The following is a 144,179-nucleotide window of genomic DNA, read 5'->3' on the forward strand; positions in this document are numbered from 1 at the left end:
TGTGCCTTTATTCTTTCAAATAGCCGAGAATTTGCACTTGACCAGGTCTCTGAAAAGCAAGTGGCCAGTGATGGTGAAGGATGTCTGGCATTTGATCTGACACTCTCAGCCCCAGCTCATTTACTGATACTTGTCTACAGTAGAAGACAGCCTAGATGTGGGATGTGCACATAGTCAGTCACAGCAGTGACTTGTTGAGGGGAGGATAAAGTCAGCCTCTCTGGGAGCACAGTCCCAAATATGTTCCCCTCTAAAGGTCACAAGTGAGGAATTCAATTGGTCAGCATATGGTATGCACAATAAAATGATTAATACATTGCAGACCAGAAAGCAGGTGTCAAATGTCAAAGAACATGAGGAAAGCTGTCTAAAATCTAGCATAGGGCTTTTTCCGGTCTGGAGCCCATCTCTAAAAATGGCCATCTCCATTTCAATATAGACTTATCTAACCAACATATAACACAACGTTTCAGGATCTAGTGCAAAATATTCAGCAGTAGGAAGCTGAGTTTCCTGCTTTGTACACTCAGACTGCTATCTTCATTGCTTTGGAAACCATTGCTCCCAAGAATTTGAAGGTGTCAAGGCAATTCAGCAATCTGTCTTTCAGATGCACCAATTACTGTCGGTGGCTTTGTGGAATGAGAATCATCTGTGCTCTCTAAGGGTGATACTGGTACCCCTGCTAATACCTGCCTGGCCAGATTATTGCCCCTCCTGCATGTGTGTTATGTGTGTTTTCAAATGATGTTGCTATGGGACAACATGTAGATGACAAAAAGGGAGGGCGGGGGGAGACAAGGAAAAGTCCTTGGGGGAATATAGACATAATGGTACAAAAACAAGAAGACAATCCATTGCACGTGATTCCCTTGTTATAATGGGATAAGAATTGAGGCCTCCTCAGATTGTAGAGAAACAGTGGAGGAGAGTTGTATAGCATCAAAGGTTGTGCACCAGTCAAGAAGATCCTGGTGGGATCATTACCCAACATAGGTGAACATAGAACAGTACAGCACAGGAACAGGCCCTTCAGCCCACCATGTCTGCACTGACCATGATGCTAATCCAAACTAATCCCATCTGCCTGAACGTGGTCTATATGCCTCTATTTCCTGCCTGTTCAGGTGCTTGTCTAAATTCCTTCTGTCCTTCCGGAGGCACTGTGGATGTGAACTTCACTGCATGCCAATGCCAAGAAAAATGCCGGGAGCAACGCCAGCCAACATTCATGGCCAGCTTTCACCTCACTTAAACCATCATTCAGGAGGGACTGTGAAACAGCCTCTTCAAATCTGGCTGGCCACAAAACTTTGTTTCCATCTTACATTTGGTCCACAACAGCAGGCAGGTCATGATACTAACTATTGTGTATCTAACAGAACCAGTGAAGACTAGTGTCAAACAAGGCTGCATCGTTGCCTCAACATTTTTACCAATCTTCCTTGTCACAATTTTGCACTTCACCTCCAATGAGCAGAGTGGAATTGGAACTAATTTTCAGAAATAATGGGAACTGTTCAACTTCTGGTGTGGCAACCAACTCCAGAACCAAGGTCATTCCAAAGGTCAGTAATTAACTGAGCATGCAAATGATCCTTGCATTTGTGCACTCAAAGGCTGAGGTCCAAGGCATCGTTGACTCTTCACGAGGCATGTGAGATGATGTGCCAGCACAGCCTTTGGTCAATGGAGTTAAAGGGTACTTGAAGATCAGGGCCCCAGACCTGGCACAAAAATCAAGGTCGACTGCACAGCAGTGAGCCTTGGCCTCCTATATACATCTGATACCTGGATTACCTACAGCAGGCATCTTTAGACATTGGCAAAATACAACTAATGCTGTCTCTGAAAAATCTTCCAAAGCCACTGGAAGGATAAGGGAGTCTTCTCTCACAAGCTAACACTGACGACGAGTTGCTCTAATCAGTTATGTTGGGCTGGTCATGTTGTTCGCATGCCTGACACTATTCTGAGCACTGTTGTGGGAGGAGATTACAAAGCAGGCACTGAAAGAGATTTGAGGATGTGCTCAAAGCTCCTCTGAAGAGGTACAACATCACCACTGATTCCTGAGAACCTCTGGCTCAGGACTGCTGAACGTTAAGGAGTGGCATTTGGGATGGTATTGAGAATGCCAGGGCCATGAATCAGAAGCCCTCATCTCACAACCTGTCTAACCGTCCACCCCTCTGCTCGCTTCCTTCTTGTCTATGAAAAGGTTGGCAGCTCGTTCATCTTGTTAGCCACAAGTTTAGAGTGGAAGCAAGTTGTCCTCAATCCTGAGGTTCTGCCAAAGAAGAGAAGATTATGTTTATTATTTATCAAACTGAAATTTATTTGATCTGACAAAGCACAGAATATAGAATGTAATTTTTTATATAAAGAGTAATGAGAAGAAAGGGCAAATCAGAAAGTCATGATCAAATAATAGCAGACTTGGATATTAATAGTTTGGAGGGATAAAAATGCAGTGAAGTAGGAAATGTCCCAGCTCGGAGATCCATATCAGAGTATCAGAATTGAAGAATTACATTGAAGTTGCAACATAAAATCAGTTGATTAGTATTTATTCTCCTGATACCAAGTGTCCAGCTTGCCCATAGGTGCCTTTATCTCCCTGATTTTCATTTATTCTCTCCTTGATGTTGTTATGGCCTCAGCTTCATTCCAAAGTATGAAACTAATGATCCTGCTTTTTGCTGTTTTAAATTTGATTAAAAACCTTTGCTCTCTCATTTTAACTATTGAAAACAACAGCTTCTTTCTATTCTATCTTTCATTATTATAAATATCTCTACCAAGTCAGTCCATAATCTTTGTGAGCCTTGACTTCAATCTGAACTAGTTAACGAATCTTCACACAGAAAGTAGATCAATGATGCCTCTGCAGAATATAGCCACGATCGCTCATCTTGGATAATTTACCAATGACATAATGCTTATTCCGATATAGAGGCTGGTTTGAATGCAATAACTACTGAAAGAAATTTCATAGTTCAAAGATCCTTGGGGGGTGGGGGGGGGGTGGTGGGTTGTATTCAATTCTTTGGAGTGCAAACATTTGATATCAGCATAAAGTATACATATGGATAACAAAGGTTGGATCCTCACAAATAAAATTATCATTCAGGTGAACTCACTATAGCTCAAGTAATGTATCAGTTTCATAACTAATGTATCTCATGGGAAATCATTGTTCTTTAAATTACAGTATGTCTGTAATACTAATGGGAAGTTGGGGAGGATGCAGGAGGGAAAGAACCTGATGGCTGCAGTTTGGTCTGTGTGAGCAAATCTTCACCATTTCTAGCTTGTCGCCATCTAACTAATACGGAGGAATATCCTTCTTTGGACCAAAATGGATTATCTCAGACTTGGCTGTATTGAAATTCACCTGCCATTATTTTGTTTGTAAACTTAATCTATTTTATTTCATCTATGTATGTTCCTGTTACATGATTGACTACACTCCATCCAATCATCAACGATGAGGAGAGAGCGTTAGGCTGTCAACATGCAGCCAAGCCACCAGTCTGATGTATGCGGTCTTACTTGCTGATCACAGATCATCCCTACGTAACACAGAAGATTTCACCAGTGAATGAGATCCATCTTATTGACAATTATTTCTGTTAATAACTTACCATTACCATTGTTTATTCACAAAATTGGATATATAGCACTCTGTTACATGATTGACCAGGGACATGGATTTAGATGCATTGGGGTTAGGGTGAGAACTAGCAGCTCAGAAAATTAATTTCCGTTACATAAATTCAGGAATTTGAAAAAGGCGATATCTGTAATGGTGACTAAGAAACTACCAAATTGTTGTAAAAACCTAGCTAGTTCAAGATTTGGTCTTCAGAGAAATAAATTGCCCATCCTTACCTGGTCTAGCCTATGTGACTCCAGACCCCCAATATGGTTAACTCTTATCTGTCCTCTAAAATAGCCATGAAAATTACTTGGTTCAGGTACCTTATTCATTAATAAACTGAACAGTTGAAACCAGTCCAGATACTTGTGGGGGCACTCCTAGTCACTTCCTTCCAAGCTGAGTATATATCTGTTACTACCAGCTTCTGTATTCCACATCCAAACTGAGTTCTGATCCAGGTCCAAGTCAATAATTTGTCCTCAATTTTATCAATCCTTCCGAAGCTTAATAAATGACATCCACTGACATTCCCTGTTTACATCTTCAATCATCTCCTCAAAAATTTAAGTTACAGTAATCAGACGTGGTGTCATTGCTGCTCTTTAAAATTTAAAGTGGGGGGAATGAGTTGTTGGCTAGGTTTTCTGGTTACCCTAAACTTCCAAACCCCTCTATTCTGTCAGTGGTTGGTGAGGTGAAGGAACAATTTAAATTTGTACCATGGTGTAGAAGTGCCATATGCATTTGTCTGATAGTCTGCTCTCTGTTAATGTAAGAGTTATTATCTATTTTAAATATCATTATTAATCTTATTTGTCCAGGTCCTGGAATTTTGTGCGAGTCTTTCTGTCACGCTAGTTCAGTCTTTCAAATGAACACTGGAAATCCAGCAGAATCCAATTAGACTTGGTCTACACTGTTTTGAGGTGAGTGGTCAGTCCTAACAAGACCAGGAGAAACCATGTGATAGCTTTACCAATTATTTTTAACAAATGCTGATTTGATTTCTGATTATTACACTGACTAGCAATTCCAAATATAAGACAACAGGCTATTTTTTAAAAATGTCAGCAGTCTTACATTGACTTAAGTTAACATATATTGTGAGATTCAACCATTTCTAAATTAAATGCCAAGAACTGTAATCATGTCTGATGCTGTAATATCCACTAAGCTTCAATCATTATAAATTCTTTCTGTCTCTCTGACACTCACTTAAAAGAAGAGCTGTATATTTAAATCCTTATTATTGGCAAGTGGTAATGATGAGACAAAAATCAATGAGCTTAAAATGTTCTGTCAATCTCAGAGCTTCCTGTTTACTTGATTTTGGCACCTGAAATAGTCTTCAATAGAAGATCATTGAGAAGCTTATGTTATTTTATTCCCACTAAAACCAAACCATGACAACTGACTTGCAATTCCTCTCAAAATACATCTGCTACCATCTTGATAACGTTGAAAAGCCAGGAATACTTTTGTGTTGCTCAAAATTTGAAAATAAACGGTATTTTGTGTTAAAAGTATAAAGGGAAGTATATTCTCTGAAATAGGTTTTGGCACCAAGAGCTTCTCAGCTGCAAGTGGTCAGAATATTTCTCTATTCCATAATAATTTTAGTGAAAAGATAGATATAAACATAATATGGAAGAAGCACTGACTGCTTGTCACTCAATTCTGTTTGTTCTCAGGATTCAAGCAACATTGACCAGGTTAGCATTGCCCATGAATGGAATAGTTCTAATTAAGTGTCTGTCACATTATTGGAGTCACATATAAAACAGTCTGCATAGGGATGGCTTATTAGTTTTTCTAATTATCTTTAGTGGACCAGTCATGTAATTTCATTGTTTGCATAACTAATACTAGGCTTTGATGGATTTTTTAAATGTAATGCCGTCACACTTCCAAGACATTAATCTGGCCTCTTGATGAACTTTCCCCTAATTTAACCACCATTCTACCATATTTATGAAATACTACTCTTGACATTCCCACCCTTCAGAAAACTAAGGGTACTTAAAGGAAAGCAGAAAAGTTTGCTTGCTAAATGTAGTTAATACATTAATAATGAACTTGTGAACTCTTGTGCATTGTAACAAATACTCAATTTTCTAACACTAACACAAATACTTATTAATAGAGTTGGTCTTAATTTACAAATTATGAACTAATGACTCTGTTTCCTGAACTTTTTAAAATAACCGAGCAGGGCATGGAAGGTTTCAATCCCTGGGCCATGGGAATTTGTCAGGTCTTTTGTCCCAGTATCTTGACAAGTTTTACTTTGTAAAAAGTCATAAAATCTTGAAAGTTTCTGAACTGACTTTTTGAACTGCAATCCACGACATAATTAGAATTTATCTTCAATCATCAAAATGTCAGTTTGACCTGATAGATTCTGCCTGATAAGCTACAGATTACATGCAGCCATGCAATATTATTACAGCCATAATCAATCCACATTTATTTTCATTACCAATGCAATTACATGTTTATGGTAACTTCAAAAACCAGACTGAATTCTTTCCACTAAGTTCTAATGGCAATTCTGTCTCCACTGTTCTTGTTTTATAAAATGGAACATTATACAATATTACAACATTATGCATTGAACCCTCATCTTCCATCCAGCATCAAACCTATCAATCAGTATATCAAGTGAAATTGCAGACACTGGAAATGTGAAACAAAAACAGAAAATGCTGGAAACACACATCCGGTCAGGCAGCATCTGTGGAAGGCAAACCAGAGTCAATGTTTCAGCTCAAAGACCTATCCTCAGAACTGGGAAAGAGAGAAAATAAGTTGGTTTGAATTGCAGAGAGGGTGGGGGAGGGATGTACTGGACAAAGAATATCTTTGAGAGGAGAAGGCCAGTGTTGTTATGGTGATAAGTTGATGAGGGAAATCAGAGAGGGAGAGGGAAGACACAAACAAAGGAATGTACAGTTCTGAAGTGCAGAGGTGTGGAAAGTAGCCCACAGTTCAGACCAACACTTGACTGGAATGCCCCAGTGTGAGGTAAACTCACTGGAATTACAGCAGAAACTTTGTTTACTTCCACCGACGGGGCACATACTGGATTTCTGACTAAGTTTCAATGGTAGAGCAGGACCAGTTCTGATTAAGGAGTTTAATATGAATACAACATTTGATTTTGCAGTTGTAATATAATAAAGCTTATATAATTTCAAGCACGAAATATTGGTTGTTTGAGCTTCAAACATTGTGACACATTAGGGAGGGGGAAGAGTTACCTGGACGCTGTGTTTCAGGAGGCAGTCACACCCACCAGATTAACTGCTTCAAATTCAGTCTATTCTCAGGGACAAGAAGGTGTGACTGTGAGTGAGGCAGGTAGGGGGATCCGAGAGGTAGTGCTGGAGGAGCCTTGAGCTTGTCCAACAGGGCTGAGATTTTTGCTCCCTGTGCAGATGAGAGTGGGGGCTGTAGGAAGGATGAACAACTGAACCACGGCACCATGGTTCAAGGAGCCATTCAAGAGTGGGTGGAGAAATGAAATGTAGTTGTAATTTGGGATAGTATAGTCAGGGGAATAGACACAATTCTCTGTCGCAAGGATCAATAGTCCCGAGGGCTGTGTTGCCTGCCTGGTGCCCAGGTTCAGGACATCTCATCTGATCTGCAGAGTAATTTGGAGTGGGAGGGGAAAGATCCAGTTGTGGTCAATGCGGTACCAACAACATAGGTAGAACAAGGAAAGAGATTCTGCTGAGGGAATCTGGGACTAAGTTAAAAAAAAATAGCAAAAATAATCTCTGGATGGCTACCTGAGCCGTGTGCAAATTGGCACAGGGCCAGTAAGATTAGAGAGTTCCACATGTCGTCAAAGATTGGTGTGGGAGAAATGGGTTGTTTTGAATATGTGGAACATTGGCACCAGTATTGGGGAAGGAGGGAGCAGTTCCGATGGGATGGGCTCCACTTGAACCATGCTGGGACCAGGGACCCAGTGAATCACACAACTAAGGCTGTAGATAGGGCTTTAAACTAAATAGTGGGGGGGGGGGGGGAAAGATGGGTTGGGGGGGGAGGGGAGGATGGGTTCATCAGATTAAAAAAAGTAAGGATAAAGTAAGAGGGAAGGAGAGTGCAGGAGAGGTGACTGAAGTCTCCAGAATAAAAAATAAGATAATGTTTAAAACGGGATAAGAATTTAACTTCAGGCAACATGGAGACAAATTTGAGAAGGGTGGGGAATACAGGACTGAAGGAGATATATTTGAATGCATGCAGTATACGAAACAAGGTAGATGGATTTATAGTGCAGTTAGAAATTAGCAGGTATGACGTTATATGACGTTATGGGCATCACAGAGTCATGGCTGAAAGAAGATCGCAGCTGGGAGCTAAACATCCAAGGATATACATCCTATCGAAAAGACAGGCAGGTGGGAAGAGGGTGTGGAGTCGCTCTTTTGGTTAAAAATGAAATCAAATCCTTAGCAAGAAATGACATAGGATCAGAAGATGTAGAATCTTTGTGGGTAGAGTTAAGAAATTGGAAGGGTAAAAAGAGAGTGGTGGGTGTATGGAACGCACTGCCGGCTGAAGTTGTGGGGGCAGATACATTATGGACATTTAAGACTCTCTTAGATAGATACATGAAAGACAGAGAAATGGGAGGCTATGTGGGAGGGAAGGGTTAGATAGATCTTAGAGCAGGATAAAATGTCGGCACGACATTGTGGGCCAAAGGGCCTGTACTGTGCTGTAATGTTCTATGTTCTACTTTCTAAAAGACCCTATTGGGAGTTATAAACAGGCATCCGAATAGTAGCCAGGATGTGGGGTTCAAATTACAACAGGAGTTAGAAAAGGCACGTAAAAAGGGAAATGTCATGGTGGTCATGCAGGTAGATTGGGAAAACCAGGTTGGTACTGGATCCCAAGATAAGGTATTCGTAGAATGCCTACGAAATGGCTTTTCAGAGCAGCTTGTGGTCAAGCCCATTAGGGAAAAGGCAATTCTGGATTTGGTGTTGTGCAATGAACCAGATTTAATTAGGGAGTTTAAGGTAAAGGAACCCTTAGGAGGCAGTGATCATAATATGATAGAATTCACCCTGCAGTTTGAGAGGGAGAAGCTAAAATTTGATGTATCAGTGTTACAGTTCAGTAAAGGTAACTACGGAGGCATGAGAGAGGAGCTGGCCAAAGTTGATTGGAAGGGGACCCTAACAGGGATGACGGTAGAGCAGCAATGGCAAGAGTTTCTGGGAGTAATTCAGAAGACGCAGGATCATTTCATCCCAAAGAAGAAGCATTCTAAAGGGAGGATGAAGCAACTGTAGCTGGCAAGGGAAGTCAAAGACAGCATAAAAACAAAAGAGAGGGCATACAATATTGCAAAAATTAGCAGGAAGCTGGAGGATTGGGAGGCTTTTAAAAACTAACAGAGGGCAACTAAAAATGCGATAAGGGGAGAAAAGATGAAATATGAAGGTAAGCTAGCTAATAATATTAAAGAGGATACCAAAGTATTTTTCAGATATATAAAGAGTAAAAGAGAGGTAGGAGTGGACATCGGACAACTGGAAAATGATGCTGAAGTAGTAGTAATGGGGAACAAAGAAATGGCAGACAAACATAAGTATTTTGCGTCAGTCTTCACTGTGGAAGGCACCAGCAACATGCCAGAAACTCGAGAGACTCAGGGGGCAGAAGTGAGTGTAGTCACTATTACTAAGGAGAAGATGCTTGGGACACTGAAAGGTCTGAAGGTAGATAAGTTATCTGGACCAGATGGATTACGTCCCAGGGTTCTGATAGAGGTAGCTGAAGAGATTGTGGAGACATTAGTAGTGATCTTTCAAGAATCACTAGAGTCAGGAATGGTTCCGGAGGACTGGAAAACCGCAAATGTCACTCCACTCATTAAGAAAGGAAGGAGGCAAAAGACAGGAAATGATAGGCCAGTTAGCCTAACTTCAGTGGTTGATAAGATGTTAGAATCCATTATTAAGGATGAGGTTTTGGGGTATTTGGAAGCACATGATAAAATAGGCCGAAGTCAGCATGGTTTCCCTAAGGGGAGATCTTGACTGACAAATCTGTTGGAATTCTTTGAGGAAGTAACAGACAGAATCGACAAAGGAGAGTCAGTGGATGTTGTTTACTTGGATCTTCAGAAGGCCTTTGACCAGGTACCGCATATGATGCTGCTAAACAAGATAGGAGCCCATGGTATTACAGGAAGGGTACCAGCATGGATAGAAGATTGGCTGACTGGCAAAAGGCAAAGAGTGGGAATAAAGGGGGGCTTTTCTGGTTGTCTGCCAGTGACTACTGGTGTTCTGCAGGGGTTGTTGTAGGGTCCGCTACTTTTCACATTATATGTTAATGACCTGGATGATGGAATTGATGGCTTTGTGAACAAGTTTGCAGATGATATAAAGATAGGTGGAGGGGCAGGTGGTGTTCAGGAAGCAGGGAGTCTGCAGAAGGACTTGGACAGGTTGGGAGAATGGGCAAAGAAGTGGTAGATGGGATACAGTGTCGGAAAGTGTACAGTCATGCACTTTGGTAGAAGGAATAAAGGTGTAGACTATTTTCTAAATGGAGAACAAATTCAGAAATTGGAGGCAAAGAGACATGCGAGTCCTAGTGCAGGATTCACTGAAGGTTAACTTGTAGGTTGAGTCGGTAGTAAGGAAGGAAAATGCAATGCTAGCATTCATTTCAAGAGGACTGGAATATAAAAGCAAGGATGTAATGCTGAGGCTTTATAACATGTTGGTCAGACCACATTTGGAGTATTGTGAGCAGTTTTGGGCCCCATATCTAAGGAAGGATGTGCTGGCATTGGAGAGGGTCCAGAGGAGGGTTACGAGAATGATCCTGGAGATGAAAGGGTTAATGTATGAGGAGCATTTGATGGCTCTGGGCTTGTACTGGCTGGAGTTCAGAAGGATGAGGGAGGAATCTCATTGAAACCTACTGAATATTGAAAGGCCTGGATAGAGTGGACGTGGAGAGGATGTTTCCAGTATTGGGAGAGTCTAGGACCAGAGGGCACAGCCTCCGAATAGAAGGATGTCCTTTTAGAACAGAGATGAGGAGGAATTTCTTTAGCCAGAGGGTGGTGAATCTGTGGAATTCATTGCCACAGACGGCTGTGGAAGCCAAGTCATTGGGTATATTTAAAATGGAGGTTGATAGGCTCTTGATTAGTAAGGGCATCAAAGGTTACAGGGAGAAAGCAGGAGAATGGGGTTGAGAGGGAAAAATAAATCAGCCATGATCGAATGATGGGGCAGACTCGATGGGCTGAATGGTCTAATTTTGTTCCCATGTCTTATGGTCTTATAAGACTTCTTTGTTTGTCTCCACTTGACTTTGCTGGACATTCAGTTCTTTCCTTGCAAAAACAACAGCACGTGTGTTAACTTTTCAGAGATATGGAATCTGCAAAGCAATGACGGGAGATTGACTGAGACATGAATCTCAACAGAAATACAGTTAAGTTGTTAGATAGGAATGGAACAGTATGAGTTGGACGACAGAGGAGAGGCACTGGAAAAGGCTAGTGCAGCCCATCACATCAAAGGCTGTCCTGGTTGAGACAGAGAAGGGAGAATAGTTCTTCACCACTACAGACATAAAATGTTATTTCTTTCTTTACTTTGAATACAACCTGGTACTGCAGCTGGGGCTGAAACCTGATTAGGAACATTCCAACTTGGGAGTTAAGGGATAGATTTGCACAAATTTGTAGGGCAGGCATGGTAGTGTAGCGGTTAGGGTAACGCTTTACAGCGCCAGCGACCCAGGTTCAAATCTGGCCGCTGTCTGTAAGGAGTTTGTACATTCTCCCTGTGTCTGCGTGGGTTTCCTCTGGGTGTTCAGGTTTCTTCCCACATTCCAAAGACCTACAGGTTAGGAAGTTGTGGGCATGCAATGTTGGCGCCAGAAGTGTGGTGACACTTGTGGGCTGCCCCAGAACACTCTACGCAAAAAGGTGTATTTCACTATGTGTTTTGAAGTACATGTGACTAATAAAGATATCTTAAACATTTGAGGAGGTAGGACCTGGAGCGCCAGTTTACAAGATTACTGTTTCTTTTGAGGAAGGGATGGGGTTAGTAGCTTATAAGGGGCAATACCCCAAGGGGCATAAATTTCACTTAACATGGAGAGTAGGAAGGGTGATTACCCATTCAGTATGAGACGAGTAGAGAGAATGGGAGGTTGGATTAATGGCAAAAGGATGTTGGAGAGGCTGTGTGGGGAAATAAGAGAGAAAATAGATAAAGATGCAGATTCAGAGCTAGGGCAGCCTGTGGGCATTTTGCTTGGGCTACAAGAAAAAGGAAAACAGCTGAATAGACATTCACAATCAGTTACAAAACTGCCCACGAGCTCCTGACACATGTAATTCAACCTAATGACTCCCCAGATTAGGATAATGTAGAAAAAACCTGAGGCAAACAGATCTTCAAATGATTAGCAGAAATAATAGCAATAATTTTCATGGTTGACAGAAGGCTGTCAGAAGTGAGTGGAAATTCTGTGCCGGAACATGAATTCAAGGCTTGGTAGAACTTGCCTGCCAAGCTTCATTTAAATCTCTGTTACCTGTTCATGTATTTCTAGTGTGAAGCAGCAGACAGGTAATGGGGAAGGTTCAAAATCAGTCTGCTAAGGTCACTGGCAGTAGAGGCAAAAATAAAAGTTAGTGCTTACAGAGGAGCTGAAACATCAGAGAAATTGACTCTATTTTTAAAAAATTTGAGTTTTCATCTTTTTCTAGATCCTCCCCTTAAGTCATGTTTCTCCCCCCCCCCACCCCCACACTGCCCCATCCCCTCTTCCAATTAGAGCTCATCTTAGCAATGACACCCATCCCCTTTTCTCTTGAACCTTTGAACGCCCAGCTTCCCGTGTTAACTTCCCAGTTTTTCTCAGTGAGGTCCACCCTCCTCAAGCCCTGGTTAAAATTTTATCAAGGTCTTGAGTCCATCAGGGCATTCCAGTCTTCATATTATTAATGATGCCATCAACCAGACTCTGAATTCTCCAACAAATTGAGAGAAATTAAAATTGCACATTAGTGAGGATGGGAATGGAACAGCCCAGGTTTTACTGAGCCCTCTTCTTCCAATTAGGAAAGAGTTAAAAAATCATCCTTAATAAATTGGATGACTCTTTAATCCATCCTCCTTGTAACACTCTGATTCCTATTTTGCATATAAATTAATACGGTTAATAGTTTGTCATTTCAACATAGGAAAATAAAAGCAAAAATGTAAGTAAAATAGACCACTTGACATTCTTACTGTATATCACTGTGATTAGATATGTACCACTGAAATGTGTCACTGGAATCTGTTAGCTGTTGTACACAGTAATTATCAGTTATTATATTAATTAGTCTGGTAACACCCCTCGAGTTTAACAACAGGTTCATGGTGCCTCTATGATTGTTTACTTTATGAATTATTTACCCATGTCTGAAGAAATGTGCATGGGACTGAAAACCAATTAGTAAAAGTGAACAAAAGATTCCATTTACTTAGCACCTTTCACAAAGTTCTTTTTAAAAAAAACACTTCCCAACCAATAAAGTCATTTTTGACTGTGATCATTATTGAAATGTAAAATAGTGGGGTATATTTCAATACAGTATGATCCTACAAAGAGCAAGATGATAGTGGCCAATAAACTAACTCTATTGAAAATTGATATTCTTTGAAATAATGTCATGGCATCTTCTCAAAAGGCAGACAAGGTTTTGGTTTAACATCTCTGCATTGGAGTACCTGGGATGGAATCTGAACTGACAATGTTCTACTTGCCATGAGGGCTACTGCCACAGAATCACAGACAATAGGACAGTCTACAATGTCACATCAAAGACTTTCAAAAGTTTTACATTACAAAAGGCACAGTTGATTGTTTGTGGAGCTCTTTAAGATACTTCAGATTGTTGCAGTTTGACAGAAATTGCATTGACATAAAACAACACTGGGGTTTCTGTCATACCTCTAATGAAGTCACAGTGGGAGTGCAGGAGCATTGTCAAAAAAATACCCTTCTGTATCTCTTTTTTTCATATAAGAAAACAATAATATTTAGAAATGAAGGTCTGAAAAATATTTCAACAAAACAAACTCTGCAAAGTCGTTACTATGTCCAATATGAATCATTAAAGTTACTTCATTAATGCATGCAACGACAGAATGGTATCCAAATAGTTTGATGTGTTCACTAACTGAGAGTCTTGCCTCCATCTTTCACAGAACATTGGAAACTCAGTTTTACACAGTGTGTAAAACAATGATCACAAGCAACTATTAATAAAAATGCAAACATTGTGGGAGGATACAATGCATTGACACTTATTATCATTATTGCTGTTTACAGCCACACTAACCAGAGGTCCAGTGTCATTAATTGTCAGGCTTAGACAAAGTGAATCTGCACTGCTTAAAGCTAAATAGAAAGTGTATGAAGACCGCTGAAGGTGTTAGGAGCTGTGGGCATGCTATGTTGGTACCAGAAGAGTGGCGACAATTGCGGGCTGCCCCCAGCACAATCTCAGACTGCCTTGGTTGTTAACGCAAAAAAGACGCATTTCACTGTGTTTCGATGTACATGTGACTAATATTATTAGTATTTTTTTAAAAAATACTGCCCTGTAACAAAGGGCAATGGCTGACCCTGGGGGAGAGCATAAAACATAGAGCAGTACAGCACAGTACGGGCCCTTCGGCCCATGATGTTGTGCTGAACTATATGAACACCTACTCCATGATCAATCTAACCCTTCCCTACTACACAGCCCATAACCCTCCATTTTTCTTACAATAATGTGCCTGCCTAAGAGTCTCTTAAATGTCCCCAGTGTATCAGCCTCTACCATCACGCCCGGCAGTGCGTTCCACGCACCTACCACTGTCTGTGTAAAAATTACTTCTGACATCTCCTCTAAACTATTCTCCTCTGACCTTAAACGGATGTCCTCTGGAATTGGCCATTGCCACCCTGGGGGAAAGGTGCTGGCTGTCCACTCTATCTGTGTCTCTCATAATCTTATGCACCTCTATCAATTCACTTTTCATCCTCCTATGCTCCACAGAGAAAAGCCCTAGCTCGTCCAGCCCTTCTCCATAAGACATGTTCTCTAATTCAGGCAGCATCCTTGTAAATCTCCTCTGCACCCTCTCTAAGGGCATCAGTGGTTATGGGGAGAAGGTGGGAGAATGGGGTTGAGAGGGAAAAATAAATCAGCCATGATCGAATGGTGGAGCAGACTCGATGGGTCGAATAACCAAATTCTGCTCCTATGTCTTATGATCTAAAGCTTCCACATCCTTCCTCTAGTGAAGCGACCAGAACTGAATACAATACTCTAAGTGTGGTCTGACCAGAATTTTATAAGGGCTGCAACATTACTTTGCGGCTCTTGATCTCAATCCCCTAACTAATGAAGGCCAGCACACTGTACGCTTTCTTAACCACCCTATCAACTTGCACAGCAACTTTGAGGGATCTATGGATTTGACCCCATGATCCCTCTGTTTCTCCACACTGCTAAGAATCCTGCCATTAACCTTGTACTCTGCCTTCAATCTTCCAAAGTTTATCACTTCACACTTCTCTGGATTGAATTCCATCTGTCACTTCTCAGCCCATCTCTGCATCCTATCTATATCTTGTTGTAACCTACAACAACCTTCTATACTATCCATAACACCACCAACCTTTGTGTCATCTGCAAACTTACCAACCCACCCTTCCACTTCCTCATCCGTCATTTATAAAAATCCCAAAGGGCAGGGGTCCTAGAACAGATCCCTGCAGAATACCATGAGTCACTGACCTCCAGGCAGAATATGCTCTATTTACTACCTGACTCTGCCTTCTGTGGGCAAGCCAATTCCAAATCCACATAGCTGAGTTTCCGTCGATACCATGCCTCATGACTTTCTAGATGAGCCTACCATGGGGAACCTTGTCAAATGCCTTGCCGAAGTCCATATACACCATGTCCACCGCTCTACCTTCATCAATTTGTTTTGTCACCTACCAAGCATGTACCAAGGTTTTCAAATGCTGCGCAGGAAGGCAAGGCAGAGGAGGTGGAGTAAATCTAATGGTGAATTCAGGAGAAAATTGTTTATCTAAGGGGAGGCAAGATTGTTGAACTTTTTACCACAAGAGGTAATTGACAAAAATAGGTTGAATGGGAGGCTAAATAACCAGGAGGAAGACATGAATCAAAGGAGGTGCTGATAACCCTTAGATGAAGGAACACTCATATCGAAACCAGTATGGATTGCTTGGGGTCAAAGAGCCTGTTCTATTTCTACAAACTCTACATGATTCTATGTAAAACATATACCTTATACATTTGGCCATCTATCCCTGCACTCATAATTCAAACTTTCAGGCGTATTTTCAACAAGATATGCACCAAGCTCATTTTAAAAGGAAATGGCTAATATAGTGTTTAATGCTTCAAATGAAGTATATTTGCATATCTATTGTCTGGAAAGCAGTTGCAAAGTCATAATCTCCTTTAGGACTGAATTTTGTTCTTTTAATTTGTTCTGCAACTGCATATTCTGAATATGAAATCATTAAAGTCCTCCTGAAGATTACTTTATCCACCCAGTTAATCTGACAGGTTTGTACTTTCTAAATTTATTATTCTCTGCTTTTTGAATAATAGATTTGTATTATCTACTTCCATTCCTCAGGCAAGACCCAACTATTTTGAAATGTATATTTATCAACGAGAACGCTTTCTTTTTCCACTAAATTGCTTGAGGACACTGGGGTGGATTCCATCTGGAATTTTTCGTCACCGCTCATTCATGAAGACTAATGTGAACTAATTTAATCTACCTCTTATTTCCTGACTGACCATAATAATTGGTCTAGTTTTATAGTCAAATGATCAAGCTAATTTTGTTGGTGCCTTACTAAGCTAAAAATATTTGAATCTTATTAAGAATTAATTACATTGAATTAATAGTGCTGAAACAGGCCTTTGAGATGCCAGAGCCTCCTCCCACTTTAATTATATCTTCTCATCCTGTCAACAGATTCTTCTATTTTCTAGTGACTTAAGTGGCCTTCTCTTAAATATATTTGTCCTCTTCAACTCAAGCAATGTGGCAACAAGTTCTTTACTTGAGGCACTTTTACATCAATGGTTCTATCTTACATTGTTGGTCTGTATAATCCACTTCTCATGACCCTTCACCCTGTCTCATGCTCCAGTAGATTACCATCCACTGCCTTGTGAGGAATGTGTAGACTATACTGCATTCTGCAAACCAGTTCCCTTTCACTTTTCTTATATCAAATTTCTCTGAATTTTTTTCCCTCTCAGAGTTACGCTGACACTGTGTTTTGCTTGAAGTTGATATATGAAAACTTCAGTGCTTTTGCTTCTGCTTTTCTCATCCAGTTAATTATTACTAGAGCACTTTCTAATTGGCATTATCGTTTTTCAATATGATCCCAAACTATGTTTAGAAAGGACTGGTATAAAGGAAGAAGAGATGGAACAGTATTGAAGGTTAAGTGCAATAGTGAGCAAGGGTAGTAGATGGGATGATGTGGAATCTGCATGCGTAGAACTAGGACATACTAAGGGGTAGAAATTGTGAGTGGGGGTTGTATACAGAGTCCTGAACCGTGGTGGTGGTATTGTGGATGGCATTAAACAGGAAATTAGAGATGCAGGCAATAATGGTACAATTATGATCATGGGTGGTTTTAATCTACAGGTAGATTGGATTAGCCAAATTTGTAACAATATTGTGGAGGAGGAATTCATGGAGTATATATGGGATGCTTCTCAAGGTGAGAAATTAGAGAGCAGGCCACCTAGTTTTAGAATTCCAGCAAATGCAGTTATTTTTATTTTCACCCCTGGCGAGGTATTATGTATAGAGAAAGGATAATTAACAATCCTGTGTGAAGCCCTTTGGGGGGGTTAAAGCCATAATATGAGAGAATTCTTCATTAAGATGGAGCATGACATAGTTGATTCTGAAACTAGGGTCCTGAACCTAAAGAAGAGAAATGGCAGTGGGATGAGACACGAGCTGACGAGGATAGACTGGGGAATATTACTTATGGGTTGACAATGGATTGACAATGACAAACATTAAGGAGTACATGGATGAACTGCGATAATTCCTAATTGGCACAAGAACAAGACAGGATGGGTGCCGAACCACGGATAATAAGGAAAATTAGGAATGGTGTTAGATCAAACAAAAAGACATCAACTGGTTCAAAAAAGATAGCAAACCAGAGGACTTGAAGCAGCTTAGAACTCAGAAACAGAGGACCAAGGGATTAATTGGGGTGGGAGGTTGGAGTATGAGTGCAAAAGGTAAGCTAGCAGGGAACGTAGGAACTGACTGTAAAAGCTTCTATAAATGTGTGAAAAGTGAAAGATTGGTGAAGACAAATGTAAACCTCTTACAGTCAAATAAAGTGTGTGTGTGTGGGGGGGGGGGTTATAGTGGGGAACAAGAAATGAAAGACTAAGTGAACAAATATTTTAGTTCTGTCTTCACAAAGGAAGATACAAATAACCTCCCAGAAATGTTAGGGAACCTAGAGTCTAGTGATAATATGGAACTGAAGGAAATCAGTATTAGCAGGGAAAAGGTGTTAGGGAAATTGATCAGATTTAGAACACAGAACATAGAACATTACAGCACAGTACAGTACAGGCCCTTTGGTCCTTGATGTGGTGCTGACATTTTATCCTGCTGTAAGATGTATCTAACCCTTCCCTCCCACATAGCCCTCCAATTTTCCATCATTCATGTGCCTATCTAAGAGTCTCTTAAATGTCCCTAAGGTATCTGCCTCCATCACCTCTGCCAGTAGTGCATTCCACGCACCCACCACTCTCTGTGCAAAAAAAACTGACATTGCCCCTATACCTTCCTCCAATCACCTTAAAATTATGCCCCCTTCTGTTAGCCATTTTTGTCCTTGGAAAAGGTCTCTGACTGTCCACTCGATCTATGCCTCTTATCATCTTGTACACCTCTATCAAGTCATCTCTCATCCTCCTTCACTTCAAAGAGAAAAGCCCTAGCTCACTCAACCTATCCTCATAAGACATGCTCTCCAATCCAGACAGCATCCTGGTAAATCTCCACTGCACCCTCTCCAAAGCTTCCACATCCTTCCTATAATGAAGCGACCAGAACTGAACACAATACCCCAAGCGTGGTCCAACCAGAATTTTATAGAGCTGTAACGTTACCTCACGCTTTTGAATTCAATCCCCGGACTAATGAAGGCCAGCACACCATACGCCTTCTTATCAACCCCATCAACCTGCGCGGCAACCAAGGCCAATAAATCCATTAGTAAAGATGTAATAGCAGAGCACTTGCAAAACTTTGACAGGGTCAAGATCAGCATGGATTTCTGAAAGAGAAATCACGCTTGACGAAGTTACTGGAACTTTTTGAGGATGTAGCTAGCAGTGTGGATGGGAGAAATAAGGTGGATGCAGTGAACTTGAACATTCAGAAGGTTTTCAGCAAGTTCCACAGAAAAGATTAGTGTGCAAAATTAAAGCACATTGGATTGGGGGTAATGCACTGACATTGATAGAGAACTGGTTGGTGGATAGGAAATGAAGAGTAGGAGTAAACAGGTCCTTTTCAGAGTAGATGGCAGTATCTAGTGGGCTACTGCAGGGTTTAGTGCTTGGACCCAGCTATTTACAATATATATTAATGATGTAGATGAGGGAATTAAATGTAATATCTCTAATTTTGCAGATGACACAAAGATGGATAGGAGTGTGAGCTGTGTGGAGGATCAAAGAAGCTCTAGTGTAATTTGGACAGATGAGTAAGTGGGCAAATGCATGGGAGATGCAGAATAATGTGGATAAATATGAGGTTACCCACTTTGGAGACAAAATCAGGAAGGCAGCTTATTAATGGAATGGTGATATATTAGAAAAGCAGAAGGTACAATGAGACCTGGGTGTCCCTATGTAACAGCTAATGAAAATGAGTGTGCAGGTACAGCAGATGCTTTTAGAAGGCAAACGGTATTTTGGCCTTCATAGCCAGAGAGTTTAAACACAGGAGCAGGGATGTTTTACTGCAATTGTACAGGGCCTTGGTGAGACTATACCTTGAGTATTGTGTGCAGTTTTGATCTCCTTATCTGAGGAAGGATGTTCTTGCTCTAAAGAGAGTGCAGGGAAGCTTCACCAGACTGATTCCTGCTGTAGCAATGTTGATTTATGAAGAGAGATTGGGACAATGGAGCTTATATTTACTAGAATTTAGAAGTGTGAGAGGAGACATCATTGCGACTTATAAAATCCTGACAGGACTGGGCAGACTTATTGCAGGAAAGATGTCCCCAGAAGTGGAAAATCCAAGGATACAAGGTAGGTCATTTACAACTGAGATGAGAAATTTCTTCTCCCAAAGAGTGGTGAACCCATGGAACTCTCTACCATAGAAGGCAGTTAAGGTCACATCATTAAATAGTTTCAAGAATGAATTAGATATAGTTCTTATGGTAAAACTGGTCAGTGATACTGCATTTAATTGAATGGAATAGCTGAGGAGGCTTGAAGGGTTGAATAGCCTTCTATTATTGTCGATATTCCCAGGCAGTATATCATTTGGATTAAAATGTTTTCCAGATCCAGGCCACGCTTTTTTCTGGTTCGACTGCTAACAACTTTCTGCACTATCATTGACTTGATTATCATATATTATGAACTTGTCACTGGGAAATTGTGAGCACTTTCACCTCTCTCCTAATCGGCCCACTTCCTCTCTGGAATATTGAAATCACCCATGATTCTCACATTATGATACACTTCCTTAAGCTTCGACAATTCATTATTTACCTGTTCACCTTGAACTGGCATTTCCAAGTTATTATTTCGCTGTCCTTATCTCTCATTTTTGCCTTGTTGCTTCTGTCATTTCCTCTTCTGCTCTTAAATGTATCATTTTCTTGAGGTCGACCCTCATCGATGACGTTACTCATCCATCCAGTACATTATATTTTTTCTTTACAGAACGTTTTACATCCTCTTAAAGCCACCTGTCCACCTGCTTCTAGCATCGTTTCTATGGTGCTGAAATTATGCTGCGAGATACTACCAGGCTCACAATTAAACTCTGCTGCTTTGGCAGAGGTGTTAACCTCAGGGTTATCATTATGTCGGCGCTATTAGATAAAAAAAATGAAAGTTCACACATGTTCGCATTAAGTGGCAAAATTTCAATGCCTTAGCTATCAGATATATTTGCATAGATATTTTTTCACCAATGTATTTTCTTTAATTGACAAAATTAACTATTAATAATTTTTGAAGTAGCGTTTCGCCTCGAAGAAGCAGTGGCGGGGTTGTGTCTCGCTGTAGGCAATTCTCTGTTAAATTAATTGACTTTGAAATAATAAACACGGGAATTTGACGCATGCATTAAGCATCTTATGAACATATAACGGAGAGGCAAAAAAAAACAAACTGCTGGTGGAACTCAGCAGATCAGGCAGCGGCTGTGGGGCAAAGGGTTGGTCGATGTTTCGGGTCGAGATTCTGTCCCTTTACCTCTGCAGATGCTGCCCGACCAGCTGAGTTTCTCCAGCAGTTTGCTTTAATTTTGCTCCAGATTACGGCATCTGCAATCTCTTGTGTCAACATTGTGTTGTTGTTCCTCAATGCCATTTAACATTTTAATTATCCTTGCTTCCACTTTATGGGCAATATTTTTTTCCGCCTCCCAATAAAATAGGGATGAACGAGTAGCACCTCAAGTGCCATTCCACACTTGTCTCGTTTTAAATCAGTTACTGACAGTTTCGACACTAGTTATGCGCAGTCTATTTTTTTTATTAAAGTATGTATTTTATGTGTAGCGTAAATTGGACGCAACTGGTCATAGCTTCAAACGAATGTCTCTCTGTAAGTAAATAGCTTATAACGAACCATTTAACATTAAAGTTGACGCACATTGCAGAGGGAAATGATAACGCCACGCGTCCAGCAGCGAACCTCCCTCAGATACATGACCACAGCCCAGGGCATTCGAACTCACCAGCGGTCTCTTGCTTGCCAGATGTAGATTTTAAATGTCTATTTCGAAGTGTGTTTTCATTCATTCATTCATCCTCCAGCCAGCCACTTACACGAGGGGATTGCCCCGCTAAGGTCAAAGTAATATTGCAGTTGCATTATGACCGATCACTTGAGCAGAGAATCTCAGAAAGAAATGTTTAATCGTGCTTTCATTTTAACCGGCTACATATCATAAAATGTTCAAAGCCGCTTATTGTCGCTACCATGGAAACACTGCGTAGAATAGTACTGCTTACAAATAAGAGGGTTAACATGGGAGAAAGTGTAACTCGGGAAGATAACACTGGGTCGCGACTGCAGGAATCGGACTTTCGCAAGCTCCTGATATTCATAGACTGAAAATAGACATTGTCATTCTGGCTGATTGAATTAAGTGATTATGCGAGGTTTGCGACAAAGCGGGTGGTAGATACTGAAATTAGTTGGAATACCAAATGAAAATAATGTTAGAAACTTATGCATCTCTTAAGGGCAATGCCTAAAGTGATGCATTTCGGTTCACGTTAGGATAATCTCGCCCCCTGCACTGGGATTCCTCTGTGTTTGACCATCAATCCGTGAACGGTGAGGTTTTTGTACATATTTTTAAGCAGCCCTTCGTACTTCGAGCTGACTCTGTGATGCACCGTCTGTAGGGATGGTTCGGGATGCCGCGGTTTCGGTGGTGACTTGTCAGTCAAGCAGGGATGTGTGCTGATGGCTTTGCGCCTGCTCCCGCTGTCAGTGTAGTACAACAGCGCAGACACTACACTATGACTGACAAGATTTGGTTGCTCACCGCTTGATGCCTCGGCGCCGTCAAGGCCAGCTACATCTTTACAGTCTCCACGAAAAAGTATGACAATTTCTATCCCCGCTTCTGTGTATTTAATATATTTCTCAATGTTTAGTGGAGTGACGGGCTGATAATACACGTAGGAATTTCTGGGTATTGGAGATAATTACATAGAAACGTCTCCCTCCGCCCGGTAGTTAAAAAATCAGTTGAGTGTAAGGGATTTCTTTCTGTGTGAAGTGGAGACGTTTCCCGTTGACCGGTCGTTCTAGGATTGTTGCAGAAGTTCTCGGAATATGCCGGCATATTTTGTTGGATTCTTTCAAACTGCTGCGTTTTTTTTGAAACACTGGGCTACCTTGGGCAAAAGCGTAAACTTTCCGAGGCGGGCAGAACCAAAAGTTAATTGCACGAGAGATGGGCGGATTTGGGGTGCTGGAAGTGGCAATTTTGGAATAAGGGCTGGGTTTTTTTTAGTTCGTTCTGTTTTACGTATGCAAGTCAGGCATTAACAATAGCAAAGACCACACACTTGAAGTCAAAAGCCCTTTCCCTTCTGCGGCGAGTCCTGTATCACTGTGCTAAAGCATGTTTGCGAAGTTATTTTTTAAGAAAATACACAAACAGTGTGAGCGCGTTTTACTTAAACGAATGTGTGGATCAAACTCTCTGCCGGTAGAAGATGCTTCCTGTGTAAGTGGTGAACTAATAGGAAGTGATAGAATTTGCTCTAAGGAGCTCAAACGCCAGCGGGAACTGCGAAGTCTGTCATTGTTGATCTTATTAATGGTAGGTGCATGATATCCGGTGGGAACACGGTTCCTTTGCATGGTCTTTAGGTATCAAATATTTAAATGGATTTCGCCTTTGATAAAAGTTCGGCGCTCTTGCGATCTGATTTTGTTTAATCGCTGGCAATGGTGTCCCGCTAGAAGGATAAACCTTAGGAAATAACGCATCGAATCACTGCCAGGGCTTAATCTAGAACGAGTCCTTTTCACATTCGCTGTCGATTTTTCACCTTTTGTTATTTTTTAACTGCTAAGCGTGTCTCGCATTCGTCAGCTTTTATTCCACCTCTACCACCCTTTTTCCGGATGGAATATATCTCGTTTATCATGTTAAGCGCAATGGCGATTGGCATTGTGATGTTGCTACTGTACCCGGCGTCTTGGAGTCAAATGCAGGAGTCCCCAACCAATGGAACTGTTCGCCATAGATGTGGGAAATGCTCAGTAAACACAAGGAATCCGAGGAAGAGTAGGCCATGCGGCCCGTCGATCACGTTCCTTCATTCAGTTCGATTTTACCTTTTGGGTTCCTTGCTCCAGACCTATAAACTTGATTTCCCTCTTTTCCAAAAATCTACCTTAGCCCTAAATATCTGGGCCTTCATAGCCCTCTTAGGATAGAGTATTCCGAAGGCTGATAATCCTGGTGAGAAGAAATTCCTTCCCATCTTAGTGTTAGGTGGGCAACCTCTGTCACAGTCCCTTAGTTCTCAATTACTTCACTAGGGGAAAGCACCTGTCCTGACAAGTGCCTCCGAGCCTTGTATACCTCAATGAAATTGCCTCTTGTTCTTCTAATTTCCAGAGTATAGGCCTTATCTGTTTAATCTTTTCTCATAAGACAGCTGTCTTATCCTAGCAATCAGTCTAATGAACCCTCAGTGCGCTGAATCCTGGAATAGACAGCGTGGATATATGCTATAGATAGGGGTGATGTTTTACCATTTTATTTCAGTTACCACCATGGGCTCAGTCATTCATTTTAAAGGTGTCTCTCAGAAACATGGATAATTTGTGGAATAAAGCAATGAAGTTCACATGTAACAATGTGGCTTAGTTGGGTTAGTCAACCCCCGAAGTACAGAAAATGGAAACGTTCCCGGTCTGATGAGAGTAGACACTGATAGAGAAGGAGGAGGTGGTGGGTGATACTCAAGATATCACCTGTTCCTTCTTTAATATAATGTAAAAAGCAGTGGAAACGAAGTTTGGGTTTTTAAAGAAAGTAGCAGCACGTCACACAATTTCCAGGTATGCAAATAAAACATCAAAACTAAATATTGATTTATATCAACTTTATTGTGTATCAATCTGTGTGCCTTTCTTTCAGGAGAATCATAGGCAGTGTATTACTGGTAAAAATCCTTTTAACTAATTCTGATGGCTATTTTCAAAAAAATGAATAGTTTCATTGGTGAAGTATTACTTGTATCTTGTGGAGTTGACAGGCGTGAGTAGTCTATTACGATTACAGCAAATGATTTTGAATGATGTAACAACCTGCGACAAACCCTGTCATTTTCTATACACGCCACATGAATTTCAAACTGAATGCCTGCAGAGACAACTTCTAAGTGAATCTCAAAGGTAAGAAGTAATTTGCATTGAACTGCATAGATTTGACAACACAGAAAAGGCCATTTGGCCCAATTACTTTGTGCTGGTGTTTATATTCACTTGTGTGTACCCCTATCTATTTCTACTTACTTTATGGTTTTATCGATGCCGCAATATATCTTGGGATTATTTTATTAACATATTTTCCCTCGTATAATAGCAAGGTGCTGGATGTAGCAAGTATAATTTATAAAATTAATTCACTATCAAGAAATTAAAAGGCTGTGCTGAGATATCAAAGAAATTCCCTGTATCTTTTCTATGTATTTCTCAATAGATGTGAAAATTGATGGTGAACAACATAACTTTGAGTTACCATGAGTAATTATTACTGTTGCTTTGAAACATTATTTGAACAATAGAAATAAACTATGAGGAGCATTGGTTCTGTGTGAACCTGCCTATTCTCAACTCCTAAGGCTGATTGGTAATGATTTGTTGTTAAGTTCTGTATAACAATTATTATAATAGACTCTGTGTGAATGGACTTGTTCTGTTGGGAATATCATAATGTCGCTATAAATATAACCAGTGAAATAATTTCGCTAAACTGTTTTGTGTCAGATAAGTTTCCTGATAGTTGTAGTGATGGCGGAGGGTTGGGAATGTGATTTTTTTTTCTCTCTTTCTTTGTATGCTCAGTGTCCTTCAAAACACAATTTCTTTAATCAAACGTGTTTTATAAATCCTATCATTGGGGAGAGGGCTGGGCCTTGTGCTATTGTTGGATGAACTGACTTCCTTGTTATTATAGTCAGACCCTCCATTTTATTTCATAAACTCTAACATGTCTTCCATGATATTGCTCATAATGAATTCAAATTATACACACTACTTGTAATCTAGAGAATTGAGGTGAAGTTGTGTTTAAAATTGCCTGTTTAATTGTTGTAAATTTTAAGAATAAATGGAGATTATTTGCTCTTGCTAAGGAAAGCATTTCCAGGTCAGAGAATACCAGAATGAAATTACTACCTTTTTTTTGGAACAGTCTTGCACTTTGAAATACGTTTACCTTTTCACATGTACTGGGACTAAGATCATAAGCAATCCTGCATGTTAATTACACAATAAAAATAGCTGTAGTGCTTGTAACATATTTGCTGATCTACGTAAGTGTCTCTGAATGGTCTGCCACTTCAGGGGCTCTCTTTTGATACAAGACAGCTTGGTGAAATTGGAAGAAAAGACTTCACTAGTAATATTTATAGGGACAATATGATATTTCCAAAAGAACAGGTCCATTCACACTGAGTCTATTATAATAATTGTTATACAGAAATTAACAACAAATCATTACCAATCATTAGCAAGTTGTAACAATGGACATTGTTGTCTCTCCCAAGAGATTGCTTGGTTAGAGGTAGCTTAATGTTATATTTGGATGCACTGTATATAGATAGAGAAGAAATGATGACCAGGCAGACCTTTCCTAGCCTGTGTCCATTCATGTATGCTCAGTCAATCTAGGACTGCAAGACAGGGGAAAGGAGCAGCCTGAGTGTGATCCCATCAGTTGAAGCACAACATCTACTATTTTGTGACATTTGAGCAGAAATAATTACAATTCCAATGATGGCTTTTGCAGCATTCTTGCACATCGATGCCACAGTGTTCAGTATGAGAGTCAGAGACCCTTTGTTCAGGATCAACATATGTCTGGTGTAATCCTTTAACAATTACTGTTAATCATGTTATATCCTGATGCTCTGCTGTGCCTTGGCTTCTGTTTGATTTTAGATTTCACAAATTATCATTTGTTGTTATAAAACACAAACCACTTTTTAAGGTGTGTGCAACCCCCAGATAGGTGATGGAACTCAAGAAGCATGTAAAAAGCTGCAGTGCTTCAAAACCTCTTTTCAAGGGCAGCATGGTATAGAATAACATGACAATAATGAAACAGAGCAGGCTGGAAATATTTGTTTAATTCTGTTTATTTTAGGTGACAGGGCTAATGCAACAATAGTATAATCACCATTTCTGCCATCACTTAAGGATTTATTTCAGATTACTTCTGTTTAAATTAAAAGCTCAACAAAAAACACGCGCCAGGCAGAAAAATGGTTGGGGTTGCTGGCTTTTAAGAAACCTATGAGCAAATAATGGGCTAGAAATTGTACAGCACCAAAAAAAAACAATTTTATTTGAGGTCCCCAGCAAGGAATGTCCACCATGCAGGAAGCCCCAGAGGACATGGTTAATAAAACGGGCTTTGTACACTTTGTATGCACAAAGACCCCTCCTTTGCCAGATTTGCTGTTTTGTGGACAGCAAACATTTGGGACAGGTTGGAATAGATCTAGCTGCGATTGAGATAGTATTGGGGCAACAGAAAGAGGATTAGGTTGGGGGGCTGGTTCAGCAAGAGATTGGGCAGTTGTGTGGAGGGGTGATCGGGGGAGATAATAAATGTTTTGGAATCTCCGGTAGTCGTTCGGGTAAGGTTACACCATTTTATATTCCTCTAAACCAGGATTCAACTTCACTTGTGATGGTTTTAGTTGAGTAGCCTGGACCATCTGTGTACTTTGTATACACAGAAGAACTTTGAGAAAGTGATGTCAACATGTAGAGTGTAGATCAGAGACATGAAAGATTGCAGATGCTGGAATCTGGAGGAACAAACAATCTGGTGGAGGAACTCAGCGGGTTGAGCACCATCTGTGGGGGTGAAAGGAATTGCCGACCTGAAATGTTGACAATTCCTTTACCCTAACAGATGCTGTTTAACCCTTTGAGTTCCTCCAGCAGATCGTTTGTTGCTGTAGAGTGTACATCATTTGATATCCATGTGCATGCTCAGTGTCCTCTATTTGCATGCATGCCATTTGCACATCAGTCATAGACCAGATTTCCAGAAGACTTGCTACCTATGTTCCAAATCCCCAGTGACATAAGAAGGAGAAGCAGCTATTGATTGGCATGCTCCACCATTCAAAGAGATCATCGCTGATCATTTACCTCAATGCCACCCTCCCGCACTAACCCCATATCCATTGTTTCACTTATTATCAAAAAATCTACTCAAGTTTACTCAGCAACAGATTTTAGTAATTGGGGGTTTTGATAAAATTCCAACATTTAGCTTACAAAATCATTGTGCTACCCAATAGAATTTCGAGGCCAAATTAATATTTAAATCAATTTAAATAGATTTAAACTGAAGTTTTGTGTTTAATATCTCAACCCCAGTTTCACAGATGACCTTTATTGTGGTTTCCATTGTTGGAAGTGCAGAGTGGGGGGGATTGCATCTCAAAAAGCAAGCACCTAAGTATCTATTAATGGTTAATTACGTTGTAATCCCTGCAAAATGTGATCTGCTCTTAATCTTGTTATGTTTTGTGACATAAGGGAAATTAAGGAGGGAAGCAAATGTAAGCAAACTTAGGAAAAGTAAATAAATCTTGAATGATAGACATTTTACGAAGTAATGATCTTGGGAATGCTTTTGACTGGTTTTATACCCCAGTGCTGACAGAATTATTTGGTGCTTTTCTTAAATCACAATTAAAGAAATATTAATTTCCTTAAAATTATCTATCTGGAAAAGCAAATCCAACAAAACAGTTTCATATGGTGAGGCCACTCACCAAGTCACTGATTCAGGCTGCTTTGGCTTATTGGAGGTTCTCTCTGAGTGATGGGATTGTTGGCTTAAATCCTTCCCTCAGCAACTTGAACATTGTATTCCAATGTGTTGATGGGTACTGCTGCTCTGTCAGAGATACTATTTTTTTTGGTCTGTCATTAAATCAAGGATCATGAAAGGAAGGATGTAAAGACATTAGGGAGGGTCCAGAATAGATTTACGAGACTGGTTCCTGAGATGAAGGAGTATAGTTAGACGATAGATTAAAGAGGCTGGGACTGTTTGCTTTGGAGAAGGGAAGGCTGAGGGAAGATTAGATAGAAGTATACAAAATGATGAGGGATCTGGACAGAGTGGACAGTGGCAGTCTGCTTCCTTTGGTGAAGGAACTGGGGATTTGGACAAGTGTAAAATAAAGGGAAGAAAATTAGCAGTGATTTGATGAAAATAGTTTCCTTTGGCAGTATGTGGTTGGAATCTGGAATGCTCTACCTGCAGGTGTGGTGAAGGCAGGTTCCAATTTGCTCTCCAAGAGGGAATTGGATAGATACATGTTGGAGAAAAAATTGCAAGGCTACGGAGAAAGACCCGGTGGGAATCAATGAGTTGCACTGGCAGAGAGCTTGTGCAGACGTGATGGACTGACTGGCCTCCTTCTGTGCTGTAACCACTTTATGATCATATGATTCTTGTATCCTGGTCAGGATTACGGATCTGAATGTACCATCAACACCTCTTATTTAGTTCCTTGCTTCTTGTGGGATTTTTCTTAATTAATATTGTGATGCTCTCAGGGCTGTTTGCCTTGCTGAGGCTTTGCACATCGGTTCAGTGTAAGATCTGATGTACCCCGAGTCTCCTGAGTATGTAAGTGTAAGGGACGCATTGTCCTGACACTGTCCCTGTCTTCAGTGATGGTGGGGAAGATCAGGCTACACATCCCACCCTGCTTGGGCTTAGCAATTTGAAGTGCCTGTTGCCTGTTTCGGAACTTCAGTGTCAAAGTTGGCATTTACTGCCATGAATACTTTGCTCAGTATTTGAGAGGCAGCAGCCCTATAAAGAGGTGTCTCATGTTTTTCTATAGATCCATGGCTACAGAAATTCCAGGAGACCATCCTGAATTCATTTTACGTAGACTCATGCAGCAGAGAGACTGTTGTTCATCAGTCTGGGATAGTTTCAAACCCCGTTTCTTTCATTTGTCTCCAATCTTTTGGTAATCCATTCATATCTTCTCAGCTGATCCTGCTTAAGTATTCCTCTGCTGTCCCCTGCACCTCAGTTAAAGCCCCTGGCAGTTAAATATTTTTGACTGTTATCTTTCCAAACCACTCATTTAATCTGTTCTTTAAAAACACTGCCTCTATTCTCACACATACTTTAAACTCTGCAGCATTCTGACATTGCTGTCAATGTTCTTGTGTTGCAAGCCCCCTTGCTCTCATGAAGGAAACATCAACAGCTAATTATTTTGGACAGTGACTAGAGCAGACACAGTGGGTTTATTTAATGAGGATGCTTCCTGAGACCCTGCATTTCTCAACAAAAGCTGCAATCATAAACAATAGTTGCCTAACCCTAATGTTTAATGCCTTCTCCAAGAGTTTAAGAAGAGAATGGTAGAAATATGACGGTGATATGTTGCACTTCAAAAAAAAAATTAAAAGGAGAGCAGTACTGTGAGAAATCTTAATGCCCGTTGTAAATGTATTTAATTTTGGTGTTCTTGTAGTATGTTTAAATTTGATTGTGTAGTGTGAAGCTTGCACACTGCCAGCTATCGAGTCCATTTTGCTAGAACATCGTATTGATTTTTCTCTCTTTATACCGTTCATAAATATGACCTAGCACAGCTTTCTTGTCTTTGAGTCAGATTTGTGAGTTCAAGTCCCACTCAAGAAACTTGAATACAAATTCCAGATGAGTGCTCCAGTGCAGTACCAAGGGAGGGCTACACAGGCAGAGCTGCTTTCTTTAGGATAAGAACCCCATCTGTCATCTTGGATCGATGCAAAAGATTTTTTTATAGGCAGGGAATTACACTATTGTCATGGCTAGTATTTTTTCATTCGACTGGTGGATGAAACTACATACAAATTTGTAGCTATGTTTTTGATATTTGAGCAGTGATTACATTTTAAATAACTACTTCGGGATATCCTAATGTTGTGAAAAGTATCAAATAAATGCAAGTATTCCTTATTTTTATCTAGTTCTTCTCTTTGAATATGATTCCAATGCTAGTTTCTAAAACATTTAAAACAGTTTCTAAAGCTTAGCAGGCTGGCAAATATTTCTGGAGATTTTGTTGGGCCCTACATCACTCCCACCCCCCCAAAAAACCCCTTCACCCTGTTGTGATGGCATAAAACTCTGCTCCTGATCAGTGCTCTATCATTTGAGGATGGGGGTTGCTGGAAAAGCTCAAGTTAACTATGGTGTATGTGCTAAAGATAAATTTGTATTTGACAAATATATCAGCAATCAGTGTGTGTGTGTGTGTGTGTGTGTGTGGCTTGCCACTGGCAAGGAATTATGTACCTTTATTTTTCCAAAGTTCTACAATTATGTCAGTGGTGAAGAATGCAATTCCAAAATTAGTTGAGGAGCTAAGTCAGTGCTGATGGTAAAGTGAACACAATGGACTTCACACTATTGATTTGCCTGCACAGCTCTTCCTGTTTCCATGGCACCTGCTAGTAGAGCAATCAGACTAAATTTTAATACTTCACAGCTTTATCATTAACATTTCTATCTTAAAAATGTCAATTTTATTTATACCATTCTTATTGGCTTGCAATTAAAATTTCTGCATGGGAAAGGAAATCATATGTAAGAGATTGGATCCTGTGGGTTATGGCACTGATTATTCATCTTTGGGAGATGCCTTATTTCAATCCCAAACAGGAAAATGAAAGACTTTCCTCTTTGTCAGCTTTATGTATTTTGTGCATAATATATTCAAGCATTCCTTTCTTTGCTAGGTTGGAATCCACTCCATAAAACAGCTTTCAATTTGGTTCCACTTCGCTATTTGACATTGCTTTGTCAATAATGCCTAATATGAGAGGTGAAAAGTTTGGAGTTTGCATTGTAATGTTCTCAGATTGCATTTGAAGCATCTGATCAAAGGTATGGGCAGGAGTTAACTGCTTTGTTCCAGACATTGTAAAAAGGGAACAAGTAACAAATGCAGGAAATCTGAAACAGTCATAACACACTAGAAATAATGTAATAGACCCATCGGCATCTGTAAAGATAAGATTATTTTTTCTACCACAGATCCATCATCAAAACAGTGCACTGGAAGATAAGCAAATCTCTTGATAGTAGAGAAGGAAACTAACAGTGATGGAAGGAACAGTCAGGCAAAATGATAGTAGCTTTAATAGCTTACAAACAAATTTCTAGCATTTTTGCAACTACTGCCACATTTTAAAAAAGTATACCGGCAAGCTAAAATGAATGGTATCTGTGTGATAAACAATATAGTTGATTCCTGGCTTTCACCTGTTTTTATCTCTGCTTCATTATTTTCTTTAAACCTAGAACACAGTTTACTTATCCTCTAATTTTGACCAATCCTGGACTTCTGAAAAGTATTTCTATTTTGGATGCTGACAGATTAGAGGCTTTCTTGACATTTTATGTTAATTAGGTGCTTGATCTGATATCTGAGAAGAAAATGTGTTGAATTGAAAAGTTAGAATATTGTAAAGACAATGGTTAAAAATATATTCATGCTGTCTTGTCAGTTTTCAAGGGCTGAATTATCACAGGTGAAAACCACCATGAGGTGAAACTGCCACAATGAGAGGAAACGCTCTGTGTACGTCTGATAACAATGAGCCTCCGTCATCCATTTGTACCTCAAGTTCAAATTCATTGTCATAGGCATACTTACCCAGGGCATAAATGCCATGAAAATTAGCTTTTTTTGTACAGTACATTACAAACATATGATTTCTTTATTAGTCACCTGTATATTGAAACACACAGTGAAATGCATCTTTTTTTTGCATAGTGTTCTGGGGGCAGCCCGCAAGTGTTGCCACTCTTCTGGCGCTGACATAGCACGTCCACAACTTCCTAACCTGTACATCTTTGGAATGTGGGAGGAGACCCATGCAGACACGATGAGAACATATAAACTCCTTACAGACAGTGGCCTGAATTGAACCTGGGTTGCTGGTGCTGCAAGAGAATGATGCTAACCACTATGCTACCATGCTGCCCAGTGCATAAACTTAAATTAACATAAATTATACATAACTTGCAAAACAAAATAAAAATATAATGGTGCAAGTTGAGGGAAGTATAGTCCAAGGTAGTATTAGAGGTTTTCAGGTTTGTTCAAGTACCTGATGGCAGTGGGGAAAAGCTGTTGTTGAACCTTGAGGTGTGGGCTTTCAGTCTCCTGTACTACCTCCTCCCTGATGGCAGCATTGAGAACACGGCATGGCTCGAATAGTTGGGGTCCTTAATGACGGATATCACCTTCCTGACACATCATCTCTTGTTGATGTCCTTGATGTTGGGGAGAGTTGTATCCATCTGGTGGATTCAGCATTTGTAATTCCTGGAACATCATGTTTAGGCAATTTCATTTGTAGGCATATAAACTCACTTATCCACCATCAGTCATGCAGTATCATGGAAGAAGTAAAAAGTGAAAACAAAAATTAACTGGGAAGAAAAATCATGGAAAATATCTCTTCAAAAACTTCAGGTAAACAAAACACATCCGGGAGATCACCAAGGCTATGTGGATATAATGCTTTTTCCTATCACGAACTGGTCCAGTATCTCTTGACAGTACACAAAGTCTACATTCACAGCATGAGCTAGTAACTTGTTCCATAGGTCTTCTGCTCTCTAGGGTATGAAGAACCATCTAACATCTAGTGGCCTTACCTTTGAGAAGGTTATATATTCGTGAACATTGAGCTTTCCAAATAATCCAGTGAAGTAGTCTCTCAAGGGGCATGCATTCAGCTCTCCAATCATTTTGAATACTTGAAGGTAGCTTCTTAACACAGCCTCAAGAAGCTCAATTCCAGGGAGATCTAGCAACCACAAATGAATAGCACTGAGAATAAATTTAGTTTTATTTATTCCAATTTCTTCTTCCGATTGAATATTTACTTAGGGTTGAAGAATTCTTGCTTCAAAATAAAACTTTATAGTAAATATTTTCTAAACTTTCCTTGGTAGCCAGGAGGATGGTATTTACTGCTGCCCTATAATCTGTTGCCACTAATCACTGGGCTGTAAACCAGTAATGCTTCAAAACATTGTGAATTAAGTTGGCTTTGTGCATTGTGTAGATTGTGTAGGCAAGTATGAAAATGCTCTTTGCTGCTAATATGGAGGGCAGCAGGTGTATAGTAAATCAGGGGTAGCAGAATCTTGGAGAAAAAGACACCAATGTGGAAAGGTTTGGAATGAAGGCTCTCTGCACTAAATAAGATGAATCTGGATTAAGGCTATACTTTCCATTTGACAGAACTTGCTAGAATTGGATATATTGCAGCCTTTTTCATTATTCAGACTTTTCCTGCATCCTTTAATAAAGCAGGGAAGCTATCAGACAATAGTATGGCTTATCTCACTTACTGAATGATTTAAGAACTGATAACTGGGAACAACTGAGAAGGAGAGTGAATTAAAATGGATGAAGTAGTCAGGATGAAAACTAAAGAGAGGGAAAGGGAGGAAAGGAAAAATATCCCTCTCTAATCCCCACAGCATCCTTACTTGAAATAATTCCAGCATTTGTTCCCTTTTTACAATATCTGGAACAAAGGGCCTGAGTTATAGGGAGAGGTTGGGCAGGATAAGACTTTATTTCTTGGAATGTAGGAGACTGAGTGGTGACCGTATAGAGGTGTATAAAATTATAAGGGATATAAATAGGGTGAATGCATATAGTGTTTTTCTTAGGGAAAGGGGATCATAAACTAGAGGGCATAGGTTTAAGGTGAGGGGAAAAATTTAAAAGGGATCTGAGGGGCAAATTCTCCATGCAGATATATGGCTGGTGTGTATATGGAACAAGCTGCCAGGAAATGTAGTTGAGGCAGGTACAATAACATTTCAAAGACATTTTGATAAGTACATGAATAGGACGTATTTAGAGGGATATGGGCCAAATGCAGGCAAGTGAGACCAGCTTAAGTGGGCACTTTGGTTGGCATGGACCAGTTGTGCTGAAGGACCTGTTTCTTTCCTGTATAACTCTATGAAATTATATCGCTATTCCATTAGTATTTTCAGGAACGCCCTCCCCAATCCCGCTATGGATGCACCTTCATTACTTCAGCAGGTCAAAAAGGTGGCTCACCACCACCACCTTCTCAAGGGCAATTAGGGATGGGAAATAAATGTTGGCCTCGACCAGGTCCATGAATAAATAAAACAAAATCTCTTCAACATCTGAACTATGTTTTTCTACCTGTCTCCTGTGAGGAAAAACAGTGGTCAAGAGAATTTAAATGTGGCAGTAGCCTAAGAGATTCTCACCGTGAACTTCTGATGTGAAGTGTTTGCCATTTGCATGGCTTTGAGGGACTCCAGGTTCCAGATTCCATGCCCCAGGTTGTCTACCTACAAGCTTAAGGCCAATGGAATCACTGGAAGAAACAGTGAGAGGGTTGGGGACCAGAAGTAATAGGTTTCGGTCTGCACAGCACCTAGGAAATGTTAGTAGATAGTACCTGATGCCTTCAAGTTAGCTTTTTGCCAGTTCAGTGCCTAAAGTGTGATGAATGTTCTTCATACAGTCGGAATGCACAGGAAGATCTGATTATGTTTGCCTTTTGATTTTGCAGGCATCTGATGGTACGTCACATTAATTGTAACAAGTTGCTTTAAATGTCGCCTTCAGCATAGAGAGACTCTGGCGTATACGTTATTTATATTTCTTACTGAAGAACACAAACCCTGGGAGATTCCCATGTGACTGTGTGACCTGAGGGATTATTGCAATAGAGGTAGTAGCTGGGGTTGAAAAATTGAACGATCCACAAGCTCCAGTTAAGTGATGGCTCCGGAAAGTTTACTTGTTTCCTTCTGTAGTTTGAGATTTTGCTTCCCGTGGATCTGTTATTCACTCACATTGCTTAAAAGTGACAGTTGAAAAGTATGCAGCCAGGGCAATAAGGCTGAAGGAATATGTTGGTGGCCCTCATCTCTTCACTGCTTAGCGACTAGCAATATTGGTTTCATGGGTAATATATATGTTAATTTGAGCATTTCAGCCAAAGCATGTCCGCTAGCATTTTGAATAACACTATTGCATAGACTGGTAGTGTGTTCAGGCAATCTCCTGTGCCCTGAGCCAATTAGTTTTGTTTGATTTCAGTTGAAGCACTCTGACACTGAAATTATTATAAATATTACATGAATGAAGCTAATCAAACGTTGGGAATACCTTTATTGCAGCAGAACTAAGTTAATTATGTGAAGGTCATTTTTACAGATAATCTTAATTTGTGCTAATTTTTTCTTTCTTTAATTTTGAATATTGTCTCCACCATACTGTCTATTTTTAGTATATCTTTAAATTGATCATAGTATGTTTCATGTAGAAAGTATATTTCTTAGCAGAAAACTGATGTTAAAATTCATTTCCAGAGGTTGACCTTGGACATCAGGTTACTGCTCAGGAAATGGTCACATCAGTGGTATCTCTGAAGACCACTGCCATGTCCTCCCAGATGTAGGGACATGATGTTGTGAATTTGTCACTGAGGTTCTACCAAGCCTTAAAAGTTCAGCAGGGATACAGTCTGCTCCTAAGACCTTATTTTTCAGTTGTCATGTGGCTTTGTTGACTTGTTGGTCTAGGGCGGTGGTGAGTCCAGACCAGATAGCATCTTATGGAATGGAATCAAGGGTGCTTGAGTTAAGGATAGAGCCATGACCGGAGAGTTCTTCAATGTATTTGTTCCTGTGGGTGCTGATTGCTTCTCTGTCCTCAGTAAGCTCACCTCTGTTCTTGGCTCTCAGCAGCGTGGTCTTGACTGTGCCAAAGAAACTCCATACGTCGTGGTTGTCAGTGAGTTGCCCAAACTCTTGACCTCTTTCCACACACTACGTAGTCTTTAGGTCACAGATTTTCTGGCCTTTCAGGTCCCTATAGGGCAGGTTCTTTTCCATTTGAGGTGCAGTGGAGTTTCCAATCCAAAAATGCCTTGCATTTACGGTTAACTTGCTTCAGTATCTCCTAGTCATTCTCATCAAATTAGTCCTGGTGTTTTCAGGTAGAAAAGCTAAATCTCTTCACAGCTGCTAAGTGTGGTACATTTTAGATGCCGTGGACACTTGCAGCTTCTGGAAGGAGAAACAGTCAATGTTTCAGAACATTTCAATTCTGATGAAGGGTCTTGGGTCTGAAATGTTAACAGATATTGCCTGATCTGCTGAGTGTTTCCAAGAATTTCTGTTTTTATTTCAGATTTCCTGTATCTGCAGTTTTATTACTTTCTAGCAATGATCTTTTGTACTTTTTAAATTCGTGGATTACTTATAGCAGGCACCTCGCAACACCTGGAAAAATACCACAGTGCTCTTTCTACAAAATTCTCCAAATCCCCTGACAGAATAGGTGAATCAATATCTTCTCCCCGATCAATATCTCCAACTCAATCAGCTCTGGTAAGCAGACCACAGCATTGACATGCCTGGCACTGGACTCCCAAAACAGGCACTCCATTCCGAGCTCCACTATAGAACAAGATTACCTCGTGAACAAAAGAAATGAGTCAAGAATGTTCTCAAGGTCTCCTTGGAATCATTCCCACCACACTGCCTCTTCCCTCAAAAACTCATGAGAATCTATGGCCTATGGGAGATGCAGCATTCTGGATGGCATTGAGAACCTCCTGTCCATTTGTTGGGAGAACAGGGAAACCCAGTGTAACTGGCAGGAGTAGTGCAGTGCCTCTCAACCTACCCACCTACCCTTCTCATCAGATGCTATTTGTAGCAAAGTCTGAGGGTCCCACATCAGCCACCTCAAAATCCTTAGAGCTGGAGTGGAAGCAAGTAAAACTCAATTTCGAGGGACTATGTAAGAGAGAGATTTTCTTCAGTAGGAAGTTCGCATGAAATGTTACTTGTGAACTGATAACAATGAAGTGTATGCACATTGTGGGTTCCTAGGGTATGGGAGGGCCAAATAGATAAACTTGTCGAAAGTATTTGAAGAGTTAGAAGTAACCATAAAATTCAACAAGGGAAAGGTTTAGTTTAATCATGGTACCGGAAATAAGAACTGTGTATGCCTTTGCTTTTAAAGCAAGATTTTTTTTCCAGATAAGCCTTAACTAAAATATTTAAATGATAAAATTAAATAGAAGGAAATTAGATGTGACAGAGTTCAAGAATGCAATAAGGAGCACAGAAAGAGTGAATAAGAGTAATGCAGTAGATATGGATTTCCAGAAAGATCTTCAACAAGTAGACGAAGAACATGGGAAGACTGGGAGAAGTCAGAGAATGAGTAGCAAATGGAAAGTAGAGTAAGAATTATTAATATTGTTAAAAGGAATAACCATGGTTGAGTGAGCTAGGGCTTTTCTCTTTGGTGGTGACTTGATAGAGGAGTACATGATGATAAGAGGCATAGATCAAGTGGACAGTCACCAGGGCAAAAATAGCGAACATGAGGGGGCATAATTTTAAGGTGATTGGAGGAAGGTACGGGGGGGGGATATCAGCAGTTTTTTTTTACACAGAGTGGTGGGTGCGTGGAACGCACTGCCGGCAGAGGTGGTGGAGGCAGATACATTAGGGACATTTAAGAAACTCTTAGGTAGGCACATGAATGACAGAAAAATGGAGGGCTATGTGGGAGGGAAGGGTTACATAGTTCTTAGAGCGGGATAAAGTGTGGGCACAACATCGTGGGTTGAAGGGCCTGTACTGTGCTGTAATGTTCTATGTTCTAATGTTCAATAAAGTGCTGGGACTGCTGTTCACATTGCATAAACTTTTTGGACTTGGGAACTGGAAAAAAAACTTAAATTTTTGAATGATACCAGATTGGGGAATGTGATGAATGCAGAGGACTGTGACACCCTATAGCAAGATGTAAAAATGTTTCTACAATGGGCATGAACTTCAACGCGGATAAGCATGAGTGAGTACATTAAGAGAGGAATAAAGAGGTCACAAGGTTCCAGTACAGTGCTGATGAGAAATTGGCATCCTGTATTTTTTTTTGCTGTTGCATGTGGCCTCGGTGGCAGACCTGTGGCTCGAGTGCACTATTGTGTAGCGAATAGTGCTGGACGCCCTATCGGTGATGACGTTAGCAACTTAGTGCAGAGCAGGTAGTTTGTGATGTTATGTACACAACACTAGTTCGATGCAAGCACCACCATCTTGGAGATCATCATTTCCATCTAACATACTTTTTTAAACTTAGTTGAACATGTGCTTAAAAACAGGAAGGGTCCCCTCCCCTCCACAACCCCCCCCCCTCCCCCCCCCCCCCCCCCCCCCCCTGTCCCTGGCTCTAGTTAATGGCATCATTCACCGCTTGCAGGTTGGTTGCTAATTGATTCCTTCTGGCAACTTGTATACAATTGTAGGGTGTTTTCTCTGGATGCTTTAAGTTGCAGAATCCCCTAGAGAGAAGTATCTTGCATGCTGAAGAATATTTTGATATTTTGCTAGTGCAAGGCTTCTGCAGCAAAAGTCATTTCCATGCATTAATGTATGATTTGTTTGGAACACAGTTGGACTGAGAGAATGAGCAGGGAGCATGTTGAGCAGGTAAGCTGCAGAAAAAGGAAAGGGACCTTTTCTGGGCCAAGGTATTATGGGAGCATTGGTGAGAAGTGATGTGAGGTGTGACTACTGTTCAGTACAGAAGGAAAATTTGTCACCTGTTTCAGCCAGCAACTGCAACCTCTGAGCAGGGTAAGGACTGCATTGCTAGTGTCTGTGCAGGTGAGCATGGCCATGGCTCCATCTGGGCTGGAGCTGGAGAAATTTCCAAGTTTGCAAACTTGTTCACTTCCATTCAGCTGACAAACATAGCTAGATTTCATCTCCTTTGCCAGCTGCCAGCAGAGCAGCTATGTAATTTTGGTAGGGTTGTAGCCTGCTCCACAGTGCACCAGCCTTTGATTCCACTCACGTTGATGTGCAGGTGATGCATGTGTTTTCTGCATTGCTTCAGTAAATAATTGTATTCCATTCCCTTATTGAGTAGCTGGTGTGTGATCATAGGCATTGCAGCAAGGAGATCCAGGTCTGGTACCCGGGTCTTTGTTTTCTGGAAACCCACTGTTCAAGCTGCAAATGAGTTTCCTGGGAAAATGAAGGATGGTTCCAGAATGACAGGATGCCAAAGTAATCAGGACTGACAGCTTGGTGGTGAAGTTACTGAACTATTAGTCTTAAAACCCAGCTAAATATCTGGGATGCACATTGAAATCCCACCCTGACAGCTGGGGATATTAAAATCCTGATTACTTAATTAAGTAAATAATAAAGAAAATCGAGAATGAAACCTGTGGATAACTGCTTAAAAATCCTTCTTTTTCACTAATATCTATGAGGAAAGAAAATAAACCATCTTGCCCATTCTGACATTTTTGTGGATGACAGTTAATTGTCTATCAGATGCTGTTAGCAATCCTGTCACAGGCAGCAAACTGCTGTGTGTCAAAAAACGATTGTCCAGAATCTCTGCTGAGTTCAAATCCAGTCCATGCCTGTTGAAGTTTGTTTTCCTTTAATGAGTTGTTGTCTGACGCTTGCTTCCTCTTGTTAACCTCAGTGTTTCTGCATGTTGCCATAATAGCTCCGCTGGGAGATTGTGAGATTGAAGGGCTAAAGACAAGACAACTGGTTCAGTTGTGGGTTTTCACCCTCACCTCCTCCAACACCAATTCCATCAAACCTGCTCTTATCTTAAATGGATTTCCTCCCCCCCCCCCCCCCCCCCCTACCAACAAGAACTTCCTTTATCTCTGATGCCCTGTACATTGCACTGCAGGCCTTCTAATCATATAATCCCTTAGAAATGGTCTGACTGTGAAGTCATGCCCTCAGGCTGAATCAGTATTCAAAGCAATCAAATAAATCTTTGAAAATATGCAAAAGCTATTAAAAAGGTAAAGATGCTATTGGAGAATTCTGAAAAGTATTCAAAAACTACAACAAAAAAATCGAAAATAATTAAATCCAATCAAATTAATTAAAATCTTTCGTCTCTTGTATCAGTTCCTCTGCATTGAAATGAATGGAGTCTGGTGGGGTTTCAAATGGCAGAATTCCCAGTGTAACTGCTGGGGCTGTATAGTGCAGCTGACTTGACAATGATGATCAGCTCTGCTGAAGTTTGAAACCCTTCTATTCATGCCCACTTAATGGGAACTTTTCTTTCTTGCTGAATTCAATGCTGTCTGCTCCATGTGGAACTATTGACTTTTTCTAAGGAAAATTGAGCCAATAAGAATAAAACAGGACGTATTACATGGCATCAACCTCAGCAATGTTTCAGCAACAACACCAGTCCACTTCCATACACATTTAAAGTGATAAAATGTCCCAAATCATTTCACAGTGTGTTATTGAATAAAACTAGACACCTCGGTACACTAATAGGTAAAAGAGCAGATGAACAAAGATATGAACAAAGAAGTAGCTGTTATGTCTTATAAGAGTAAAAACAGGTGGAGGCAGAGTCCAGTGAAAACATATCTAATAGCTTCAGCCTGAACTGCAGAGCGAATGATCAACCTCATTCTAAGGTCCTCACCCTTGCTGAAGCTGTCCTCTAGCCAAATCAATTCACTCCATGTGAAATTAAAAATACAGCTGAGCACACAGCTTTTATCAAAGGCTGGGGGACCTGACTACATCTGGATTATAGTGCTGAAGATCTGTGATCCTCTAACTATCCTCTAGTAAATCTGCCACAGTAAAGCTATATAACTGGCACCCATCCAATTACGTGGAAAAATATCCACAAATGGCCTCTTTACAAGAAGCCAGAGAGATCCCAATCAGTCAACTACAGCTCCATGAATTTACTCTCAATAATCAGCAGAGTGTAAATAGTGCTATCACTTGGCACTTGCCAATAAGTTGCTCATAGATGCTCTATTTGGGTATTACCATATTCAGATCTAGAACATGGATAAAAGAACTGAATTCAATTGGTGGGATGAAAGTGTGGCACCAAAACAATATTGAACCAATTTGGCATCCTAGTACTCTAGTGAAGTTAGAGTCATAGAGTCACACAGGATGGAAACAGGCCCAACTGGTCCATGCCAACCAAGATGCCCATCTAAGCTAGTCCCATTTTCCTGTGTTAGGCCCTTATCCCTCTAAAGCTTTCCTTTTCGTGTACTGGTCCAAGTGTCTCTTAAATATTAATGTACCTGCCTCAACCACTTCCTCTGGCACCACATTCCATACACAGACCACTCTCTAGGTGAAAAAGTTGCTCCTCAGGTTCCTATTATATCTCTCCCGTTGCACCTTAAACATATGAAGTTGTAGTGAAGAAGAAATTCTCTGCTGGCTGAAGTCATATGACAATCAAAAGAACATGTCTATGGTTTATGAAGTCGATAATCTCAGCCCCAGCTATCTCTGTAGGAGTTTTTCAGGTCCAACCATCATCAGCTGCTTTGTCAATGATCTTTCTTCTGTCAGGAATGATGACGTTCACTGATGATTACAAAGTGTTCAGTTCTACTCACAACTCCTCAGAGAAAATGTAGGCAATGGCCACACAGAGAAGATTCAGGATTAGGCTGAAAGTAACAAGGACAAGCTCTATAAAACTGCCAGTGAATGACTATCCGGAATTTATCTGTTATTTGGTACAAGTGGCATTCAACAGCATTGCCAAAGCCCCGGCAACAATAACCAGGGAATAACCATTCACAAGAAACTTAGCTTGATCAGTACTTGATTACTGTGACTGTAAGAGTAATTCTGGATTTGGATATTCTGTGATGAGGGGTTCAACTCCTGATGCCCCAATTGTTTTCCGTCATTTACAAGTCACAGCAAGAGCTGAGAGAATTTTCTCCATTTATCTAGGTGAGAAGAATTACATCAATACTGAAGATGCTCAGAGCCATCTAGGAGAAAACAACCAGCCTGATTAGGATCCCATCCACGCCTTGAATTTGATTCTCTCCACTCCTTGTGCATTGAGCCTGTAGTGTATGTAGAAACTTGCCAAAATTTCCAAAAGAACATCTCCTAAACCCATGAATTCCACACGTGAAAAGAATGGTCAGGCTGCTCCTACCACCACCTCATTTCCTTCCAAATCCCACATCAGTATTGCATTCTAATCAATAAAAATCAAAAACTGCAGATGTTGGAAATCTGAAAACGCTGGAAGCACTCCGCATCAGGGAGCATCTATGGAAAGAGGAACAATCAATGTGCTTGTCTGTATAATTCTTGAATGTAATGAGAGTCTCTCCCTCCACTACTCACTTGGGCAATGTGTTCCTGATTCCAACCACCCTCTGGTGGGCTTTGTTTTATTTGGTGTAATTGTATTCTTTCTTGTATAATTTATGTTTAATTTGTGTTTTTCTCGTGAATGTTGTGTATCTGATGCTATGTGCCTGTGATGCTGCTTCAAGTAAGAATTTCATTGCACCTGTGCATACATGTACTTGTGCACGTGACAATAAACTTGACTTTGGCTATTGACTTTGACCACTTACCTTAAATCTATGTCCTTTGCTATGACCTACTACTTATACCCCTCACGATTTTGTATACCTCAGTCAGGTCCCCATACAGCCTCCTCTGCTCCAAGGAAAACATACCAAGCCTAACCAGTCTCTCCTCATAATTGAAACGTTCCATCCCAGGCAGCATCCTGGTGAACAAGCCACTGCATCCTCTAGAGTGCAAGTGAAAACCCAAAGTGCAGACCAATAACATGCTCCTGCTGGTGAACTGGTCTGTAGGAGCCCCGCAGGATTGCGTACGCTAGATGCTGCCCCACTTTTTGAGTGCTTTCGGCATTTTCTGTTTTTATTTCATGTTTCCAGCTTTTTACATGCCTGCAGAGAGTGCAGAGGAGATTCACCAGGATGTTCCCTGGGAATTAAATATTTCAGTTACAAGAGAGTGGATAAGCTCTGTTTGTTTTCCTTGCAGTGGAAGAAACTGGGGAGAGACCTAATAAATTATGAAGGGCATATGTACCGTAGATGGTAGGAAACTTTCCCAGGGTAAAGATATCTATAACCATGGACCATATGTTTAGGGTAAGGGGTAAGAAATTTAGAGGGAATCTAGGAAGAACAACTTTACCCAGGGTGTGGTTGGAATCTGGAGCACACTGCCCGAGTGGCTGGTGGAGGCAGCTAAATCTTGCATCATTTAAGAAGTGTCCAGACAAGTACTTAAATCACCAAGGCATGGAAGGCTATGGAGAAAGTGTTGGTAAATGGGTACAAGGTAGTCAGGTACTTGATGGTTGGCATGAATATGATGGGCTGAAGGGCCTGTTTCTTTGCTGTATTCCTCTATGACTGTGCAGTTTTTTTGTTCATTTTCATTCATGAGCAGTCAAGGCAAATAGCATTGAAGGGAAAGCCAGGTAACCAAATAAAGGAGATAAAGTGGAAGAGAAAGTTGCTAGGTTAAATGAAAACGTGTGGGTGTAGGATCTTGCAAAGCACAAACACTGGCAGGGGCCTGTGAACTCAAACAGCTTGTCTCTGCACTGTGAATGCTGTGTGTTGTACCATGTTCCACTAACTAGGAGAGGAATCTTTCTTTGGGTGCCCAGATTCAAATTTAATTGATGGAATCTTCTTTCTGCTGGAAGCAAAGGTTAAAAGTGCATTGAGCTTTAAGTAATATTGTTCCCAGTAGGTATATGATGCAATACTGTCCATAGCTCTGTCCTAACTTGTTTAGGTTGTCAGTCTTGCTTAAAGGTGACAAGAATGTTCATGCTGGAAGTAATCTTTTACACCATTGTGGTAGTGTGTTAAGGCCTAATCTCCAAGCAGAACAAAGGGAGCTCTGCTCTACTGGAATTTTGTTTTGACTTACCATGAACGCTGATAACATGCTCAATTAAATGGGAAAGATTCTACATTTTTCACAGAAATGGATTAAGAATATTAACATAAACACAAAAGAAGCAAGGGATTATTAAATAACTAAAACTTCTCAATTTACTTTTACATCATACCACTTCACCCAAACATGTCTGAATAAGCTCCTCAGTACAGTGAGAGCAAGTCTCCAGGTCCATGCTCCTTTAATGGTAAAAATATAAGTGGACATAATTGTTCAATGAATATTTTGCACTACTGCCAGCATGAGTACTTCATTAACCATTTGAGAAATACAAGTTGCAGGGGAATGACGTTGAATGAAGACATTTCTTTTTGCAAGGAATTGTGAGGGCAAAATCAGTAGATTATCACAAAATTTTGTTAGCATTGCCATGTAGTGGGTAGAAATTGTATATGTGCCATCTGTATTATTGCCGCTAAAGTTTAACAGAGTCCTGAGTTGTTCTCACCTAAAGAGCATGAATGTGGGAGTTAGTGGATAAGTGAATTACATAAAAAAGGACCTGTGCCTTCTCCTTATGATAAGAATGGAATGCTGGATGTAAAATATAAATGACAGGCATAACAAAAAAAAGACTGTGCATTTTATTCATTCTTCTTGATCCATTATACCACAGAATATCAAATATAGAAAGAAAGCCTTTTGCTTCATATCGGTCTCCACTAACTTGGAATTGGAAACTTACAAGCTTTTACGAAACAGAAAATACCACACAGCAATATTAAACTTTAATTTACCTCAGTATCCGGAGTAATTGGAATAAAGCTTTGAAAGGATAGGTCTCAGAACTGCACCTAATACCAGAAAAGTGCACTTTGCATTGTGTGATACATCAATCCCTCCAAACATTCTGTCGAATGTCTGATTTGTTGTGGGCAAAATCACAAAGCAAAATAGACTTGTATGAAAAATAACATTAAACATATTTAATGATTTGTTTGCAAGTTTGTGTATTCATGAATGTGTCATATGGCTTGTGGGAATATTTAACATCATTGCTCCATTCAAGGCAAAAGACTGAGTATGTAAGATATTACTCATTGTTGTTTTATGGGAAGACATTAAAAAAATGAAAAAAGACTGCAAATATGGAAATCTGAAATTAAAACCAAAAATGCAAAAATATGTTGCAGGTCAGTCTAGAGTTTTATTACCTGAGGTTGATTTTGACTCCACAACCTAAACCCGCAAAGACTGTCATTAAAATTCTCTTACCGATGTGACCAAACATCAGGCCAGCTAACATTTAATGAACTGTACATTTTTTAGTGCTATTTCAATTTGTGTTCAATACAAGGAATATATACTTAAACAGCAGGTTAATTGCCTAACATAATTACCACATAATAATTAGCAAACACGGGAAAAATACTGTCATCAGTGTAATGTTAATATTTTTAAATTATCTTGATAATTAAATTTACCTAACAAACTTAAGATTTCATAATTCAAGCCATTGAAAGTAGCCAATTTAAGAACCTTTTTTTCCTATTTATTAAAACAATCTTTATTTGCTTGCCCTGTTCTTTGCTTAGCAAAATGTCTACAGACTCACTGAACAAACTGTTTGAATCCTTCCTCCAAGATAAGCAATGTGGAAAATTGCATTGATGGCCATGAGCTACATATTGGCACGACACAATCTGTATAATGCCAGTGAAGTATTGCACGCATTGCTTCCCATACTGTTTAAATGCACAAACTGCATGTGTTATAGAATTTTAAAATTCAAAATATGTGTCCATTTGCAGGAGCTCTTTTTTTAGTTCTTTACACATCACCTTAAGTGCTTCTGTAATGAATTCAATATGTTTAGACAGAAATGTGTTGGGGGTAGAGAAAGAAATGTCAGTGTTAAAAGCCTAGCATTTCAGAGCACTGTATCAATAATTTGAATCTAAATATCCTGAGACTTGAGAATTTATAATCCAGTGACAATAAATGTATATATATAAAGTCACATCTTCAGAGGATTAATCAAACAATTTAGAACCTTAGCCCCTTCTGCGGAGTGAAAACTAATCAAGAATCAATTCTTGATTTCTGTTCTTGTGTTACTTCTTGATTTCTGTTTATCTTGAGGGGTTTATATACTTGTGAACACATCCTTATTAACTGCCTGTTGTTTGGCAAGTTATTTTGCTCAGTCCTCGACATGTGTTGGACCATAATCATTGAAGAATGCTTCAGGCATTCTTTCCTTCAGATTACTAATAGTTCATATTAATCCAAAAAAACCCAGAAAATGCAGCAGTTGGGCAGCATCTGTGGTGAGAGAAGGAGATGGAAACTTCGACTGGAAGGTCAAATGGCCCTTTATCAAAACTGGGAAAAGTTAGAGATGTAACTAGTTTTAAGTATGTACAGAGTTAGGAAACAGGGGTAGGGAGGAAAGAACAAAGGCAGAGACCTGTGATAACAAGGAAGGCAGGGAGATGAAGTGACAGATTGATGATGTTGTACAGCACAGCAATGAGCCCAGCAGTCCACCATGTGAATGCTGACCTTTTTGCCCATCTTCACTAATCCCACTTGCCTGCATTAGGTCTGTATCATTCCTGCCTTGCCTGTTTAAGTGCCTGTCTAAATGTTTTCCATTCTTCTGTCCCATCCTATTTCTACCTCACAGGCATGTGGCATAGGGAGTAATCCTGAGATTACGACTGTAGAGGTCCTTTTTAGTCTTTTGCCTGACACCCTAAACTCTGCAGGAAACATGCCTCTTTCTACCCATGTGTACTATGACAGACAGATTGATGAGGGTAGTGCAGTAGATGTGGTCTAAAGGGATTTTAGTAGGGCATTTGACAATGTTCCACATGGTAGGCTTCTTCAGAAGGTTAGAGGGCATGGGATCCAGGGAAGCTTGGCCATGTGGATTCAGAATTGGCTTGCCTGTAGAAAGCAGAGGGTTGTGGTGGAGGGAGTGCATTCAGATTGGAGGGCTGTGACTAGCAGTGTCCCACAAGGATCGGTTCTGGGACCTCTGCTTTTCTTGCTTGTTAATAATGACTTCGATGAGGGGGTAGAAAGGTGGGTTGGCAAGTTTGCAGATGACACAAAGGTTGGTGGTGTTGTGGATAGTGTAGAGGATAGTTGAAGATTGCAGAGGGACATTGATAGGATGCAGAGCTGGGCTGAGAAGTGGCAGATGGAGTTCAATCCGGAGAAGTGTGAGGTGGTACACTTTGGAAAGACAAACTCCAAGGCAGAGTACAAAGTTAATGGCAGAATTCTTGGTAGTGTGGAGGAGCAGAGGGATCTGGGGGTCCATGTCCACAGATCCCTGAAATTTGCCTCACAGGTGGATAGGGTAGTTAAGAAAGCTTATGGGGTGTTAGCTTTCATAAGTCGAGGGATCGAGTTTAAAAGCTGTGAGGTAATGATGCAGCTCTATAAAACTCTGATTAGACCACACTTAGATTACTGTGTCCAATTCTGGTCGTCTCATTATAGGAAGGATGTGGAAGTGTTGGAAAGGGTGCAGAGGAGATTTACTAGGATGCTGCTTGGATTGGAGAGTATGGATTATGAGGAGAGGCTAAGGGAGCTAGGGCTTTACTCATTGGAGAGAAGGAGGATGAGAGGAGAAATGATAGAGGTGTACAAAATATTAAGAGGAATAGATAGAGTAGTCAGCCAGCGCCTCTTTCCCAGGGCGCCAACACTCAGTACAAGAGGGCATGGCTTTAAAGTAATGGGTGGGAAGTTCGAGGGAGATATCAGAGGAAGTATTTTACCCAGAGAGTGGTTGGGGCATGGAATGCGTTCCCTGGGGTGGTGGTGGAGGCAGGTGCATTGGTCAAATCCAAGGTATTACTAGATAAACATATGGAGGAATTTGAAATAGAAGGATATGTGGGAGGAAGGGGTTAGATAGTCTTAGGTGAGGTTTAAAGGTCAGCACAACATTGTGGAACGAAGGGCCTGTATTGCACTGTACTGTTCTATGTTCTATGACCTCTGGCTGCTCTCCACCCTCACAGGTTCCCCCCCCCCCCACACCCCCCACTCCCCCAACCTTCAGAGTGTTCTGTACCCAATCCAAGACATCGCTGACCCTGGCACCAGTGAGGCAACACACCATTCTGAAGTCTTGGTCTCGGCCACTGAAGTGCATGTCTGTTCCCCTCAGCAATGAATTCCACCATTCCTACTGTTCATCTAGATTGTTCCCTCCTCTGCTGTGCATCAGAGTGCTGCCACAAACTTGGCTGCTGCCACTGCTTTCCTCTGAGAGGCCACCCCCTCCCAACAGCATCCAAACGGTTACCTGTATGAGAGGGGAATGACCACGAGGAACTTGTGCACTATCTGCCTGCACTGACTGCCCTTCCTGGCATTCACCTGTCTCCTTTCCATTTGTACCTGCAATGTAACTTGCTCTATGTACCACCCATGACATTTTCTGCATCTGGTTTGGGGCCTTCAGTTATACTTGTTCCATGTCTCACATGTTTCCCTCTTTCCCCTATCTCACAGAATAATAAGGAGTTTTGGCTTCAGCGACAGTAAATCGTCCTCCACTATTTCCACCACCTCTAGCATAGAACCAGCAGCAACACACATCTTCCCCACTTTTCCCTTTTAGTATTCCAAAGGGACATTTCCCACCATAAAACTCTGGTTCCTCCCTCTCCCACAACACACTCTGTTTCCCATAGCATGTCCCTCTGCAAGCACAGGTGATGCAACATCTCTCTGTTTACCACCTCCCTCCTCATCACTCCAGGCCCTGCAACATCTTTTCCAAGTGAAGCAACAGTTCACTCAATCTTCTTTCATTTTAATATACTATATTTCCTGTCCACAATATGATCTTCCCTACACTGAGGAGAACAAACCCAGATTGGGTGTCTCCATTGTGAAACGTTTAGTCCACAAGTGTGGCGCTGAGCTTCTTATCAATCCCCATTTTAAATCACAGTTTCCTCTGGGTGCTCTGGTTTCCTCCCACATTCCAAAGATGTATGGGTTAGGAAGTTGTGGGCATGTTATGTTGGCACCAGAAGCATGGCGACTCTTACGGGCTGCACCCTGAACACTCTACGCAAAAAGATGCATTTCACTGTGTGTTTCGATGTACATGTGACTAATAAAGAAATCTTATCTTCAGTCTTCTACACTGTTCAGCTGGGGTTTGGCTTACAGGTTAGAGCTGCTGTACATAAGCGATGACAGCTAAGCCTCCCAGGTTGGTGGGGCAACTAAATGTTTTTAAAATGTTCTCATATTCCTACATCATGGTGGTGACTACACTTCCGAATTTGCTGATTACAGCCCAGGAGTGTCTCACACTTGTTAAAGGCACTATATCAATGCAGGTTACAGTATTTATAACCACGAGTTAATAATGCTTTGTCCCCCACCTGCCCATAGAAATTGTGAGTTCCCTGAATGATTTCATTCTTTCCTTTTTGGCAGACCCAGGAACCAATTGAGATTTTGTGTGTACGTGAATTGATTTTCAGCTCAGATAGTGCATGTTGGTTCTTTCTTTCAATAAATTGCACCTTATCATCCATCTGCTGAAGGGCTGCAGTCCTGTCACAGCATGATTTACAACATTAAATGTAAAAGCATGAGACTGGAAAGGAAGCTTATATTGTGGTCTATAGAAGCCAATGGACTGGGGATCCCATGTGAAATTAACTTATTTGTTTCTTCTGACTGGGTGTGAATCAAGCTACAACCCAGTGGCAAGAACAGTGGCACAGAGTGTTACGGTGGCACCACTAATAGAGCTTCTGCCTCACAGCTCTAGTGACCCAGGTTCAATCCTGACCTCTGGTGCAGTTTGCACTTTCTTTCTGTGATCATGTGGTTTTCTTCCAGGTGCTCTGGTTTCCTCCTACATCCAAAGACATGCAGATGTGGGTTGGTAGATCTGGTGAGAGCTGAGGGGAATGAAGAGAAAATTTCATGTGATTAGTGTAAGTTGGTGCTTGACGGTTGGAAAAGACTTGGTTAATTGAAGGGCCTGTTTCCATTCTGTATGACTCTCTGACTCTAAAGGAAAATCCACAGCATTTTTATAATCCCTTTCTTGACCTTATAACATCTCAAAGCACTTTACAGTGAATGAAAAGCTTTAAAAATACAGTCATATCTATATTTAGGAACAGCTTTTTCAGTTTTGGTCATCCTGTTATCAGAAAGATATGGTTAAACTGGAAAGCATGCAGAGAAGATTAACGAGGATGTTGCCAGGACTGGAGGGCCTGCGTTATAGGGAGAGGTTGGCCAGGCTAGGTCTTTATTCCTTGGAATGTAGGAGAATGAGGGGCGACCTTATAGAAGTCTTCCCTAAGACAGAGACTAAAAGAAAAAAAATAATGAAAGCATGTCTGAAAGGTACAGTCAAAAATCAGAAGGGATTTCAATCTGCAAAGTTCAATTGGGCCAAGGTAGCCTGGATGAAAAATTCATGATGTTTTTGTGGTAGTTTCTTAGAACTGCACATTCTAGATCTGACCAAAAGCAGGCTATACTAACTTGGTATTGCACATTAAAAAAGGTCTCTATGATAACAGTCTTTCCCCCAGGATAAGGGAGTCCAAAACTAGGGGGCATAGGTTTAGGGTGAGAGGGGGAAGATTTAAAGGGGTCCTGAGGGGCAACTTTTTCATGCAGAGGGTGGTGAGTATATGGAATGCACTGCCAGAGGAAGTGGTTGAGGTAGGTACAACAGTATCATTTAAGAAACACTTGGATAGGTACATGGAGGGGTAGGGCTTGGAGGGATATGGGCTGTTCGCAGGAAATTGGGACTAGTTAGGTGGATATTGTGGTCAGCATGGACTGGTTGAGCCAAAGGGCCTGTATCCGTGCTGTGTTGCTCTATGATTCTATGACTTTCTACACAAGGAGCTCTCATGAACACTAGATCATACCAGATAGTCTGCTTTTGGATGATGAGTGAGAGATAACATGTTGACTCTAAGTGAGACAGCAGCATGGTTTCTTGTCCATTCTGATAGACAGCAAACACAATGCAGCACTCCCTCAGTACTGCACAGGAGCTTATGTGCTTCTGGTTTCTGGAAAGGAACTTATACCCACAACCTTCCAACTCCCACTGAGTCACAACGGACACAGCACAAGTTTCAGCTTATGGCCTTCTGGACTCATAACTGAGTTCAACACCTTTTGAGGTAACAAAAATAATAAAAGATAAAAACTAACGGTTCTGTATCTAAATGCCTGCAGCATTCAAAACTAAAACAGGTGAACTGAGGGCACGAATAAAGATAACCGGTGTGATCCGATAGCCATTACAGAAACTTAGCTGCAGGATGATATCGACTATGAAGAGTAGGTGACATTTAGGAAGGACAATGAACTGGGAAAGAGTGGATGAGTGGCTTTGTCAAATAATGATGGGTTGAACACAATAAAAAGGGAAACTTGGCTGTAGAAACAGTTTGGGTGGAGATGAGAAATAACAAATGTAAGAAATCACTTGTGGGAGTGATGTGTAAGCCCCCTGAGAAAGAGATTAAAAGAAAAAAAATAATAAGAGCATGTCTGAAAAGTACAGTCGAAGATCAGAGGGGATTTTAGTCTGCAAAATCAAATTGGGCTGAGGGAGCCTGGATGAAAAATTTATGATGTTTTTGTGATAGTTTTATAGAACTGCACATTCTACATCTGACCAAAAGCAGGCTATACTAAACTTGGTACTGCACATTCAGATGGGGTTAAATTAATGACCTCAAAGTGAAGACGTCCGCAGGAGGCAGTGATTGTAAGATGATTGCATTTTACATTCATTATGAGGAAGAGAAGAAAAAAAATTAAGTGAGGGCAATTATGATGGCAATAAAACAAAGCTAGTTAAAGTAAACTGGCAAATTAGTTTAAGAGAACAGTCAATTGAGGTGCAGACATTTAAAAAGATTTTTCAGAATGCACTGAACAGATATATTCCAATGAGAAAGACACATTCCATGGGGTGGACCCGCTACCACTCGTTAACTAAAAAAAATTAAAGATAATACCATACTTAAAGAGAAAAGGATATACTTGCCTGAAGACAGTTCAGAAGATTGCACAGAATATATATAAAAAAATCAGCAACAGACAACTAAAAGATTAATAAGGCAGGAAAAAATTGAGTCTGAGACAAAGTTAGCTGGAAATATAAAACAAACAATAGTGTGAATCATGTGAGAAAGAATAAGTTGCAGGACTGCAGGGGTGAAAGAAAGAGGAAGCAGACTGATTGATTTCTCTCCTGGGAGCCAGCATGAACCAATGGGCTGAATGCCCTTCTGTGCCATTATAAGTAAGTAAGAGTTTCTATAAATATGCAAATAAGAAAAGAGTTAACAAGTAAGTCTAGGGAACTAACAATTGCAGACAAGGAGATAGCAAATGAATTCAACAGGTATTTTTCATTAGTCTTCACTATTGAGGATGCAAATAAACTTCCAGAAATTGCTGTAAATTAGGAACTGGAAAAGAGGGAGGGACTCAGGAAAATTGCAATTATCATGGCAGTGATACTGAGCAAATCGCTGAGCTACAGCTTAGGAGCATCTGGTTTTAATTTTCCAAAATTTTTTAGACTGAAAAATAGCAAATGTAAGGAGGGAGGCAGAAAGCAGAAAACTGCAGGCCAGTTGAGTTAACAGGCAAAACACAAGAAACTTTTACTAAAGCCATTACAACAGGACACTTAGAAAATTTAAAGCCAAAATCAGGCAAAGTCAGCTTGGTTTTGTGAAAGGGAAATTAAGTTTGACTAATTTATTAGAGTTCTTAGAATAAATTATTTGTGCTGTAAATAAAGAAGAACCAGTGGCTGTATCCAGATTTCTAGAAGATTGTTGACACAAGTGCCGCATCAAAGGTTATTATGGAAAATAAAGGCTGATGGTGTAGGAGGTAACATATTTGTGTGAATAGAAGATTGGCTGGAGAACAGGGAACAGTGAGTAGGCATAAATGGGACATTTTCTGATTGGCAAGATGTAATGAGTGGAATATCACATAGAACTGTGCAGGACCCTAACACTTTACAGTTTTTTACAAATTACTTGGCTGAAGGCACCAAAGATATGGCTGTTAAATCTGTTGCTAATATAAAGATAGTAGGGATATAAATTGTGAAACGGACAAAAGGATATAGATAGGTTAAGTGAGGGGGTAAAGATCTGTTAAGTGAAGTATAATGTGGGAAAATGTAACACTGTTTTAAAAGAAAAGACATATTATCTAAACGGTGAGAGGTTCCAGAGGACTGAGGTGCAGGGAAATCGAAGTGTTGAAGTGGATGATTCACAAAAGGCCGGTATGCAGGTCAAGAAAATAATGAAAGTAGTTAACAGGACATTATTTCAAGAGGCCCCTGCTAAAGAAGAGGCTGAAACATCTGTAGCTATGTTTAGTGAAATGAGCCGAATAGAAGATCCATTTCAGCTTTCCCATGAAATCCCTGCCATGAAAGCATTCAGACTCCAGCCAATGTGATTCACTTCACACGATACCATTCCACAGCAGTGGCACAGAGACCTGGACTAACAATCCAGAGACCCGAGATGAAATCCCACCACGACAGATGTGGAATTTAAATTCAGTTAATAATCTGGAATTTTGGAGAAAAAGAAACACTAACTATTCTTAATAATGATGACCATAAAAAAATGCCAGATTGTCATAAAAACCCATCCAGTTCACTAAGGTTCTACAGGGAAGGAAATCTGCCTCCTTTACCTGGTCGGGCCCACATGTGACTCTTAAATGCCCTCTGAAGTGGCCTAGTAAGCAAGTCAGTTGCATTATTACTGTTACGATTAAACAGAGCAGGAATAAAATTGGACAGACCATCTGGCATAGAATTAGGGTACAACAAGGTCACTCCTGGCCCTGTTGACCTCACAAACTCCTCCTCACAAATATCTGAGGAGTGGTGTCCAAAATGGGGGAGTTGACCCACTGATATAGTCATATTGACAGAATCAGAACTTATAGACAACTAGCAGACTTCCCCATCACAATTCCCAGATACATCTTGTCCACAGGTAGGACAGATCCCCATCAGAGGTGTCAGCACACTGGTATACAGATGAGAGTTCTTAATATTGTATCCAAACCGCATAAAGTCTCAGGGTATCAGGTCAAACGTGGGCCAGGAAACCTCCTCCTACCTGCTATTCTCCCTCAGCCGATGAACAGTGTTCCTCCTTAGAAGAAACACTGAAAGTAGCAAGAGCACAGAACATACCCTGGCTGAGGGACTTCACCAAGAGCGAATCTCCAAGGGTGGCTTGGTTGCACCACTACTGACAGAATTCCTGAAGGGCATAGCTACCAGATTGGGTCAGCATCAGGTAGTGAGTGAACCAACGCTTGGGGTAAATCTACTTGACCTCATCCTCAACAATCTCCCAGTGGCAGATATATGAGTCCAATATAGCATTGGTAGAAGTGACCACTGTAGAGTCCTTGTGGAGATAAAATTCCATCGTCATAACAAAAATACCCCCATCATGTTGATGGCAACACAAATGTGCTAATTGGGATACTCAAAACAGATGTGGCAGCTCAAATCTGGATATCCACGAGGTGGTGTGGACCACCATCAGCAGCAGAAATGTACATCATCATAATCTGTACCTCATCGCAGAAGCTAAAAATGATGAGATGTCAGCCAGTGAAACCATAATGCAGGACTACTTGCATGGTAAACAATAAGATGACAAAATGATCCCACAACCAACCAATCATATCAAAGCTCTGCTAACCTATCACATCTAGTTTTGAATGGTGGTGGACAATTAAACAGCTAACAGGAGGGGAAGGTTCCAAAGAATGTCCCATTCCTCAAGGATGGTGGGGCTCATTATGTCAATACTAAAGAAATGACATATTCAACCAGAATTGCCAGAGCTTGATCTACCTTAGATTCCCTCTGAGAGCGCCACCAAAACTAGTCACTGGCCAATTTGATTTGCAAGATTTCAGGAAACAGCTGAGAGTATTGGATTCAGCCAGACCAGGTAAAGGTGACAGATTTCCTTCCCTGTCGGACCTTGGTGAACTGCAAATCAAGAAACAGCTGAGAGTACTGGCTACTACCATGATTTTATTGAATAGCACAGCGGGACCAAGGAGCTGAGTGGCCTACTCTGAATCCTAATTCATATGTCCATAGGATAACAACCACAATATCCACTTTTATGCAAGTCACCATTTTTTTTCATTACTAACCATCCTTTGCACCATCATCTATTGTATCATATAATCTTCCCTGCCTGCCACCCTCTCATTTCTCTTTTGCTATTTCCTTCCCTTCATGACTTCTTCATATTAATATCCTCCTTTCTGGAGGAGATGATGAAATGGTGAAGCTTGATTTTCTCAATATTTATGAAGCAAAGTTTAGCCTAAACATGTGACATTAATGATAGAAGGTCATCATACCATTATCTGTGACATTTAGAAGCCACAAATGTACGGGACTGCACAAGGTTAAAGGGAAAAGGTTGTATGTTAGATGGTTTTCTCAGCCAGCTTCTGTGTGGTAATATGACTGCAAGATACATTCATGATAAAAAATATTTATTTTTTCTTTATTGTGGGCCTAATTTGTGATTTTGCATTTCACCCACAAACAGCCTTTGCATTGTAGCCTTCCATACTATTTGAATGTTTCTTAAAACTTGTTGTTAAATCAAAGTCTTTAATTATTATTTATGCTAATTACAAGGACTCATGGGGGAAATTTCAATTTTAAATTGCCTATGGAGTTCAATAATCATTATAAAAAGGCATAACAGACTCCAGCAGATCTATCTTCTTTATTGTTTATTCTGATTTTATCAGCTTTTTGATGGATGTTATTTTCACCTTAGTCATCAAGGCTAATAAAGAGTAGTTCAGATCCTCTGTGTTGGCCTCAAGCACTCCAAGAACAGACATACAGTGCTAAATCTTGGATAAAGCAGCTGAAGCCCCCTCTGCTCTGTCCTGACAATTTCCTGTGGTTTGTATCACCAAAATCTATTTTGATGAAAGGGTAATTTTGTGGTCTGATCCTATGTTTATTAATACTCACACCAAGACTATGCAAGCTAGTATCAATACTGAGTGCTACAGGATGCAGAAAAGTTCCATGCCTTCATTTGAGCCTTGATTTCCTCCCTCAAGGTCAGGGAGGAAAAGGTAGTGTGCTAACTTTACCTTTTTCACCCATCTTCCATTATATCTGGTAGTTCCCAGTGAAAAGCTCCAGATATTTATTCAGATCAGAGATCAAAACAAAAATAACAAGATATTGACTAATAAACATAATCACTGTCAATTTATATAATTAAGTGAATACAAATCACAGTTTAATTTCCTAAAATATTGTACATAAAATTTTAGTAAATATTATCAGTTGGAAAGAAAATATAGTTGTATACATAACTCGGGTGGTTATAATTAAATTTTAATAATACTGAATAATCAAGTCCCAGAACCATATTAACTGGAGATTATAGAATAATAAAATATGTTGCTGAGGGTAATGGATAAAAGTATTACAAATTCAATCCTAGCCTTGATAACATAAACTTAGATTGAAATCAAATTAATAACCTACATCAAGCAGAAAAAGAAACAGAAGATGCTACAAATATAGAGAAGGCACAATGGTATCTGAAATAGAAAGGGTGGATTAATGTTTCAGCTACCTGTTTCTGGAACATAGGGTGAACAAAGCAGAGTTTGGGGCAAAATCTTTTACCCCTTTTTTCTACTTTATCTGATCCCAATTCAAAAGCTTCACCCAGTCTTCCCTTCTCCTTTCATTACCTCACGGAAGTAATTTTAAATTCTTTCTATTTCTGCTGTAAGGAACACTGCCAGCTTTCTCACTGGATTCAAATATTTCCTTAACGTCCAAATCATTTTGCCATGAGTGGTCATTTTTGTTTTCTACTTTGATTTGGGAGGACTGAAAAGAAGGAGGATTTCATTGTGTCCTGTGCATAGCTGGATTGCTTCTGTTTAATGTTGTTATTCCCCATATGTAGTACAAAGGCTTATTTTCCTTGCACTGTGTTTTTTCAGGTTGTCCATTCACAATTTTAACAACACTTTAATCCTGTAATGTTCAACATTAAATGGAAATAAATTGAGTCTCAAGTCCGAGATGACTTTTAGTTTCTTAATGGTAAACTTCTACTGCACAAAATAGGTGCAAGCTTATCTAAAACAGGAGCACAGAAGTTTATGTTTACAAATTCTAACTCCTGATACATTGCTTCCACAAAGTGAGAATTTATACATAAAACAAAAAATATTCGGAATTAATTCCATGTTCTTTGTTACTATGCTATTTATACCTAACTGCAGCAAAATTATTTTATTATTGGCACAAGCCTTTTTTCATTGAAATATTTAAATTCTGAGTATTAGTTAGGTTAGTTCGAGTGGTAGTGGATGATTGTTTCTCAGACTGGAGGCCTGTGACTAGTGGTATGCCTCAGGGATCTGTGCTGAGTCCATTGTTGTTTATTGTCTATATCAGTGATCTAGATGATAATGTGGTGAATTGGATCAGCAAATTTGCTGATGACACTAAGATTGGAGGCTTTATGGATAGTGAGGAAGGCTTTCAAAGCTTACAGAGGGATCTGGACCAACTGGAAAAATGGGCCAGAAAATGGCAGATGGAATTTAATGCAGACTAGTGTGAGGTGTTGCATTTTGGAAGGACAAATCAAGGTAGGACATACAGAGTAAATGGTCGGGCACTGAGGAGTGTGGAGGAACAAAGGGATCTGGGAGTTCAGATACATAATTCCCTGAAAGTGGCGTCACAGCTAGACAGGGTTGTAAAGAAAGCTTATGGCATCCTGGCATTCATAAATCAAAGTATTGAGTATAGGAGTTGGGATGTTATGGTGAGGTTGTACGAGTCATTGGTGAGGCCAAATTTGGAGTATTGTGTGCAGTTCTGGTCACCTAACTATAGGAAGGATATCAGTAAGATTGAAAGAGTGCAGAGAAGATTTACTAGAATGTTGCCGGGTCTTCAGGAGTTGAGTTACAGGGAAAGATTGAACAGGTTAGGACTTTACTCCTTGGAGTGTAGAAGAATGAGGGGGGATTTGATAGAGGTTTACAAAATTATGAGGGGTATAGACAGAGTAAATGCGAGCAGGCTCTTTCTACCTAGATTAGGAGAAATAAGTATGAGAGGACATGGCTTTAGGGTGAAAGGGGAAAGGTTTGGGGGAACATTAGGGGGAACTTCTTCACTCATAGAGTGGTGGGAGTGTGGAATGAGCTGCCGTCTGACGTGGTAAATACGGGCTAACTCTTAAGTTTTAAGAATAAATCGGATGGATACATGGATGGGAGAGGTCTGGAGGGTTCCGGACTGGGTGAAGGTCAATGGGACTGGCGGAATAAAATTTCAGCACAGACTAGAAGGGCTGAATGGTCTGTTTTCAGTGCTGTAGTGTTCTATGGTTCTATGGTTCTCAGTTGTTTAAACTTTAACTAGAAATATATAAAACTGTTACCCATAACAGAAAAATGTGTATGAAAGAAACTGATTTTGGGAATTAGAACATTTCTAATTTTTACAACAACTTGAGCATAAATCACAACCAAATCAGATGTAGCACACCCCAAAAAGCTATAAGAAAAAAATCCCCCAACCTAGAAATGTGCTTTGACATGAGCTATTTTACTCCTTCCCATTGTGGGTCACTTTCACTCAATGACATTTTCAACTTAGTACCAGTTACATTCTCTATCTGACTTTCATCAATCTCCAGTGTTGTTTCAATAAAGTTAGAATCAAACTTGAAGAACAGGATTGCATCTTTCTGCTGGACAGCAGACTCTGATCTTAGAATGATGGGATGTTTCAGGATTTGGCCTATTGTACGTTCATTGTCCCTTTGAAAGCGTGATCTCACTGGCCAGTTCACACCTACAGCAATATGGTTGCCTCTAAAATAATTGAAGTGCTGCCACCAAGCATAACAGGAATAATATTATACAGAACACACACCTTGACTTATGGACTGGTTTCAGACATGACAAAGGCACTTACAGTCAAGGCAACTTCGCAAAATCTTCTTCATTAACGTTTGAGAATTCTTATCTAAACTTGGGAGAACAATCCCACAGATTAATCAACCTACAGCGTGACATCGTCGTCCACGCAAGATCGCATGTTTCAGTCAATGTCCCAAATTCCTCTGTCATGGACCCTGAATATGTCTTTTCGCATGAGCATTAAGAGACCCATTAAAGGCAGTAGTGCTTTGATATACAGTCAGGAAGGTACATGAATGAGAGGAAAATGGAGGGATATGGGCATTCTGTAGGTAGGAGGGATTAGCTATGTTGGCACAACATTGTGGGCCGTAGGGCCTGTTCTGTGCTGTACTGTTCTATGTTCTATGTATGGCAATGGGGAACTTCAACGTTGTCTCTGCAACCCATGAAACCTTATGGCATCGAGTCAAGCATGGCCAAAAAAATCAGTACTACTTCATGATGAACAGAACTGGAAAGAACCAGTAAGGACAGAGTGTATCCTATGTGGTATCCATAATCTTCACTGCCAAGACAAGCTCAGTAACATCACCATTGACTGAACTGGCTGTGTCCTGAAGGATGTAACTATCAGACTAGGCCAGAAACAAATGATGAGTTGGACCAAACTGAACTCTTGGACTACACATGCTCCTTGTGACCATGTGGGTTTCCTCTGTCTGCTCTGGTTTCCTCTCACATTCCAAAGACATGCAGATACATAGGTTAATGGGCCACTGTAAATTGCCCCTAGTGTGTAGGTAAGTGGTAGAGTCTGGGGGGAGTTGATGAGAACGTGGGGAGAATAAAAAGTGGGATTAATGTAGGATTAGTGTAAATGAGTGGTTGATGGTGCAGACTCAGTGGGCCAAAGGGTCTGTCTCTGTGCTCTGTCTCCGTGACTCTATGACTCTGTGAACAAGAACTGTTGAGTTCTAGAGCTGTGAGAGGGTGACTATATTTGTTATTAAGCTTAGATTTGACTGAGTGTGACATCAAGGAGTTCTGGTAAAACTGGTCATTGAGAATCAAGGGAAGAACTTCTGCAGAGCACTAAAAGATGATGGTTATCATTATAGGAGGCCAATCATCCCATCCCCGTGACATCACTATAGGCATTCCTCATGGCATTGCCCTGGACCTAACCACCTTCATCAACTTCATCATAAAGTCAGAGGTGGAGATGTTTGTTGATGATTGCATGGTCTTTAGTTCAGCTTACAAGTCTTCAGATACTGAAGCAGCCTCTACCTACTTGGACAATTGGTGGACAAATTTTATGTTTGGGCTGTGAAATGGCAAGTAACATTCACACCACAAAACTGGCAGCTGATGAACACATTTTTCATTTGTTCTCAGAATCTGGGCATCAGCATACACTGCCCATTCTTAACTATCCTTGAATTAGTGACTTGCTGGGGCATTTCAGAGCTGGCAATTGACATGTGGCTGGAGTCAGGCCAGACCAGTTCAGGATGGCAGTTTACCTTTCCCAAAGGACGTTAGGGAGCTCACTGTATGCTGTCACAGTCCAGGAGTTATCGGTCACCATCACTATCTTTTCATTCTGGAATTATTTAATGAACTCATTTTAAATTCACCAGTAGCCATGATGGATTTGAACTCACGTTTCTCAGTTATTAGTCCAGTCCTCCAGATTTCCTGTCCACTAACATGGAATGCATTTGCAGAAGCTGTTTCTATATGTGAGTGAATCCAAACAAGGTGGCAGATAAAAGAGACAAAATGAAGTACTGAGGAAGAACTTTCTGCCACAGGAGGTGGTGAGTCTGTGTAACTTTCTGCCATGTGGAACAGTTACAGCAGATAGCACTGATTCATTTAAGAAGATTTGATTAATACAAGTGGAAGAATATAATTGTGATCAGTAAATGGAAAAAGCCTATTACAACAGGATGAAACTAATTGTGAAATAACACTGGCCTGGCTAAATGCCTTCTACAGATTCTTTGTTAATTTTCTGTAACTTTGTGACTTATGAAGCAGACTATGGCCCTCATCTCAATACTTTAAATACCTTCCTTTAAAAACATCATTGAACATCTTTATAGCTTGCACATTTATGTTAAGTTGCTAGCATAGTTTAAAGTTAGCACAATTTAAACACACAAAAATTTCACAGTGCAACTTTGATGCCAATGTGCCAATAAGAATATTTTCAAACAGATCAATAGGAGATGAGGAAATTATCCTCAGAGAGTACTGCGCGTTGCCAGTAAGGAGAGAAAAAATACACACATACAGAGCACAGTTCACAACTGTGGGACATCCCAAAGCATTGGCAGAGCCAACAAAACACCTTTGAAGTCTAGTTGCTGTTGAAATGTAAGAAAAGCAGAAAAGTAATTTGCGCACAGTAGGCTTAACAAAAACACCAGATAATTTATTTCAGTGAATTTGTTAGATTGAAAAATGTTAACCAGGACACAAGGGAAAACTGCCTACCTCTTTTTAGAAATAATGCCATAAAATCCTTTAGGTGCACCTGACACAAAAAGTAATGATAATAATTTATACGTGTGTCACAAGTGATAGTCAAATGAGTTATTCATGTATGCAAGCCACTGTGAGTCATTGCAAATGTTGATAACATACATCAGTTCATTAGCATCCGAAAGGCTATGGTTATGTAGGTGGTGAATCGAGGGAGGGAGTATCCTTCCAAAACATTTACCATTTTTCTCTTTTTGGATCCTTTTTTGAGAATCTTGAAGCAATTTCTGATTTTTTACTTCAGATTTCCAACATTTTCAGTTTATTTTTATCTTTTATCTTTCTGAGTCATTGTAGGTTATGGCAAATGGTATATTTTCAGTGAGGTTCTTCCATAATTCTCCATTTAATTGTTAGTCTTTACAGAAAATAGTGAGAGGCGAGGGAGCGGAGAGAGCCGAACACTAACGAAGCATAATTGTTTTTTTCTCCCTTAGCGTTATAGAGGATAGCGGGGAGTGACTGTGCAGGCACGTGACGTCACTCGGTAGCGCGTGCGCGGGCAGTTTAAAAAGAAGACTGCCATATCCAGCGGGCAGCATCGGAGCAGGCAGCGGAGTGAGAGGGAGCAGAGTGGTTGGGCTTTGGCTCTCAACGGGCTTAGGCGAGAACGGGGTAAGAGGCGTGATTTATAGAGCCAGGGGTACATTACTAGTTTATTTATTGTAGTTGCATTAGACAGTGTCATAGCAGTATGCATCTGGGATTAGTGTTATGTTTGGAGTGCCAGATGTGGGGACCCTGGGAGGCTACCAGCCTCCCTGAGGACTACATCTGCACAAAGTGCATTGAGATGCGGCTACTCAAGGAACGTGTTGAGATTCTGGAGCAGCAGCTCGATGACCTTCGGCTGTTTAGGGAGAATGAGGAGGAGATAGACAGAAGCTACAAAGATTATGTAGAGAGTACCTCTGTGGCGGTCCCCCTCAAAAATCGGTATCTCATTTTAGATTCCGTTGGAGAGGATGACCTGACAGAGGAAGACCATGGCAAACAGGAATTTGGCACTGTACCTGGTGCCATGGTCCAGCGGGAAAGGAGAAATGTAGTGGTCATTGGAGATTCTATAGTGAGGGGAACAGATAAGAGATTCTGCGAACCTGACAACAATACCTGGATGGTGTGTTGCCTCCCTGGTGCCAGGGTACAGGATGTCTCGGACCGGGTGCAGAATATTCTGAGGGGAGAGGGTGATCAGCCAGAAGTCTTGGTACATGTAGGTACCAATGACATAGGTAGAAAAAAAGAGGAGGTCCTGAAGGAAGATTACAAGGAGCTAGGAAGAAGGTTGAGAAGCAGGACCTCCAGGGTAGTAATCTCAGGATTACTACCTGTGCCACATGCTAATGACAGTAAGAATAGAAATATATGGCAGATGAATGTGTGGCTGAGAGACTGGTACAGGGGGCAGGGCTTCAGATTCATGGATCACTGGGACCTTTTTTGGGAGAGGTATGACCTATTCACAAAGGATGGGTTACACCTGAACTCCAAGGGGTCCAATATCCAGGCAGGAATGTTTAATGTAGTGGTTGGGGAGGGTTTAAACTAATTTGGCAGGGGGAAGGAAACCAGAATGTTAGGATAGAGGAAGAGGTATATAGGAGCAAGTCTGAGACGGTGTGCAGTGAAGATGGAAAGAAGGACAGGCAGGTGAAAAGACAGGATAATTTGCTGAACAATAGAAATACAGCAAAATCAGCAGCAGATACTGGTCTAAATGTACTATATTTAAACGCACGTAGCATTAGAAGTAAGGTGGATGACCTACTTGCACAGCTACAGATCAAAAAATATGACATTGTGGCAATCACCGAGTCATGACTTAAGGAAGGCTGTGAGTGGGAACTAAATGTCCAGGGGTACACAGTGTATAGGAAAGATAAGCAGGTAGGCAGAGGGGGTGGTGTGGCCCTGATGGTTAGCAATGATATAAAATCAATAGAGGGAAAGGACATAGGGTCAGAAGAAGTGGAATCATTATGGGTGGAGCTAAGAAATGGCAAGGGTAAAAGGACAATAATAGTGATTATATAGGCCCCCTAACAGCAGCCGGGATGTGGACTATAAGTTACAGCTAGAAATAGAAAAAGCGTGTCAGAGAGACAACGTCAAGATAATTATGGGGGATTTTAACATGAAGGTGGATTGGGAAAGCCAGGAAGGCAGTGGATCTCAGGAGAGCGAGTTTGTGGAAAGTCTACGGGATGGCTTTTTGGAGCGACTTGTTGATGAGCCCACCAGGGGATCGGCTGTTTTGGATTGGGTGCTGTGTAATGAACTGGAGGTGATTAGGGAACTAAAGGTAAAGAACCATTAGGAACTAGCGATCACAATATGATTGAGTTCAATTTCAAATTTGAAAAGGAGAAGCTGATATCAGATGTGTCAATATTTCAGTGGAACAAAGGAAATTACAGTGGCACGAGAGAGGAACTGGCCCAAATTGATTGGAAAAGTAAGCTAGTTGGAGGGACAGCAGAGCAGAAATGAATGAAATTTCTACAAGAAATAAGGAAAATGCAGGATAGATATATTCCAAGAAAAAAGAAGGTTATGAATGGAAAAATGGCACAAATGTGGATAACGAGAGAGGTGAAGGCTAAAATAAAAGCAAAAGGGAGGGCATACAAGGAAGCAAAAATTAAAGGGAAAACAGAAGAACTGGGAAACTTTTAAAAACTTACAGAAAGAAACTAAGAAGGTCATTCGGAAAGAAAAGATGAATTATGAAAGGAAGTTGGCAGATAACATTCAAAAAGGTACCAAGAGTTTTTCTAAATATATGATGAGTAAATGAGAGAAACGGGTTGATATAGGGCCAAATGAAAATGGTGTAGGAGAGATTATAATGGATAACAGAGAGATGGCAGAGGAACTAAATGAGCATTTTGCATTGGTCTTCACTGTGGAGGACACCAGCAATATACCGGATAGTCAGGGATCTCAGGGGATAGAACTGAATTCAGTTAAGATTACTAGCGAGAAGGTGCTCGGGAAGCTAAATGGACTAAAGGCAGATAAGTCTCCCGGACCAGATGAAGTGCACCCCCAGGTTCTGAAAGAGGTGGCTTCAGAGATTGCGGAGGCATTGGTGATAATTTTCCAGGAATCAACAGACTCCAGCATGGTTCTGGAGGACTGGAAGGTCGCAAATGTAGTTCCACTGTATAAGAAGGGTGGGAGGCAGCATAAAGGAAATTACAGACCTATTAGTCTGACATCGGTGGTGGGACTTAGTTATTGGAATCGATCCTCAAGGATGAGGTTATGGAATACCTGGAGGTGCAAGGCAAGATAGGTTCAAGCCAGCATGGTTTCATGAAGGGAAGATCCTGCCTGACCAACTTATTGGAGTTTTTTGAGGAAATCTCAGGTAGGGTGGATAAGGGAGAGGCTGTGGATGTTGTGTATTTAGACTTTCAAAAGGCCTTCGACAAGGTGCCGCACAAGAGGCTGATTAATAAGATGAGGGCTCATGGAATTACAGGTAGGATATTGGAATGGGTGGAGCATTGGCTGGTAGGCAGAAAGCAAAGGGTGGGAATAAAGGGATCCTGTTCAGGTTGGCTACTGGTTACTAGTGGTGTTCCACAGGGGTCGGTATTGGGGCCGCTTCTTTTTACTTTGTACATTAATGATTTGGATGATGGACTAAATGGTTTTGTGGCTAAGTTTGCAGACGACACCAAGATATGTGGAGGAGTAGGGAGTATTGAAGGAATAATAAGGTTGCAGAGAGACTTACATAGTTTAGGAGAATGGGCAAAGAAATGGCAGATGAGATTCAATATTGAGAAATGTGCTGTTGTACACTTTGGAAAAAGAAATAAACGGGCAGATTATTATCTAGATGGGGAGAAGATTCAAAGTACAGAAGTACAAAGGGACTTGGGGGTACTCGTGCAGGATAGCCTAAAGGTTAACCACCAGGTCTGATTTGCGGTAAAGAAAGCGAATGTTAGCATTCATTTCGAGAGGTATAAAGTATAAAAGTAAGGAAGTGTTGATGAGGCTCTGTGGGGCACTGTTGAGGCCTCATTTGGAATACTGTGCACAGTTTCGGGCCCCTTACCTTAGGAAGGATGTACTGATGTTGGAGAGGGTTCAGAAAAGATTTACGAGGATGATTCCCGGAATGAAAGGGCTTACTTATGATGAGTGTTTGTCGGCTCTTGGACTGTATTCATTGGAGTACAGAAGAATAAGAGGGGACCTCATAGAAACATTTAGAATGTTGAAAGGACTGGACAGAGTAGATGTGGTTAAGCTGTTTCCCCCGGTGGATGAGTCCAGGACTAAAGGACACAATCTTAGAATTAGAGGGTACCAGTTTAAAACAGAAACAAGGAGAAATTGGTAGTGAAATTATGGAATTCTTTGCCACATACAGCTGTGGAGGCCTGATCATTGGGGGCGTTTAAGGAGGAGATCGATGGGTATCTAATTAGTCAAGGTATCAAGGGATATGGGGATAAGGCTGGAAATTGGGGCTGGAGAGAAATAGTATTATCTTAGCTCATGGAGCAGACTCGATGGGCCGTATGGCCTACTTCTGCTCTTTTGTCTTGTGATCTTGTTTATTTTCTCCATTGTTAGCTGCTGACTAATTTTATTATAGAAATATAAAAGAATGCCATTATCTCAATACTGGGAATAGCTTCTAATTCAAAGGTTGTGCTGAAAGAAACTGAAAGCATTCAAACATAAAAAACTTGAGATTCCAGTCTATTGCTACTGCAATTTTCTGGTATTGAGATACCAGATATTCCCAGCCACAAGAAGTAAAATGAAAAATTTTCCTGAGAAACTGCTCATTTTTATTCCACAAAGTTTTGTACAGCTCAGCATTATAATGATTATTGGGTTGGGTTTTAAATTTTTCCATCTGAGCAAGACTGGATGTCTTTGCTTTTATTTAAGTCCTCTCAGTTATTGTTACTCTCATTGTCTTAATTACATAGTGCCGTTGTATATTCCTGCTAATGCTCTCTATCATGCCACTTCCCAATCCTAATTGCCTCATTGTCTGCCCTGGGAAAAAAAGACTCCATCCCAATCTACTTATGTCTCCACCGACTTCTTTTCACGACATTTCCTCAGCCACTATTCTGCTCAGCCAAATCTTTACCACCACTTTTCGTGCTGCCCTTTCATTTTAAACCATTCCTCTTTCTCACTCTGACTGATCCCCTGTTATGCTCCTGATCTCAGCTCCTTTAAATCCAAGGATGCAAAAATGATCAGCAATATGGCAAACATGTCAGATTTGGCTGGACCATGTAAAGCATCATCAAGCCCTGCTCTCATATCCCAAAGCCATTCAGCTTTAATCCAGCTTGTTTCATGCAATGCACACTTGGTTCCCTAAACCACTACAACACAAGTAGGAGGAGTTCATTGCGAGCCAGCTTGAGACTAGGCAGTCTGTAGCCTCCGCCACTTTCCTTCCTGTAGTCTGCCATGATCTGTGATTGGTGGATTCCTTTGTTTACTCAAACCTCCATTACTCCTGGCTTTTCACCATTTATTCTTTATAAGTATAAAGTGGTTGACTTGACATTTGCTTTCTTTGAAATTCATTTGCCACAGTTTTGCCCATTTGCACAATTAAATAATATTTCTTTGCAATAAAATTCTTTGACCTTCACTTCTAATATTCAATATATCGTGGGAAGAATGGGAACATTGTATATTTTTTTATTATTGAAATATCTAAGTCATTTATAAGTAGAGTGAATAGTCAGGATCCCAGTTTAGATCATTCAGAAGTGGGTTTTTTGGAGCTCCATAAAGGAAAAGAGAGAAAGTTCAGTAATGGAATTTAAAGCATGACAATGGACTGAGATGGCAGTAGGCACAGCAATAATGGTGGGGGAAAGAGGGTATAATGCACAGAGCATCAGTGCTAATGGCCAGCAAATGTGTTGAAGGAAGTTATGGTTGTAGGCAGTGTAAGACAGAAAGCTAATGAACAGAAAGCAAAGTGGATTACTAAGATATTACATTGATAATCCTTTCCCATATCTGTAACCAACGTTAAGGCTATTTAAAAATATAAAAAATGTTTGATGCTGAAACATGGATTTTACCACATTTATTTAATCTACAACAGTAGAAAATGAATTTGATGACCTTTTGTTTAAAGTGCAAAGCCTTATAGTTGTCAAAATTTTGAAATAGCGTGGGATCCTCTATTGAAGGTCATACATTGACCAACCTGGACTAAGTGGCAGCAAGGGCTTCTCAGCAGGAACTGGATGAGCAGGTTTTTAAAAATGAGCACTTGAGTTAACTCACTGGGAACATGGTCCTTCCCCGATGCCAGTGGTTTCAATCTGCAAAAGTCCAGCTTCTGAGAACACAAATAAAGATTTTTTCCCCTTTTTTTATTAAGAACTTCAGGCTCTGATTTTTGGCAATAGCACAGAACACAATTCACTCACAGGAAGCCAGTCAATGACCTCTTTATGAAAGCTGATTTTGATATATGGGGAATTTTAACCCAGTGTGTTTCCATTCTTCAGGATCTGCCAAATGACTACAGAACATAATGTGAACTGATAAAGTGATTGTGAGTAGGAGCTAAGATGAAAGTGATTCATAGCTGAGTATCTATCCCACTAAGATGATAACTGAATAAGAGTATGAGGGACAAGCAAATGAGTGAAGCCTCTTTCAGTTCTATAGGATGCAAATTAACAAGAATACCTTAACATACCTTGTGAGATAATTAAATATAAATTTAGTTGAACACCATAGAGTCATAAGAAAATAGTCCTACTCCTGACTTTATTGCAGAGGAAGACATTTGGGCGAAAGGTGTTAATCTGAGGAATGTCCACTGGTGTAACAGCCTGCTATGATGAATAAGTAAGCCCACAGTCACTAGATGATTTTCTTCCTTTCATCCATTGACCAGTTTGTTGTGAGGTCACTTGCTACCATCTTTGATAGAACTGGGACTGAGATTTCATGTTATATTTATTTCCATATTTCCTTATAATGTAGAAAAAAGGCTATTTCAGCCCATCAAGTCTATGCCAGCTCACGAGCAATCCCATTCCCCCAATAATTGTTGTTGTAACTTATCCCCCCCCCCCCCCAATATTCTCATCAACCTCCCACAGATTCTACCACTCACCTTAACTTTAGGGGCAATTTACAAAGGCCAGTTAACCTACCACCCGTAAGTCTTTAGGATGTGAGAGGAAAGTGGAGCAGCCAGGGGAAACCCAAATGGTCATGGGGAGAACATGCAAAATCCACATGGAAAGCACTGGAGTTCAGGATTGAACGCAGGCCACTGGAGCTGTGGAGCAGCAAGTCTACATGCTGTTCTACTGGGTTGCTCGATTACAAAGTTAATGGTGAAGAGATGTCACTTGATTGCACTATTGATGAATTCCTCCATTTTTACTTGGGAAAAGACTGGTAGGATGATAGTTGGTGTGGATATGACTTTCTGGGAAAATTTTCACATTATCACGTAGAATTCAGCATCACAGCCAAACAGCTTGCCCAGCTTAGGTGCAGAGATTGTCAGTACAGTACCTGGCATGTGGCCGGGAGACATAACCTTTGCTGTGTCCAATACATGCAGTTCCTTCTGTCACAGGACTGAGTCCAATTGGCTGACCCTATTATGGTGGTGATCAAGTGAGGAAGCTGAATATGTAAATCCAATGGCATTTTGATTGAAAAGGTTGCAAAATTTTCAGCCTAGTCTGACTGGAACTGAGAAAGCCAAGAGATTTGTTGGAGGTATTTGAAATTATTAAGGCCTTTAATAGGGTAAATGGAGAATAAAATACTTCCTTTAGATGGGAATCTGTAAAAGGGCATAAAGGGTTTTTTTGACAAAAGATTGAAAACAGACACTAAATGGACATTGTGCCACTTATGGGTCCTGTATGAAAGTCTATATTTATTGCACAAATTTAGTCCTAATTTCTGATTATCATAGTTGTAACTTCCTGCAGGTTAAAATAAAAGCCAGCAGTTTCAAGTAGGCATTGGACACACTTTTCGCAGAAGAGTAAATGTGGGTTCCCTCCACCCATCTTCGTTGAAGATGTGAAGTTCTCTGGTTGCATGGTAAAGGCAGATTGCAGGATGGCACTGGGAGCCATGGGAGAGATGCAGAACTTGAAGTCCTAGTGGAGGACACCCTGAAGAGCTGGGATGTCCCACTTCTACAGTGGTGGTACTCGAAGATGCCACCTCATCCTCCCATCCCAATTTCCCTCTTGACTTTTGCTGCTCTACCTGCATGTATGTCCTCTTCTCATTTCTCACTCAGTAAAAGTTGTCCCAGAGCAAGATGCTCATGACCTGATAACTGCCTTCCACCTCGTGATTCTTTAAGGTTTCACATTAGATGGAGAATCTCAGGCAGGATTGCAACGGTTCAAGAAAATGCCTCACCATACCTTCTTAAGGACAATTAGGGATAGGCAATAAATGCTAGCCTTACCAGCAATACCCACAGCTAAAGCAAAAAATGAATAAATGAATGCATAAATTAAAAAATTGTTTACATTTTCACACAATTTTGTGAAATAATTGGTCCTAGAATCTTAACAGTGTGCCAGAGAGATTGTCAGTGTGTCTGAGGCCACTTCTCTGCTTCATGAAAACTGATATGAAATGGTGAATATCTCTTTATACCAGGTTATAAATCCATATTATATTCTTGTCTCCTTCCAAAGAGCTGGTTGATGTTAAGAGTGGGTGTTAAGACCTGCTCTAGGCTTCAAAGTTCTTGCAGACTCCACAATGGCACTTTAAGTGACAATCTGCCTCTTGATAATCTCTGGGTGGCCATTGCTGGTGCAGGCTTCAGCTCATTTAGCAAGGTGATGTCTTATGGCAAACATAATGGACATTTCAGTTCAAAACCTTGTCCTGGCTACCTCAGAGCACTTGAGTGTGTGGCAAAAAATCGACCTTTAAGAAGTTAAAATTGCTGCTGAAAAACAAGGTATGATCATTCAGAGAATTTTCTAATCAGCACTTTTTCTTGCATCTGGAAGGTTGTTAGAATGTGAAAATCTACAAAAAGCATTTGGAGCAGTTGTGGTTGCATCTTAATGGAAAGTTAAGTAAATATTTCAAACATGGGAAGATACAAGGGTGCAGGAAGTGAATGAAACAATTATAATCATTGTAGTTTCTTTCTGGGAAAAGTTGCAAAGGGTTGAATGAATGAAGAAGGAGAGGGTTCAATTGACATACCCACTGGAATGAGAGAGGATTTTCTGTAATCTTATATTTTTCAATGCCAAACACTTAAAATGTATTGGAGCACAGACCAACAACATAAATGGCAGATTATGTGGTTTTTCCCTTAAAATCCCCTTCCTATAGTGTCCACTCTCTCCGCCTCCCTAGAATTTCAATTCATGGATCCACTACCTTATAATGAAAACTCCCCATGCTACTTTCCTCAATTCCAGCTGGTATTTCTTGACTCCATATTTTCTCTAAAGATCTTGATCATGCTGTCTGGATTCAAGTTATCCACTAAGTATCAGGAACAATTGACTAGAAACTTTAGTGTTCACGGAAGGGTGTGCTTCTGGTTACTGTGAGGAGCAACATTGATATTCTTGGTTGTGGGTTTGTTGCTGTAGACTTAAGGAACAAGGCTTTTGTATCTCTTTACAAATGAAAAGAGAAATTGGGGGTGGGGGGGGGGAAGAGTGCTGGTTGTCATGAGTTAATTAGTGCCTGGGGTTGTGACTCATCAGCAGTCGGGCGAGCAGTTGGGTTGGAATTGGGACTGTGTGGAGATAAGGGCAGACACTGGTGGTCTTGGGTACTACTGGACCAAGGGATGGAGAGTGGATCAGTTAAGTGTTGGGGTGATTGGTGAAATAGTTGGGGTCTGGGACATTCAGAAGTCATGGGGTTCAGTAAGGAAATCAGGGCGTTGGTTAATCCAAGACAGGATGTGAGTGGAGTAGGTGGTGGTGGGGGTAAATGAGTGGTCACGGCCTTGGCTGATCAGGTTGATGGGAGGGGAGTAGGTTAGCACATGGGGAGTCCTGGCTTTGACTAACCAGGGGATTGAGGGGAAGGTCAGGGCCTGGGTAAATGGATGTGGAGTAGGATTAGGGGCAGAATCCATTAAAATGCCAATGAGAGGTGGGGAGATCAGCATTTGGGATGAGTGGAGGTGTGGTAGGGAGGGGGTGGTCAGCAAGTGGGTCAATTGGGGAGAGATGGGTCAGATCAATGAATAAGGTGGAGAAGGGGGGAGGGGGTATTGGTACCATGGGGGTATTGCCAAAACAATAAAAGTGTGGCAGTGCACTATGAAGATCTATCCATCCCAGCAGCATCCAATGATGGACAACCCAGAACAGTATGCTCTTATTTCCACCTCAGTCCTCTGAAAAGAAGGTGGCATAGAGATAAGTTGATGTATGTCTGACATGATTAAGTATGACTCATGTGAAACAACCCTGGAGTTGACCCTTATTGTGCTTCAATCCTTGGTAAGTTCATTTTTAGTTACAAATCACTGAAATAAACAGCATCACACAATCTAATTACCAGGCCTTCTCTGAAATAAACAGTGCCAGGTTGCTCAATCTTCTCTCCTAGCTAGGCACAATTTAAAAGTTAGTTTGGTTGCCCTTCCTACTCTCTACCTCCATAGCCTGGGTAGCTTTTTGCTCCTGGTCACAATTTTCCTGCTGCTTTGCCTTCCCATTACTGTGGTGATGCACTTAGCCAATTCTCAAGGCCAGTTGCACTTCAGTAATTCAGGTGGGCTTCCATTGGTTATCGTGCCATGAGACGCTCTTATCATTTGTCTACTAAATGGCTCATTTCTCTGTGTTTACCAGCTTTCTCCACTCTCTCCATCATCTACTGTGCTCTCTGCCGCTCCTCCAGTGAACGATTTTTACTTCCCTGCCACTGAGCCTGTAAACAGCCATTTTACCCTGCTGCCAATCCCCTGGAGTCTATCCCTCACAAGCAGCATTCAGACCCACTTTATAAGGCAATGAATGACTTGGTCTACACCCCATCTCCCCTCCATCCCACTGAGTGTTGATGTGGATGCTTAAAAATTCCTCATCATCCTAATAACTTCCTCTTTTACAATGTTCTCCTTTTTACTTCCCACCTGCTTCAAAAGGGCCTCAATCATACCGATGCCCAGGAAGAGCAGGGTGAGCTGCCTCAATGACTATTGCCCAGTAACACTCACATCTACTGTGATGAAGTGTTTTGAGAGGTTGGTCATGGCTGGAATTAACTCCTGCCACTCAGCTTTGGAGCACCTAGACAACAGCAATACATACATCAGGCTGCTTTTATCGATTACAGCTCGGCGTTCAACACCTCAGTACTAATCAATAAGCTTCAAAGCCTGGGCCTCTGTACCTCCCTCTGCAACTGGATCCTTATCAGGAGACCACAGTGTGGATTGATAATAACATCTTCTCCTCACTGACAATCAACACAGGACCCTCACCATCTGGGACATGCCCTCTTCTCATTACTACCATCAGGGAGGAGGTACAGGAGCCTGAAGACCCACACTCAACGTTTCAGGAACAGCTTCTTCCCCTCCGCCATCAGATTGCTGAACGGTCCACGAACCCATGAACACTACCTCATTATCCCCCTTTTGCACTATTTTATTTATGTTTTGGTAACCTACAGCAATTCTTATGTCTTGCACCATACTGCTGCTGCAAAACAACAAATTTCACATCATATGTCAGTGATAATAAATCTAATTCTTTCTCTCTCACTTCCTCCCATTCCTGTTAGCCTCCTCTCTTCTAACCTACTCCTCTTCTTTCCATCTTCCTCACTCTTCCTCCTTCCGTATGCCTGTCCACCATAACCTTACCCAGTCCTTTTTCAGCTCTTGAGCAACACACAAAGGAGCTGGAGGAATTCAGCAGGGCTGGCTCACCCCTTTTACAACTCTTTTACCCTCATCCCTTTTACCCTCACCTCTTTTTCAACTCTTATTTTTTTTATCCACTCCTTTGCCTTTCCCTATACCTCTCCCATACCTTGCACCTTATTGCACTGCACTTTCTCTGTAGCTGTGACACTTTACTCTGTACTGTTATTGTTTTTACCTGTTCTACCTCAATGCACTCTGTACTAACTCAGTGTAACTGCACTGTGTAATGAATTGACCTGTACAAACGGTATGCAAGACAAGTTTTTCACTGTACCTTGGTACAAGTGACAATAATAAACCAATACCAATACCAATAAAGCTCCACATCCAATTTTCATGCCTTATTCTCCTTCCTTTTCCTCTCACGTTTCTTGACAGCATTAATCTCTCCTTCACTTACTCCTTTCTTTCCTTTCCTGCTCTCTGCCTCTCCTTATATCCCACTGACCTGTCTTGTCATTCTATCCTACTCTCCTGACATCTCTACTCCTCATCCTAATCACTTTCTCCCCTCCCAACCCTCACGTATCCTATAACCACAGTGCTCCCTGTCACATGAGGTCAACCAGGTACCAGGGTCAATGTGCAACTGCAGACGTTTTGGGAGAATCAGAGGAGGTGAGCTATGGCAGGTGAAGGCCAGACGTCATGGTCCTGTTTAACAGCAATGACAAAGGTCGAAAGAAAAATGAGATACTACAGATAGACTTTAGGAACCTAGGGAAGATGTTAATGAGCAAGACCTATAATGTATCTCTGGATTCTTCCCAACATCATGCTCCAGTGAGTGCAAGGATATTTAGTCAGTCCTGAGTGTGGGGCTGTTGCAACAGGCTGAGTCAAGTTGGGGCATTTTATGAGCTGCATGGGCTGTACCTCAGTGTGGGAGAATTCCAGGAGCTGTTTGGAGGACTTAAATAAATTTTACAAGAAGCCAAACAAAGGCTTGTGTGTATAGGTTCAATGAAAATCAAGCTGGAAATGAAAGGCAGAGAATTATTAAAATTTAGTACAGAGAGAAAAATAGAGGCTGGAAAATAGACAACAATGGTGCTTAGTATTGGCTAATCCTTTACATTTTTCAGTGCAAAAAGTCCAATGAATGAGATGGTGAGTAGAAAAAGGGAGAGGAGAGGCAGAGATGTTGGAGAAACAAGAGGTAAAAGGAAGAAGGAATGAGAAAGAGAGATTAGTGATGATGCATGAAACCTGAGAGGAAAAGGAAGAAAAATGGGGTGTGAGAATTGATATAACTATTGCTGAAAGATGGTTTAAAGAAGGGCAGGAATGAGAGCACATTACTCCTGGTTACAGAGTCTTCAGGTGGGTTAGAAAAGGTGATGAAGTAGCAGTGGGGTATGCAAAATTGAATAAGGAAATCATAACAATAGGTAAGATGTTAGAAGGATCTTCAACTGAGATCATGTGGGCTGAATTGATGAATGAGAAGAGGCAGTGGTACTGTGAAAAGCAATCTCAGAAAGATACAGATCAAATAATAGATATATTTCTGAGAAGCACGGTGATGGTGGGCGAATTTTGATTAGCCTAATATTGTGAGATAAATTCTTTCTTTTTCAATCTTTTTATTAGTTTTCAAATTAATACAGATTAATATATCAATGTTTATACATGTTATACAAAGAGATCAGGAGAACAATCATGACATGGAAGATCATAAACAACAATAAAGTATAAAAAAAATCTGTAGATCCAACGATCTGTTAGTGAATGAATATAATATAAAGGAAAAAGATTTATTATAAAATATAAAAGAAAGAAAAAAATCCCCAAAACAATAAGAAAAATTATAAACAATATATCAAACCAAACTAAGCTAAGGAAATTTTAAAAAAAAACAGAAAAAAAAACTGGACTAAAATTTCTCAATAGAAACAGAGCAATATTATGTCGTCAACTCCATTCCTCTAAATTGAAAGATTATTATAAGGGGATCTATATCATGTGAAAATATTGAATAAATGGACTCCAAACTTCCTCAAATTTAAGCGAAGGATCAATAGTACTACTCCTAATTTTTTCCAAGTTTAAACATGATATAGTTTGAGAGAACCATTGAAAAGTAGTAGGGGGTATTGGATCCTTCCATTTAAGCAAAATTGATTGTTTGGCCATTAATGTAACAAAGGCAATCATACGGTTAGCGGAGGCAGATAGATGGCCAGATTCTGTCCTTGGTAAACCAAAAACTGCGTTGATAGGATGAGGTTGTAAATCAATCTTCAATACATTTGAAATAATGTTAAAAATATCTTTCCAATATTTTTCCAAAAGAGGACAGGACCAAAACATATGTGTCAAAGAAGCCACATTCGATTTACATCTGTCACATATAGAATTTATATGTTGATAAAAACGAGCTAGCTTATCTTTTGACATATGGGTCCTGTGAACTACCTTAAACTGTATCAAAGAATGTCTGGCACACATTGAAGATGTATTAACTAAATGAAGAATTTTCTTCCAAGTCTCTGTAGGTATAGATGGAGATAAATTCAATGCAAAGATTTAGAGGGCACAGAATTCTTTAAATATATTACAATAGTTCTGGACAGTTCTGGTAGGAAGCTGGGCAGATGGAAGGGATAATGAGGGAAAATATTTTTGGTGTTAGTAATTCAATTCATCTTGGTGTAGTTATGACAAAGGACTGGAATTGACCAGAGGTAATGGTTTTCAGTGAGGAAAAGGTTAACTTTACTGAACTCTGGCAAAAGTGGATTGGAACCAAAGAGGTAAATCAGTGTCACAGCAGAAGAAGGAATTCAAGGAGAAGAAAGGTGCGGTATAGTGCCAATATGTTCTCAGAAAGAAAAGGTTTGGGATGGCCAATCCTGGAGTGCTAAAGAGCAAACAGAGTAGGAGAAAGTATAAAAAGATACTCTACCGTCTGATACTAATAATACAGAAACCCCTGAAAGTGTGGGGAATGCAAGGGTGAATGTAAACAGTAACTGAAGTAAACAAAAAGATGGCTTGAAAAATATGGGTGAGCAAATTCAAGGAAAAGCCAAAGATGTTTTATTTGTGGGGTGTAGAAGGGCATAATGGGAGCAGCACAGGCATATCTATAAATGAGGTGCCAGCCCAGTGAAGCTTCAACTCAGGACTAATTCATGCTAAACAGCAAAAATAGCATACAGTAAACAGTGCTAAGGGAGCTCACAGTCAATGGATCAGATTGAAACTCTGTAGACCCACCATGCCTTGACATGAATGGTGGTGGACAATTAAACAATTAACAAGAGATGGAGGATGCAAGACCATCGATGGCAGATCCCAGAATGAGAGTGAAGTATTTGAATGTTCAGCCAGAATGCCAAATAGATGATTCATCAATGACTTTACTTCTGCATAAGGTTCTCCTGAGATTTTCACCATCACAGATGCCAGTCTACAGCCAATTCTGTTCACTCCATTAATATTTTATTAATATTAAGAAATGGCTGAGAGCACTGGATGCAGCAAAAGCTGGAGTGCCAGACAGCAGCCCAGCTGTACTACTGAAGACCTGCACTCCAGAACCAGATACTCCTCTGGCCAAGCTGCTGCAGCACAGTTACAACATTGGCATCTACTCAACAATGTGGAAAATTGCCTAGGAACATCCTGTTCACAAAAGTAGAACAGTCCAATCATGTTAATTATCACACAGTCAATATACTCTTAATCATCAGCAACGTGAAGCTGCCATTGACAATGGTATCAAGAAGCAATTATTCACCGATAACCTGCTTACCGATACTCAGTTTGAATTTTGCTGGGATCACTCACCTCCAGACCTCATCATCGCTTTGGAGCTAAACATGGACCAAAGAGCTGAATTCTAGATTGAAGTGCAAGTGACTGCTCTTGACATCAGGAAAGCATTTGATTGAATGTGAGATCAAAGTAAAACTAAAGTCAATGGGAATCGAGACAAAAGCACTCCAGTGGTTAGAGTTGCACAAAGGAGAATGGTTGTGGTTGTTGGAGATCAACCCTCCCGGCCCCGGGACATCACTGCAGGACTGCCCTGAGGCAGTATCCAAGGTCTAACCATCTTCAGCTGTTTCATCAATGACCTTCCTTCCATCATAAGGTCAGAAGTGAGGAAATTTGCCAATGATTACACAATGTTCAATTCCATTTGCAATTCCTCAGCAATGAAGCAAAGTATGCCTGCATGCAGAAAGACCTAAATAACCTTCAGGCATGACTTTTAAGTGGCAAGCAACATTCCCAACAGGCAATGACCATCTCCAACAAGAGCGAATCTAACCATGTACCCTTGGCATTCAATGGCATTAGCAGCATTGAGTCCCCCACCATCAATGGTCTGGTTATAGGGAGAACATGTAAACTCTACACAATCAGTAGTCAAGGTCAGCATCAAAGCTGGATCCTCTAAACCGAGGGGCATCTGTGGTCAGTGTTTATGAATCTCACATTGGCTTCCTCAGGCAGTTCAGAACCCCCCTTCTAAAAAGAAGAAGGAAGTTGAACAGAATTTTTTTTTCACTCAGTGATGAGCTCTGGAAGCATACCGCTTGAGGGGGTCATAATGGAATAAATCCTTTGCTGCAGTTAAAAGTTATTTGGATCTGCTCAGAAAAGTGTAGGAATAGGTTATATGACCTTTCAAACCTGCCCTGCCTTCAGTCCTGTGTGAAGACCACTTTCATGAACAGTCCCTGATCCCATTAACTATCTGTAACAACCTTTTGTGTGCTTCCTTATCGAAAACTCTTTGAAAATCTACATCCACTGCTTCCCCCTTATCCATAGTTGTGGTGGTGGAGGTCTGGAAGACTGCTCATCTGTTGCCATTATTTAAAAAAATAGGGAATGGACAGATTGAGCAACTGCACGCCAGTCCGTCTACCACCAGTAGTAGGAAAATTATTGAAAAAATTCTGAAGAACAGTTTGAATTAGTAATCAGGCACTAATTTGACTGACTCTTCTGAGGAGGTAACAAACAAGTTCATCGGGAGTATTCCACAAGGATTTTTAGAGTCAAACAACACAGAAGCAGGCCCATCATGTCTATGCCAACCATTAAGTATCAATCTTCACAGCGAGGCATTAGACAATGTCCAACACAGCATATTGATCTGGAAAGTAAGAAACCAGAGGTGCAAAGGAAAGTGAAAAGTTGAATTAAAAATGGATCTAACAGGAGAAAAGGTAATGACCAATTGGAAGTTTAGTGACTGGAGGGCTCTGTGGAATGGTATTACCCATTGCTCGGTGCAAGCCTCCCTGTTCATAATATCATCAATGAGAGGTCAAGGCTTTAGGATAATATCCACAAAATGGTTAGGTGCAGGCAAAAGTGGCAAGTGGAATTCAGTCTGGAAAGTGGAGGGTCGTGCACTTGGGGAGGTAAAACAAGGCAAGGGAATACACAATAAATGTCAGGCTCCTAAAGAGTGTAAAGTAAAAAAGGGACTTTGTCTTACAGATCTCTGTCAGTAGCTGTAGGTGGTTAAAGGATTTTTTTAATGGCTGAAACATAGAATACAGAGGGACAGATATCATCCTTAAATTACATGAAACACAGCTGAGACTACTATGTACATTTCGAGTCACCACACTACAGAAGGATTGATAGCACTAGAGGGTGCAGAGATTTACGAGGATGTGGCCAGAGCTGGACAGTTACAATTACAAGGACAGACTGACTGGCTGGATTGTTTAGTTTGGAATAGAAGAGGATGGATTTAACTAGTCTGCAAAACTATGAGAGGACTAGACAGTCTGGAAAGGAAAAACTTATTTCCCTGACAGAGAGACTGATAACCACAAGATATAGATTTAAGTTAATCAGAGGAAGGATTGAAACAGAGCTGTAGAATTTTTTTTTCTACCTAAATACTGGGGGTCTGGAACTCACCATCTGAAAGGATGATGAAGGCAGGAACCCTCAGCAAATTTAAGTTATGCGGATGAACACTGGAAGATCTGTAACCTACAAAGCTAACTGATGAAGAGCTGGGAAGTGGGAATAACCTTAAGTAGCTCCATCTTTGGCCAGCACAGATGTAATTGATTAAATGACCTCCCCTGCAGTATATTTCTGTGATTTTATTACATTCTCAAAAACTTTATCAGATTTGTTGAACGTGATTTTATCTTCATAAAAGCATATTAACTCTGCTGAATCATATGATTTTCTAAATGCACTGTTTCTACACACAAAAATAACAGATTCCAACATTTGCTGATGACGGATATCAGGCTGTCTATAGTTCACTTTTTTTTCTCCTTTCTTAAATAGTGGTGCTACATTTGGTATCATCCAATCTAACTGGATGTTCCAGCGTCTGGAGAATTTTGGATGAGCGTTACTAATGCTTCCTCTGCTGCCACTTTTTCAGACCCCTGGGATGCAGGCTCTCGTGTCCATAGAATTTGTCCAGTTATAATCCCTTTAATTTTTCGGTACTTCCTCTGTGGTGTTATTACTGAACTCAAGATCCTTTCTTTCGTTAAACCATTGGTTCTCCTCCATTCATGGGATCTTCAGCACTGAAAACAGATAGAAAGCCTTTGTTTAATATGGCCATTTTATTTTGCCAAAAAATTTCTATCATTGTCACTATGGAACCCACATTTAAATATTTGTGCTCGCTTCCTTTTTACATAGTTATATGCACTCTAACGTTTTTTGATTTCTTGCTAATTTCTATAATCTCTGTTTTCTATTCAATTTTTTGTCACTGCTGTAACCTGGAAGGCTATGGACCTGGAACTGGGGTGTGATTAGGCCCGATAGATCTTCAACCAGTATAGACATTATGGGCTGAATGGCCTTCTATCACAAATTTCTTTGATTCTAACCACTAAGTATTTAAATAGAGCTTAGCTACCAAGATTCAATTAGCTAAATATTGTCTCCAGAAATGAAAGATTATTCTCATCAGTTTTAAAAGAGGAGGATTATTGTCAATATTTCTTTTTTTTAGATTTTTGACATGATTCACTCCCTTTCTCTGCGTTTCTTTGTTATATAAATAATTACTTTAATAAGCTTACAAAACCACTTTCCCTCACCTAGAGTACAAATGTCAAGTCTGCAGTTCTTCAATCTGCTTCAATGAAATGCTTCAGGAATACTAAGTATTACTCATTACTGTAATTTACTGAGGCATTATCAAGGGGTAGTTTGGGCTGAAAGCAAGTAACCCAAGTTCTTTGCATGAAAACTAAAACTAATTCTATGACAATAGTTTAGTCAGACACAGCACAGATGAAATACCCATCCAGCTTCACAGCCAGCTGCCTGGTTTTTGAGAGGGGGCATGAAACCAGGTTAGATTTCTATTCTAATTAAAATTAAATTCCTTTATTATCTACTTCTACAGCTTATTGCAAAGCTTTCACCAGAATTTCAAATGCAGCAAAAACAACTCTGTCATGCCTTTGCTCCAGTTGCTTTAGGTTTTGGCAAAGAAGTTCTATTGATATTGTCAAAGTTGTCATAATGAAAATGTATTTTTACTTTCCACCATTCTTTTGATCACAGGATATAGACATTACTGACAATATAGGCATTACTCGTCCATCTCTGGTTGATCCTGAGGAGGCAGTTAAGAGTCAACCACATTGGTGGGGTTAGGGGGAGGGTGAAGGAAGAAGGAGAGTGAGGAGGGGGTAGGAGTCACATAGAGGGCAGACAAAGCCAAAATGGAAGATTTTCTTTACTGAAGAACATTACCAAACCAAATGGGTTTTTATGCTGACCCTGTAATATCATTGGTGTTCCATATTTACATAATGGCCTGAATTCCTGGCTGCTGTGTTAGGATTCAAACTTGTGTCTTTAGATCCCAAAGGTGGGTGGGTTAATTGACCACATTGACTTTGGTGTGTGGGTGAGAGGTTGAATCTGGGAGGAGTTGACAGTAAAGTGGGGAGAATTTAAAAAATGGGATAAATGAAATATTAGTGTAAAATGGGTGATTAATGGTTGGCACAGACTCGGTGAGCAGTTTCCATGCTGTATCTTTCTGTGACTCCATGACTCTGTCAATGGCCTAGTCTGGTAACTTAACAGCTGTTGGGAGACCAGGGCATTTGGAGTTTCAAATTCATCCACTATTATCATCAATCTCTCTCACTTGTTTTCCCAGTACACAGGATATGTGTAGGCTGGCACTCAGTCGTGCTTTTTATTCACTCCATTGAAGACGGAACATCCAGTGGAGTATTGAATTGTATGGAGGCGTTCTGTAGCCTTGAGATCATGATCCTTTCATGGAAGTTACAATCAAGGAGCTGAAGGAAAAACTGTTACAAAGGAACCCAAAACTAACAACAAATGACACTGGTAAACCATCAGTTAAAAATTATTTTGATTTGTGAAAAATAATTGATAATGAAAATCCTCTGAGGAATAACTTAAAGTCTTGGAATAGGTGCTTAAATATTTTCATTCCATCTTGAGGGGGAGTGGGTATTGGTAAGTATGATGACAACACCTCCACAAAAGCAAAGTCTCAATGCTTTCTGTTGTTCAACTGAACAAAATTTTTACATAATAGAATTAAACCTATGACACAAAAAATGCTCAGATCCTTATAAATAAATAATGTCCAGGAAAACATGCACTGTTATTTAGCATATTTAGAGTAAATAAGAAACTGTCTTTTGAGTGAACTGCATGAGTGTTACAAACAATCACTGGCACGAGTATATTATTAATTGATAAATTTCTTGTTTGAAGAGGTTTGGAATGTCAATAACACTGTGCAAAAGGTGAAAAATAATAACAGAAATGATGACAAGTAACTTGGGCAGAAATTAGTAACAATATAAAGACAACAAGGTAATAATTGGCAGCTACTATCCACCACCAACTCAGGGTGAGAAAGTAGATGTCAGCTACTTCAACACGTGAGAGAAGCTGCAGAGAATGATAATGTAATAATTGTGGATGGTTTCTATATCCAAGAATTAAGGTAAACAGATCAGAGTCAATTGAAAGGAAAGGGTGAAAGTACAAGCAATTTTATGAAGCTAATAAGCAATTTGTTTTTAATGTATGAAGCAGGGCACTGAGACAATGGCAGACTGAGCACTCAACAGTGTGCGAAAAATGATTAGTAATGCGTAAGTAGGTGGACCAAGGGTTTTTAATGATCGTTGTGTATTGATTTAATATCACAAGGTTTACTTCAAAAATACTGGCACAATTGTGTGTGATTTTGCTCAAGCAATCTTTGGGGAATGGAAAATAAACAGAGATTAAATGAGAAATAGAAGTAGAAAATGGTAGAAATACCTACTGGGATGTGAAAATGAATTTAGTTAAAATTTTTGCATTTTAGTATTTCAAAAAGAAACAATATATAATAAGTTAAGAATGCTGATCACTTGTGCCCCTTTTACAGTGACCAATTTGAACATACCTTATAAGACTGAGAGTAGTACTTGTTTATGATCCATTCAATGCTACTCTGCATTGACATTAGTAGAGAATAAAATCAGATGGTGGTGCAAAACCAATATTGCACACAATCTCATCAAATTCCCAATGGGCAAGAAAGGTTAAAATGGTTTTCGAGAAAAATGACACAAGGAAAAATGAATTCTCCCCTATGAACCCTCTCTCTCCATAGTAACACCAGAAGTTAGGAGCTATCTCTTACAAATGACTATATTTGTGTTCACATTGGTTATAATATTCAAGCAAATGTATTTTCCTAATTTAATATGGGTACATGCAATGTATATGGCTTGGTCCAGGATAACAGACACTACAGTGAAGCAAAAGAAAGTGGGAACCCTGTTCAGTGCATCCACAAGTTATATTCAGTCCTGTTTGGCATGAGTTTATGTCCCAAGCAATTAAAAGATGCAGGAACAACTTAAGTGGTAAGAGGTTTTTGAGGCAGATGTTAATGGTCAAATTTTAATGATTGTTAATGAGCTGAAAACAAAGGAATCTTTGGTGCATTTTGCATATCCCTCTTCCTGCTGTCCTATAATTTGGCATATCATATGTAATTTAACAATAACTCCACAAGAACCACAGACAAAGGACTGAATAGGAAATGGATCTCATTTACTCTTCCATTTAAACTATGAAATGTTCAGGCTTAATTGTATTGCATGGCATCACTGAGATATTTGTAACTTTTGGACTTTCAAATAGCTGAAGCTGATTTGACAAGTCTTTAACATGACAATGAAAGTTTCACTTTCTTTCATTTTAAGAAATTGCAGTGTGATAATGCAAACCTTACTAAAGTGAAAAAAGGAATTAATTGGGAAGCATGGTGAGGAAAATTCTATCACATTAGTCTATTAGAACCTGGGAGATGCCAAAGCCTAACTATAAACTCACTGTACATGTTCTGGTGGGTTTTAATGAATTGCTAAAATGATCCAAGAAGGATAGGAAGAATTTTGAGGCCCATCATTATTGCAACGAGATGTGGATGAGGCTAAAACGGCTTAATTCAATGAAGAAAGATAAATCCTGTCAAACTAATAAAATAAACCTTACTTAGCTGTTTTAATAGCATATTCAGAATTTTGTGCTACTATGATGGTGACAATCTTTGAGTGTCTATCCTAATAGCAATTAAATTAATTAATTTTGCTTAAGTGACTTTGAGTTATGCAATTCATTTTAATTTATTCTAACTCCACTTGGACCTTCTCGGTTAAATGCAGGGAAATTTGCATGATCATATTTTCTCTGGATACACTTTATAACATCTGTCAAAGGAATTGCATTAGAAGAGCCAATGCAAAGTCTACTATAGTTCAATAAATAGTTTATTTTAGAAAATATATTTACAGTAATATAGATATGCTTAAACTTAAGAGACATTGAACTCTTATTGGGGTATGCCCCATTGGTTAGATCAGTTTCGGTAGTTCAGAATTATTCTGTAACATTGCTTGCTTAAATTGAAAGCTGACAAAAGGAGGAAGGACAAGTGGGGCAACTGGGATCAAAGTAGGACTAATGGTGTTGCTTCTGAACTAACGAGGATGAAGAATCGAGAATGAAACTGGAAATGGTTGAGAAGAAGGGTAAGTAGAAGTCATATGACATTCTTAAAATCTCAAACACCAATTCATCAGCTGAAAAAAAAGTGCAATGCTCTGGTAAAAATGTCTGTGCGCATTTGCACTATAAATTACCAGACTTAACTTTCTGTGCAAAGTTATTGGAGTCTGTAATTTCTGCAAGAATAAAAATGGGGAGAGTAGGGGTAAGCTGTCATAGACATGAAGGAAATGATGGAGCAGCAGAAATTGTCCAGCAAACTCCAGAAATTGGCAAGTCTCAGAACAAGAATTCATCCCTAAAAAGCTGGCTGAGCTGCACATTAATAACTATGTGCATCATTTGCATGCTATTATTTTTCCAACAAGATTCAATCCATAATGTTTATGTTGATTATATTTTTGAATAATGAAAGCCTGATGTAATTATACAGCCTGCCGTTATCATGTTTTATTGCATTTTTGAATACATTTTCATTGTGAATAAAAATAACTTAACCAAATGATTCTTCAGTGAGGAGTTGTTAAAAGAATTTTCCTCAGTTTCACCCTTGATGTTTCATATTTTCTCACTGGCTTGACAACCCTATGTGAAGCAATGATGTTGACATTTAATAAAATTTAAAGCAGGCAAAACTTGATCAATGTGGAAAGAACACTGATAGGACTTTTAGTGGGATGACTCCACAAATATTAGCATAATGTTGAAAAAAACCCTCAGCTTCAAAATGATTGTTATCATTTAGGAAAGTTGCTGCTGTAAGAAATAATGAGCCGGATTCTTTTGGGCCCGGCCCACTGCCTAGACTCATTACCTGTTTTTGATGGATCACCTCCTGGCAGCCTTTGAAGCTTATCAAAGGCTTCTTAACAGTTTTCAAATATTTCTGTTTTCAGAGACATTAACAAAATATTCAAATACAGGAAAGCCCTGCACTACGGGGTGGTGGGATGTTTGTTCCTAGAAAACAGTCTGTATTGAGATTTTTCGTTACACAAAGCCGTAATATCTGCACGTGTCAAGAAACACATTGAAATAAAATGTTTATTTACCTTTTTTTTACCATATCTATTCTGTAGCAACAGATTTTATTCCGTATCTCAAAATCTTGGGTAATGATTTGGGAATTCTGTAAGGGTGAATTTCAGTTTTCCAAACTGCCATAACACAGGGGTTGCTTGTAGATGTAAAGGAAGAATTAAAATTATAAAAAATAAAAAAATGAATGTAATTAAAAACACAGAAATAAATATTTAAAGCCATTAAGGTAAATCCAATGAAAGGAGTTGCCTTCCCTGAGATAAAGCTCCTGGCCGGTTGCTAAGTGCATCTGCACTCTCTCTTTTGCCAGGCTGAATGGTGACTCCAGGGGAAGCATGGGAGGTCAAGCACACTGGACGTCTCAGACTTCTGCCTTTGACCAGAAGTCAAGATGTCCAGTGTACTTCATCAGCTTGACCAACAGCTGTACCAGTGCAACAGCTACACCTGGTACAGCTGCTGTCTCACAATTCCAGTGACCCAGGTACAGTCTTGACCTTTGGTGCTATCGGTGTGGAATTTGTATTTTCTCCCTGTGACAGCAAGGGAGAAAGGTGCCGGGGTCAAGGATGTCTCTGTGACTGTGGGGCCTAGAATATATTTTTTATTCTTTATGATTATATATGTCATGATTGTTTTCCCGATCTCTTTGTATTACGTGTATAATCACCGATGTTATATGTATTAATTTTCAAATTAATAAAAAGACTGGAAAAAAAAAGGATGTCTCTGAGCAGGCACAAAACATTCTGAAAGGGGAGGGTGAGTGGTCAGAGCTCATGATCCCTATTGGTACCAATGCCATAGATGGTACATTTAAATGCATGTCTAAAGAGCTGGTGCAGGAGGGAAGGCTTCAGATATCTGGATCACTGGGATCTCTTCCAGGGCAGGTGGGATCAATGAGCCTTCATCATGTTATTGACTCAAAATGTTAACTCAGATTTCCACCTTTTGCAGTTTTTTTGCTTTAGATTACTGTCAATCCAGAATCTGCATCCCACCTTTCCATCCTAAGGTCAGAAGTGCAGATATTCCCTAATGGTTTTACAGTGTTCAGAGTTCATTTCTATTCTCAACTCTGCAAACAATGAAGCTGTCTGTACACACATACAGCAAGACCTAAGCAGCATTCAGGCTTGGGCTGAATAATGGTAGATAACATTCTTGCCACATAATATCAGAGGCTTTTCTTATTCTGCCTCTTTCCCTTGCACTCTGGGTTGGCTTCTGCAGCTGGGCAGAATAGATGGGTGTGATGATGCATACACGTATCAGATAATTATATTAAGTGGGAGGATTATTTGGAGTTGCATGCAGACAATTCATGCAAGTAAAGCAATGAGCATCTGCAACAAGGGAGGGTCTAACCATTTGCGATTCAACAATATTACCGTCATCAAATCTTCCCTCATCAGCATCCGGCAGGGCAACAATAACCAAAAAATGCCCAAGAAAGCCACATAATAAATAATGCAGCATTGGAAGTAGGTTAGAGGTAGAGTGTTCTGCTTCAGGTAATTCACCTCCTATCTCCATAAACTTGAACATTTACTTAGCATGTCGGACAGCTGATGAAATATTCTCCATTTGCATACAAATTCATCCCTGACAACTCATGAAGCCCAATACCATTGATGATGAAATGATTCATTTGATTGACAGCCCTTCAGTTCCTTTAAGCATTCATTCCTTCGCTGTGTTGGCAGTGTGAACTATCAGCGAAATGTACTGCAATGAAATAAGGCTTCTTTGACAAGACCACACATACCCACAACCTCTACCACCTAGGAAGAGGAAAGCAGGCACGTGGGAACACCATCTTGGTTAAATTCCATTCCAAGAGACACACCAGCCTACCTTGGATATATGTTGATGTTCTATCATTATAGAATTCCCCACCCACCAGCACCATAGGGATATCTTCACAACAAAAATCTCACTGGTTCACGAATTCACCTCACCATCAGCAGCAGGAAATGAACAATAAATGCACGACTTTCCAGCAGCATCCAAATACTGTATAGGAAGAAAAAATATTGGTAATAAATAAGCAAATTGCACCAATGGATAGGGAAATGCAAAATAGATCATAGAATTTATTGTAAATAGTTTACAACCATTGATTACAACTGGTTTCAATACAGTTTAAAGAGTCTCACACATATCTCAAAAATATCGAATAAAATGAAGGATTATATTTGTCACTTTGCAAGTATGGCACTCCATTCTAATTGCCTGTGTTCCCATTGAACGGGAACCTCTGCTTGATGAGCTTTTGATATTGGCCTGACCTTGCAGTCAACATTGAATGAATACCACCAGCTGTCCATTATACCAACACTCGCCCCACAGATGTTCTCTAGCTTTTTTCACTGGAATACAAATTGAAATCCATTTCAGCACAGCAAACTCCACATAGGATTTAGGACCTGTGCAAACAAATAAGTGTGACACCTAAACCAATCACAGTGAGGGATTTGTGATGAGCAACACAGAGTCCAGACCAGTGAGCGTAAATTAAAATATTTTATACAATATCAAATTTTGTATTAAAAGCAAACTGGAGGGAAGGAAAGACTGGATTAAGAGCAGATCCAAACTGGCCATCTGACATTCTTGCAAAAGCTGGAGTGTTGGGTGTACTCAAGGCCAGTGGGCTAGTCTCTGCGAAAAAAAATCAAACAGCAAATGTGATTGATATTAGAATAGCAAATACTCGATCTGATCCCTGTATAAAGTTATTTTTATTCACACTGATTTGTATGAGTTATTTATAACATTGCTGTGCTGCTAAATCAAATGAAGCCTCATCTTTCAACAACTTCATATTGGGTTGGTGTGCTTTAAATCCCAAGGCCAATTTTTAGTCCCACTCCATCACTGACTAAGAGAGAAGTAAAGGAGAGAAGAAAGGAAACTGGGGTTTCCCTTCCATCGCCATCAATGTTGATCTTATCTGTATCTCCTCCACTTCCCACATGTCTGCCCTCCCTCCCCCCCTGACATAACAAGGACAGGGTTCCCCTTGTCCTCACCTACCACCCCACAAGCCTCCGCATCCAACACATCATTCTCTGCAACTTCCGCCACCTCCAACGGGATCCTACCACCAGGCACATCTTCTCCTCACTCCCTCTCTCTGCTTTCCTCAGGGACCACTCTCTCCACAACTCCCTTCTCCACACATCCCTTCCCACAGATAACCCCCCCCCCCCCCGGCACTTATGCCTACAACCGCACCAAGTGCTACACCTGTCCCTACACCTCCTCCCGCACCACCATTCAGGGTCCCAGATAATCCTTCCAGGTGAGGCAACGCTTCACCTGTGAGTCCGAGGGTGTCATTTATTGCATCCAGTGCTCCCGGTGCGGCCTCCAGTGCAGATTGTTCCTTTGCTCCATCTGCCACAACAGCCAGGACCTCTCGGTGGGCACCCACTTCAATTCCACATCCCATTCCCATACTGAAATGTCTATCCATGGCCTCCTCTACTGCCACATTGAGGCCAGGCACAGGTTGGAGGAACATCACCTCATATTCTGCCTTGAGAGTCTCCAACCTGATGGCCTCAACATCGATTTCTCTCTTCCGGTAACCCCCTCCACCTTCTTTTTCTTCCCTCCCCTCCCCACTCCTTTGTCTTCCCTTATTCCTGTGGCTCCCTTCCCCCGTCTTGATGACCTGCCCATTTCCTCCATGGTCCACTGCCCTCTCCTACCAGATTCCTTCTTCAGCCTTTTGTCTCTTCCACCTATCACCTCCCAGTTTATTACATCTTGCCCCCCCTCCCCCACCCACCTACCTTCCCCCTCTCACCTGGACTCTCCTATCACCTGAACTCACCTATCACCTGCCACCCTGTGTTGCTCCCCCTCCCCCCACCTTCTTATTCCGGCTTCTGCCCTCTTCCTTTCCAGTCCTGATGAAGGGTCTTAGCCCGAAACGTCAACTGTTTATATCCCTTCATGGATGCTGCCTGACCTGCTGAGTTCCTCCAGCACTTTTTGTGTATTGCTCCAGATTCCAGCATCTGCAGAATTTCTTATGTCTAAAGAAGAGAGAATGATTTTTTTATAATCTCTAGTAATAACTAAAATCAGAACCATTTATTTATTGTATATTTGTGAGTGCTGGAGAATTTGGGAGTGAAAAAATTATTCTATCAAAAATCCCACATTCCATGGAAGAAGCTTTAACCCTTTGTTTGATGAGTTTATTGGGGATCTATTATGGCAAGTACTGCACAAGTTCCATGTGTTGAATCTCAAAGCAATGTGAGAACTTTTAGTGGAGGTGAGTGTAGTAAAGCTTCCAAAGGAACACTCCAACTCAGAGAAGAACTTCTTGTTTTTTAGACTTAACTGTATGTGCAGCTGTTGGAAAATACTGTTCAATTAACTTTAATAATGGAGATTGCTTTATTTGGCTTGTTATTTTAGTGTCAAAATATAACCATCATCATAAACACTTTGAGCTCAGTATTAGGGAGGAGTTTGAATGGAAGTGAAGGTAACTTAAATTTCCTACTGATATGGCTATATCACCAACCGTGCTGATGTTGTATAATGATGCTGCCATATGGCAGCTCAACCTGCTCTGCCATTCAATACGATCATGGTTGATCTGATGTTGGTCTCAGCTCCACTTTCCTCCCTATTGTCCCTAGAGGCCAAAGGTCTATCTTGGGCCTGAATGTGACTCCTCCTCCCCACTTCACTGGGGTAGAGTAACTCCAAAGATTCACAGCCCTCCTAGAGAAGCAATTCCTCCTCATCTCCATTTTAAATGGACCAAATTCATTTCAGATGGAGATGAAATTCCCAGCCCTCTCTTACTGTGACCTCTTAAATTTTGAAAAGTTAGGGTGCAATGTTGTGATTCAGACTTTAATATATGTTTAACAAAGAATTGTATGAATTGCACACAATCTTGAAGTCACTCACTAAAGTTGATGGAAAGTATAAATAGGAGCAAGTGAACACTAATTTGATATTTTTCCCACATTTCTTTGTAGGTCAGGGTGAGTGCTTCTGTTTAGGCCTCCACCTCTACTCATACCCTCCTCCTCTAACTGCCTCATTCAATTGCCAGAGATTGTTCCCTTGGGTTCTTTGAGAAAGCCGAATTCCTCCAGATATCCTGGACCTATCCACTGCTCTACTCATCATCACCACTGAGCAATTATCTGGGTTCCTGCAGATAAGTTAGGTCCAGGAGTTAATGTTGTCCTGGTCCCATACTGAAACAATACTGAACTCGCTGCTCTGCCAACCCATGTTAAAATCAAGGCAGATATATTTGCTTGCCTGCTAAATTATACATCAACAATGTTAGGGAATGAAGTATTTACATGCATGGAAGATAGTTTATCCAAGATGTTAGGGCTGTTGGATCAGTTGCCTCAATTCATAGACTCATAATATGGGTACATTCTCAAAATGGAACTTCTGTGGTAGCAAGAGCAGGTAAGCTGGATGTTGTGCTCTGTGAGTGACTTACCTTGTGAATCCTCAGAATTGTTCCACTGTTCTCCCATTCGCCACCCTCTACCACCGACATATACAAAGGTAGCTAATGCATCAGGACACTAACATCTTTAAATTACCCTCTCAATCGCACATCATCCTGACTTGGAAATTTAACACCCATTCCTTCGTTATCGTCAGATCAAAATCCTGGAACTCCCTTCCTGGCAGAACGCTAGGAATATCTACAGCAGTTCAAGAATTTCAAAGATTTGGAATTCTCTTTCCCAGACAGCTGTGGAGGCTGTCATTCAATATATTCACTGCCCCTTTCTAAAGGACTATTAGAGATGGGGAATGAATGCCGGCCTTTTTAATAGTGCACTCAACCTGCAAATGAATAACAAATTAAAAGAGAAAACTCCTTTAGATTTATTTGTATGTGGGTTGCCCACTTCTTTGATCAATGAACACTGTCTGCTAATAACGTTAACCATTCTGCATCACATGGCTCTATCAAAATCTTCAGGCAGTTTATTCCAAGGGTTTCTCCTCTTTAATTCACAGATGAAATCTTTGATGGCAAATCAATGGAGAACATAACGATCTGAAGCTGCCTTGTTCTGAAGCTGTTTCCTTTGAACATACTAAAGACTTGCAAAATCAGCAGGTGAAAACAGACAAGAGTGTGAATGCAATGTTCCCACAATGGTGTTTTGACAAGTGAAAGGTAATCTTTAACCATTCTAAATGTTTAATTAGAGTTTCAATGCAGAATTAACCAAGATTCTCAGGATCAAACTTAAAACCATTGGGTAGCAGTTTATGTTGTGCTGTCAATCTAATTTCTCTAATTCTTTCTGTAGTTTTGGCAATATTCCAAGACTGACATCAGATTTTTCTTTGACTGCAGGTTTATTGACAATCAGTTTGTCTTTTTCACTTCTTGCAAAGGGTGTCATGAATCTGAATCATGAAGGCACTTAATGCAGAGAAGAAGTTGGAGTTTACCATGCCTGCACCGTCAAGTTCTTGTGGCTACAGATGTTATTATCCTTTGTAATTGTCCCTGACAAATGGAAAAATAAATCTGCTTTGAGAAATTTGATATCAATACAAACTCTATGAATGAATTATGATTAAGTATTTTAGGATGGAAGTTTATTGTGGTTATTAACGAATTGGTCACTGGTAATACTTATTATTCAACATTTTGTTCCATTTAACGTTAAATCAATTGAAATCACATTAAAAAAAAACACCCCTTTATAACAGAGATGCAAGAGACTGCAGATGCTGGAATCTGGAGCAACAAACAGCCTGCTGGAGGATCCCAGTGGGTCAGGCAGCATCAGTGGAGGGAAATGGACGGTCAAAGTTGGGGACTCTCTGACCGGCTGAGCTCCCCCAGCATCTTGTTTGTTACTCCTTTATGACAACCTTTTAGGGCTATTGATCAAGATGAACTTTTACCATTTTTTCTTGCTACCTTCAAAATACACACAATTCTGTTGATCTACATCAGTGAACTGGAATTGCCACTGGGTCTTTGAGTGGTGGACATGGAGAGCAGCAAAACTCTCCATGCATGTGCTCAGGTATTTGAATATTGCAGGTGGGCACTGTTCTTTCCGCAGGTGCATGGTCAAATGGAAGGACTTCTCAAGTTTTGTCTTTGAAGAGTCAACACAACAGGCACAAAGGGACACTAAACTCTGCTGTAGTCAGTTTTGTTCATGAATCCAAACAATAAAATTTTAAATTGCCTTTAGGTTGTGATCAGCACTTGGCACCGTGATCTATTAGCATTCCTTGTGCTTAGTATCACTGGGTGTTCGGTGGAGAATGAGGCCAGGTGCCATCAAAATCCAGTCCTATCTAGTGACCAATTCCACCATCCCCACACCCACTATCCGGAAATTTGAGGTTAGAATCACAAATCCAAGAGGAATTTACACTAATCATAGAAAAATATAATTATGTCCAGTAAATAGGCCAAATATCTCTTTGTGGCAACTCAATTAATGCACTGAGGGTAAGTTAAATCAGCTAAATTTCCTGCCCTTTGGCACATTGGCAGGAATTTTATTGTGTCTGCTTTATTCAAGTTGAATATTTTGCAGCTAACATGTAGTTAAACAGTGAATCAGTACACAAAGCTGCAGAATCACTTATCATTCACCAGATGGGCATATGTTCAATTTATTTAATGTTTAAATAAAGCACTGTAGCGATTTAATGTGTAAACCTGAGTATTCACAGGCAACTAGGGTGATAGTGATTCACTGATAAAGCCTCTTCAGATTATTGTGGATTGTGTGAAAGAACAATTAAACACCCTCTTTGGGGCGGGAAAAAAAGCAAAGTGCTAGAGTAATTTAAATTAGGTGATTAGAGTGCCTAAGGGGTGCTTCGTCCACACAATGTCAGTTTGAAAGGCAGATGCATTGTAAGATAAATCCCTTGTCACCCTTGTTCAGAACCCTACCTTGCAGTCTTGCCCTTCCCCACTGTATCACATGATTCATGTTCCCTCCTGTCCACCCACCTCTATTCACCTTGCCAACATCAGAAGATCATATGGCAACAGTGCTCAGCCATGATCCAATGCTTTTATTGACTGCTGGTGTTCAATGTTCCAGCTCTGTTGCTCCCTTGGCATCATTAGTGTCGCACATGAAGTGCATGGAAATTATATTAATGAGCTGACCTCAATTTATCAAGAGCATTCATTTTATTTCAGCACAGGTACACACAGATCTAGTAGCAAGCCACTGGTGGCGAGGCTGCATGTTTATCGTATAATCCACTGTCTTATTATTTATATTACAGAATCTCTCTCTCTCTCTCTCTCTTAGGGAAATAGAAGAGCAAATTTAGAGGGAAATTACAGAGATCTGCAAGAGGCATGGAGGAGTGACATGGGGGAACATTTACCCTAATATTGTTAGGATTAAAATTAAAGTAGGAGAAGAGGAGGAATTACTGAAATGTGTGCAAGAGAATATTCTTGATACTGTTTTTTTGTCAAATGTGGAGGAAGGCAAAAAATACTATCAAGAATATTTTCTTGAACACATTTCAGGAAGATCTGGAAGATGTGTCAGTGAAGAATTGATCATTAAGAGCAATGATTATTGGGGCGTAAGGTTTTGATTAATATCAAGAGGGAGAAGTAGAATCCAATGCAGCACAATCTAATGAATGACCTTTTGAATTGGAGGAGGGCTAACCTCAGCAGGATGAGAAGGGACCTAGTCAGGATGAGTTGGAACTCAATATTGATTGGTCTTTATTTTAGTTCAAGGCTTTAGGTTCCAACTAATCTGTGTGTCTCTCAAAGTGCACATAAAACTTTTATCAGATTCTGATCATTTTCCCCCAAGGATCCTGAATCTTCGTTTGTGGTGGTGAGGCAAACGTTCAAGGATTGAAATGAGGATTTGACCTGATGGCTGGATACATCTAATTAAACTTATTTTATTGCATAAGATAGTGTCCAAGATAACCGTTACCTAGTTGGTTATAATATGTTGATTCTATGGAGTTTTGATCCAGAAAACTGTCCTCAATGCATTTTATGAATTTGACCTTCAAACAATTTACACTAATTTTGATTTACTGAGTCTACAGTATATGAAGATTAAAGGCCCATAATAACTCATTGGACCTGGTTGAAATATATCCCAGACTGATAAAAGAAGCAAGTGAGAGAACTGCAAAGGCTCCAACTATAATTTTTCAGTCCCCCTTGGCTGTAGGAATGATACTAGTGGATAGAAGGACTACAAGTATTTTATTGTTCTTTAAAAGGGGGAGGGGGGAAGAAATAAACTGAGTTACTGAGTTATTATAGACCAGTTAGTTTACCTTCAGTTGTGGGCAAATAGCTCCAAAAAGCCACTAAACTATCAAATCACAGTCTCAGAATAAGGGGTTGGACCTTTATGGCTGAGGCAAGAAAAAATTTCTTCACTCACTGGTGAATATTTCATATTAATGGCACAGGAGGACTATGGGTGCTCAGTCTCTGAGTTCATCTGAAGCAGAGATTGACAGATTCCAGGAAAATATGGCAATCAAGGAATATGGGGAAAATGCAGGAAAATGGCAGTGAGGTAGAAAGGCAGTCATAATCCTGACCTGTGGCCTATAACTTTGGCCTGTGTCTTTTTCCTATGTTCTTACATTTAGGTCACAGTTCCTTCTTGAATCATTCTACTTATCATTATCCTAAATGTTAGCATAGTCTTTAGCCTAATGCTTTCCCTTTAAGTCTACATCTCATCCCTCATTTGAACCCTGCAGTTCTAGTTATCCAATGTGTCAGGAAACTGGTTTCACTACATTTTAAATGACTCTCATCCCAATGGAATAGCTCCCTCTTCCCTCAGTAATGGTGCCAGTGACTTATGAATTAAAATGCTTTCCTCCTGCAGCACTTTTCAATCCAGGCAGCCCTGATCTGCTCAAACATTATTAATTTGTACCTGGCTCAGGTAACACTTCAAGATTGTTACGCTTACAATTTTGTGTTTTAACTTGATCCCTAGATCCTCAGTCTCACAGCTACATTCTTGATGCTTCCTTTGAGAAGCCACCCCAAGAGATCCAGACCAGAGAAAATGTTAAGGAACAGAAAATAGAGAAGTACCATCCTTTTCATTCATTCATTCACTAACTGGAACTTTGCCATAAAATGAAACAGTATTCTATGCAGGTTATTCAGTGGAAAGTAGCATCCACAGTACTGCCATGAAGCCAACATTTTAACAGTGAGCCACTGACAGAATGGAATGAACCTAAAGAGAAAAAAAGTGCAGAACAGAAGCAATCACAACAGCCAGAGGCAATGTCATGAACATCCTACAATTTGACTGCAGAGCAACTTGCAACATATGACACTGCTGTGAACACCATCAAAACTGCCTGGTGAAATGAAGTTTCTACATTCCTTCTTCCTTAAACAAATCCAGGTTAGTCAGAAATTGTTTTTGCTTGTGATTGGGTGGTTTAGGAAGTGCTTGGAAATGAATATTTCTTTACTGAAATAACCACCTGCCTTTGTATATTAAATGAAAGTACTAATCATTGAGTCGCTTGTCATAAACCAAATCAGAAAGTTAACCAATGGGTAGCACAGTGGTGCAATAGGTAGTGCTTCTGTCTCACAGCTCCAGACACTTGGCTCCAATCCTGACTACTGGTGCTGTCAGTATGGAATGTATACCAGTTTCCTCCCACATCCTAAAGACATGCTGGTCAGTAGGTTAATTGGCTGTGTAGGTGGGTGGAAGCAGAAGGGCATGTGAGAAAGAATAGGTTACAAGGAAATAAGTGGAGAATGGGATTGATGTAATAGCTCTGAGAGCTGATATAGGCATGATGGGCTGAATGGTCTCTTTCTATATTAAGAGGAAATGTGAAATCCCAGTTCTTATTTGATCAGAAATTCAACTGGACCACTCATACAGATGCTGTGATTTAAGGTACAAGAAAACTACAGTAGCAGGTCTCTGGGGAAGCTACAATGCACTGCATGGTTCTTTCTATTAATCTTTAGCTAATAGGGTAATATTGTGAGCTGTGAGGAGGATGCAGAGACAATCTGAGTGATTGAGCAAGTACATGGCAGTTATCCATTTCAGTCAGAAAAACAGAAAGACAGATTATTATTTAAATAGTGAGAAATAAGGGAATGATGCACTTGTACAGCAGTTACTGAAAACAAACATGCAAACTATATTGTGTAGCTAAGAAGGCACGTGGTATGTTGGTCTTCATTGCAAGTGGTTTTGAGTAAGGAACAAAGCTGTCTTACTCCAATTTTACAGGGCCTTGGCGAGACCACAGCTGGAGTATTGCATGCAGTCTCTCCTTGCCTAAGAAAGGATATACTTGCCATTAAGGGAATACAATGAAGGTTTGGTAGACTGATTCCTGGGATGGCTGGACTGTTGTATGAGGAGAGATTGGGTTGGCTAGGCCTGGAGAATGAGAGATGATCTCATCGAAATATATAAAACTCTGACAGGGCTCCAGAGGCTGGATTCTGGGAGCATGTTTCCCCAAGGCTGGATGTTTAGAATGAGGGGTCACAGTCTCAGAATATAGGATAAGATCTTTAGGATTGAGATGAGGAGAAATTGCTTCCCTCAGATGACGTGTAACTTCTGGAATTTTCTACCACAGAAGGCGGTTCAGGCCAAGTTGATGAATATATTAAAAAAGGAGGTAGATAGATTTTTAAACACAAATGGCATCAGGGGTATGGGGACAGAGAGGGAATGTGGTATTGAACTGGAGGGTCAGCCATGATCGTTTTGAATGATAGAGCAGGCATGAGGGTTGAATGACATACTCTTGCTCCTATTTTCTATGTTTATAAGGGACTGGGAGGCTGAAACACAGTGAAGCATTTAATATTTAACTCTTAGATCGAACTTCTACAATGCTAATTGGTAGGATTGCATGGGCACTCTTGTCGTCGTTAGGATGCAAACAGAAAGAACAGGTGGTATATTGTGGGGAATAGAATCCACACACCATTGAGTTAGACCAACAATTTTTTGATTGCCCTCTCCTCATTGATTCCCCATTGCACGATAAGCTAATCTGATTGGTACAGGCAACAGTCTATGACTGCTGCTGATTTATATCTAGCCATTAAAAGGTGTGTCATTTTAACCTTGACTTTTTTTGGCTCTTAACCAGATAACTCAAAGCAGAGATTAGGGATCATTACATAATAAAAACTCCAAATTGCTTCAATAAAATTGAGAAAATTTGCATTTAAGACATTTTGAATAATTTGTCATTTTTGCATAAACATGTCTCCTTCTAATAAATAAATATATCAATATAATATCATGACTTCAAGTGTATATCATATGCTTGTCAGACTCTTTCTTGACTGATTTCCATTGCTGCAGTGTTCAGGTAGGGTATCATTCCCTGGTGTTCCCTGTGCAACTTACACTCAAAATGAAATGCTCTCACAGGGCTTTGCCTGGAATCCTGCAGATATCTGAAGCGAGCCCACTATAATGTTCATAACTAATAAGTTACAGATCAAATATCCAGTGCAATCCAAACCAATCATTAAGAGAATGGAATGCTATGAAATGTGAGAAAATAAGGACATTATTTAAGGATTGTGGAGTGGAGGTAAAATGAGTGATTGGTATTGGTTTATTATTGTCACCGAGGTACAGTGAAAAACTTGTCTTGCATACCGATCATACAGGTCAATTCATTACACAGTGCAGTTACATTGAGTTAGTACAGAGTGCATTGATGTAGTACAGGTAAAAACAATAACTCTCTAGAGTCAATATGGGTGGAAGTTAGGAACAAGAAAGGAGCAGTTACTCTACTGGGAGTATTCTATAGGCCACCCGGTAGCAGTAGGGATACTGAGAAGCAGATTGGGAGGCAGATTTTGGAAAGGTGTGAAAATAACAGGGTTATTATAGTGGGAGACTTCAACTTCCCAAATATTGATTGGCACCTGCTTAGTGCCAAAGGTTTAGACGGGGCAGAGTTGTAAAGTGTGTCCAGGACGGATTCCTGTCACAGTATGTTGACAGGCCGACTAGACGAAATGTGATATTAGATCTAGTTTTAGGTAATGAACCGGGTCAGGTGACAGATCTCTCGGTGGGTGAGCATTTGGGAGACAGCGACCACTGCTCCATAACCTTTAGCATTGTCATGGACAGGGATAGGAGCAAAGAGGACGGGAAGATATTTAATTGGGGAAAGGCAAATTATGAGGCTATAAGGCGACAACTTGAGAGTATAAATTGGGATGACATTTTTGAAGGGAAATGTACTATAGAGCTGTAGTCGATGTTCAGGGATCTCTTGCAGGATGTTAGGGATAAATTTGTCCTGGTGAGGCAGAGAAGGAATGGCAGGGTGAAGGAACCGTGGGTGACGAGAGAGGTGGAACAACTAGTGAGGAAGAAGAAGACAGCATACATAAGGTGTAAGCAGCAAGGATCAGACAGGGCTTGTGAGGAATATAGATAGTAAGGAGGGAGCTTAAGAAGGGGCTGAGGAGACTGAGAAGGGGACATGAAAAGGCTTTGGCAAGTAGGGTTAAGGAGAATCCCAAGGCTTTTTACTCGTACGTGGAGAGCAGAAGGATGGCTAGAGTAAAGGTGGGTCTGATTAAAGACAAAGGTGGGAAGATGTGCCTGGAAGCTGTGGAAGTGGGTGAGGTTCTCAATGAATACTTCTCTTCAGTATTCACCAAGGAGAGGGGTCTTGATGACGCTGAGGACAGTGTTGGTAAGGGTAATATTCTAGAGTATGTAGATATCAAGAGAGAGGATGTGTTGGAGCTGTTAGAAAATATTAGGACAGATAAGTCCCCGCGGCCTGATGGAATATTCCCCAGGCTGCTTTGCGAGGCAAGGGAGGAGATTGCTGAACCTTTGGCTAGGATCTTTGAGTCCTCGCTGTCCACGGGGATGGTACCGGAGGATTGGAGGATGGCAAATGTTGTCCCCTTATTCAAAAAAGGTAGTAGGGATAGGCCAGGGAATTACGGACCAGAGAGCCTTATGTCTGTGGTCGGTAAGCTGCTAGGAAGGATTCTAAGAGATAGGATCTATGATCATTTGGAGAATCATGGACTGATTAGGGACAGCCAGCATGGATTTGTGAAGGGAAGATCTTGCCTCACTAGCCTGATAGGGTTCTTTGAGGAGGTGACCAGGAATATTGATGAGGGTAGTGTAGTAGATGTGGTCTGCATGGATTTTAGTAAGGCATTTGACAAGATTCCGCATGGTAGGCTTCTTCAGAAGGTCAGAGGCCAAGGGATCCAGGGAGGCTTGGCTGTGTGGATTCAGAATTGGCTTGTCTTTAGAAAGCAGAGGGTTGTGGTGGAGGGAGTGCATTAGGATTGGAGGGCTGTGACTAGTGGCGTCCCACAGGGATCGGTTCTGGGACCTCTACTTTTTGTGATATTTATTAATGACTTAGATGAGGGGGTGGAAGGGTGGGTTAGCAAGTTTGCAGATGATACAAAGATTGGTGGTGTTGTGGATAGTGTGGAGGGCTGTTGAAGCTTACAGAGGGATATTGATAGGATGCAGAGCTGGGCTGACAAGTGGCGGATGGAGTTCAATCCGGAGGAGTGTGAGGTGGTACACTTTGGAAGGACAAACTCCAAGGCGGAGTACAAGGTAAATGGCAGGATTCTGGGCAGTGTAGAGGAGCAGAGGGATCTGGGGGTTCATATCCACAGATCACTGAAAGTTGCCACACAGGTGGATAGGGTAGTTAAGAAAGCTTATGGGACATTAGCTTTCATAAATCGTGGGATCGAGTTTAAGAGCAGTGAAGTAATGATGCAGCTTTACAAAGCTCTGGTTAGATCACACTTGGAGTACTGTGTCCCGTTCTGGTCGCCTCATTATAGGAAGGATGTGGAGGCGTTGGAAAGGGTGCAGAGGAGATATACCAGGATGCGGCCTGGATTAGAGAGTATGGATTATGAGGAGAGACTAAAGGAGCTAGGGTTTTACTCATTGAAGAGAAGGAGGATGAGGAGAGACATGATAGAGGTGTACAAAATATTAAGAGGAATAGATAGAGTAGACAGCCAGTGCCTCTTTCCCAGGGCACCAATGCTCAATACAAGAGGGCATGGCTTTAAGGTAATGGGTGGGAAGTTCAAGGGAGACGTCAGTGGGAGGTTTTTCACCCAGAGAGTGGTTGGGGCATGGAATGCACTGCCTGGGGTGGTGGTGGAGGCTGATACATTTGTCAAGTTCAAGAGATTATTAGATAAGCATATGGAGGAATTTAAGATAGAGGGATATGTGGGAGGAAGGGGTTAGATAGTCTTAGGAGTGGTTTGAAGGTCGGCACAACATGGTGGGGCAAGGGGTCTGTATTGTGCTGTATTGTTCTATGGCTATGGTTCTATAGTACAGAGTAAAGTGTCACGGCTACAGAGAAAGTGCAGTGCAATAACGTGCAAGGTCACAACAAGGTAGATCGTGAGATCATAGTCCATCTCATCATATAAGGGAACCGTTCAATAGTCTTATCGCAGTGTGGCATGCAATGATGTTAGAATAGGAGAGAATATTTTGGGTTTGTGTTTGCTCGAGGAATTATGCATATCCATAGGCAGAGTATGCAATAAAGTGTTAGTAAGGTGGGAACCATTTTAAGATGATGAAGAGTGTGAGGGTGCCTAATGTTCAAGATAGGACAAGGGTAGGTGTAGTGACATATTCCCTTCACAAGGTGTTTTTCCTTTTTTTTTGCTCTGCTGGTCACTTCTAGTGCCAAATCTTTACAGATGGTGTGACAGATTGTGCATCTATCTTGGTGACAAGAAGACCCAGGTGTGGACATTCTTATACCTCATTGGGGTGTAGTGATCTAGTATGGAAAGCTGGCCCTTAAGGGAGAATGTAGGTGTGAATATGGCTGAGTTTCCATCAAATAATTTGGTGTAAATTGACAATAAAGCCACCTGTTGTTTGAGCGCTTGGTGACGGGACTGCATCTTGTTGTTAGGCAATTGTAGAGTGCCATTAAAAATTTACATCACTGGTGCATGGACATTTCCTAAGAGTTTCAGATGAGTCAGCAGCTTACAATTTTTTGTACTCTTTATACCTCTGACTGCTGGCTAACCCATATCCCCAAGGCTGCACCAGCTTTCAAAATGGTCAAACATATTGAATGTTGGTGAGTTCAAAAGTATTCAAGAACTATTAAAAATTAACTATGCTATTGAAAGAAAATACAAATCAAAAGCATTTAAACCAAGTAATTAAAACAATTCAATAAATTACCTGAAACTTACTACTCTCCATTGGAATGTGTAAAGTCATTAAACCTGAACTGGATTAGTCCTGGCACAGCTTCTGCGGGCAGACTTCCATAGAACCATAGAACCATAGAACCATACAGCACAAAACAGGCCCTTTGGCCCACCGTGTCGTGCCGTCCATCAGACCACCCTCACACTACCTAACCCCTTCCTCCCGCATATCCCTCTATCTCACGTTCCTCCATATGCTTATCCAACAAGCTCTTGAACCTGTTCAATGTATCTGCCTCCACCACCACCCCAGGCAGTGCATTCCATGCACCAACCACTCTCTGGGTGAAAAACCTCCCTCTGACATCTCCCCTGAACCTCCCACCCATAACCTTAAAGCCATGACCTCTCGTCTTGAGCATTGGTGCCCTGGGAAGGAGGCGCTGACTGTCTACTCTATCTATTCCTCTCAATATTTTATATACCTCTATCATGTCTCCTCTCATTCTCCTCCTTTCCAGTGAATAAAGCCCTAGCACCTTAAGCCTCTCCTCATATTCAATACCCTCCAATCCAGGCAGCATCCTGGTAAATCTCCTCTGCACCCTCTCTAAAGCTTCCACATCCTTCCTATAATGAGGTGACCAGAATTGAACACAATACATTACCTTCTGGCTCTTGAACTCAATACCCTGAATAATGAAGGCCAACACTCCATACACCTTCTTAACAACCCAGAATTGAAATGGGAAACTGGAGGAATTTGTTGTTTTGCTGCTGGTCTACATGAAATTGGTGGCAAGGACCCCTCAGGAAATGTAAGACATTATGGTCATGCCAATGTGTCAACCTCCTGATGGCTACCTGGGGAAATCCGGGAGTTACATGTAGAACTGTTAGTATTTCTTAGAAGATCTGGGCCAAGATTTAAATCAACGTACCTTAGGAAACTGGAATCTAATGTAACAACATAAGAAAAATGTGCCATATAATCCATCATACTTGCTTCATTATTAGAGTCATACAGTATGGAAACAGGCCATTCGGCCCAACTCATCTATGCCAACCAAGTTGTCTACTTGAGCTAGTCCCATTTCCCCACATTTGGCTCATTTCCCTCTGAACCTTTCCATAAGATATGGCTCTTCCTGCCCTTCAGCTCCATTCTTGTGCCCTCTCCTTTGTTCCACCATCACTGAACTGTGTAATTTAGGATAACAACTGTGCAAAATCTATAGAACTGACATTAAAAAAATCAGCACTGTTCTGTAGTGTTCCAATATGTCTGTATTTCAAAATACAGACTTCACTCAGGAGCCCCATACCTCTGACCAGTTATGTAGGTAAGATCCAAAGAAATTTCTAATCACTTTGACTTGCCAGGCATCATGATGAACAATTTCCCAGCTGTTATGGTTATGAGATTAACCATTATGTTAATATGTTAATCCATTAACATATTCAGGATGCTGCTAAAGGGTTAATTTTGAAAGATACAATATCTCTCTGGATACCGCTGAGGACATCATGAGTCAGAGTTAATATGTTAAAGCTTTATAGGATAAGGCTGTGTGACTTGGTTTCCCATCTAGTGCAGTTGCAGAATCACAGTTTAGGACCTTAAAGATTTTTTAATCCCTAAACCCACTTTCATGATATTTAAAACATTTCTCTTCACAACTGATATTGTGCTTTATTTGCAGATTGTATAAATTCCACAGGAACTTCTCATTCAAGTGAACAAAATGGATTTGGAAAATGAGACGTACTCAAACTTTACTTTGGAAGATCTGGCAAAGGGGAAAACATCAAAGGTGCTGGTATCACTTTCACTCTCTGTCCTGACCATTCTGACCACAGTCATCAATTCCCTGGTGATAACTGCAATAATTGTAACAAGAAAGCTTCACCATCCAGCAAATTACCTAATATGCTCCCTTGCTGTTACTGATTTACTTGTTGCAGTCCTTGTAATGCCCTTCAGTATCATCTATACCGTAAAGGAGACATGGGTTATGGGTCAAGTTGTCTGCAACATCTGGTTAAGTGTAGACATTACATGTTGTACATGCTCTATCCTTCATCTGGCTGCAATTGCCTTGGACAGATATAGGGCCATAACTAATGCTGTTGAATATGCACAGAAAAGGACACCAAAACGTGCTGGAATAATGATCACCATTGTGTGGGTCATATCCATCTTTATATCACTACCTCCTCTGTTTTGGAGGCATCAAGGAATTAACAAAGAGGATGAGTGTCTTATTAAGCATGAACATCTTCTCTACACAATCTATTCTACATTTGGAGCATTTTATATCCCCTTGGCTTTGATTCTCATCCTGTACTACAAAATATATCGAGCAGCTAAAACACTTTATTACAAAAGGAGTGCAAGCAGACGCATCAATGAGGATGTAAATGGTAGGATGTCCATCATTGCTGTCAAACCCCCTAGGACATCTTCCACCATGTGCATTTCTGAAAAGTCCATCTCAGACCATTCAACAATTGAAGAGGGGGAGAATGTCCACAACACAGCCAGAAGCTTCAACCCCAGTTGCCAACAAGAAAAATCGCAGAAGAGACTGAAAATTTCGGGCACAAGAGAAAGGAAAGCAGCAACCACTTTGGGCTTGATTCTGGGGGCATTTGTGATATGCTGGTTGCCATTCTTTTTAAAGGAACTTATTGTGAATATCTGTGAATCTTGTAATGTCTCTGCAGAGATATCTGACTTCCTGACATGGTTAGGTTACCTCAATTCTTTAATCAATCCCCTTATTTATACAATCTTCAATGAAGACTTTAAGAAAGCATTTCAGAAACTAGTGCGCTGCAGATAATTTCTGTAAATACAATGGCACTATTCACAAAGCAATTATCTTTGTAATTAAAATAGCTAGACCTTTTACAGAAGCTTTCAACTTTGAAAGAAAATTCAGTATTCCTATTCTGGTGGCTTTCAGTGGTTTTGGATTAAGGACAATGAACAAAGATTATCTATAAATTCTGTCACAGATGCTTAAAGTTCATGGGTATAAGAAAGAAATTAATTGTTTTTTTCCCTTTCTGTAACTAGCATAATGCAGAGAGAGGGTAGACTTTAGGTTGAAACATTTGAGAGGAACTTTTGTGTATGTGCATAAAGTGCGGTTGAAAAAAAACTTCATATAACTTTCTCCTGTTATTCCTTACAACTTGAAATGGTATACTCAGAGTAATTAAAAAAGAAAATCGATTATTAAGGGCCTAGTAAGACAAAGAAAGGCCTGTGTAAGAAAAATGTGAGTTTTCGTTTATGGGTTATATTGGAATGGTTTACGTTTGTTTAATATGGAAATAAATGTGATGAGTGAAGTACAAGAGCACAACAAAGCCACAGTTCATGATGCGAGCATTTTTCTTCACAGAACTGGTGGAATGGCCAACATGGGGCAGGAATAATGGAAGAGAGTAGCCTCAGATTACAGATGAGCTGGGAGACACACTTTCAAAATAGAGAGCAGATGTAACACACCAAGGGAGTAGATGTAACACACCAAGGTCAACCATTCAGACATGAAAAAGGACAAGTGCATGATGAGCATCAAAGTCAGAAGGAACTGCGAATGAGGCAAACTTGTCCAACAAAGATTGTATGTATAGCTTTTATGCCATAGAACATTTACAGACATTCATAAAGGAACATTGCAGAGATGGTCACAGTGCAGTTCATTGTCTCACTTTTTCATTTCACACCTAATTACATACACCTAAATGGTCACCAGCTGCAGGCCAGGCACTCAGCCAAAGAAACAGATGGAGGACGATACCTCTGCCTGGTTCTTCTCCCAGTTCCAGTGAATCAGCAGTTAGACATTTTTTATTGAATCTATTTCCAATTACAGAGTTTACAGTTGCTTATTTTTCCCTACATTACTAAAACATGTATATAACATGCAAAACTATCCCTTTGTTATTTGCAAAATGAAAGAATGCCAGACTGCATTGTACATAACTAAAGTAACTGAACTTACCTTGCAAGTCATATGATACTGCAAGATATGCAGGGCAAACAATTTGTTCATGAATATGTTGGGAACTTAATGTTTCCCACAGTTTCCACTTCCACAAGGTTGCTATCTTGGTCCTGTTGTAGATAACAGGGTAGAAATGCTGGGCGTGTACACAGGTTAGGGACCAGTGTGGAATTAAACAGACACAATGGTCTTGAATATCTGCTTGTGTTCTCTTGGTCTTCCACTGTAATACTTGCCATAGTAAAGCGGGGCTACTGCCACCTCCAAAAGAATATAGAATGAGAGCCATGTAAGTGGGTTTACTGATAGCACTTCTGATTAACCATGTCCCATTCCCATGGGAGCTACAGCAGGAAACCCAGAGAAACACTGTGGAATTTTAATGGTATCAATTACATTTGTATTTACTTCTGAACTATCAGCATCAGAGGATGACTTGCTGTAATTGTTGTGGGATCAACACTCTTGGATATCCTACCTGCAGTCACCTTTGAGTGAATTTACCCTGTCATTGCATTGCCACCATCACTTTTCCACTGCATGTATGCTGCTGCTGAAATGGACGTTCTCGTGCTTCCTGTAGAGATACAATGGTAAGCCATTGTGAGTTCTCTCAAGCTGTTTCTTATCCTTGCCTCTATGTGTAGTCCAAATGAGATGAGATAGTCGATGACTTGGTGAAGACTGTACCACCTTCATCTGCTATGGATACCATCCAACAAAATCTGCCTCATGGACATTTAGCACTGTTTGTCTAAATTGGGAGAGGCTTCCCACAGTCTGGTCCAATAATATGTCATCAGCTTGAAGTGTTAACTCCTGTTTTTCTCTATACAGATGCCTCTTGACCTGTTATTTCTGCTTTTTGTTTCCAATTTCTGGCATCTGCAGGTTTTTGCTTTTCTTGCTTGATATAATTGCAGTCACAGCAACATATCTTGCAGTCTCCTCCAACATGATGTCTGGGTCTGTCTTGTCTTTACACGGGACAGACCTACCAGAGGTAGTAGTACAGTGGTTAAAGAGCAGGAGGGAACAGCCTGGGAATCACTAACATTGAGTCCAGACCTTAGGAAGGCTGATGGCATCAAGTCAAGCAGGAAAACCTCCTCCTGATCATCATCTACTGATCTTCCCTCAGCTGTTGATGCAGTACTCTTGCACATTGAACAAGACTTGGAGATAGCACTGAACCTCACAGAATATTCCCTGGCTGGGGGACTTCAGTGTTCATAACAAGGAGTGACATGGTTGCACCACTTCAGACCAACTTGTCTGAGTCCAGAAGAACATAACTGTCAGAATGGGTCTGTGCCATGTGGTGAGTGAACAGGCATGAAAGGGAGACCTATTTGACCTTGTCATCTCCAATCTACCTGTGGCTGATTCAACAGTACCAATAGAAGTGAGCACCCTACAACCCTTGGGGAGACAGCAAGAATACTTTCCATTGTGCTGTGTCTCACTACAATCATGTTAACTGGATATATGCAGGTCAGACCTGGTAGCTCACAACTGGGCACCTTTGACGAACTGTGGACCATCAACAGCAACAGAAACGTACATTACAACCTGTAACCTCTTGGCCCAGCATTTCCCTCACTCTGTCTTCTACATCAAGCCAGGAGATCAACTCTGGTTCAATGATGAATGCAGAAGGCCACGTTGGGAGCAGCACCAGATGTATGTAACAAAAAGATACCAAACTGGTAAAGTTGCAACACCGCAGTACATACACGCCAAACCGCAAAAAACAACATGCATTACACAGCTAAGTGAGCCCACAACCAACAGATCAGATCAATCTAGTCATGAATGGTGGGAACAATTGAACAGCAAAGTTCAGAAGGAGACTCCAAGAATATCCCCATCCTCAACAATGGCTGGGCCTAGCACATGAATGCTAAAGAAAAGCCTAAAGCATTTACAATCATATTCAGCCAGAAGTGCCAAGCAGATAAACCATCTCAGTTTCTTCCTGAGGCCCCACCATCACAGAAGCCAGTCTTCAGTCTATTTGATTCCCTCCACATTGTGTCAAGAAATAGCTGAAGGTACCGGATACTGAAAAGACTGGACAATATCGCAGCTGTAGTACTGAAGACCTGTGCTCCAGAACCAGCTGCAACTCCAGCCAATTAATTCAGTCGAGTCACAGTGCTCACATCTTCCCAGCAATGTATGGCCTGTTCACAAAAAGCATGACAAATCCAATCTGGCTAACGACTGCCCAAAAAATGTATTGTTCATTATCAACCAAATGATTGCAGAATTCATTGTCAGTGTTCTTAAGTGGCACTTATTCACCAGTAACCTGCACACTGATGCAAGTTTAGCTCGAACAGCTCACCTCCTGACCTCATCACATGCTTGTTTCAAACATGGACCAAAGAGCTAAATTCTAAATGGAAGTTGAGAGTGACTACCTTTGATGTCAAGGCAACATGTGGCATTAAGAAGCCCCTGTAAAACTGACTAATGAGCATCAAGGAGAAAGCCGTTCAGTGATTTGAATCATACCTCATGCAAGGAAAGATAGTTGTAGTTGCTGGAGATTAATCAGCCCAGCCCCAGGACATCTCTACAGGAGTTCCTCAGGACCATAGCCTAGGCCCAGCTATCTTCAGCTGCTTCATCAATGACTTTCCTTCCACCCCAAGGTCAGAAGTAGGAATGTTTGCTGATGAACATATAATATTCATTTCCATTCACAACTTCTCAGCAAACGAAGCCTCTCATGTCTGCATGCAACAAAATGTAGACAACATTCAGGCATGGACCTATAGTGGCAAGTAACACTAGTGCCACTAAAGTGCCAAAAAGTGACCCTCTCCATCAAGAGAGAGTCTATCCATTTTGCCTTAATGTTCAATGTCATTATTGTTGCCAAGTCCCCCACCATCAACATCTTAGAGTCACCATTGACCAGAAACTCAATTGGATGAGCCACATAAGTACTATGGCTGCAAGCACAGGTCACGGGCGATGTATCTATCATACAGTGAGTGATTCACTTCCTGACACCCCAAGGTCTTTCTACCACCTGTAAGGAAGATGATTGAATTCCCTCCACTTGCCTGGATGAGTACAGTTCCAACAAAACTCAGGAAGCTCAGCATCATCCTGGTCAAACAGGACTGCGATAAACAGTTATTCTCTCCACCGACACACAATGGCTTCAGTGTGTACCATCTACAAAATACTTTGACAGCACCTCCCGTACTGATGACCATTACCACCAAGAAGCAGCAGGCCCATGGGAACGTTGCCATCTGCAGGTTCCTCTTCAAGTTGCACTTCATGCCAACATGGAAATGCATTTCTGTTCAATTATCTTCACTGAGTCTAAATCCTGGAAATCCCCAACATCGCTGTGGGAGAAGGACTGCAGTTTTCAAGAAGGTGGCTCACCACCACCTTCTTAAAGATATTTAGTTATAGGCAATAATAGCTGATCTTGCCAGCAATGCCCAGAATCAGAAAAGGAATAAAATATTATGCCAGGTGTCAGATAAACATTATATATGTTAATTTTTTTATATGAAAACAGCTGTCAGAAGGTTTATATCCTGGAGAAATCTATCAAGATCAGTCTTAAGTGACAGAATATTTTTGGGTAAAGAACTCCGGCAATTTACAAGCTTCTGAGTAAAAGAAATTTCTCTTCCTGTTGTTCCTGAATGGTTAACCGTCTTACCAGAGAAAATGCATTTTCTCTGCATTTCTCTAACCTGGGGATAAAGTCTCTCACTACAACAGTTTAAGGTGAATTGTCTGGAAAAATAATAAGACAGACATAGGAGTAAGTACCATCCCTCCCCGCCAATGGCTTTGTGATCGTCCTGGGAGAGATTGGCATCCAGTGAAATATAGGTGCTCACCTGAATACCGATCAGAAATCTATTCCATTGTTTCAATCAATGAACCCAGCATTGTTTACTGAAATGGAGATCCTAACAAAGTTGTTTAGGAATGGTGTATCCATTTAAATGTTGCATGGGTAAGGCAACATTGGTGTCAAATGTGCATGGAGTGACATTTGAAGTGCTCAAAGCACTTTGAGTATATGTACATTACAGGAACAGCATGATCCAATGTCTTAATACATGCTTTTCTCATTTTATTGGATCAATTCCATTTAATAGTTTCAGGCTATAATTCAATAACGTCACAGCAACAAAAACATGCGCTACATGCTTGATTTTCTGTGCCTGTAGGAGGAAGTATACTTATCCTTGATCTTTATCTTGTTTTTATATCTGTGCAAAGCTGACATGGTTGTGTTTGGCATACAGCTCCAGTCCTAAAAGAAGTGATGACTGATCATCTCTTTGAAGAACTACACACCTTGCTCCCACACAATGTGAGATAAGAATTTCTAAAATTTTAACTCAGCTGCATATATCTGATCAGTATAGTGGAAGACTTGGAGTGGAACTTCAGATCACAGTGTTCCCTTGAAGTTTTCATATTTTCCTGAAGCATAGAAGGAGGCCATTCAGCCCACTAAGGTGATGCTGGCTCTCAGAACATTCCCATTAGTCTCATTAACCTATATTTCCTTGTAACCTATTCTGTCTCCCATGCCCATCAACTCCCTTTAGATTTGCCAGCTACCCACCTATACTAGAGATCAGTTACAGTAACAAGTTAATCTACTAACCAGCATGTCTTTGGGATAATGGAGGAAATCAGAGCACCTGTGAGAAGGAACCACAAGACCACTGGGAGAACACAGCCTCAGAGGTCAGGATCGAACTGAGTCACTGGAGTTATGAAGTAGCAAACAACCTGCCACGCCACTGTGCCACCCCTTGTTCTTCTTGATCATTCAGGGTCTGAGATAAGAATTCGCTGCCAAAGAAAAGATGGTGAGTTGCCATAATGCCTCCAGTGGATATTGTGGCCATGATGTGCCCGCAGTGGTTGGAATGACTCTGGTACAGATCAATTAAATTGCTTTGTCCTGGATGATACTGAGCTTTTGGGGTAATATTGCAACTGGACTCCAGGCCCATGGACAGTATTCAATGTGAGTCACCTGTCACAGGGTGCCCAGTTTTCTCAGTGATCTTAGTGGCCCAGAGGGCAGGACTATGGCAAGCTTAAGTTTAATAAGAACCTTGAGAGATTGATGGTAAAAAAAATTAGATGATGTCATTGCTGCTGAAGGCCAGAATGATGTGATTATCGTAGAATCATACAGTGCAGGAACAGGCACTTTGGCCCACCAAGTGTGTGCTGACCACGAAGCACCAGTCTATAGGAAACCCATTTTATCTTCCCCACATTCCCCTCAATTTCCCATATATTCTACTACTCACCTACGCACGAGGGGCAATTTACGTGGAGGAAACCATAGCACCCAAAGGAAGTAACACACGGACACAGAGAGAACGTGCAAACTCCACACGGACAGGACCAGAGGTCAGGATTGTACCCAAGTCGCTGGAGCTGTACAGTGGCAGCTCCATTAGCTGTGCCACTATGATGACCATTGGCTTCTGTTGTTTGAGGTTAATAACTGATTAGCCTTTATCTGATCCAAAAGTAATTTGCAATGTCTCAGCCCAACCATGAATGCTGTTCAAGACCTGTTTTAAACTCACATAAGCTACTCCATGATTCAAGGAATTGCAAATGGAGCTAAAAACCGTGGAATCACCATGGAGCAGCATTATTCCTAAACATGACAGAGGCAAAGGTCTTTGATGAAGTAGTTGACAATGGTTGGACTAAGCATGTATCTCTATCAAGAATGTTTTCGGTCTGTCATCATTGATCATGGAGCACCAAGGCCATTTTACATTTTACATTAATGACTGTTTTGCCTCAATTTTGATGGGATTCTCAGTCTGGTGGTACCTTAACATTGTGCACAGCTATTCCCACCTCTCTTAATGTTTTGATGTGGCATTTTTCTACACTAGTTAACAATCATAGTATATGGATACATTGGTTGTGATATATTGATACCGTTATAGAATATGTATGTTTTGGACTTAGCACTCAATCTGGATACATCTCCACAGCTTTCCAGTCTACCAAAGGCAGATTTCAGGATTCATTCAGAATTTCTCAAAGGACCCATTTGGATGGGAGGGCTGTGACTAGCGGTGTCCCACAAGGATCGGTTCTGGGACCTCTACTTTTCATGATATTTATTAATGACTTGGATGAGGGGGTGGAAGGGTGGGTTAGCAAGTTTGCAGACGACACAAAGGTCGGTGGTGTTGTGGATAGTGTGGAGAGCTGTCAGAGCTTGCAGAGGGATATTGATAGGATGCAGAGCTGGGCTGAGAAGTGGCAGATGGAGTTCAATCTGGAGAAGTGTGAGGTAGTACACTTTGGAAGGACAAACTCCAAGGCAGAGTACAAAGTTAATGGCAGGATACTGGGTAGTGTGGAGGAGCAGAGGGATCTGGGGGTTCATATCCACAGATCACTGAAAGTTGCCTCACAGGTGGATAGGGTAGTTAAGAAAGCTTAAGGGATGTTGGCTTTCATAAGTCATGGGATCGAGTTTAAGAGCTGTGAGGTAATGATGCAGCTCTACAAAACTCTGGTTAGACCACACTTGGAGTACTGTGTCCAGTTCTGGTCACCTCATTATAGGAAGGATGTGGAAGCGTTGGAAAGGGTGCAGAGGAGATTTACCAGGATGCTGCTTGGATTGGAAAGTATGGATTATGAGGAGAGGCTAAGGGAGCTAGGGCTTTACTCTTTGGAGAGAAGGAGGATGAGAGGAGACTTGATAGAGGTATACAAAATATTAAGAGGACTAGATAGAGTAGACAGCCAGCGCCTCTTTCCCAGGGCACCAATGCTCAATACAAGAGGGCATGGCTTTAAAGTAATGGGTGGGAAGTTCAAGGGAGATATCAGAGGGAGGTTTTTCACCCAGAGAGTGGTTGGTGCATGGAATGCGCTGCCTGGGGTAGTGGTGGAGGCAGATATGTTGGTCAAGTTCAAGAGATTATTAGATAAGCATATGGAGGAATTTAAAATAGGGGGATATGTGGGAGGAAGGGGTTAGATAGTCTTAGGCGTGGTTTAAAGGTCGGCACGACATGGTGGGCCAAAGGGCCTGTATTGTGCTGTATTGTTCTATGGTTCTATGACCCTTGCACTTATGTGCCATTCATTCCATGAAGAAAAATCGCAATGAGATGCATTAAAGTGGGTTAAATTGAAACGGTTACATTTATTCATAATTCTATCAATGCAAAATATTCAAGTTCACATCCATAAATGTAAGTTATAACCGTATTTAGAAAAGACGTGGTAACTGTAAATCAATTCTTTTCATATTTTTATATTATACTTTCTTACAAGATGGGAATCCATTCAGCCACATGAGTCTCTGCTGGTTCACTGGAGCAATCTCATCAATCCCATTCTCATACTTATTTCCAAAGAACTATTCTCTCTGAAATGCCCATCATCTCTGCCCTGATTCTCCAACCAGCCAATTGCATTTGGGATAGTTTAAGTAGCCAATTAACCTAGTAACCTGTAGGATGTTGGAGGAAACCAGATCACAGGGTTAAGCCCAAGCTGATTTAGGAAGAACTTGCAAACTTCACACAGACACAGCACTGGAAGTAAGAGATGAATTTGGGTTCTGGATCCGTGAGGCAGCAACACTACCTGCTGTGCTACAGTGCCACCCCAGACTAGCAAACATTTAACACATGCATTTAACATGTGTATTAATAAATTAACAATTCAGTAATCTTTCTCATATCATGTGCACTTCTCATACTTCATCTACATTTGTCTCCTCCAACACAATTAGAGTTTCTGCTGTGCCAGATGGTTTATGACCCTGCATTCATGTGTTCTGCAAACATTACTGGGCTCATTACTATATATCACGTGGTGCCTTCAAAAAAATTGCTCCTTTTTTTTCAGTTCTTCAGAAATCTATTGGGATCTGTAAATCATGCTTTGGAAAATGTTCCTGCTTCCTACACACTCCACAACTGGCTGCACAAATTGTTGCTATTTTTAGGAATTAACTGCTTCTATTTCAGACAGAAGGTAGTTTCATATGTTAACATCCTGAAGAAATGTAAAGAAATGTATCTTTAGCAAACAGGAAGAGATTCCCAGTTATCATTTTATCTATCATTCCATCTTTACTATAAAGTGTTATGTGCTTTTCTCAGCACAATTATCTAACCAGATAAATATTTACCCTTTCAGCAAGGTAAGCAGTGAAAAGAGGTATTAGTTATCTTAAGAAATGTGTACATCTCATAAAACCTAGTTTTTTGACATGTCATTGCTTTATGCTTTCCTGTAATAAATGCTACATTGTGCTTGTATTTGTTGACTTATTTTAATGCAATTGATGGTTTCTGTCCAATTTTTTTTTTGGAATAATCTGTTTCATGTGCCATGTTATTTAAATTATCAGATCTCCACTCCATTCCAAAGCAGGGATGATGACTGAGGCAGAGTAATTCCTTTCCTAATGTATTGGAGAAAATGTATAAACAGATCATTTTTGAATTAGGTGATATGCTTACTGCCTCTATTTCCCAGCCTCTGGCTTTCTCTATTATGACACCATCATGCATAAAAATGTAAGTAGACAACTCTGCATTTATTGAAGTTTGGACTATAATGACTGAAAGGGGTGCTATGCTCAAAGTTCAACATAAAATAATACTTCTGATTAACTTTATGATGTTAGCAATATTACTTATTTTGACATATTGACAGATCTGATGGCATTGTTAACCATTGTAACACTTCTCTCTTTAAATAGAGCATACACACACACACACACACACACAATAACTTAAAGACTAATTATATTTTTCCGAAGTCAATAAAAGGTTAGCAGCATTACAGGTTTAAAGTGATCTTCATGCTTTAATATCTGTTCAGTTGGAGGTCAAGTGTAACAAATGCACAAGTTGAGCTAGGACACTGATGGTAATCAGTTCTCTTTGGATGCCTACCACTTCTCTTATTCAATTTACTTATATTGTTAGCTGATAAACCAAACTTGGTGTTCCTTTAGAGTAATCAGGTTTACCTGACCTATAATTTGATTATGGCTGAACAGACTGATAACAGCTTTATCATTTATTGCATGTTTTAACCATGTTCTGTTTTAATCCCACTTTATTACATAACCAGAAATCCTATTAACTATTATTTTGAGAGAAAAGAACAGCAGATATCCTCATACCTTTTTTAAGAACGATTTGATATTGAATACTGAATATTCAAAGTTTGTGGCTTATTCCTTAACGGGAATAACTTTTGGGATTGTATCATCTTTTCATTGAACATTTTGTGCAATTTTACATTTGGCTGAAGTCATTTTTGTGCATTTGTTTCTAAAGCTTCTTGTATTTACGTATATGTATTGATAAGTAAACTTGGATATATATTTAATATATTAAATCAGGACAGAAAACGCTGGGGATGCAATAGTTCAGGCAGCATCTGAGGAGAGAAAACTTAAAAGCATAGCCCAGGTTTGAGGACTTTGGAGAAGTATTCCTGCTTTTCCTGGCCCACAAACAATACAAGAACAGTGCCTTCCTCATCCATACTGCAGTCCTCACTTCCCTTCAGCTGCTGGATTTTCCATGGCCAGGGAAACCTGGATGGCCAGGATTAAACCTGGAAGATAATTAATGGGCTGCATTTTCTGACACAATGGCTGTGCTAATGTGGCACTTACTTGTGTTGCTCAAGGGAGGTCCCAGCTTGCAGAGTTGGCAAGGACCTAAGCCAACAATGGCAACTTTGGACCTGCCACCTGGGCTGCCAACTACCCTGTGTTGCTCTGCGGACTGCTCATGGAATCCAATAAAGCAGCACAAACTGCCGCAGACTTCTCTGCTCTCAGATTAGGAAGCCTGCCTACTGAGTCTGCCTCAAGTACATTCAAACAAACTGATCAGCTGCTGCTAAGTGGAACTATTTTTTAAAAAAATTTAATTAAGTTGCTTCAACTGTTTTTAATATCAAAGGCATTCACAGAAGTTTAATAACAGTGACTGTTTTGACAATTGGGAGCGGTATCTCACCACTGTCAAAGCCATTCTATGAGTGCAGTCGGCTGCTTGCACTGTGACAGCCTCTAGCTTGCATTCATCCATGCCAATGTGTTGAAAGCCAAGCTCCCAGTGGAAATCTGCACTAAGAAGCATGCTGTCACTAAAAGCCGCAAGGTCATTGACAGGAGCTCAGTGATCTCAGGGCAAGAGAATATCTGCCCCAACATTTCATGCAGACAACCTCATTATAGCATTTAGGAGCAACATACCTCCTGGAGTGGGTTAGTTGATCCCTCCTTGTTTCAATTATAACTGGTGGTGGGTAGTGTGGGAATGGATTTAAGATGTTTAAGCTGTTCATATCCTCAACTTAACCCAAACCACCTAATTTGGGGAGTTAAAATTCCTCTAACTCTTTTTCTTTCTCCACAGATGTTTTAGATTTTTTACATGTTTTATAGATTTGTGCTTTACTAAACATATTAATTTTTAACTGTAGGGTTACAGCTGGTGTGCTGCTGCTACAGTGGTGCAGCTGACTCTGAGACAGTTTCAGTTTCTGTGACACAGGACCCTAGAAACGTGAGTGTGATTCTAGGCTGGCTAGCTCAGACAATAAGAGCATTTTTAAAGTCAAAGTCAAGTTTATTGTCATATGCACAAGTACATCTATGCACAGGTGTAATGAAAAACTTACTTGCACAGGCACATAGTATCAGATACACTACATTCACAAGAAAGAACATAAACATAAATTATACCACAAAGAACACATTTAGAGCAAAAAAAAACAAAGTCCATTGTAGTGCAAACTGGTCTAAGTGATCATAGTATTGCTATACTGAGGTGATCGGGTTTGTGCAGGTTGGTTCAAGAACCGAATGATTGAAGGGAAGTAGCTGTTCTTGAACCTGGAGGTGTGGGACTTCAGGCTTCTGCACCTCCTGCTTGATGGTAGCTGTGAGAAGATGACATGGCCCAGATGGTGTGGATCTTTGATGATAGATGTTGCCTTCCTGAGCCAGCGCCTCATGTAGATACTTTTGATGGTTTTTAACATTAGTGTGGTGGCACAAACACTATATATAGTAGAATATAAAGATTTCCATTCAGTTAATGGTAGTTTAAAGCTTTGGCCTGCAGTGCAGGAGCAAAGATTGTCAGCAGCACAGTGAACATACAGCTTCCACTTTCCATAGCTGGTTTATTTGAATAACTATACATAGCTGCCTGTATAATCTTGGCCTTGTAGTGACAGCAAACCTATTGAGAGAAAAAAAATCTGTCTTTCAGGTCTACAGGAATATCTGCATTTAGAGGTAAGCAGTGCATATTGGAGACAAATATGCTTTCAGTTTTTTATACAGTTTCAAAATTAATTTTAGACAATTATCAATCTTGGCATGGTGAGGTTTGAAGGCAGTGCAGAGGTGGGTGTCTTTTAGAGAAGTTTCATGAATAAATGTAATGAAAAAAAAGATGATGGAGGTACGAACCCAATGATATGGACAAGTAATAGAACAGTGCGACACCTGAACCCTGGAATGGGGGATGGCCAAATAACATGCAGCTACATCAGATATGTGTGAAGAGTGTTGACCTAATTGGCAGTTCAGGACGCTCTCCAGAAGATGGCAATCCAGCATTCCTAGGAACTCAAGACAAAGTTACCTCTAGAATTTGGATCTAGAAATATATGTAAATGGATTCAACATAATTTGAATGAAAACTATTCATCAATGTTATGTACTTTGTGAATGATGCAAAACTGTACGATGCCATGGATTGTTTGTCAACTTGCTCCAGTAGTCCATACTTATGCTGTGCCTTAACACGCCCTTAGACTATCTCTACTTCTACATTCTTCCCAGGGGGGCCTTGGTGGTTTTTGCTACATTGTTGTACACGATCCTGGTCCTGCACATCTCTGTCTTGATTATTCACTGTATTGGGACTAATTCCCAGAATACTCCTTACTTTAATTGCATTCCAGTGGTTATCCACATGTCTCTGAGTCCTTCCTTAGGGGTCCAGGTGAGAATTTAGATTGCCCCCCCCCCCCATTTCTAAACAATCATCCTATTTGTTTTCCTGCAAACCCTCCAGGAGATTAACTAAAGGCAGTGAGTACTTACCCTCATTATCATTACTCACATAAAAATTAACCTTCTTTGCTACTTATACCTTTACTATTCCCTCTACAACCTGTACTCTGCACATGGCCTTCAACATGAATGTGTCCCATCAACGTTCAATCACTCCCGGTAACATTTCTGTCAGCACAACAAAGCAATACTGTACCTCCATGGCACATAGAGAATGGCCTTCCTCAACAACTGAAAATGATATCTATTATTGAAGTAGATTGATAAAAGCTAAATTGTATTTTCAATGTGTGGTTCAAGCTGTCAAAAAATGCTTTATATTCCAACTATCACTACTGCTACATCTTCAGTTTAAGTGAATTTGACGTTTCAAAGATTACAGTGCACTGTTACTGGTATAGCTGATTAATGTGTTCTGTTTTCTCAAAGTGACTCTGATATTAAAGTGGTTAGTTTCAACATCAACACCCAGTAAAAACAGCCTAGAATTATCATAAACTATTATTTTTGTTTTATTAACAAACTCATTGAACAGTGAGTGTTGATGACATTACCATAGGAACCAGCCTGGTAGAGTTATCTAACCTGACTGTGGAAAGTGGCTGAACTGGAATGTGGCTAGATTGCTGAGGTGTTGCAGGGCTAACACTGTCTCCAACATTTCCGGGCTCAGTTATTCCTCCATACTGTTTGCCTTTCACTATATTAGCATAGCCAAACAAAAAGGGACAACAGACAGATGCAAGACCTTCTGGGAGTTAACTGTAATTCTTTTTAACTACTCCTTTTGTTTACAAGTGGCAAGTGTTGTGAGGCTTTAGTGTGGTCATTTCACCCCTTTCTTCTAGATCAGGTTAACAGTATTCAAAAAACTGATCACTAGGCAATCAAACCATACTTTCATATGGATTCATTTAGGTTATGTCTGCCCGACTGAGTCACATTTGCCATCAGAAGTAATTTCCTCATTGACTCATATTAGGGGTTTTTCTCTGCCTCAACAAAAAAAATTGCTTATGTGGTTGGGAATGGAGCAGGTGTGCATGCTATAATTTCCTCTGTTCTAGATAAATGAATTATGATTTTAAAAGATGTTTATTACCCCATAACAAAATCACAGGAATAAGTAATTTTGAAATGCTCATATCCCGAAAATACAATTACATTAATGGCAATGAAGCAAAACACCAACAATATATCAGAAATAGGAAGAGGAGTAGAGCACAAGACCTCTCGAGCCTATTCTGCCTTTGAATAAGGTCATGGTTGATCTTCTACTTTCACACCCTGTCCTCTCAGTTCTTCATGATCCTTTAATTCTTCAGAAGCAACTAATGAACAGCTTGAAATTCTGGAACATTTAGACATCGTCACTGATAATGGTAATGTGCTCACCTCTGTGCCAAAAGGTGTGGGTCAAGCCCCTGTCCAGGCAATTCAGCTCACAATTAGGCTGGCACTTCAGTGCTGTATCGTGGGAAGTGCTGTTGTTTGGGTGATGCATTAAAGTGAACCTTGTGGGAAGTGTGTTCTTGTGGATTCCTAAAGTCCAAAAGAATCAGAGTTGCAGTTTTCAAGTAAAGACTCATGAAAACATACAGAGTTCAAAACAAATTGTGTCCTCTTTATTCAAGGACTCCTCATAGACAGTCTCTCTGGAACTTACTACAAACATTGTTGTAACCTAGATAAGAGTTGGTCACATGACACAATCTTCAAAAAGAAGCAGCCTGAAAAGAGCAACTATTCTTCATAACAATTATTTTGAAATAGGAAAATGGAATTCATGTATTTAATAATTTTACATGTTTTACAGATTTAACTGAACCAGTGGTATGTACACTTCCTGTGATCTTCTCTCAACAGTGTTGATGCCACCTACACTGAGGTCCTAGATTTCCCAAATGTCATTGAAGTACTGTCCTACTCTGGTCTCAGTAGTGTTGCTTCATCATGCCTCTTATCAGCAACATCACAGGCCAGTTCCTCTTGACAAGTTGTAAGTTGCACTTCAGAAACATCTTCTATCTTACAGTCCTACCCTTGCTGCATTTCTGAGTATCATGTGATGAGGAGGTGGTCAATATTGAACTTGTGGAACATATTGCCAACTTTCATGAGTTTATTCCTAATCTCATACATCTTCACTATCTCCCCGATATCATATCTCTGCATTTCTGACCTGCTGTGATTTGCCAGCATACTTAATTGCAAAGACATTTGAGGAGCAGCATGAAGGGATATTGGAGAAAATTAAACCTTATGGTGTAGGAGGGAAAATATTGGAGTGTATAGAAGATTGGTTGGTTAACAGGGAAGCAGAGAGTAGGCATAAATGGGTCTTTTTTTCTCATTGGCAAGTTATAACAAGTGGTATGCAGGAATCTTAACTTTTTAAAAGTTATGTAAATAATTTGGATGAAGCACTGAAGGTCTGGTTGCCAAATTTGCTGATAACACAAAGATAGGTTGGAAAGTAAGTTATGAAGTAAGTTGTGAGGAGGCTACAAAGCAGCACAGGTAAGCTAAATGAGTGGGCAAAGGCCTGGAAAATGGAGTATAATGCAGCAAATGTGAAATTGTCCATTTTGGCAAGAAAAATATAAAATAAAAGTGTATTATCTAAATGAAGAGTCTCATGTGAATATGTCCTTAAAGTGCTTCTCACCAATAGGACCTGATAAACCTCCTGTTATGTGTCCCTTCTCACAATGGAAGAGTGTGCAGCTGTGTCAATATTTGTATCAATGACTTGAATATTGCCCCTTGATTTAATTTTGAAATCTTGCATATTTAAAAAGTTGGACTGGATACATTCATCCATAAGTCCAGGTATGAACCCATCTCTCAGCATGCAGTTCAAAAATTCACTTAAGTGACAATGTCATTACAGGTTTTCCAGGATAACAATGTGATCTCCAACTGCTTCTCCTAACCTCTGACTGTATTTCCTAAATGCATTACTCTTTGTGATTTCTGGTGATACGAGTAGAAATGGTTTGACAAATTCTCCACTGTTTCATTAAGTAAGGCATCAATGAAAACGTAAGACCTGAAATGCTAAAAACAAAGCATGTACATTTTTTACTCAAGGGCATCTCACAGATTACATCTCAAGAACTTTCTATGAACACTGATGCAACCCAGAGAGCAGTTAGTCATATGGCACTATGCTTAAAGAAATAAAGACAATATTTCAAAAAAACTCTTAATGCTCTACAAAGTGCTTTCATAAATTTTGGGGTTGCAATTAAAATTATTGCTATTAAAAATATTCCTTTATAGTCCAGAGATTGCACAATTTTGATGCAAAAAGATTCAATCACAGTTGCAAATATTGTTGTTACTGTCCAGGAGTAGAACACACTACTTTAATGTAGAAACATGAGCAAGTTATGGTGACCTTTATTTTGAGCCCATGCACCAGGAACATTCAGTGTCCTCGGGTGAATTTCTGTCTACTAATTCTGCTATCACTATTCACTTAAAATCTTACCTCTTTAATCAAATCAACCTCCTGAATCAATTGTTTTGATCATCATCTCTAAAAGTTCCTTAAAATGGCAAAAGTCATCTGTCAAATGTTAATAGTGTCAAATGTCATTTGATAATGTTGTTAAGATGTTTAACAACATTCCAGACATTATGTAAGTACTCACGTTGTCATTATTGGCATTGTGGTCCACTATTTTGAGCAGACATCTGACCCTGGTCATCCTCAAGTAGTATTTGTCTAGATCTGTGTGCCTCCTTTATTCTCTACCCTTTGAGGTGCTCTCTCCCTATTTGCCACAGTAATCAATAGCCACTTTGTCCCTGTTTTTAAGCAGGAAATAATGAGCTTTCCTTGTTATGGTGGTTATAACTGTAAATCTTTTTCATTATTAAGTTCATCACCCCAGGTCCTGTTGATGGACTGAAATGTTCACCACTTGATTTGGCCCTGTAACTTTCAATCACCATTACAAGCAAAACCCAGCTCTTTTCCTGCTAACATGCTAGAATATATTTTCAAAAAGGTAGGATCGATCAGAGGAAAATAACATGAATTATGTATTAGTACTTATTATTATTTAATAATTTAATTAATCACACTTCTTTCAGATAAACAACAATGACATAAAGCTGATCTGTATAAGCTTAGCTCAAACCATCCATAAATAGAGAAGGTCTAAAATTATATCAGTGGTTGCAGAACATTCTCAAGGGGGAGGGTGAGCAGTCAGAAGTCATTGTGCACATTGGCACAAATTACATAGGTACAAAAAGGGATGAGGTCCTGCAGAGTGAAAATAGGGAGTTTGAGGGTAGTAATCTCTGGGTTACTCCCAGTGCCACGTGCTACTGAGGGTAAGAATAGGAACATATGGCGGATGAATGTGTGGCTGAAGAGTTGGTGTAGGGGGTAGAGGTTCAGATTTTTTGACCATTTTGGACATGATCTTTTGATCTCTTCTGGGGCAGAGGTGACCTGTACAAGAGGGATGGGTTGCACCTGAACTGGAAGGTGACCAATATCCTGGTGGGCAGATTTGCTGGTGCTACCAGGGAGGATTTAAACTAGATTGGCAGGGTGGGGTGGGATCCAAAGAAGCAGTGAGGCAGATGGGAGGCTGGAAGTTGATACAGAAGTCAATGACAGTAAGTTCAACAGACAAGACAGGCAGCAGCATGGCAGGGAGCAAGGAAAGACTATTGGATTAAGTAACATTTATTTCAATGCAAGAGGCTTGACAGGTAAACTGGATGAACTTAGGGCATGGATAGCTATGTGGTACTGGGACATTATAGCCATTATAGAAACAGAGAGGGACAGGACAGGCATCTAAATATTCCAGGGTACAAGTGGTATAGGCGGGATAGAGGTGGAGGAAAGAGAGGAGGGGGAGTTGCATTTCTGATGAAGGTGAACATCATGGCAGTCGTCCGTGATGAAATTACTGAGGGATCATCCACTGAGGCTTTATGGGTGGAGCTGAGAAATAAGAAGGGGATGATCACCTTGTTGGGATTGTACTATAGGCCCCCTAATAGAAAACAGGAATTAGAGGAACAAATATGCAGGGCGATTGTAGGAAGTTGCAAGGATAATAGTGTTCTTGGATATACCTGATTGGTCGCCTGAGATTTGGTAGAGGATTTTAACTTTCCTAACATAGACTGGGACGGTCATAGTGCTGAGGCCTTAGATGGGCTGGAATTTGTTAAGTGTGTTCAGGAAAGTTTCCTCAGGCAATATATAGAAGGCCCTACTAGGGAGAGGGCAAAGCTTGACTGACCCAGGAGTAAGGAACTCTGGATGACGAGGGATATTGAGGCTCTGGTCAGGGAAAAGAAGAAGGCATGGGTACAGGCGCCTGAGATCAAGTGAATCCCTGGAAGAGCATAGGGGAAGCAGGAGTATACTTAAGAAGGAAATCAGAAGGGCAAACAGGGGACATTATTAGCTTTAGCAGAGAAGATTAAGGAGAATGCAAAGAGATTTTATAAGTTTATTAAGGGAAAAAGAGTGACGAGGCAGAGAGTGGGGTCCCTCAAAGACCAAAATGGACATCTATGTGTGGAGCCACAGGTGATGGGCAAGGTCCTCGATGAATATTTCTCCTCTGTTTTTACTGTGGAGAAAGATATGATGACTTTGGAATTTGAGATAGTTGATGAGGATGTCTTGGGGATAGTCCACATTACAGCAGAGGAGGTGGTAGACATATGAAGGCAGATAAATCTCTGGGGCCTGATCAGGTATATCCAAGAAGACTGTGGGAAGCTAGAGAAGAAATTGTGGAAGTCCTGATTGAGATATATGCATCAACCTTAGCCACAGGTGAGGTGCCAGAGGACTGGTGGGTGGCTAATGTTGTGCCTATATTTAAGAAGGGCTGCAAAGAAAAACCTGCTAACTATAGACCAGTGAGCCTAATATCTGTGGTAGGTAAGTTACTGGAGGGGATTCTGATGAATGAATTATACACACATTTGGAAAGGCAGGGGTTGATTTGGGATAGTAAGACTTTGTGCATGGGAGATCATGTACCATGAATTTCATTGAAAAAGTAACCAAGAAGATCGAAGATGGCAGGGTGGTAGACATAGTCTATATGGAACTTCAGTAAGGCCTTTGTTAAGACTCCACATGGTAGGCTGCTATGGAAAGTTAGATCGCATAGGATCCAGGGAGAGCTGGGTAATTGGATACACAATTGGCTTGATGGTGGAAGGTCGTTTTTCGGAATGGAGGCCCATGACTAGTGATGTGCCTCAGGGGTCGGCTGGGCCCATTGTTGTTTGTTATCTATATCAATGATTTGAATAAGAACATACATGGTTAGTAAGTTTGCAGATGACACTAAAATAGGTGGTGTGGTCATCAGTGCAGATGGTCATCAGGAATTACAGAGGGATCTCGATCAGCTGCGTAAGTGGGTCGAGGAATGCCAAATGGAGTTCATTTCGAATAGGTGCAAGCTGTTGCATTTTGGGAAGACAAATCAGGGTAGGACCTTCCAGCAAATGGTAGGGCTCTGTGGTGTTGTAGAACAGCGAGACCTAGGAGTACAAGTACATAGTTCCCTGAAAGTGGCATCAGAGGTAGATAAGGTGATGAAGGCATGCTAGCCTTCGTCATGCAGGGCATTGAGTAAAGAAGTTGGGATGTTATGTTGCAGTTGTACAAGACATTAGTGTGGCAGCATTTAGAATATTGTGTTCAGTTTTGGTCATCCTGCTGTAGGAAAAATCCTGTTAACCTGGAGATAGTGCAGAAAAGATCTATGAGGATGTTGCCAGGACTCAAGGGACTGAGTTATAGAGACAGGTTGAGCAGGCTAGGACTATTTATTGAAGCATAGGAGAATGAAGGATGATCTTACAGAGGTGTATAAAATCATGAGGGCCAATACACACAATCTTTTTCCCAGGGTTTGGGAATCAAGAATTGGAGGGCACAGATTCAAGGTGAGTGGGGGGGGGGGGGGGAGGCGGGCGAGATTAAATAGGAATCTGAGGGGCAACACTTTCCTCCAGAGGGTGGTCCATTATATAGAAATAGCTGCCAGAGGAAGTGGTTGAAGCAGGTATATTAACAGCTTTTAAGACAGATATGTACATGGATGGGAAAGGTTTAGAGGGATATAGGCCAAATGCGGGCAAATGGGACTAGATTAGGTGGGAATGTTGGTCAGCATGGACTATTTAGGCAAAAGGGCCTGTATGCATGCTGTATGACTATGACTATGACTCAACCAGCTTCTTCGGTTCATTTAATCAATAAATAGGAAATACTCTCTATTTAGTCAGATATGCATAATCTGTCTTAAACTAGATAAGAAATTTTAATTCCATAGGAAACAGTAAAATATTTTCTATCAGCAGTTCTGGATGAGGTGGTGATCTTCATTAGCTGCTTGACTTCATTGTGATTTCCAGACATCAGTTTAGCATGTTCATAACATTTTATTCACATACACACACCAAATTCATGCCCAAAGGAAGCAAGACTTCATGATCCAGTTGCTATTGAGATTGATTGAATAATAATCTATTCATTAAAGATATATGGAATTTTTAAAAATATGTATCAAACTGGAGCTAGTTATAGGTACTGTAGCAGTCAGGTTACAGTGATTGATTAAAATGTGAATGAGCTGAGCAGACTGCAGCTATAGGTTCACCAACCACTATATCTGTTTCAAAGATGACCTTATGAAAAGTAATGGGCTAATGGAATGACAAATATCTGCAGGGAGAGTATGGGTGAAGCTGCAAAGCACCAATAAATCCTGCAAAGCAAAGAATTATGGAAATCTTGTCAAACTTAATGGCAAAAGTCAGTTTCACTTCCTGATATGTTTCTGTAACAGAAGCTAAATTTGCAGCCTGTCTAGGAGTGAAAACCAGCAGCCAGGGATTCTTAGATAAGGTCCCTGATAGTCAGATAAGACCGTCAACATTGCAGGCAGTGAGCCTTCATCAGGTATGTGAGGAGAGAGAACGACAGTAGGGCTAGAGTCTGGGGAGTTTCATGATTGTAGTCAAAATAGTAAGACAGAAGCAGCAATTGATAAAGAAGGGGATAGGTAGTTAGGGGTGTACATTCCTGCTCTTCCTAACCCACAAGAAATTTCAGTAAAGGCACTTAACCATGTAGAGTTTTCAGTTTTCTTCTCTGTTTCATTGCCCTGTTTCCTAACCACCAGGAAATCTACAAAGTGCCCATGAATTTTAAAAACAGTTTCTCAATTATACTGAGGGTTTGGGGGACAAGGGAGTCTTGATTTAAACATGTCAATAAGTTGGGGATGCACATAAGAATTTTAATTTAAACTAGCATCCTCCCCCCCACCTCTACCCTGCCTCCTTTCAATAATCATTCATCACATACGTGTGTGTTCTTAATGTGATGAATGATTATATGGAGTTGGGGGCTGGTGGGGGCATTGGTATGTGACTATGTGTCTTTGTGATCATAAAATTCCTGTATACCTTGTCCAATAAATCCTTGTATCACCTTGTGCAAAAAAGTGAAATAAATTGTGGAAAGCTAATTGCTTCAATAATCAAAAAAGAGTAAAATAGGACCCTTGGTAATAGCACAGTCCATCAAACTGCTCCTACTCTATTGTCCACACTACATGGGCATTGAAACAGGAATGAAATGGAAACAAAGCACTGATGATAAAACATTGTTTCAATATGAAATATTATCCAATTCCATTTATAAAAAGAACCAACTTGTTAATTCATTTCCCTATCTGCTGTCTGAAATCATAGCTTTGATAAACTGCTAGCAGCTTACAAAAGATCAAATGTGTTTGGTTTTCCAGCTTGAAGAGAGATTTGCTACATTGACAAATGTGGCTGATTGCCAGTGCCTAGGTTTTGTGGCAAGTACACAGATTGGCAACGTTCCCAGCCCTAGACAATGAATACAAAACTACAAAACGTTTTTAAAATGACTAACATTAATAAAATGTAACAATTGAAGCCAAAAGAAGGACAATTTTAAGCCGTGGATTTCTGAGTACTAGCATCAATGAATACCAGGATTTAAATCAATATGATCCAAATTCATCTCATGTAGAATTCTAATGGAGGGAAATTACTTCGGTCTATTCCTGATTCTTTTCAAAACCATAGGGATAAAATGATAGCACTTGATAACATGATATGTAAAAATTAATATAAATTCAAATTTCAAAGCATTGTTCTAGGGTGGTAACGTTTTCTAAGATAATGATTGTCTCCACATTAGTATTGAACAGCAATATTAATATTAACGTAATCTGCCTGATCTTGTTGGAATGAGCCTGTTGCCTGGAATCATTGTCAGCCACTCTCCCTCCGTGCCTGCACTTTACAGTGAAGAAATGGAGATCTTAGCTCACAGCTACTCCACATCCTCAAGCTCAGCAGCAAGGTCCAAACAGTGACCGGGTCTCAGGTAATGTAGCTTGGGGGCCTCACCTCTGAAATGATTGTAGCAGTCTCAGGTAAAGGCAAAGCTGATGTGCAGAGCTTTTCCAGTCATGAAGTCAGCAGAGTATTTCAGTAATTGTAAATATCTCAGAAGTAAATAAATGAAATCTTTTCAAAAATAAAAAAATAGTTAATTAAGAACACATAATATATGTAATAAAAATTCTCAAAATAAATTTAAATCATTACTTAGACTGGAATTAGTATGTAACTTCAGATACTAATGTATCTAACTTCTGTTGCTGAAAAGGGAACCCTGAGCTTAGGAGTCAGATATGTAAGATTTGGAAGATCCTAAAAGAGGTCATAAGGATCACAAGCGATCCCGTAATGATATACATTGGGCTGGATCACGCCAATATTCGCCTTCGGGAACTGCAGGTGTTCGGAGTTGAGATCGAAGTGAGTCCCAGACTCCCAAAGATGAATCCTGATGCAGGGTCTTGACACAGAAGATTGACTTTCCTTTTGCCCCCACAGATGCTGCCTGACCCGCTGAGTTCCTAAAGCAGTTTGTTTTTTGCTGAGTCCCAAACCTCTATGCAAGCACTCCCAGACCTACAGGTGAATTAGGAAGGCTGAATCTGTCTGTTTGTCCTGTTGCTGCACTCCAATCTAAAGTGGAATCCAGCAGTGGACCACAGTCTTTCTGGAATTCACCAGTATTAAACCATGGAATTACTTCTTGGATTCTGCAGCAGGTCAGAGTTCACTGATTTCAATGGGAAATGTGGGGCAAAGATAAGGAGACAATGCAATGTAATTCATTTTTTAAGAAAAATATTTTGGTTTAGTTTATTTTTTTAATTATTTCTTTGTTTTAATTGGTTTAGAACATTTAATAACTATTAAAATCAATATCTAGTATTAGAGGCAGTTCAGAGTGATTTCTTCATGTTGCTTCCTGGGACAAAGGAAAAGTTGAGCAGGTTGGGCTATACCCACTTGAGTTTAAAAGAATGGGAGGAACTATTGTAGAGGCATACAAAATTCTGAGGAGGTTTGCTCGGGCAGATGCTAATAGGATGTTTCGCACTACACAAGATCTAGATCAAGGGAGCACAGTATTACAATAAGGGGTCACCCACTTAAATCGAGATTAGAAAGAATTTCTTTTTTCAGAGGATTATAAATCATTGGAATTCTCTACCTCAAAGAGGCTCAATCATTGAATGTCTTTGAGGCCAGGACAGATTTTTTGTCTTTGGAGTCAAAGGTATGCAAACAGGCAGGATAGCAGAGCTGAAGTGAAAGTCAGATCAGCCTTGATCTGATGGCAGAGCAGACTCAAGAGTTGTAAGGCATACTCCTGTTCCTAAGTATTACGTTCTTTTATTCCTATGATGATTTTCACATCTGGCAAAGGCTGTCAGAGGTGTTTGCAGGGAAGTGCCTCCTTAATGCAGTGCTTGAGGCCTAGCTGCCAACCAGGCCTTGCTGCTTGGACTCTGGAGTGGATAGTAGTGAGAGGGACCAGTCCAACACCACCCACTCCATTATGGTAATGCTGAGAGAGGGAAGGAAACATTACAAATTCACAACATAACCCAGCCAAAAAATAAACTGTGCTCTATATATTTAATTGTGTTATCTTAAAGCAGCAGCCAATGACTTCTTCTTTTGTTAATTATAATATGTAGCTGTAACTGGGGGGCAGAGTTTATTGCCCACCCTTAATTGACCACACTAGAGGGACCAGTTGCTGGACCAATTTAAAAGCAGCTAAGAGTCAACCACATCCCAGTAAGGAGTAGATTTCCTTCCCAAAAGGACAGATTGGATTTTCCAGTCCAGTAGCTTCATGGTCTCCATTACCGATACCAAATATTTACTCTCGATTTATTTAATCAACTGAATTTTAATTCACTAGCTATAATGGTGGGATCTGAACTCATGGCTCAGAATCATTTGTTCAGGCATCTTGCTTGCTAGTCCAGTAACAAACCCAATGTTCTAGAGTATCCCATGTTCTAGAGAAATCCATTGACAATAAACCTCTCACTAGGTTACCTCACAAAATAGAAATTTGAAACTTCAGCTAATATATTGGCTCCAAACCTACAGTCAAAATATTTGAATTATAGATTCAGCCTGGACAAAGTTATTGATTATGTCCCCCTGAGGTAAATCTTGGTACCAACACTCCTAATGGTCATTATTAATGATCTGAATACAGCTCTGCTGGGAGTACAGCAAGTTCATCTGCAGATGGAACAAATCTATTTAACAGTAAAGAAGTCTATATTTAAATTCAAAAGGCTTACAAAAATAAAATACCAGAGATGCTAGAAATCTGAAATAAAGACAGAAAATGCTGCAAAGTACTCAGTAGGCCGAACTCCACCTGTGGTCTAACACCGACATTAACACTGTTTTCCTTTCCTGGTGATTACTTCCTGAATGTTGTAGATGTGCAAGGGGAACGGAACACATAATTTTAAGTGGTGTTTAATTTTATTAAATGTAGTGGTTGACATATTGGCAGGACTAACTTAAAGAGCAGGAAACATAACAGCAGAATATTCAGAGAGAAGAAAAGATACTGTTATTGTGCACAGATGACCAAAGGCAAATGTAGAGAAACTGTTACCAATGACATAGTTAGGTAATTGTATAAATGAGCCGTTAGGTTGGTGTCCCTTATGGTAGATTGTTGCCACTTAAGTAATTGGAGAAAATTGAAGAAAATTAGATGATCTAACATTAAATTTTGTATGTGCAGGAATTGACTATGTTAGGAGCCTTTTCCCTTCCCAGAGAATTGTGATCATCTGGAACATATTGATAGTTGATGAGGTTGCTGATTGGGACACAATCACCCTCATGTAGGAGGCAAATGTCTTTAAGAAGTAAAAAATGTTTTGATGTTTCCTGGACTGGCTTCAGCTATCCAAAGGGGTCAGATGAGAGTTTTACAGAGCACTTCATTCTTTATTTATCCCACATTTTATTTTCCGGTTTGCTCCTCTGCCCAAGAGGCAAAGCTTAGGTTGGGTAGTGAGACTGGTGTGTGTGTGTGTGGGGAAAGAAGAAGGGGTGTGCAGGTGATGTCGAGAAGCGTTTATCCATGATGGTCTGGTCATTGTGGAGTGGAATAGGCTTGATGGGCAATTACACATTTTGGCCTATTCAGATGAGTGAATACTAGGCTGTAAGTGGTGTGAGCTGTCCCCACAAAGTTGTGCCACATCAAAGCTGATACAAACTGAATCATTTAGCCTTCTTTACTGCAAATTGAAGCTGATTGGCCTTCCCAGCATGATTGTAGATCAATCAAAAACATGCACAGTGCCTGAAAACGGAAAAGAGGGAAAAAGCATGGAATTAAAAATTAATAACCAAGGCATTTCCTATGTCATTCCTTCTCCTGATAATGTCCAACCTGTTCTTCAATATACTTCCGTTTCTTGAGAATGATTACATAGTTTAATCTTCCTCCCCCAAGGATAACTGAAGAAAACCTTGAAAATATGTCATTTTCCTTTCTACCTTACATGTGTTCATTCTTTTCCTAATGCCCTTCCCTGGCTTCTGGGATAGAAATTCAAACAGCATCTGACCGTCTGCATTTATCTTCATAACCTTGACAGTAAGCTGATCATGCGTGTCCTTTTAAAAGTAATAGCTGATACAGCTTTTGCTAAGAATTTATTCCAGGATGCTATGACTTTGCAACAGAAGTTGGTGTTCATAGTCCAAGGTTGAAAACAAACCCATATCTGCATTTTCCACTTCTTTAACACATACATAATTCAGCTGAACTTCACTGTTTTCCACCAACCACAAAAAGTGTTGATCAATGCCTGCTTGAAATTCAGGAACCAGAAAAAGTGTGGTCAGTAGCTTATCTTGTATATCAATGTAATCTGTGGAGAATTGAATAAATCAGTATCAAAGGTTGCAGAAACTGATCTACAATTAAGTTACACCCATAACTACATGATGTAATTTTGTGATCTTTTGAGTTGTCAGAGTCAATTTGCCTGAAGTATTCCTTGATCAGAAACTGGCTACAACCCTGGGTTGACTAGGCAAGATTCCAACAACTGCATTCGTATGGAGGCACTCATCACTTTCCTTCCAGAATTTATGGTGCACTGACAACCTATGTTTGAATGAGTCCATGATTCATGACCAGAAATTAACTGAAGCCTCACTCACGTCTGATTCTCACTTTAGTACTATAATTACTTCAAATTCAGTTTAAAGGTCAAGTTCAATAATCTGGTGCATGAATCTGTTACAGCAGTGGAAACACCAATGGGATTTTTCCTTTAGTTGAGTAATGATATGAACAGATAATCCAGTTCAGATTAATTTTGAGGTCCTATTGGTTACATTCCCATATATCTTCATTCCAATTGATAATGCTAGTGAACTGCATTTCACATTCCTGGCACATTTCATCTATTGCAGCTTTAGCTACAAGCCGGTAGGTTTCAATTGGAAAATGAATGGTAATTCAATGAAACCAATAACAATTATTTCAATGTTTCATTATAAGAACATCATATTTCTAAAGATTACCAATTATTTTCTTGGTTATTATTACTGCAATTAATAATTTTATCAGGTTAGTTCTGTGAAATATAAAGCATTTTCTGAGCTTCTTGTGGTATTATATGTCAAAGCAGAATAATAAAATAAGGAAGAAACAGGTATTTTACAGGTAAATACTCCTAATAGTATGCAAGATCAAACTATGCTGCTCCCTCAATTTTCTCTCCTGGTTCCCTGAAGATGTGGGGATGCACATCCAGGCAAACTTCCAGGATATTTGTGAATCAGAATTTGTGGTATTTGGTCTTGGGCAGTGACATATTATTGTCTTTCTACCTAATGTCCACAAATTAGAATTAGTGTATTTCTTCACCTACCCATTGTAGAGTTGTAAAAAAACAGATAATAGAGCCATCTACTGGGTAAAAACAGAAAATGCTGGAAATATTCAGAAGGATAGGCGGCACCAGTACACAGATAAATAGTGTAAGTATATGAGGGGGAAAGGATAGGGACATGAAGTCAGATAAAGCTGAGATAAATGGGACTGAACCACACACATTTATATACACAAAAAACATGTCTAAGGAAAGACTAGTCTAAGTAAATCCTTATAACATTTCAGATAGCCATGCTGGGAAATGTGAGACTGTTTATGTGGAAGCATTAAAGATTGATACATGCAAATTGATATTCTGCACTGGACAAGTGGAATACACTGACTCTGAAAGAGAGACAAAACTTTCATCATTTCTCCTAAGAAAAGGAAATTTGAACTGGACAGGATGCAGGAATTCATCAAATAAATGGGACCACTGATGACACTCACATAGAATTTATGATTCTTGTGACAAGTTAATGTACTAAATTCAAAGAGAAGTATTGTGGTAGATTAATCTTCAGATAATATACAGCAATGGAAATATCACAATGGAGATCAATACCTGTAACCAATAGATAGAATTCTTTTGTGGTCACATATCCGAAAGGGGAAGAAACACAGAGAGAATGACTCTTAGGAAATGTAAATGGTTCTGGAGATCAGAACACATTTTTATATACTTAGCACTTGACTACCTCTGACAAGAGAGATGCACTGTGGGCTGAGACTGGACCATAATTTTGTTTGCTCCCATGCCATTTGGAAATCCTGTGGCACCACTTATTAAAGAACAGGGAATTTTGAGCAGCACACAAAAAAAAAGGTAACCAATTAATTACCACTTTGCTGTTAGTGGTGTCTTGGTATGGAAAACTATCTGCTGTGTTTCCCACATTACAACTGAGATTTTCACTGCAAAAGTACTTCTGTGGGTTCCTAGGGACTCCTGAGGTTGGAACAATCTATGTTTCCTATCTTCCTACCTTCCTTCCCTTTCCATTTCTTTTCACAAGTACCATCTCTCCTAAAAATAATTACGCCATCAGGTTGTAGTACAGTGTAAAAGGGCATTGACATATAGAATGTAAAGAGGGATGAAATTAAACCTTGAGACCAAGCTCTAGTCTCACATACATTTGCAATTTTTAGTGACTTTCTGTTAATCTGAAACATTAATTTTCTTTCAACAGATGCTATCTGAACTGCCGAGAATTTTCTGGTTTTATTTCAAATTTCTCACATGTGCAATATTTTGCTTTCATGCGAGTGATTTTCCAAATCTTGTAATTTAGCATCCTCTAGTGGCAGAAATTAGCACTGCTTTGAAATGGCAGCAAATCTGCTGTGAGGTGTTTCCTGAAAACCCCTACAATTGCGTTGTTTTACGAGGTTGTTGCACCATTCTGCAAATTTTATCAGGTGCTTCCAATTCTGAATCAGGTTGAATAGCTAAGTTGTTTATTTACTTGGCTGTACCTGCCACCCTTATCCCGTCCACTGCCAGGCATTGATCACATAACCTAATCGACACTTCACTACCACCCTCCAGACATGAGCCACATGACTTAAGTCCTTCTGCCCATGACACTTGTTACGAGCCACGTTGCTCTTTGGTGAGAATCCCTTTAAGGCACCTGGATGGTAGTGTGTGTGGCTTTATCTGACTGCTATGAGTCTGAAGGTGGATTTTCACAAACAGACTTGGGGGGGGGAGGGGGAAGGGGGGGGGAGAGAGAGAGAGAGAGATTTTCAAAAGCCTTTGCTCATCGTTTTGCCTCATGACTTGCTGAACTGGACATTCAGAACTGTTCGTAGACTTGGGGTTTGAGAACTTGCCACACACACGCTTTGGTTATTTTGGGGTCAATGTCTGATACCTAACATTTTTATTTCTCTTATTATTACAAGTAGTTATTAATAAATAGGTTTTAACATTTAAACATGGCCCATTGTGTTTCTATTGTTGCTGGTACGTAACACACTGACTGCCTGATCTGACCTCTATGCTTGCACCCATTGCCTGAATCAAATGCACTTGACCACTATGTCTAACTGACAATCACAACCCCTTAAATACTCCCATCCATCCCCTGGGTTACCCCATGCACTACCTGGGGAAATGGCAAGCCCCACAATCACCGACCATTGGTCACTGTCCCCTTTCTGATCCATGATTTTCCACTACCGTTGGGTTTCCTTCTCCTGGCCCTGGCCTTGCTCTTACCTGATAGTTTTTCAACTGCCTGTACTTCACAGTGCCCAAAGAAATAATATGAAGTAAGGCCAACTCAGAAGGCCAAAATCTTGGAGCTTGTGTGTGCCACCGGATTTCCTTACAGTAGGTCTTGTCATTGGGGTACCATGTGGTTGGTACTTATTGCTCTGCTGGAGATGGCATGGAAATTCCAGGCAAATGTGTATTGCCATCTACCTACAATTTCAAGCAAGATTTCAATGTTTAATGGTTGGCACAATGGGAGAACAAACATTGCAGATAAAGCCTCCAGAAAACATAACTATCAACTAATTATTGAATAAATGGAAGCTGGGTACCTGATGTAAAAATTTTTGCCTCTGTTATAGAAGAAAGCTGAGTGTCTTAGGTCAATGATAAGTTATGTAGGACAAAAAAGTATAAGTTTGTATCATTTAAAATAGGTGCTAGAAACCTATTTAAGGTTTAGAATGTGCCACCAATTAGCAACCTTATTCTGAAGGTTAAGGGCAGTAATTGCTGTAATGAAGGACTGTTATTGGGAATGTTCTCTTCTGGTGGTAAAATGAATGCTTTTCTGATGATGTGGTTGGGACATGTAATAAGAACTTAATTTAAACATTTTATTAGTGATAGCATGGGAGAAATACAGGACAGTTTGGTGGGTTCATGGTTTGTGCTCTGACTGCTTTGATTTTCCAATACTTGTCATGCCCTAGCACATATCCATTAAAATCTCTCTTTACTAATGCTTAGTGTTGCAAATGACCGACAAAAAAATCACTAAAAATTAAACTTGTATTTTAACAATAACATATTGTCTGGGCATTATGGCACAGCATTACTTTGATTTGCAAATCCCTAGTAAATAATAGATGATTAAATTTACATTAACTATTTGATTCATACATCTTCCTCATTTCACATGATCATTTGACAAGGTCCCTCATGGTAGACTGATCCAGAAGATTAAGATGCGTGGGATCCACGGTGATTTGGTAGTTTGGATTCAAAACTGGCTTGCCATAGAAGACAGAGGGTAGTGGTGGAAGGGTGCTATTCTGGCTGGAGGTCTGTGACCAGTGGTGTTCCGCAGGGATCGGTGCTGGGGCCTCTGTTGTTTGTGATATATATAAATGACTTGGATGAAAGTTTAAATGGTTGGATTTAGTAAATTTGCAGATGACACGAAGATTGGTGGAATTGTGGACAGTGTAGAAGTCTGTCAAAGGATACAGCAGAAATGTCGATCAGTTACAGATATGGGGGGACAAATGGCAGATGGAGTTTAATCCGAACAAGTGAGGTGTTACACTTCAGGAGGTATAATGTAATGGAAAAGTATACAGTTAATGGCAGGACCCTTGACAGCATTGATATACAGAGGAATCTTGAGGTCCAAGTCCATAGTTTACTGAAAGTGGCCATGCAAGGAGATAGGGTGGTAAAGATGGCATATGGCATGCTTGACTTCATTGGTCAGGGCATTAAGTTCAAGAGTCAGGAAGTTATGTTACAGCTGTATAAAACTTTGGTTAGGCCTCACTGGGAGTATTGTGTGCAATTCTGGTCACCCCATTACAGGAAGGATGTGGAGGCTTTGGAAAGGGTGCAGAAGAGGTTTACCAGATGCTGCCTGGATTAGAGGTTATGTGAGGTTGCACAAACTCGGGTGTTTTTTTTCTGGAGTATCGGAGGCTGAGGGAGACCTGATAGAAGTTTATAAGATTATGGAAGGCATAGATAAAGTAGATAGGATCTTTTTCCCAGGGTTGAAATGTCAAGTACCAGAGGACATGCATTTAAGGTGAGAGGGAGAAAGTTTAAAGATGTGCGGGGCAAGTTTTTTTACCTGAAGAGTGGTAGGTATCTGGAATGGGCTGCCGGGCGGAGTGGTGGAAGTGGAAACGATAGTGGCGTTTAAGAGGCTGTTAGATAGACACATGGCTATGCAGGGAATGGAGGGATATGGATCGTGTACAGGCAGAAGAGAACTAGTTTAATTCAACATTGCGTTCAGCACAGACGTTGTGGGCCGAAGGGCCTGTCCCTGTGCTGTACTGTTCTATGTTCTATGTAACACTGTTGAAAAAGTTCCAAAGGAAACCAGTGCCGTAAAAAGCATATGGCCAATATATTGTCTTTTAGTCAACAAATTACCAACCCCATAGCAACAAGCCTCCCTGAATCAGAGAAAATGAACTTTAGAACAATGAGAAAGGATTTTATTGAAACATACAAAGGGTAGACAGGGTAGACAGGCTGGATGCATTGGATGCTTTTCCTGGCTGGGGATCAAGAACCAGGGGTCACACTCTCGGTTATGGGGTAAGACACTTAGGACCAAGATGAGGGGAAATTGCTTCACTCAGGGTGGTGACAATGTGGAATTGTTTACCACAGCAGGCACTGGATGCTCTGTTGCTGAATATATTTAAGAAGAAGATAGATTTCAAGACACAAAAAGACATCAAGGGGCATGGGAAGAGAATGAAAATATGGTATTGGAAAGGGATCAGCCCTGACCACCACGGTAGCATAGCGGTTAGCACAATGCTTTACAGCGCCAGCAACCCGGGTTCAAATCCGGCCACTGTCTGTAAGGAGGTTGTACGTTCTCCCCATGTCTGTGTGGGTTTCCTCCAGGTGCTCTGGTTTCCTCCCACATTCCAAAGACGTAAGGGTTAGGAAGTTATGGGCATGCTACGTTGGTGCCGGAAGCGTGGCGATACTTGTGGGCTACCCCCCAAAATCACTATGCAAAAGATGTATTTCGCTGTGTGTTTTGATGTACATGTGACTAATAAAGATCTTATAAAATTGGTGGAGCAGGCTCAAAGGACAAAACGCCTATTCCTGTTCCTATTTTCTATGTTTTAGGAAGGAACAGTAAAAAACTGGCCTTCACAGTTCACAATCATAAAAGGGGGATCTTTAAGGTTCATTCCTTCATGAAAGAAATGCAACTTTTGGGTTTAATTTTGCAATCAATGGCAAAACAATGGCTCTGCTTGCTGATCATGCAAAAAGTTGCAAATAATTACCTAGTGAATTCTGGGCTGTAGTTTTACCATGTCCTGGTCCCAGCTACTGTCAGACTTCAGGTGAAAGGCCTCCCTGGCATCTAGTTATGGTGATGTCATAAAGCTGGTAATAAGCCAACAAAGCTGGTAAAATTAACGCAGACAACAAATAAGGATGTAGAAGGCAACATTTTTTAATGAAAATTTTAAACATTAAAAGTATAGGTTGGAAACTAATCACTTTGAGGAATAATTAAGTTTCAATTAAAGTGAGATGGAAGTCCTACACAAGCTTAAAATAAATAAATCCTGTGGGTGAGATATTACTCAACAAGATTATTTTGAGAAACTAGTGAGGAGATTGGGGAGACATAGATAATCATTATGAGAGCTTTCATCAATGGGGTATGGTTGCAGTGGATTGGAAAGATGGTAATATGATGGCTGAACTAAGAAAAGATTCCGAAAAGATAACTGCAGATCCCTGGATCTATTCATAGCCAACTGTTGGCGTGACATCAGCCATCTTGACTCTACTGCTCCCCTCACCCACTCCAACCTCACCCCCTCTGAATGCTCTGCTCTCCACTCCCTCCACACCAACCCTGACATTGTCATCAAACCAGCTGACAAGGGTGGTACCGTGGTAGTCTGGTGTACTGGCCTCTACCTTGCACAGGCCAGATTCTAACTCTTGGACACTTCCTCCTACCTACCCCTGAACCATGACCCCACTGAGGACCACCAGGACATTATCTCCTGCACCATCACTGGCCTCATCACCTTGGGAGATCTCCCTCTCACAGCTACCAACATGATAGTTCCGCAACCTAGGACTGCCCGCTTCTATCTTTTCCCCAAAATCCACAAGAAGGACTGTCCTGGCAGACCTATTGTCTCCGCATGCTCTTGCCCCATTGAGTTCGTATCCTCGTACCTGGACGCTATCTTGACCCCCCGGTCCAATCCCTTCCCCCTGTATTGTGAAGGGTCATGGCCGTCACGTGACACCATTGATCACCTGGGTCGAAAGCCACATCACTGTCAATCCAGGTCTGGCTCCACCCACCCATTAGTGCACACACTTGACCATTGGCCCCTGTAAACACCTTTGTACCTGGCCCTGAACCATTGGCTTGTTTGAACTACCTGGGCTGGACCACCCAGCCCTCCAGCACTATAAAGAATGTCACACGTGCGTGGTTCTCTCTCTTTTTTCATTGCTCCAGGAATCGTGAAACAACGCTGAAGAGACCATTGGTAAGAGTGTGCACTTCCACAAGGGTTAGGAGTGTCCTAAGTAGATTCCCAGTAGCGTAGAGCCGATGCTTGCACTGAATTGAGGGGTGGCAGGCACCATATTGATTCTTCCTTGATTTGTTTGTACCCAGTTTGTTGTGTGTGTGTGTCTCACCCTTGTTGCGATTTCCCCAGGTTCGCGATCACCCGTGTGCGTGTGTGTAAGAGTGCGTCCGTTCCCGTTCATCCTGTCCCGCGGTTGTCTTTGCAAATAAATCATTTTAACTCCAAAGACTGTGTCCAGAGTCCTCGCCCTTTGAGACCTTATGAATTTGTCTTGCAACACCCACCTACGTCTGTCACACATCACACGCTCTCCAACTCTTCCATAGTTCTAAGTTCTCCGGCACTCACAATCTCATCTTCACCATGGACATCCAGTCCCTATACACCTCCATTCCCCATCATGACGGCCTCACCACCCTCCGCTTCTTTCTTGACCAGAGACAGAACCAGTCCCCTTCCATTAACACTCTCCTCTGCCTGGCTGAACTTGTCCTCACCCTAAACAACTTCACTTTTGATTCCTCACTTTCTACAGACCAAGGATGTAGCTATGGGCACTCGCATGGGCCCCAGCTATGCCTGGCTCTTTGTTGGCTACGTTGAACAGTCTCTGTTCCAAGCCTACTCCAGCCACATTCCTCAACACTTTCTCTGCTATATTGATGACTGCATTGGTGCCACCTCTTGCACCCATGTGGAACTTGGCAGTTTCTTTAATTTCACCACTAATTTTCATCCTGCTTTCCAATTCACTTGGACTGTCTCTGACATCTCTCTCTCCTTCCTCGATCTTTCCACCTCCATCTCAGGAGATTCTTTATCCACCGACATCTTCTACAAACCCACTGACACCCACAGCTACCTTGATTACAGTTCCTCCCACCCTGTCTCTTGCAAGGACGCTATCCCTTTTCCTCAATTTCTCCAGCTCTGCTGCATCTGCTCCCACGATGAGGCTTTCCACTCCAGGACATCCGAGATGTCCAACTTCTTTACTAATTGTGGCTTCCACCCTACTGCAGTCGAGAGAGTTCGCACCCGCACCTCTGCCATTTCCCGCACCTCTGCCATTTCCCGCACCTCTGCTCTCACCCCCACCCCTCCCAGACCTAGCAGGGTCCTCACATTTCATCCCACCAGCCTATGTACCCAACACGTCATTCTCCGCCACTTCCGCCACCTCCAACGGGATCCCACCACCAAGCATATCTTCTCCACCCCCCCACCCCTTTCTGCCTTTCGCAGGGACCGCTCTCTCTCAGTGACTCCTTGGTTCACTCTTCCCTCCCCACCCATACCGCTCCCACCTCGGGGACTTTCCACTGCCCCTGCCATAGGTGCAACGCCTGCCCCTACACCACCTCCATCCAGGGACCCAAACAGTCCTTTCAGGTGAGACAGAGATTCGCCTTCACCTCCCTTAGTATCATCTACTGCATTCGGTGCTCCAAGTCTGGCCTTCTCTACATTGGTGAGACCAAACACAGACTAGGCGACCATTTTGCAGAACACCTGCGCTCTGTCCGTAACCGTGATCTGCATCTCCCTGTTGCCAGTCACTTCAACTCCCCCCCCACTACCCCCCACTCCATCACAGATATGTCAGTCCTCAGCCTCCTCCACTGCCAGGAGAAGTCCAAGCGCAAACTGGAGGAATAGCACCTCATTTAACATCTTGGAGACTTGCAGCCTAATGGCACGAACATTGAATTTTCCCACTTTAAGTAATCCCTTCAACATCCACCCACCCACGACCCCCTGCCCCCAACCATGCCTTTTCTTTTCTTCCCTTTCCCAGCCTATCTCTCTTTTTTTTCTACCCTTTTTTCCTCCTTACCTCTGACTCATCCCCTGGTGGATCTGCTCTCCCCCCTCCCCCCGCACCTGCCTATCACCATCTTTCACCTTCATCTACCTATCACCACCTTGTGCCCACCCCGCCTCCCCTTTTTTGTCCACCTATCACTGCTCTACTTTTCCCTCCTAAATATTGGGCTTCCCCTTTTCCTATCTTCAGTCCTAAGGGTCCTGACCTGAAACATTGACTGCCTGCTTTTCTCCACGGATGCTGCCTGGCCTGCTGAGTTCCTCCAGCATCATTGTGTTTTTCATCTAGATTCCAGCATCAGCAGTCCTTTATTTCTCTAACTACAGATCTATCAGTCATGATTTTATACAAAATAATGGATTAGGAATAAACTTGAGAAATACCTTCACAACAAAGCCACTGCTCACTTAAGTGTAGGAGAAGGATAAGATATCTTTATTAGTCACATGTACATTGAAACACAGTGAAATACATCTTTTGTGTAGAGTGTTCTGGGGGCAGCCCACAAGTGTTGCCATGCTTCCGGCGCCAACGTAGCACGCCCACAACTTCCTAACCTGTACATCTTTGGAATGTGGGATGAAACCGGAGCACCCGGAGTAAACCCATGCAGACACGGGGAGAACGTACAAACTCCTTACAGACAGTGGCCGGATTTGAACCCGCGTCACTGGCGCTGTAAAGCGTTATGCTAACCGCTACACTAATGTTCCTGCCCTATCCTCTGCATCATAAGGTCATGGCCTGAACACCCCTTCTAATGACTAATGAATGACTAATGTTTCAGTACAGTACTGAGAAATGTTGCACTATTGGAGTATGCTCTTTGTCATATGATAATAAATTGGGGCAACTATAACTGATGCTTAAATTGCCACTCTAGAATCCAGAAATCAGGAGACACGAGATCAATTCCACTTTGGTGGCTGGACATGTTAAATTCAAGTAATTAAATAAATCTGGAACATTAGTCCTTGGAACTACCGATAATGATTAAAACCTCACATGCTTCAGCAATGTTCTTCAGGGAAGAAGAGCTGATCTTATATAACCCTAGAACCTCAGCCACAAAATTGTCATAATTTCCCTCTGACATGGACTAGCAGGCTACTCAGCTGAGGGTAATTAAGGATGTGCAAAAAAATACTGGTTGCCAGTGATGCACACGTTCCATGAACAAATTAAATGATAAAGGCCTCTTCAGCCTTCCAGATGAAGATAAAATAAACCACATGTGTTATTTTGAAAACGTGTGATGGCAGTATTTATTCTTCAACTCACATCGTTAATAATCATGTTGTGTACTTATTATTGCATCACAATTTGTGGGATCTTTCTGTGTGCAAATTGTGTGCTGCTTTCCTGCAGTACAAAGGTGACCAACCTTCTAGAATACTATCTGCAAAGCACAGAAGGGCATCATAAGAAGGGCTCATATTTATTCATATTCCCTTATGATGTAGAAGGAGACAATTTGGCCTATTGAATCCATGCCGGTTCTCAGAGCAATCCCATCAATCGCATTCACCCTCTTATTTCCCTGTAACTTATTTTCTCACTGGATTCTCAAACTATTCAGCTACACTGAAGGGGCGATTTACAGCGGCCAATTAATCAAACAACCAGCACATCTTTGGGATGTGGGAGGAAGCCAGACCACCAGGGGAACAGTCATACAGTTGCAGGGAGAACCTTTAAATACGTACCATAGAGACAGCACCAGGGGCCAGAAGCAAATCTAGGTCACTGGCGCTATGAGACAACTGCACTACCTGCAGCACCACAGGGTCCAGGTTCCATAAATGCAATTTCTTTTGTATTAAAACAGCAGCGAAGGCATTTTTAATGGGGTGGGGAGAATTCTGACCTGATTCTTCCTGCTTTAGAGCCAGAGTGTCATAGAAAATACAACATGGAAACTGCCCTTTGGCCCACTGAGTCCACAGCAACCAACAACCACCCATTTACACTAATACCATGTTGATCACATTTTTTTATTCTCCCCTCATTCTCATCGACTACCATTCGCCTACACACTAGGGGCAATTTACAGCTGCAGAATTGGATTACTTTTGTCAATTTAGCAATGTTGAAAATGACAGGCCCTCAACTTAGTTCGATACCTGCCTATCAATCTTCTCTTGTTGATGGAAGACTGCTAACCAATCAGCAGGCAGCATGGGAACTACGTGCAGACATTACCATTGCACTTACATTCTTCCCCAATATCAAGTCATTGGTCGGACAGAAAAAAGTTACAAATACACTTTGACTATGCTTTTCCAGTTATCCACTCCACTTTCAAAACAATACATGAGTCTACAATCTCCACAATACAACCTGACTAGACTTGTTAACCATTGGAGACATAAGAATGAGAATCAGACTACAGATGAAGCAAACACAAACTGCTGGAGGAACTCTGGTAGCTGAGGGAAAGGGGAAGTCGACATTTCGGATCAAGACACTGCATGAGGACTGAGTGTAGAGGGGAGATAGGCAGTAGGAAGAAGTGACAGGGAGGGGTGAGGCAGGAGCGGGCAGGCAATAGGTGGAACCAGGTGAGGAGGGGGATAATGGGCAGATGAAGCAAGGTGGGAGTGGGAGGGAAGGGTGAAGGCAGAGGAAGGTGATGAGTGGAGACAACAGAGTGCAGCAGATTCTGGAATCTGATAAGGAAGGTGATAGGTGGAACCAGATATTGTGTGTGTGTGTGTGTGTGTGTGTGTGTGTGTGTGTGTGTGTGTGTGTGTGTGTGTGTGTGTGTGGAGGGGGGGGAATGAGCAAACTAGGG

General features: G+C 40.7%; 1 protein-coding gene across 1 annotated transcript; it reads left to right on the forward strand.

Annotated features, from left to right (window-relative positions):
• The first annotated feature begins 104,251 nt into the window (after positions 1–104,251).
• htr1fa (5-hydroxytryptamine (serotonin) receptor 1Fa) lies at positions 104,252–105,352 on the forward strand. Its single transcript, XM_052014479.1, has one exon. The coding sequence runs from the start codon at positions 104,252–104,254 to the stop codon at positions 105,350–105,352; it is 1,101 nt and encodes a 366-aa protein (XP_051870439.1).
• Positions 105,353–144,179: the final 38,827 nt, after the last annotated feature.

The sequence above is a fragment of the Pristis pectinata genome, chromosome 4 (assembly GCF_009764475.1).
Source record: "Pristis pectinata isolate sPriPec2 chromosome 4, sPriPec2.1.pri, whole genome shotgun sequence".
NCBI lineage: Eukaryota > Metazoa > Chordata > Chondrichthyes > Rhinopristiformes > Pristidae > Pristis > Pristis pectinata.

Coding starts and splice junctions, on each gene's coding strand:
- htr1fa (XM_052014479.1), top strand. CDS start 104,252: ATGGATTTGGAAAATGAGACGTACTCAAACTTTACTTTGGAAGATCTG.